Here is a 144,179-nt window from a genome sequence, read left to right as displayed (position 1 = left end):
ACTTGAGTGTGTTTTATTTTTATTCCTTCTGTATTTTAGCCTGTGGGCCAAGATAGTATCCTTAAAATTTCAATATCCCAAGCAGCACTCAACTGGTTCCATGAGTTTATAAATAGATAGCTAAGAGAAGAAAATCCCTGAGTAGCAAATCTACTGATGGCAGCAATCAAAAGAATTGCTTCTCATTATCCAGACAACAATAACTACTCAGAAAGACAAAATATTTAATGTGATAAGTTGTTCCTCCAAACTTGAACTGGAACCCAAGATTCAAAATCAACACTTAGCCCACATGCATTCTTGTGGGATGTGTTTTCTAGGTGGAATTGTTTTCAGAAGTGTTGAGTATGAGAGAAAGGATTACAACCATGACTGAAGTGTTGCCATATTATAATTCAGATACAAAATATATGTTTCCTCACTATGTCCAGGAGCATTGTGCCAATACTTTAATCTTGATTTTGGCTAAAGATATCACCTAATTGTCCCAGTGATGTCAAATGCCATGTCCAGAGTTTGGGTCTTTGTTCTGGAGCAACAGGACATGAGTTTACAAAGTAGGGGCCAGTGGTATGTAAAGACATATTAAAGTTCCTTCAGATGAAACCAAACCAATGAAAATGATTTAATGGTGCAATATACGAGTTAGAATAACAATCATTTCAGCCATCTGTCTGAAAGGCACTCTTACCTTTAGAGCAATTTCAAAGAAGGAAAGACAACACCACCAAATTTTGAATCCATGCCCAGGGTCCTTTTCTTCTAAATATGGAAATAGATATTTAAGTCCTGATGCAATATACCATTTATACCCTCTGTCCAGGTTGCTTCCATCATTCTGCACCCACCCCCCACAACATAACGGCTGCTTATCCCCAGGCGGAAAGCTCTCTGCATCTATGCCAACTGCATCAATTCAATTATGCAAGGGTCCAGGAAAGTGGACATAATTCAAGCCAGACACAGTGAACTACTTAGTGTTTTAGATTTTTCCAGTTCCTAATTGCCTATCAACTAGAGTAGAGTGAAGAGTTTTTATCGTTCACTCATTTTGAAAACTAAACAGAGGCAACAGTTGCTGGTTTATTTAGGTCTCTTAATTATTTAATATTGACAGTGAAAATTTCCTTAGGGAATTTGACATGAGAAAAAATTTAGCCTGTGTGTGTTCTATAAAAATAGGGCAATCATATAAGGTTTCACTGCAAAGAGACAGATTCCCTATTCACTGTAAAGAGACAGATTCCAGGGCCTAGCCCTAGATGGTCCTGGTTTCCATGGAGACACCATGCTGAACTACTGCAGCCTCTGTGGTTAGATGAGCCTCCTTAGAGGGCCTTTCTTTCTCTTGATGGACTGCGGCTGGCAAGAGACCAGTGAAAAAGGCCCTGGAGCACCTTGGGAAAGCCTTTCCCAACAGAAAAACTGGACTTCCTGCCAATGAGGTCAAGTGGGAATAAAGTAACTTTATTTTCATCATTAAAAAAATTGTGACCTATTTTATATCACAAACCAAAGAGAAGGGAATAAGAGACCTATAGATAAAACTTCCATATTTGACTTCCTCAAAACTCTAACAATGCTATATGCCTGTAATTGGTCAGGGTGCTATTTTCTACTTGGCCATACAAACCAATAATAGTTTGCTAAACTGGTCCAGCCCTTATGGAAAGCAGTATGGAAGTATCTCAAAATATTAAAAATGCATCTGCCACTCGACTCAGTAATTCCACTCCTAAGCATCTGCCCCCCAAAATTCAAAAATACTAATTCAAAAAGAAAATTGCACTTCCATGTTTACTGCAGCCCTATTTACCATAGCTGAATTTTGGAAACAACCTAAGTGACCCCAAACAGATGAGTGGTCAAGAAGATAGGGTATATATACACAATGGAATACTACTGAGCAATTTAAAATGATGGATGGAGCTTGAAGGAATAATGCTAAGTGAAGTAAGTCAGAAGGAGAAAGAAATACCGGATGGTGTTACTATTATGTGGACTATAAAGTAACTAAACTAAGAGTCAGGTAAAGACAAACTTAAAAACTAACCCTTGATAGCTGACTACAGACCAAGGAAGGAAGTGTAAAGGAGGTACGTGTGTGTGTGCACATGCACACACATATGTAGTCTATAAACCTTCAAATAGGAAAGAAAATCACAACCACACTTTGGGAGCCAAAAGCAGAACAACCATACTTTTGGAGTCAAAAGTAGAACACAAATGGGTAAAAAAATATATTTATAAAAAAAAAAAAAACTAAGCGTCACTTGGACCTCAGCATTTATTACCACAAAATACATACCAGACACTGTTCAAGGCACCTAGATGACATAGAAGGTTGTTTTTTTTTTAACTCCTGTAAAAGGCCAATTGGTTCTTTATGTTACTATCTTAGATATATTTGTCTGGATGTGCTTAAGTTTCTATTACAGTGATGTCTCTGTAATTGGCATGGGTTGAGTAATCCTTGGTGGCTCAAATAACTGTATCTTTAATCAAACCTATGTCTTGCTTGGATACACAGGTCATTAAAATACATACTAAGACAATGGATGATAGGGGACTTCACAATCAGTGATTTGTTCCTACTACAGAGAATCTATCTCCCTGGTGAGTTGCAGCTGTCCACCTTACCTAACAAACTCGTGGAGAGCTAGTAGGCACACCTACTGCTGTTTCCTGGACAGAGAAATTATCTTTGACTATGAGACTTATGTTTATGACATTTGAAAAAGGTCTAAACAGGGTGAGTTATACTATGTTTTCTTATGACTGATACTAACTAAAACATTTCACAATGAATTTAGTGAAGAAAATTTACCAGGAGATCAGGAATATCTTCCAAATGCTTCAGCAAACTTTGTGTTGAAAACAAAAAACTGAAAGAAATAAGACCATAAACCTCAAAAATCAAATCTCTAACACTGAGGGTCTTAGAGCAACTGCCAGAAGTTCAAGATCCCTCCCTCCCCGATTTAATAAAGGCATCTATATTTCACCAGAAATAAAATTTTATTAGTAACATGTCAAATATATTTTAAAATACAGTTACCTTTCTTCTTCCTCTCAGTTTAAAAAACAATCCAATAAAAACTCTAAATCATGACCCAAATATTTTTAAATGTGAAAAAGACATATTTTAGATTATGTAACAGATACACATTTTCCCAAATAAATGCTGTAGAACACCATCTGCTTGATATTTGGGTGCATTCCCACAGAACTAAATTTCTGCTTTTCTCCCTTTGTAATGGTTTATGACAAATTTATGACACTATATTTCACAATAGCTATACCAACAATTTATGACCCAAGGAGAGCCTGACAAAAATCACTTGGCATGCTCAATTAGACAATTTATGTGACTCTCTCATTTACACCAATCCTCCACCCCTCTCTCGATGCCGACGGTGACAACTGAAGAGAAACTGGAAGTCTATAGCCAGGGGAGGATGTCTTATGTAATAAGCTCAAAAAAAAAAAAAAAAAAAGAGTTCAGAACAAGAAATTGAAGATCCAGGTGCCATTTTTCAGCTCAGGTTTACCAAAATCTTCAGTCCATACAGTCACCCTTATATCTGAATTTAACGTAGAATATTCTTAAGACTTTCTCAGATTTGACCAAAGGAAGAAATTGCCAAATTCTTGTTAACCATGAATGAAATGTCATCTTTGTTCTAATCTTAGCAAATGGAGCTCCCTTATCTGTATATAATTAAGAAAAAGCATCAAAAAGATAAATCTACCATGTGTCGTTTCCTGACTGATAAGAACGGTACATGATACACCCATATTCCTATCTGCACTTGATGTAGACAATATTTTTAAGATAAATCATTTTCTATATATTTTACTAAGTAAAATACTGTAACATTTGTGGTCAATTAGAAAACAAGTTTGACATTTAATTTTTGCCTGTTATTTCTTTTAAAAAATTTCTATGGAAACAGACATGAAGACATATTCTTTGAAAGTAGCAAGAGTATAGGCTTGAGTATATATTTTGATTTTCAAAGTGACATACAGTCTCACCACTGGTCAATGAACTGGCAGCACTCACCAGTAGGGAGACTTGAGAAATGCAGAACTTTGGGCTCCAATCTAGACCTACTAGAGGGGATCTGTGTTTTAACAATATCTCCAGTGACACATGAACAAGAATATTTAGAGAGCATTAATGAAAAGACATGCTCTTTATCCACCCACCTATAACATGGGTAGATACAGAACTCAGGGAAAGACAGAACTAGTTTAAAGAAGTACTTGTTCTAACAACTTTTAGATGATCCACTTAATAAACAAAAACCCCAAAGCATGTCATATTGCTGATGTAGTGGTGAAGTCTGAGAATAGGAAAGGAAGTTCAAATGCAATATATTACATATATGCTTGAATTATTACACGTAACCTTCCATCCTAAGGGATTTTCTTTAGCAAAAACAATACAACTGATCATTTTCCCACTGAACTGTAGAAACAAGGAGATAACCTTAGACCATTATTTAGTTACTAAGTAGTTTTTAAAGGAATTGTATATACTCTAGAAATTCTCTCAAAGGAGTTCAACCAGTACAATCAATTACTGCTCCCTTGTATCTATGTCAATGGTGGGGGAAGCGGAAAGGGTGAAGAATTAGAGCCATGAGCTCCAGTTACAGTGAACTACAGAGGCTGGGGTCCAGAGAGAAAACCAATGGGAAGGGAGCGGGAAGAGGGCTCCAGTAGCTGTTGTGAAGAAATTTAAGCAGCTCACCAGCACAGGGCAAATTAAAGCCAGGTGCCCTTCCAGCCTCGAACACATGGTATACAACTCTCGTGCTTCAACGGCCCTCCTGTTTCTTCTCTCAAGGCTCTCCTTGACATAATATTAACCCAATTTTCCCTGCAACAAAACATGAAAGCTCGAGAGGTTGGGAGAAGGAATTGCTTTGTCCTTACAAGTATCTCCCCACCTTCTCTGTGACCTTCTCTGTGATCTCCCCACCTTGTCTTCTCTCATGACCCAGAGAAGAGCTAAGGCCAGTCATGCCTCCCTCTGCACCATGGCTTTCCACTACGCGTGTAAGTATAAAATATGCTGCCAAGCAGAATGTACCCTCCTGCTATAAGATCAGGGCCCAGAGTCCTTCCTTCTCCCTGTGCATCTTCATGGCTGCAAATGCCTTTAGAGATATGTTTGAGAATCACTTCATGGTTTGTGGGACAAAATGCAGTTGCTTCAGCAACTAAAGTGCTCTTCCCTTTTAAAGCAAAACCAAAAATTTCCAAGTTCCTCCCTTGTCAATGAATACCTTGAACAAAGGGGCTGTGTCCCATCCACCTCTATAGCCCCAAGTCCAGTACGTAGCAGACGGTCAGTAAATGGTAGGGGATTGCACTTAAGTCCAAGTCCTCAAGCACAGAATAGATTCAGTCTTGGGCAGAACATGAAATCTGATCATGTGCTTGGATTTATCCATGTACACATAAGCTTACCATTTAGTCTTTCTCCCAAGTTAATAAATTTCTATTTTTCCTTTTCTCATCTGCCTAGGGAGTTCAGTTTCAGGAATATTTCACAGTAATACCACATTTTAAATAACACTTTTGCTGAATGTAATCTAGTCATCATTGGTGAAAAAAAGAAAAGATCAACATATTATAGATTTTGAGTTTTGAGGTGTACACCTGACACAGGTAAGCAAAATTGAGTATAGCAAGCAAGCAGCCCAATAGCATATACAACTTTCTCTTTCACTTACTAATCCTGTTCCTTATTCCTCTGTTTCCTTCCCTACCTCCTTCCTATGCTCTTCATTCTTCTTCTTCTTTTTTTAAATTTTTCTTTTTTACTAGGTCTTTAGACTATATGGATACCACAGAAGTGATCAGCATTACCAAAGGCACTCAGATTTTCCACCCCACATCTCTCATGCTAAGGATGGTTTCTGTTATTAGAGAGAGGATGCCCAGTTTCAAAACAGTAGTAACTGGTACCCCACTTTTTTGCATCTCCCATAATAGCATGTGGGATGATATAAAAAGAACACATCTATGCAGGATCTACCTATCAGTTTGCCATGGGAAAAATGATATCAATCTCATTGGTTAACTCATACTAGTTTACATCATTCAGATAATTTTTTTTAAGTCAAGATAACATTAGTCAACTACTTACATATGAATTGTTCATTGGAAAAAAAATTTGAAATGTCCTAAAGGATATTTTTAAATAAACTGTTTTGAAATCAGCACGTTTTTAAAAAAAGCTTATTCACAAATACCATTTGTTTCTAAGACAATTTCCCCCCTATATATGAATTACTATAGAACAGAGAGCTCAGATGAAGATGTCACCAAATAAAATAAACTATCACCAGTTACTGGCCCAGAAGTTCTTGCTTTGTTTAAAATATCTGACCAAAAAAAATTGCAATTTCACACATCTTTTTTTTTTCATTTTCCTCCTTCCTATTCCAAAGTATGTGCCTTTCTAGCCTTATACAATTTCAACCTGTGGCATTTTAAGAGACTTCTATCATCACAGCTGTTTTTCTTAGAGATACTGTTCTAAACCAAGCCAAACGTTCCTTTCAGTAAAAGACTTAAAACTATTAGAGAGCTAATTCTATTTTTAAATCATATGATAGTGTAATTATCCTATCAAATTTGGACAAATTAATTCAGTTAATATCCCTAGTGTTTAAGAAATCTGCATTTTAAAAGAAGTACTCTTAAAAAAAATAAGGTATTTTTAAGTAGTAAAAAAAACTTTTGAACTTTGGTGCCGAATTTTCCCCTTAAATTAATTTTTAAACAGTAATATGCATACTTCAAAACTCACTAACCATTCACACCAAGTTGCCTTTAAAAAGTAGTCACAATTAAAAATTTCCAGTTCATTTATTTATTTTAAAGCCTAAGTATTTTTTCCTAATGCTGACTGAATAATTAAATATAAATCTGATACTCTCATCAACTATATAGTTAAGTCGTCTTCAACATTGCATGCTAATTGGGGCACCAATATTGTTGATACTCAACACATCCATGGTAGTCACCCTAATGATTCATTAGAGGAAGCCAATAGAGAATCAATGCTAAAAACAAAATTCTCTGGAACATAACAGGACCTTCTTGGCTCCAAGATGGTGCTCAACTTGGGGAGCTAGAATGTCGACAGGTCACCATTGTCAAATTTGCAAAGGCATATGATCATTGAAAACCAATACTATCTTCTTTTAAAGCAGTGCCCTTGGTCATCATCATGTATAAAGTGTTCTGAAAGCGCATTAGAAAGGGAATCATTCCACAACTCCTTAGCAGTCATGTGCAATCCTTATTTTAGATTCTTCATTCTCATAGTTGCTCTAACACTTGTCTTTGGTCTTTGGTATTTTCTTGAATATACCTTTGGCACCTAGTTTTCCCAATATGTTTTCTCCATTAATGTCAAGTCTTTAAATAATATGCTTCATAGGTCACGACTCTGGACATTGAAATCAGACATCTCACTCAAACCTCAAAGAACCACTTCAAACAATTCCAGGCATCTACCCAACTTATTAAGTAATTATCTTTCAAAGTGCAAAATACAGGGACTTATCTAAACTTCACCACCAAAGGAATTTAAAACATTTTGTCAAATAGTGAATGATCAACTACTATACAAAAAATCAGTGCAGTTTCACCCAGGCAGCCCTAAATACACTTTTAGAAGAAGAAATAACATCATGTAGAATTTCTGTTGCTCTCACCCATTTGTGAGAAGAAAATTGTTCAAATGACCAACCTACTAAAAGCAATTTTCACCTGCCTTTTTCCTGAGCTTCACAGTCTCTAAAAATGGCATTACAAATAAAATTTTAACTAAAGGCCCACCACACATTTTCAACAACCCCTAGAATTTACCAAGAAGCCCATTTGCAAGACTATTTTATTAAATTTCATGTTTAGAAGAAAGTCTAGCAAGCCAAAAAAAAGTCAAATGGGTCTGTTTGTGGCAGTCTGCTCATTACACTCAGCAGTGGGGTTGGTGTGCTTGCTGCCTTGAGCTCCACTCGTGAGAAAGGAGAATGGTGTCAGACAATAATTTGGCACAATGCTTGATAAGCCAAAGCATTTCAGAAAGAGCCTACCCTTCTCCTCATCATTCAAGAAAATTAAATTTGCTCTGAATTTCATCCTCAGAGATAAGACATTATCAATTTAATCTGTTGCTTTTTTTTTTTTTGGTTACTTTCCACTCAAAGTGGCAGAATTTGAAAATGTGGGACTTGAAATGTTTAAATCTATATAAGAACTTGATGTAAGTCTCCTCCTACATTCCTGATCTTTAAAAAAAAAAAAAAGTTTTTGCTCCTAAAGCATTTATTTGCTGCTGTATAATATGTGGACATATTTTCAATTTGACTTGCTATATTAAGGACTGCTGAGTGATAGCCATGGCTTTCTCCACTCAGGTCAGCATGCATTCCGTCTGTGATCTCAGCGCACTGGTAATTAGTGCCTTAGGTTAACATCTTCACTATAAACAGTTCAGGCATTTAGAAACAAAGTATCAATGGACTTAACAATTACTTTAATTCATTTTATAAATAAGCAACTGAGAATTTTGCTCCAAGTGGCTGCCAGTGTAGCCCATTCCATAAATGGCATTCTCCGAAGCATAAGGCACAATATGATACGAATGCAGCTCTTCATAATAGAGAGACTGAGAACAGCATTCCTGTACCATAAACTTCAGCCGTTTTCTTGTATCAGAATAAGCAGTCTTATAACAGGGAGCTTCTTTAAAGTATTCATAGCTCTCTTTCTCCGTCTCTAGATGTATCTTCCTCAGCAAATTGTTAATTAACACAGACCTTCTTAAGTAGGTTTCTGGGTCTTCAAGAAACCTGAGCTTCTCCAGAGAAAGTTTGAGAATGCAAGTTCTGTCCTCAGGCAATATCAGGTGCTGAAAGCAAACACAACATTAAATTTCCATCTTAGAAAAATGAAATCTAGAGTCTTTGGCAAATGACAAAAAAATAAGTAGATCCTTACTTTTGGAAAATACCCATGGTAATCTTGATGTAAATCTTCTTCTTCTGCATATTTTCTCTTAAAGTAGGCTACTTTCGACGTTGTTAATGAATATGTTAATACTTTTGTTGGATAAGCTAAACAAAATAAAATAATTGAAGAAAAGTCAGATTTTATTGTGGCAAAGAGTATTCTACAAGTCTAACTTGTAAAAATAAATTGGTAACTCCAGATATTATTATTCTCTCTTTATTCACTAAGAAACATGGCAAAGCAGTGAAAGCAGTGAATGGCTATTGTATTACGGCTAAAAAAGCCTTTTTTTTTTTTTTTTTGTGGGACCCTCGCCGGTGGCCGGGGAATGAACCGGCGCTGCAGAGGCTGCGGGCAGACTCGCAGCCCAACACTCAACCGCTGCTCCACCAGGGGAGGCCCTAAAAAAGCCTTTTTACAGAAAAATGCCACCATTCATAGATATCCTAGATTGGAGGTTTATATTTATTTCCTTATTTAGTCCCTCAGAAATAAAATACTTACCAATAATCTACTTAATTCCAAGCCATTGAATGGTGAAAAGAGATGTTATTTTTCATCATTCTTTTAATGAAGCTGCCTGATTTACAGAAGGCATTTAATGTTGCTGGGTTAATCAAATCAAGTGCAAAATATTTAATGGCCCAGCTATACCTTAAGGAAATAACTGTGCTTCTATACACAGACCCAATGATATCATCAGGTTTAACCATCCGCATAACATATCACTTAAAGGAGGGTAATCAAAAGTAGACGGAAATTTTAAGTAATATTATGACCAGAAAACTTGACTTTACTACAATATCTGAAATCTTTGTTCACACTTGTGAAATATATGATTGCACTGGAGGTTTCTGACTTGCTTAAGGGAGGAAAGACAGCATTCTAAAAGCCAATTTTCAGGAAAGAAATGGTTTGTTTTAAAGAGAGTTCCTAGTGTGTACACTAGGTGGTGCTCGGATTACAGAAAAAAGGCAAGTTCAACCTTAAAGACAGGTAGTTCCTAGTAAAAACATTGAAGGAATTTAGAATACAAGTTGAGTCCATTTAGTATTCATTCAATCTCAGGGTGCCAGGCCAGAAAGATCTTTAAACAACATCATCTATTCTACCCTTAGTTCACACCCTCAAATATGTCTAGTTATTGAAACCATTTGATTGATGTAAGTAATTTATTAATGTGTTGGTTAAAAAAATTTAAGGTTAAGATATTTGATGTTCATTTTTGAAGGCCATAAATGTTTTAAACCTTAAGTATTAAAAATGTGCTCTTTGAGAACGTGTCTCTTCTAGTCTCTCCTCCAGCTGGGTGCCCTCTTTCTAATGCTTCCTCTGGATTTTTGTAGCTGGATGGTTTACCTAAACCTGTAGGAGAGGTTACAAAAATCACACTAAAACATTCCAAATTTTTACTGGTATCACTGTGTATGATAACCCCAACTGAGCCTTAAATTAGAATCAGCATGTTTTGTAAGGATGGAATTTCATAAAAATTTGAAACCACTGAGAATGTCTGAGATAAAGGTACACACAGAGCCACTACTCTATGTGTACAATCTCTGAATGCAATAACAAAACTCAGTTGATATGGAGTTTTCACAGATTTCAAAAGGTTGGGGCCATCCTAAAACCCATATTTCTGGGTCCCAAACCCAGAGTTTCTAAGTTAGTAGATCTGGGCTCAAGCAGAGAATTTCCATTTCTAACAAATTTCCAGATAAACCTGTGCTGCAGGTCTGGGGTCTATATTTTGAGCACATCTATGTTGTAGATTTGGCAGCAGTGGTGGTAGCACGCCACATGCCAAGTTAAAAAGCAGAATGTCCAGCCAATCGACTGATTGCCTTATCATTAGAATGCCAAGCAATTGGCCTGATTGAATTTTGTTGTCATTGCTACTGTAACATTGGCTTCATCAGCTTAGCTGCCTTAGCCTCATGGACAAAGCCAGAGTGCCTTTTAACTAAGCAGCAAAAGAGAATGAGGTCACTTCTCCACATAAATTCCTAGGTTCACGTTAAGAAATATCACTGATGTAGTTAGCATTATAGTTAGACAGGTCACTGTTTCTTGTTTCCTTTTTTAGTCAACATCCATTGAATTACTGCAGTGCAGGAAAGACTTGGAAATGAGAAGAGTGATTACAGATAGGTGAAAGATAGATAGATAGATAGATAGATAGATAGATAGATAGATAGATAGATACATAGATAGATACATAGATACATAGATAGATACATAGATAGATACATAGATAGATACATAGATAGATACATAGATACACAGATAGATACATAGATAGATAATGATGGAAAGTTATAGAGAGATGACTAAATATATATATACATAAAAATTTTTGAATGTCTGCTCATTTTCTTTTCCAAAGTGTCTACAGCATTTATGGCCAATTAAAAACCCTTTAATGAATGGCACAAGTAAGGGCTGGTGGCAGCTTAGAGAACCAAATGGTCATATAAACTAAGTGATGCTCTGGGGAAGATATTAGTATAGATTGAAACCAAAAAATTATACTAAATATCTCAAGGTTCATGAAGACTGCTTGACTGTATTCAAGCAATTAGGCTAAGGTACAGAAATTATCTGATATAGAACAAATCAGATCATGAAAATACAGAGTAAATTCTCAGGGGTCTAGATCTGAGTCTCATCACCAAGAGCAACACATTCAGTCACTTAGTTTATTGCTCTTAAAAACACCCCCGTGGGTTATTGAAATGCTGAAAAGCTTTCACAGCTGGTATCGGTTTGACAATCACCTCCTTGCAGGCTGTTTAGCTATTTGCAATGTTTTCAGCATCAAATCTTGGAGAAGCTTTTAGCCACTTTGAGACTAAAATATATAGCAAACACAAGTTCCTACATCTGGCTTATTGGCTGGACTAGAACTCAAACAAATCAGAGTTGGAAACTTTTGATGACCTGATTTAATCTCCAAGGTTTACAGAAGAGAAACTATAGCCCAGAGAGGTTCAATGGTTTACAACATATTGTGTGGCTCAGTTTGGGTTCTGAAATCATAAGAAAGAGGATTTGAATTCCAACTCTGATACTTCTTTTATGTGACAGTGAGGAAATCATATCAACTTGCTATAAATCTCATTTATAAAGTGGAGATAGAAATAACACTGACACGAAGGATCATTGAAGTAATTCACGAAAAGTGTCTGGCTCTGTGCCCGGCATATAGTAAGCACTCAATCAAATTTTACTTCTTATTATTGCCAATAGGTCTATCACGTGGAAGCAGATGCCAGACTGGTCTCCTAGCTCTGACACTAAAACTCTCTCACTATCCTACCTCCCAGAGGGACTGTGTTATAATTAGAGAGTTAAAAGATAGTGGAAGACTCTTTCAAATGGCCATGTTAAAAATATATAGTACACGTGCCATAAAGACTCCAAGAAAACATTTCTGGATTTATTGTCTCTGTTCTTACATATGGATGAAGGAGATATGAATTGTTTTGAAATAACCAGATGGAGAGTTAAAGTTAATCTGAATATAAAGACATGTACATGCTATAATCCAGTAAATGTGTAAGTAAATTTGTTTGTATCATCCTCCTGCAACTAGGAAGCCGAACTCAACCTAACCTGTGATTCAAATAAAGCAGATGATGAAATAGATATGAAAAAACTTTTTTAAAAAAGAAAAAAAGACCACTTTGTCTTCATACTCAATGCTCTGCGCTCTGAAAACAAATAAAGATTATAAAACTGAAGTATACTGAACTTATATTTATCTCTGAAAGTAAGATGGCTAATGCTGACTTGAACATTCAAATTTTCTTTAATGCCCTAACTTCTAGGCACATGAAATACCTGTAAGGGACTCAATGCACTTGAGAGGGTAAAATTTCAACAAGCAACAAATTAAGTCACAGAACAGAATGACCGTCCTTGTCATTAGGGTTCTGGCAGTACAATTTACACGTATATCTTCAAATAAATGTTTAAATATAATTACAAACAATTGCTCAAATACTCTTCCTTATTGTTCTGCTTCTGCCTCCAGACAACTAAATTCTATTATTGTGCGAGTGATTTCATTTGGTACATGACCCAGGGGCAGTACATTAAGGAAAGATCATCAGCAAATTAATTTACAAACACTTTGAGAGAACAGACAACAATGAAAGAACAACTTCTGTCAGTGTCATCCATTCATTGTCCATGACTGTGAAACAGTCCAAGAGAGGATGAAGTGACTAGGAGTTTAAGGGATCTTGATTTGGGTAAGGTTTTCATTTTCTTCCCCATGACACATTAATCAAAATACCGCAGAAGCAGAGTGGAGACCATCATTTTAGACATGTGTATCTGTAGCCACAGACAAAAGGAGAGTTTGGGAGATGGGGTGAAAGAGGTGGGTTCTAGTCTCAGATGGAAAATGCCTCACATCACAAGCAAGTCATAGACCTTGGCATCCATGCCTCACTCTTTTCCCTTTGTATGGTGTTAGCCTGGCTTGAGCCTTAAAAAGTATGTGTCCCTTCTATATAAATGATGCTTTGTTGGTGGCAAAGCTAATGGACATCCTGCCTTAAAGGCCATGACCACTTTTGTTTTTCATAGAGTTGTCTCACCAGCCACTGTTCCCCATGTGCTACAGTCTTGCTAACTGACTTAAAATACTTCATATGACTTCCAGTGCTGGCCCACAGTACCAATTCAAACCCCAATTCTACAGTTCATTTACTTAGTGACTTCAAGTAAAGTAGTTAACCTCGAGGAGCTTGGGTTTTCTCATGAATTAAACAGGAAAACAATATCCAACTTATTGAATTATATGTGAATGAAATAAGATGATGTTTAAAAACTACAGTGACTGTCCCATATTCACGTATTTTCTGCTCAGTAAATGTAAGGTATTTGTATGGCAGTGAGCTCATTGTTTAAATCACAAATATACATCCTGCTCAGCAGTACAATCTGTATGTAGGACACTGTCCTCTCTTTAGAGGGAAGCACAGGGTACATTCTGAGTGTGTCCAAGAAAGTAGACAGGTGCCAACCTTCAAGGCCATGATGCTGTGCCTTCTGTAAACCATTAGCTTTGCTGATGTCTAGCAATAGTCCAGCAATCTTAGCCCTCATAACCCCTTACCCAGTACTTTTCTGGATAATTTGCTCTATGGAGTAGAATACACTACCAGCTTTTAGCTATGAATCAATGGAATAATCTATTTCTTCAGATTTATCACCCAACCCAAACACAAGATTGAGTCTACAGGCAGTTTAATATTTCCTGTAACTCCAGGAAGACTTTCTTAGGAACTTCCAGAGGTACTGACAGCTGGTGAACTAGGAAGGTTTCTCAAAAGACCAGCAGCATTGGCTGGCACTAGGTTCCACTAGGTTCCATAAAATACCACCAGTCCCACAAACCTCTCCTATTACACTAGTGATGGGCTCTGAGGTAAAAAGGACATCATGGAATAGCACCAGCCACGTGATCATGAAATTACAGTAGATGCTACACCGAACCCTGACTTTTCCCATAATCTGAGCCAACTTACTATAAAGACCCCCCTTCACCTTGGTATGTGAGAATAAATCAGGAAAAAAAATGTCAAAGCAATCAAATTGCTAGACATAGATTCCAAGAAATGACCATCAATAATATCAAGGGAGATGTTATAACTTCCTTATATACCAGGTCTGTTGCTTAGAAAAGAGGGTTTGTGATTCTAATAGGTGGGAAGCAATTGTCTTTCAGAAAGTAATGAATCTACATGCATCGTCTTCCACTTTGATACACCATTGGATTTGGGTGTATCGCCAGTGTCGGGCACATTTGCCAGGTATCACAGAAAGGTTGTAGAAAATCTAATGGCACTAATCAACAACTTCACTCCCTAAGAATATATCTGACTGTGCTCTGGGGCTGGGTGATGGTGCCTGATCTGTGTCACCACCTGAAGATGCTCTAGCAGTGAAATATTCTTCATTCACAGGATACCCATTTTCTAAAGAACTGTATGTGTTTCATTAAAAGTCATTGTGTTCAAACTCAGGAATGGAATTTAAGTTAATAAATGCTCTCATCCCCATGTCAGATATATTTGTGGTCAGAACCACAAAGTGCCTGAGAACGAACTTAACACTATGCTTTTTGAGACTGATTTCTCTTTTTAATATCCCCAAATTTTCTTGCTGTTTCTTATCTTTTAATAATCATTTGTAAAATAATATATCCACTGATACACCACTGTAGGGGGATGTCCCACTTCAAGCCTGTTGCTCTGCCCCTTGTAAGCATCACTGGTACTTAGAAGATTCTTGTATCTCTAGCAGGCAAGATTTTTTGTTGCACTTTTCCTAATTTTAATATGAATATTTTTATTTTCTAAAATTAAAACTATATTACATGCTGAATAGAACATTTAGCAGAACTTTAGCACTATACATTAATATCCTTTATCACCTCCAATGAGAATTACTTCTGTAAACCAGATGGCTGTATTATTAGGCTGATTGTGTAATTGTAGTCATGTAATCAGGAAAAAAATTAAATAATTGTTAAGATTAAAAACTCAAAATATTAAAACAAGGTATTGACACTGTTTAGACAGCCAGGTTATTCAACTTGAGAGTGGGAGAGTGAAAGATAAGAGCTCTTCCCAAAACCTGAAGGTATACTTATTTTTCAGTTTTAGTGCTGAGTGATTGTGGTCAATTTACTCCTTCTGAAATCGTTATTTTACTTGAGCTTTTTTGGGGTTTCTGAAGCATTCTGTTTGGCAAACAGAGCAATCTGAATTGCTTACACCTTGGCTTTAGCGCTATTGCTGGGATATTGGTGTTTTGACAACGAAAGCCAGCTGGCATGAATAAGTCCTCAGTGTAGAGTCCAGATGTGGAAGAAAGGGCCTCAGCATCTTGATCAAATCTTTCAATAGTTCCCTATTTCAAAATATTTTCTAAATCTCACGAAAATAACGACATAAAATTGAGCATGGAACACTTAAAATCTTTCAAATAAAGCCTATAAGGAAAAACAGAAATTAGAACTTGGTTTCAGCTATAACCTGCTTGATCTCAGCCTTACTGTCCTTAGTGCAACCCCCCTCTTTATAACCCATGATACCTACAAATATTGCTGGTGTTCAAATGATAAGGGCAACTAGATCCTTAACTACAAATTGTTGGAATTTTATTACACATTCCAAGGATCTACCAATATCTCTAGGATTGATGCTTATATTATAATAATTCATTTGATTATTTTATTTAAAGTTAAATACTATAGTACATTCTGATGAATAAAATTAAGCAGATATATTCATGCACTGTATGTACTCTGCATATTATGCATTCATGATAGTGTCAAAATTAGAATTTTAAGACCATTCTTCACCTGACCTTTTTTATTTTAATGGTGGTCTCAATGAAAGGGCAGTCTGATTCATATAAATTAAAGGGCTCTGAATGATTTCAAACTTCTATGCATATTACATAAGCGATAGGATGTGTATAAATTGCTAATGCATAAGATTAATGCATATACATGAACCAACATTGTGGTCACTTTACTCCAACTTTCCTCAGATTGATAACATGAATAGAATACTATGTACTATCTCATGGTAGATGACAATAGATCTTACTAGTCTCCTAGGATTTGTTTTTCACCATAAAACATAGTAGCTAATGATGGAGGAACACAGGAGGGTTGGTGGTGCTGAAGACAAATGAAGCCAACATTTTAATAGCTCAAATGATCCTCTTTAACCCTTAAATTAATTAAACTTTAGGTATTTCAGTAAGTAATTATAAAGAGTGGTACTTTTAAAGCCTATTAATATTCATAAAAACCAGATCAGAGGAAATTGTCAAAGAAGTTTCTGAAAATGTTTATCCAATCTATTATTTTCATAAAGGGAGGTAGAGGGAAGAAAAGAAGCCTGGTATATCTTTATGAATTTAATTGTAGTTTGCTCGGCTGTTTACCTACAGGACCTGCACATGGATAGCTCGGTGCATGTGAAAGTTACACAACACTGGGGGCTGAGCACTCATTAAAATACTTCATTCTGTTTTGAAAATTGAGTTAGAAATGCTTAACACTAGTAGTTTCTATCATCATGACCTTAATGCAAATGAAATGTTAAGCACCAGCACAATCTTTTTTTGCTACTTGGAGAGTTCTCTTCATTTCCTTCATTCAGACATGCACCTCTGCACCCAAAAAGCTCCCACTCGATATGTTCCCTGAGCCAGGTTACCTAATTTGGTCCATCCTATTCACACGGGCTTTAGAGAGGAAAATATGCCAGCCCACAAATGTCCTTTCTACAGAAAACCTCTATTGACTTCTACCCAGCAACCATCTATATAAACAACCCCTTATATTGATCTTGTAAGTTATGGTAATGCTACATTAGCATTTATTTTTCTGGATACATATTTAAACAGTAATTTCTTTTCAGCTAGTGATTACCTGGTAATGCTGAATCAATCTGAAAAATGTATTTCTAGGAGAGCTTCAGAATATCTGGTGAGAGTTCCCCTTTGCACAGAGAGCATTTCTCACAGCCTCAGGCTCATGAATGGTTACCTGAGATTTTGAAACAAGGAGACATTCACAAATAACATCAAAATATTGCCCAGACTTGAATTGGTTATCAAGTCAGTAGAAAGCATGCACTAGGAAGCCACTAAGATGTTTGAGGTGGGGTTAATCTGGACCAGATAGATGAATAGGTAAATAAACAGATAAACCTTCCAACACATAAACACACTTTAATGTCTCCCAGATTTAATTTTAAACATGAGGAACCTTAACTATCCTAAGAAATTTGGAAGTAACTGAATAACTGACCTCACCAATTATTTACCAGATGATTATTTTAAGATTATCTGTAGATTGATTTTATTCAGAATCAGATGTACTTAATTTGTTCTTAAATGCCAGGTCTTGGATAATTTCAGAAAATATTCCTTCTAAAGTTAACAATCCAGCAGTTAACTCAAAACAGACTAACTCAATCATTCTCTGAAATACACACTATTTCTCACAAGATTTGAAATAACCAAATGGTACTTTTCTGTGAAAATGTTTTTTTTTCTTTAAAGGACCATGTTTAACTGTACCCTTTCTGCATAGATGTATGCTTACAGATCTCATCATCTTCTATATTTAGAGAGATGAGCTTTCCAAAGGAAGATAGGCAGCCAATGAGGAGGATCCCATTAAAAGAGGTGAGTTACTATGGTTACTTTTCAGGAGGTTGAGTAACATCGAAGGGCTGCTCCTGGCCAAATGGACCTTTTCCAGAGCAGGACCTAAAAAGACTGTCACTCTCCATATGTATTGATTCAATTAGTCAAGACTATACTGTGTCGTTTTAACCTTAGCCACAGGCTTTCTATGGTGCTTACAGCTTCCAGATCTCCTAGCGCACATTAGCATCTAAGTCTAAGGAAAAACAAAAAGGGCTGAAAACTTCCCAACAAACCTAACAGCAGCGGCCAGGGGAATCCTCCAGAACCAAACTCAAGATTTAAAAAAATCAAATCAGGCTACCAGGAGTCACCAGCACCCCACTTTTCAATAACTAGGGAGGGCTGGGGTGGGATCCCAAACATGTCCCTATGCTCAGCCTCGATGATGAAAGAGTCTTTGCTGAGCCTCAGAGGAAGGTACCTAGATGGATGAGTCCAGACGTACCTTGTGAGCTGGGTCTACTCACCAGGCGTTTGGCGCATGCACCTGTTTCCTAAAGGCGCGGAGTTCGATGCTCCCTCCAGATTTTGCAGCGCTGTCACTCTTCAGACCCGTGCTGGCAGCGGAGGCTGGGAAGCAGCGGCAACTGCAGCTCAGCGGGCAACCCAGGCTCCTGCAGGTCTGTCGCTCCAGTCTCTGAAGCGCCTTTCGCTCGGGTTCCGAACGCGAGGCGGGTGCTTAGCTGTTCTCGGCTCGCATTGGACCAGAGGGAGCAGATGTTACCCGGTTGCTAGGAGCGTTGCTAGGAGGCGATGACGCCCCTCCGCAGCTCAGGAGCAACTTTCCTGTAGGTCGGGTGCGCTAGCGGGGGCTGCTGGGAGCGAGGTTTGAGAGCGGGAACCTGGAAGGATTGGCGAACAAAGAGTCCCAAATAAGGGGGTCCTGTGCTCACCCCTAAGTTAGGTCCCTAGGAGCGGGAAGCTGGGGGTAGGTGAGCGCTGCGGCTCTCTCCTGGGCAGCCTGAGCGGGGGCAAAGTCTATTGCTGTAGCCCCTGGCTAGGCGTTCCCTGTTGGAGGTTGAATTTGAGGACAGGAGTGGGGTGGGTGGCACTTCGAATAGCTGTGGAAGCAGTAAGACTTGGCCTGTGCCTTTTAGACTCCAAGACTTTTGCTAGGATGGTCTTGCCTTAGGACAGGACTCTGATGAGTGGAGATGCAGGAGGGTACCTGTGACCTGGGGTGAGGCAGAGCCCTGAGGAGTATAGGATCTTCTGTTCTCTGAAACTGTTTTCCCATCAAGTTCCTGTTTGTATCTGCAGGTTTGAGCAGTTGATAGATTTTGAAGGGGAAAATACTAATCCATGAAAACCAGACTAGCATCTAATTTCTCCTGGCACTGTAGCTGCTGATTGTTAGGGTGCCTAAGATTTCGGAAAACTGTCCTTTATTCAATTAGAAAGTCTTCATTTTGATCCAATGGTTAATTAAAACCTCAGGCTAATATACAAATGTCTTTAAAATAAAAATACACAAAAGTCTTCACAAAGGAGACTGGAAAAGTATGCATGTTTCAGTCATTTACATGTTAGTATAATTTCACTCAAAATATTGTATCATTTCTGATATTTAAGTTATATTTTTATTTTTAACCACTGCTTGTTGTTGCTATTGTTCAATGGGGTGGTTATTTCTGGGAGGGGGAGCTGATGAGACTATCAATGTGGGTAAAATGGGTAGTCAGTAAACCAAATTTAAAAATCGAAAGATGACAAACCTAGTAGAGAAATTTTGCCCAAAGCTATTCTTTAGAGACAATTCTCATTGAAGGAGATATACCACTTGCCTGATCTCTTATGGGGTCAGGCCAGGGCCTGGAAGGAAGAGAGCACCCCTGGGATTCAATTAAAAAGAGAAGTTGCTGTCTTCAGAGCCAGAGCAGGCTGCCATGCAAGGTTCATGTTGACTCCAACAGTGGCAGACATTCTGTGAGGCTGAAGGAAATACACAAAGCGGCCCTACAAATCCCAAGGACCCCTGTACTCTCAGGCACCCAGTACCAATTTAGCAATACTGTGACTGAGTTATGACAAAATTTAGTTAGCAATTTGCTAATGTTATAAACCCTAAGATTTATAATTTATAATTAAGATTTATAATGCTGAAATCTTGTGTTAATTAGTTTCATTGTGAGTGGGTCTCCTTTCATTATACCTATGTCCATCAAGTCTTCACTTTGTATACATTAAAAACCTTAAAATTTTTTCAATTCTACCTAAATCAAGCTAGGGAAAAAAGTTGATAACTTAAAATCTGCCTGGAAAAAGTAGTAACAAGCCAAGGTAGGTTGAAGATCTGATGGTACAATTTTAACTGTGAGGTATGAAAGGGGACTCTGAGAAAGGTCCACTTCAAAGCTAGGAGATGGTCAAGCCAGAATTACATTGCTGCTACTTCTTATTCAAAGTTAGGGAAGAAAGTTGTTGACATCTCAATCCACCTTATCTTTTTGGCTAGTTTATCTCAGGTTTTCCTGTTTGCTCCTAAGGGTCCTGCATGCTGGATGTTTTTCAGTTACCTTGAATGGGAAAGATTCTCATTTATCTCATACTTTGTAGATGCTATTTCTTCTTCCTCAACACACCCCTCTTTCACCTGGTTTATTCCTACTCATCCTTCAAGTTTCAGTTTAAATGTGTCTTCCTCTTAATGGCTTCTCCTTGTAATCTCCACTCACTAGATTAAACAACTAATTACAGTCCCCAATCAACCTGCTGACTCCATTTCACATGAATCCTCACACCAGGTTTTACTCCAGTTCCACTTTGTTAATATTGTGTCCCCAGCACCTAGCACACAGTGCCTAGTAAATCAAAAGCTTAGTGAGTGGGGGCCTCCCCGGTGGCGCAGCGGTTGAGCGCTGGGTTGCGAAGCTGCCCGCGGCCTTTGCTGTGCCGGTTCGATCCCCGGCTGCTCCCCGGCCACCGGAGGAGGGTCCCACATGGCGCGCAGACCTCTCCTGCCGCCCGCTGTTCCCCTCAGCAGTGTACATTGGTCCTTCTACCTGGTCTGCTCCCCGCTCTGGCTCTGGTGAATTCTCTCACCCTCCCGCGCTTCTGACTGTACCCAGTGCATGTATAAAACAAGCAAACAAACAAATAAATAAATAAAAGCATGCCTCTATTAAAAAAAAAAAAAAAAGCTTAGTGAGTGGATGGAGCATGGGAGTAGGTGGAGCCCCCCTACCTGGCTCGATGTCCCTCTTCTCACCTTAGCCATGTAACTGTCAGTGAAATTACACAGGCCTTGGGAGCAGTCACTAGTTGCTGTTTTGTAATCAAGTAGAGGTGAGGACAAAAGTCTATTATCCAGATAATTTTCTGCCCATAATGAGATATTATGTTGATGCAGCAATGTCTGTCCCTTCTCAAAGCATCTTATAAAGGTCAGGACCTGGATTTTAAGTACAATGAGAAATAACCTAACAGTCCTTTATATATTTTCCTCATTCCCTTTCTCTCCTTGGAGGCGTTTGAATTCTCTGAACTCACCTTTCATATTTCCTTAAAATACTCCTCCTCTTCAGGTGAAAAGCAACCTCCATTGTTAAGTGTTTCATCTCTATGGAACAACAATAACAAAATATTTATTTATAAAACCACTAGCTAACTTAACTAATATGGGTAGCACTTACAGTACACTTTAGTGGAACAGATGAGAAAATCTTCTTTGTTGTTGTCAATATAATTCACCAAATAATTGCCAAATCCCTCTTTGTCTGGGACAACCCTCAAGGAAAAGACATTTGAAGACATAAATGAAAGGTTTAAGTAATCTCAAGATGAGAACTGTTTGGTGGTAAAGCCAGAAATAGAACATAGGTATGAGTTTAATCTTCCTGGACTATGAATGCAGATATAATTTTATAAATTCTTCAATTCTCCTTCAAATGATTAGAGCAAGTCTCTCAAAAAGCAATTTTAGATTTTAAAATTAACTATCAAAATACCATTTAATCTACCTTAGCATTCATCTGAATTCTCATCTCACCAATGAATCTTGTCCCTTGTTGAGACAGCCACAGATGTAATACTAATCCTGTCTCCTGCTTCTTATCTGTTTGCTAAAAAAGAATCAGATGTTTTATTATGTAGTAGAATGCACATTAAAATTCATCAAAACTCTGAATTGTCACTGAAGCTGCTGCTTGAACCATGTCTCTGAATGTCCCTGGAGAAACTCTTGAGAAACTGTAAAGTGACTATGAAGCTTATAAGACACATAATGACATAATGTGATTTGATTCATCAATAAAATGTTAGTCAAGTTGGTTATGATTTTTTTTAAATCACTACAAAAGATAAAAACCAGAGTCATAAATGGTTGTCTCAATAATTTTAACATTTAAAGATGGCTAAGTCTCTTTTGAAGCAATGTCAGAAGATAGCAATCATTTGTCAAGTTTTCGGTTCTGCAGATGGTTTATTCTAAGATTAAAATACTGGAAAATCTGTTCCCTCGGCAATATTGTGCTTTGCTCATTTATATTATCTGCTTTGGTGTCTTCAATATGTTACATGTGTACATATTTACTAGTGCACATCCACATGTGGAAATGCTCAACCTTGCTCAGGCTCCCAGCTCAAAGCTCTTGGGGGTGCCCTCGGAAACGTAAAGTCAAATGATCTTCATTTCTAATAGCAGCTGTCCTTCTCATGAAAGTGTGGAGATGCTGTAGACTAAGGTGAGCAATTACTACAAGTCTTAATTGGTCCATAATGTTGTAATGCCACCACTGAGTGTTAAGAACTTAAACACCAAATGAGCTTGCAAGTTAGCAAATTCTTAAGTAATCACTACTACTACAACATTTGAATTTTTTTTTTTTCAGTGAATGTGTTAGATACTACCTGGGAGGTACTCAAACAACTGATGCATTTTTCTATACATACAAATAAACTATAATTCCCAGCCTTCTTAAAGCGGATTTATGTTATTAGTTCTGGACAATGGAATCGAACAGAAATGAACATGGCCACCTCTAAGCCCAACTCAAACACACATTTGATCCTTATGTCTTTTCTTCTTCCTTCATTTGCATAGCAAAATATTTCTTCAGCGTCACTAAGGCTGGGCTTCAATCCCTGAGATGCTAAGAAAGAAAGCAGCATGAGCAAAAATAGATTATGGAGAAATAAACCTTTTTGTGCTCTCACTGATATTTAGGATTGTTTATTATAGCAGTATTATTACCTCAACTAATAAGCAACTAGTAGACAAACATGATAAAAATGGATTTTCCCAGGAACAAAATTTTTCTGATTTGTTTCTGAGGCATGTCAGTCATTTGTTTACTGCTATGAAGGCCTCTGATTAGAGCCCCTGTTCTCTCTACTGCCTCCTGCATCTCTGCCATATAAACTTGTTAGAACTGGGTGGACATAGAAGGGAAAGACCCTGACAATTCTCAGTGATGAGTTATTATATACACTTAAGTGCACAAATACTGACATTTTTTGCCTTCTCAGAACACTTTTCAGATGTGATTTAGTTATTTCAAATGATATTTATAGTCACATGGCTCCTTACTTATCCAATATTCTTATTTTAAATTCAACATTTAAGCTAGCGTTGGAGTTGATTTGTATACGTGTCCACCATGAAAGCCTATGACATCCTAAAACCAAAATAAATTAGCTGGATCATAAATATAATACTTCAAGTTCTAACATATATGTCTGTAGTTGGTATGGTTTTGGAGTTAATGGGTTTTGTATATACTAAAATAAGCAATATCATTTGAGCCCATAAAATTTGCATGTTGATGCTACAAAACTGTATCTTTTTTTAACATAAAAAATTTCACACATATACATATAAGCCATCTGCTTAAACTTTATTGATAAAACCAGTAGCAGCAGTTTTACAAAAAGGAATGATTTTCAGCTTCAAACTACCATGAGTTCAGTTGCAGTAGACATTTTGTACAAACTGGGACTAATGCTTCTTCTATGTTTCTGTTTTAAACAAAAAGCAATTAGAATGTATCCTCATGCATTTAAATATCTAATACAGAAATAGTTTTTAGGCTGCATAAAATATGCTCCCAACATCACTGTGAGACTGAACTGCCTTAAGCGTTATTTGCACAAGAAAAACAGTATAATTTTTCTAATCATGTACTTATTCTTTATCACAGGTAAACAACTTTTTATGTTCTAACATAGTTTCAAAGGGTTTTTCTAACAGGAGTTTATTTCACTGACTTGCCCAGTTAAAACACAAGACATAACAGTGCAACAGTGACACACTGAAACCAGCATTATGAAATTTTGAACATTACAAAAGGTAGAGAGGTACGCTGGATTTTAAGTGTAACAATTTAAAAATTGTCCAAACCTTTTCCCACATGCTGATTAGTTACTGGTAAAAGTAATTTTAGAAACAGGTTGGCCATTGCATTTTATAGCTGTGTGCTCTGATAACAGCAAGAAGATACATTCATGCTTCTTAAAGAGGAGACAGCAGAAGTCAGTAAGTCATACGGCGAGAAACACAAGGACACTTCTATGAAATGCTCTGGAGATTTTCAGAAGTTGCTTTAAAAAAAAAAAAAAAGGCTCAACTCTTTGGAGGAGGCTTTATGTTTCTTTCTTGAATCTCTGGACCACCCAGGGATTCCCTGCTGGAAAACTTGCAAGGAAGAAATAAGACAGCAACCAGGCCTGCAAATGCCCAGGAAGCAGTGGGAGAGGTTTGGGAAGCTCCTACCTTACACTTGACAAATCTGACCTTGAACAATGATTTTGCCCAAGAATGCCTTCTAGTGACTTAGAAATCTGAAGAACAACTGGGTTTTACACTAAACCATGTTACATTGAGCTGTCTGCACAAGTGAAATTCATAAAACTGCTGACCACCTTCACAACCACCAAAAATTCAGAACAGTCAAGTACACATAAATAACTCATTAAAGTAAACATAGAATACAAAAAGTACAGGTTTGCAATATTAATAATTCCCAGCATCCAGCTGTGATTAGAACAGAAGTACAAATCACGCTCCTCGGTAAGAACAGGATGCTCCATGTAGGGTAAGATTTCCCGAAAATAGTTACATATGTTCAAAATGAATGAATCATTCACATTTACATTTTTTTCATGCAAGTTTTTCAAGGACACCCATCAAAAGTTGAGATAAAAAGGAGAACCAATAAAATATTTTAAAACAACAGAGTTGCACACAGTATGCATATGGTGGAACATAAATGTGTGAATGCGAACAACTGTTTCGGATGCCATATGAAGACCAAAAAATCAAGAAAGAGTCAGATTTATCTTGCACTGTGAACACAAAATATTGCTATGAAATCTTGGATGTACCTTGAAAATGATTTTTTTAAGTCTCTGCTTTTTTTTTTTTATGAGATAATAAATGGTACTCAGGAAGAAAATGATTATGAGAAAAAATCACTTAAGAGGGAAGGGATGGAAAAGATAGATTCTTCAAAAGAAGAATAATAATGGAGACTGAAAGACCTTTTGGGGGGTGAGATACATTTTACCAATACTGTATTAAAATCCTACTTTATGAAAAAAAAATGCTATTCAATGTAATATTTTTCTTGTACTCAAAGTTAAATTATTCTAAAGAAGAAAGGTATGTGTTCAACTCAAGGACTGGAAAGCCTGCTGAAAAGATGGATTCGTAATTTGTTCTATGGTTGGGGGGTCTGAACAAAAGAATTAAAACCTATCTTCACAGAGACAAAAATGACATTCCAAATGTAACTTTTAGTCAAATTACTGATGTATGAATAAAGCTCAATGGTTGGCAAAGACCTAAAAGTGTGGATTCCTTTCCTACAGTAACATAAAGAACTGACTTGATTTTAACATAAAAATAATTAAATACCTTTAAGTCCTCAAAAACTCTTCTGCAAAATGTTTTCCCATCTGTTACCTTGTCATACCTATGAACTTGGTACAAAATGGATGCAAAATAAAGGCCTGAAGAACCTGTGACTTGACATTCATTTTAGAACTAATTAGGGGAAGACCTGTTACTAGACTATCAGCCTCATTAATTCTCATTTAAACCAATATTTTTTTCCACAGCCATACACTCATCTCTGCAGTAATGCTAGGTACCGCAGGTCACTGCAGCTACAACACAAAAGGCAGTCAGTCCACATATAAATGTCAACAATTTTACCGCATCTTGCTCATCCTCATTCACCCAAAGTGACTACCAACACTGTCCCTCCAACATCCACACTTGCTCATTTAGTCTGCGCATTGTCATGGGTCATCCTTCCATTTATAATGTAGAGTTGCTGTATGACCCACATGCTTAGACACCACTTTCAGTTTATTTGTACAATTAATTGGCTATGACAGTGTGTGATCACAAAGCTTCCTTTCTCTTGGCACCAGCGGTAAATGCAAAGTCACATACACTAGTAACAGAAGGTGGTTTTCTATCATGAATCAGTAATAACATAATTAGCACTTTTTAATCAATGTATATTTAAATCATTTTTCCACAAGCGATAACACTATAGAGTTGCTAAATTTGGAGATCATCATCACATGGTCATCAGAACTTTGTTGAGATTCCAACAGAGAGGGGGAAAGCTTAGATAGGTTAACATAAATTATGAAAGACTGTGCTAGTTCACATGAATATTCCACTCAAATGTAAAACCAGTCCAGTATCATAGGTGGAACTGACTCCAGATTGGAAGCTGCTAAATTATATTTGATGAATCATATCAATTAATCCATCTGTTTTTCTTGAGAATATGCACATTGAAAAACATACCATAGCAATTAAAACTAGAAATAAGATAGATAATAAACTGATACATTCAGACAATGGGACATTATTCAATGCTAAAAACAAATGAGCTATCGAACCATGAAAAGACAAGGAGAAAGAAGCCAATCTGAAAAATCTATATTCTATATGATTCCAACCATATGACATTCTGAAAAAGGCAAAACTATGGAAACAATAAAAAGATCACTGGTTGCCAAGGATTATGGGGTGGGGGAATGAAGATGGAGAGTGCAGAGGGCTTGGGGTAATGATCACCAAGAGTGAGCCCTAATGCAAACGATGGACTTCGGGTGATAATGATGTCACCATTGTGGGTTCATCAAGCTCCCACCCAGATGTCAAGTCAATGGTGTGGGGAAAAGAAGGGGTGCAAGTCAGGGCACTGGGACTAGAAGGCAACGCTCAATATTTTCTGCTTATTTTGATTGTGAACCTAATCATTGTTTACTTTTTTGAAGAGTAAATAGATCCCAAAGATCATGATGCTTTTTCCTGAAAATGGAAGTCAAATCTTACTCCCATAAGCATTGCTGCAGAAATTTTTCAGTCACAGTAAAGTATGCAAGTACTAATTCCTATTCACTAACAAAACAATAATCTGCAATAAAATTAAAATTTTTAATTCTGGAAATGACTTTCTACTTTGTAATAATAAAATTTAATTTGTAGCTGCATTAGGATGATGCACAGTAAAAGACCATGTTATCATTTGGTGTAGCTGTGACTTAAAGATTACCACGCCACACAAGGAAATAGGGAAAAATTAGTCAGCTTTACCTACGGTGCCAGTTATAGGGTTTTCACAAGGAAATTCTTGAGACATATGACCCTAGATTGATTCTAGTATACAGAATAACAAGTGGAAATACTGTTCACTTAATATACATGTTCCTCACCATCAGAGTTTTGTTTGGGTAGTCATTCACTTCGCTACCTTTTCCCAGATATCAAGGGCTTTACCACATACAAGATGTGAACTTTATTATTAGGTGCCATCCACCGGGCAACACTAAAGGGATGTCTTCAGTAAAAAATGTTAGGTCACAGAAGATTCTGACTTAACTTACATGGATTGAGATATGTTCCATAGATATTTGATATAGGTTATTACAATGACAAGAATTATAAGCATTAAATCTATTGGGAAAAACTCCTGTTATCTCCTATTATAAACTTGAAATAATTAAGAGTTAGATTCAAACTGATTTAAAATTGAGACTAGAAAAGAATTAGAATTCCATCCCCCAGGTAAAGACACTCCTGATAGTGATGTTAAGTCATTCTTTAGGGATATTAGTTTATAATATCTAAGACAACGTTTAATCAAGAGGAACAGAGGGGTAAGCAGGCATTTTTGTTCATACCATCACCCCTTTATCTGCTAACTACTGTCTCCAGTTCACTCTTTCTAAAGCAAAAGGCATTCCAACCACTAAAACACAGAGCTTATAAAAATTGTATCATGCTTGTTTGTACAGATCTAATATTCCAGGATCTAACTTACTGCTTTGCAAAAGCCATTCAACATTCAATAATAAAAGTAGAAAATAGTAAGTACCTAGCTTCTACTTCATGCTAGAACTCCTTTCATCACTAGGATGGTGGCTGCCATTCTTCCCTCAGACATTAGACATACCCATTTATTTTGAAGAGAAGTATAGACTGACACAGTATATTTCTTAAGGAAAGGCAAAATAATAACTTCTAATTTCCTTAAGTTCATTTCCTTTCAATTCTGGGGAAAGAGACCATTACACAATATATTGACCCAAAAATAATTTAAGGGATAATAAAAGACCTTATTCTTTACCTGCAGCTTTTATCAGAATCTAGTTGCTGTTGTTGTTTTTAAAGGACTATTAAGAAATAAAAATGGTGTTGACCTCAAAGTATGTTATTCATCTGCTATTCTCCAGGCCCTAGCCTAGATTCTGGGATATAACATACTTGATGTCTTTTGAATAAGTAAATTTTGTATGAAGGCAATTTTAAAAAACAAGTAAATATTAAGTGGAAAATGAAGCAAACAAAAACAATGCATAAATAAGGGGGTACCAAATGGGAAAGCAGCCTTATCTTCTGGAAGGTAGAATTGGGAGGACAGTGGCTCAAAGGCATGAAGTGAGAACTCCCATTGAGACACCTGCAGGCAGCCACGAGTGAGCACTGGAGAGCAGTTAGATATATTAAGCAGTGGTTTTATTCTAAGAACATCCACACACCTCCACAACGGCCTCGGAGTTCGTTCTATAAAGCCTCAAGCTGTTTCACAGGTTCCAGAGTGACTATAAATACAGCTGATTATTGTCTATGTGTCTAGGATCCTGCTTTGTGACCCAAGGGAAACAAAAGCAGTGAAAGCACCATAGGAGAGGAAATTCACTTGGAGCCCGCGGGCATCCCCAAAGTCACCGAAACATAGCCGTTCCGGGCTCCCCAGGGAAAGCCTTCTGTGATGAAGAGAATAATCAACGTGGAAAAAAAGTCTAACAGGGAAGCGAAGAGGCCTAACCTTTGACTATTGATCCTGTTTGTGGGTTACATACACATTACACTTAGAAGAAATTTTATGAGTTATCTTCCTGGGAGGTCTCCTTTTCTCCTTTACACAGAGCCCACACCTCGTGCACACTGTTCTATTTTAAAAGACTTCCATGGGGACAATTCTGTGATCTCCCATGGCAATTCCCCCCTTCCAGGTGACCAAGCCTCACTTTAAGTGCCAGGCTTCTGACACACTCTCTCCAATAAGTGCAACCAATATGTTTCACCTCCCAATAACCCATAACAAGGAACTGTACTTTTTATGGCATGTAATTAGACTAATTTAACAATTGTTGGTAAGCATTGCTGTTTGTACTATGATGACTAGCTGCTTCAATGTGTAGTCACAGCCCTGCAGAAAGATTTTAAATCCTCTGCTGACCCAAATAGCCTGGGGCTCAACACAAAGAATACCAATGGCTACATTCTGAGTTAATGCAAAACCACCATCATACAATTCTTGTTATATCTAAGTTAAGCCCTCCTGACTTGATCTAGGAAGAAGCTGGGATTCTGTTCACAAGATGAAGAGGAGGAGAGAGCCAACCTCTTGGTAAGCATGCTCTTCACTCTTGATGATTGTCACAAGAAATCACTCCACTCCTTCACAATCCTTTAATTTCTTTCCATGTTGAATTAGTCCAATGAAAACTCCTAGTTAAGTGACTCTTCCCCAATTTTTCATGTTTCTCTTGATTTTGGAAGCCAGGAACTTGAGTCAGCATTGCGGCAATGTTGGGAATGTACCCTCACGCCTCCCCACCCCACAGGAAGCACCCACTGGTGCCCAGCACCTGGCTACGGTCAACTTGAGGCAGTTGGTTGCCATCCACTTCTCCAAATTGAATGTCTGCAAGATTTTTCCTAATTCTCAGGAAATGCTCCCATTTCCTCAAGGGTTGAATACTTAAGAGGAACTGAGCATGCTTTCTTCTAGTTCTTAAAAATCTTTTTTTGAAAAGAAGTATCAGCTCTGACAGAAGTTCTTTCATGTTAACCTCTTAAGGGAAACAGTGATAAATAACTGGTCCAGAACAGAACCAGTCTAGTAGATAAGCTTTGATAGCTATATTATTAGATATTTAAAACTTTTTGCCTGCGAGGACATAATGAGAATATGTGATACAGACCCTATATAATGTTATGTTTCTTAAAAGTGCCACAGAAGTGTACCTTTTCAAATCAAAGTTTAAATAACTACTCAAGTTGGCATCTGGACCAGCTCTCAGTGGGAACAGGTGTTCTGCTCATGGCTGAATAGTAGAGAAGAGCTGGGGCTGAGGAAAGCCCTCTATCAAGAGGTGTACACCAGCACCCCTCTAAATGAAGGGAAGAAAAGACACATATTTGGCTATTGGGATGTACTGACTCAGTTTCCTCCACATGCCTGGCTTTTCTCTGTTTAGATTGCCCCTCCGAAAAAAACTTCCTTCCTTTACAAAATCAGAGTAGTTTCATGAGCTTGTCCTTTTTAAGGTATCTGGAAATAGTTTCTGTTTTTCATTGGAAAGAGAAGCAAAGCTTCAATGATTTTTTCTTTTTTTAACCATGATTGTGAGGGGTAAATATTAAATGCTTATGATATACCAGGGTCTATGCTATTATTTCCTCAATGTCTTCTTTAAAATAAAAACTAAAAACCTTATGAGGTAGGCATTATTTTCATTTTCCAGTTCAAGAAACAGGGACACATCTGACTTATTTTCTTAAGGCCACACAGTGAGCCGAGCTCCATCCAAACCCAGACTCAGACCACAACAGCCTGTGCCAACCTCTCCAAGCCATGTTAGAGCAGTTTCATTTCTGCCATCTGTAAAGATTTTCCAGAATTCCACAAGTGTGAAAAGAGGACAGCTACTCAACCTGAAATGTCTTCCACTTTTAATTACTCTTCTGGGATACATGTTGGCAGTTGCTACAAGTATCCAGGTACTTATCTGTTCTCTAATCCTTCCATGCACACACTATGTGATTTTTTATAGTTTTGTTTAGCTTTTTACTTTGGAAACAACTGAATTATTTTTTAATAAAAATGCTTTAGCCATCTCAGGATTATCTTTCATTTACTTGTATTGAGGACAAGATAGAATGGAATATCTTTTAGCCACAGTTCCCTCAAAGGTAAAAAAAAAAAAAAAAGTATTACAAGTATTTTCTAGTCCTGCTTTTTATCATTAAAGTATTTGCCTCTACTTGGCTTTATGTCATCTACAAATAATGCTTTCCTGCTCACATTTCCAATCTTAATGTGCGGTGTCCTGTCCTGCAAAAGGGCCACCAGACTTGGTGGGAAAGTAGGGGTCAGTGTCCATACTGAGCCATTAATGTAATTAATTCATTGGCCATCAGAGAAACACTGTCAGTTAGCCTGGTGGTAGTTTTTCCTTAATTAACACTTTACTTGCAAAGAGTTTTGGTTCGTAGAGAAGACCATTTAGTAAAGCTAGGATGTAAAGCACAGTGGTTGATCAAGACTATGATTGACCAATAATAATAATTTGCAAAATATTGTGAAAGTTACAAGTTACAAAGGCAGAGGCTGTGTTTCAGCCTTGCTGTGACACCTAGTATGACAGAGAATATCAACAACTGAGGTCATTCAGCTACAGTCTTTGAAGGAGGAGCAGGGTGAATGGTGCCGAAAGTGAACGACAACGCAGCGCTACCCGCGGTTCCTCTTGCCATCGTGGTGAGGATTCTTTCTCAAATTGTATGCAGGTAGAATGCCAAGCAAAATAGATGCAAAGGAATTACAAATTCTTCTGTTAAGAAAGGCAAGAGCTCCTCTCCCAGTTATGCAATATCAGCAAAAGCAGGGTCCAAAACAAACGTGCGTCACACTGGGAGCCAGCGAAGGAGACAGAATTGAGAGCAGGTGCCAGGCTGCCTGGTGAATGGCCCATTTAACAAATCAACAATAGTGAGAGGGGGTCAGGAGCACAAGAGCCGCCACTGGGATTGGTGAAACCAGCACTTGTGAATTCAGTGTAAACCCATGCCAGGAAAGAAGGCACACTATAAAGCAGAGTCCCATAAACCTAGCACATTATTTACCCTCCACAATATTAGTTAAAAAGCATTCTCTTCAGGAAAATCCATGGAGAGAACCACACAAGCAACAAACCCGGGTGCTTCTTCAATTTCCAATGTCCCTGTGAGGTATTATTTATTAGCTAGATAAAACAGACAAAACAGTCCTTTCACTGCAGATCCAACTAATTATCTTTCATAACTCCTTTGAAAAGCAAATGTAGATATAAAAGCGTGAGTGAAAAACATGTTAAATGCATTGCGTCTAGACTTTGCCAAGAAAATAAGGGAGTTTAAGTGCACAAAACTCAGAGATCTCACTAAACCAGAACCTGAAATTAATGTAAAAACATTCAGTTCATATTTTAATGTCTCTTGTCATTAGCATTTTATATTTATACCATCAGTTTTAAGGAATATGATGATGCCCATTCAAAATGCACATGCCTCCTCCATGGCGAGTAGCAAGTATCCCTTCCTTTTAAAATGCTGCACATCCCTGTAAAACTATTATAAGCAGACTACTAGAAAGCAGATCAAACACACAAGGATACTGTCCACATGCCAGCCAAATACCCTGAAAGATGGGTGGGTTAGGGCAGCAGGAAATGAAGCACAGGTGATTCTTCGGTACATGGGAGTCAAGGAGTGCAGAACAGCATAGATGGGGAAAATATGAGGGAGGACCCAGGGCTGTCCAATATACGCAGCTTTTTTTCAGATGTAAATTTTTATGTGAATGCTGCTTTTATGTTACTGCATAAAGGAAAGCATCACACGGCTGCTCTGCTTCCCTTTAAACACAGGCGCATAAAGGGAGTAAGGATGTGAAAAGCCAACTCTTTGTGCCACGATTTCATCAATCGCACTCAGTTCTACTTGAGGACACAGTCACACTGCGAAGACCACTCAGCAGTTCATGGATATCATGTCAGAGAAGCACTTTGAGGTCTTCCAGGGGCAGGTAGAGCAAAAACCTAAAGGAGCATGGTTTTATTACTTATTCCCAATAACTGAAGTGTTATCTATAAAACCTCCATGCCCTGAAAAATTATGAATTGATTTTGCTCATTCTAATTCTTGCATATGAAAGCAATTCTTTCAAAAGTTAGAATTAGAAATCATAGTAGAGTTACCCTGCGCCCTTGTCTGGTCTTGTCAGGATAACCATTCCACACTGTATGGAATAAATATGCTCCTCAAATGTTACAGCCTACGTTTACAATCTGACAGAATGAAGAGATGAGGAGGAGTTATGCGTTTTTGACTGTACACATCCATCACTATCTATCACTCTTCCCACAGACAGCAGAAAGTCAACAATGAAACAGAAAGGCTAAAAATAAGTGACTGAGCCATTGCTCAGGGACCTGTACATGGAGCAGTGTCACACATATACATGCTCCTTCCCTTTTTTAAAAAAAAAAATCACTGCCCATTTAAAGTAATTAAAATTATGGACTCAGCTCTAACAAAAAGAAAAAAATCATGCATTGCACAAATATGTAAAAGTTGGTTAGAAGTAAAATTTCATGCTCATAACCATGTAAGCCCAGTGTTCTGAAGGGCAAAAGCCCAGAATGGAAGTAGTGGCTGATAGATGTCCCCATGAGAAATGACAATTAGAGGCACTTCCAATGCTCAAAGGAGAAGGTAGTGTCATTCCGTACAAGCTGAAAATATTTCTTCATTCACAGGTATTATAACATGTTTATTTCTAAGAGTTAATCAAATCAATATTTATTAAAGACCCACTGTGTACAATATACTACACTCTACTGATGAAAAAATATTGCATAAAAAGAGTATGGTTCACATGCAGGAGTACATTCAAAATATGAGCCTCATCATTCAATATAGAAAAAGTATCTCAAAGAACACTAGATTCAGAAAAATCAATAAATCCATGACATAAATAGATTTTTTGGTTTTCTTCTCATTCTGTAATAATTTAAGAAAAAACAGCATAAAAACCTTAAAAGTTACAACTTCAAAATCTTACATATTCAAAAGGAGACAGTCATCTCTCAACAGTATTTGTTAAACTCCATTTTAGCTTCAAAAAGATTCATCTAATCAAATCTCATAGGAAATCACAACATATAAGTGAGACAAACAAAGAGGTATTTAATTAATGCAATTTGTTTTTTGAGTGCAAATTTATAACATTATTTGTTAGGTAAATAAATTAGTGCATTTTTTGATAAAGAGAAAAAATGAAGTAGGGTATTATTAATGGTAATCACATTCTTCTATGAGCCTGGACATCTGATTCATTTCTGTATTTCAGAATTTTTTGCACATATAATTAAAGTCTGATTCACACAAATAAATGGCTGCAAATAGTAACATTTAAAAGCTCCCTGAAAATCTCAGGGTACTCTCCAAGTGAACAGAGACAGCAGGAGAAGCTTCATTCCATAGCCTGAACCAAAACTCCATAACTTATGAACACAAACTAACTCATCATCACTGTTCACAACTATGGTAACATTTTCCATAGAATATACTTGACTATGTATGCATGGATTTTTTTTATTACAACAATTAAGCCCAAATCAAACTTTTGAGAAATTTAAGTTATCTCCAAGAATGTCCTAGGAGCTAGTAGACTCCAATGCCTATTTGAAAACCTGACTTTAAAAAGTATGTGCTGAGTCAGCATCAGTTGTTGACAACATGAGCCACCAGGGTGGATGGAGATCACAAATACCTGTTAGCACACCTAGGACTCAAGCAAGGCGTGCCATCTGCAGATCTGCTGACCTTTGGTCTCCTTCATTTCTTCCCAATGGTCTTGTTCCTCCTCTCCACTACTGTTTTGGCCAAGAGCAATCCAACCAATCATCTCTTTACGCTTCATAGTACGCCTGTTATAAATGGAAATCATCAATGTGACATCAGAGAGCTGGAAAAGAGCCACCTGGAAAACAAAGGTCTCCTTGTAGACAGGATTGGGCTGAGCACGTCGGATGGATGTCTTGCAGCGGGACATCTCTTGACCCACAGAATTGAGTAGAAAGAGTTTTCCATATGTATCTAAGAAAAAACAGTGTAAATGAGAAATCATTGATGCTTTCCGTTTTGCTAGTTTAGTCGTTATATTTATATGGGTAGATTTTTCTCCTCTTTAGTGTACCACTTAAGTCTGCACTTGCTGTAGGACTAACACATCTTATCTGAGTTATTAAGGAAAAGGGTTATTACCTTGATGCTAAATGATTCATGTGGCTTACTACTGGGCCTCTTGATAACATTCATTAGAAATTCAACATGGGGCCTGCTTGGTGGCACAAGGGGTTAAGCACACCACTGTGAAGCTAAGCACAGCACTGTGAAGCTGTAGGCAGCCTCTGTAGCATGAGTTTGATCCCCAGCCAGGGAGTCCATATGGTGCAGCAGACCCCTCCTGTCTTGCCTGCTGCTCTCCTCAGCAATGCATTTCAGTCAGTCTGCCTGTTCTGTTCCCCACTCTGTCTCTGGTGAATCCTCCCATCCCCCATACCTCTGGCCTGTACCCCAGTTCTTGTATGCATAAATAATCATTAAAAAAAGAAAAAGAATTCAACATGGACCAAGCTAGGTAGGCATATGTGCAATGGTGTTTGTTGACATGCATAGTTCTTCATCCATATTTAATTTACATAACAAGATAAATGTATACATTTTGCTCTATGTTTGTTTTCTCTCTTCATAGTCAAATTTCTGTTTTATCTCTGGGTGAAAGAGTCTTCTGACTCCCAATGTACTCTTCGCACCATATCAACTAATTAAAGATGACTACCAAATCTGGCTTCAGTGTCAACTACTAAATCTATATCTCTGCCTGAACTTCTCTCACAAGCTCAGGATTTAACTGAATATGTTTCTTTGCCCCATCTCACTTGCAATATGTTTCCGACTCTTAAAAACTTGCTGCTCTAGTGCTCCCCACCTCTGTGAATGGTAGAATCATTCATTCAATATCCCAAATCAGAAATCCAAACTATATTTTTGTTAAGACTTGCTTCCTCACCCAGTCCAGCCATTCAATCACCAAGTTCTGTTGATCTACTTCCTAAGTATCTCCCAAATCCTCCTGCTTCTTTCCATCCCCAATGTACTTGACTATCATAAACACCTCTCACTTGCATCACTGCAAGTTTCATCTTCAAACTCCAGTCACTAGACTCCCCAATCTCAGTCAGAGAGCCTTATGAAATATAGTCCTAGTCATGTCACTCAACCTAAAAAAAAAATTGAAGTCTTCAGTACTTCCCATTAGTCTCAGGATAAAAACAAAATTATTCAGTACAGATAACATACTCTGACCCTCTTTATTTCCCAGCCTCATTGGGAAATAAACAGTTTTGCCACCTTTGCCTTGATGCACTGCACCCCATTACCCTAGACAAATTACCTTCATCCCTTCAATTCACCCTTGTTCTCTCTCCCTTTCACTTCTGCACAAGATATAGAGCCCTTCTATCCCAAATGATATCAACCTTCATAGGGCTTCTATACATCAGTTCAGTTTGAACATCACTTTATCCAGGAATTTTTATTTACCACTTCTTCTTCCCCACTGCTCTAACTCCAATAACCCCTCTGTGGACTCCATCAGAACTTAGTTTTAGTCCTTCTTGCACTTCACACCCAGTATTATCAGTGCCTGTTTAATTGTCTGTAAGACTGTTAGGTCCTCAATGGTGAATAAAAAAGGGACTTCCTTCTTTATCATTGTACCCCTGATGTCTAACCTAGTGTCTAACATGTAGCAGACATTCACTAAATAGTAAATATTTTGTAATGAATTCTCATGACTAGCCAGGAAGCTCAACTCACTTTTTCTTTTGGTCTCAAGTTTTCAAACTTACAAAATAAAGCCACAGCCCTCATTTTAGAATACCTGCACTGGAATGCTATAATATGGGGACTAGTAGCATCATATGTTTATTCATTTACAGAGAGGAAAGAAAATATCTAAATTTTACTGGCAGAGTCTACAACTTTGCTAAAATTTATGAATGGATCATTTAAAAACATCTCATATGACATTTATATTTTTATTAAAATCACTATTAAAATCTTGACTTTTAATTTCATTAACCATTAACTTATAGGTGTTCAATTCTTTCTTAAAAATCTAAACTTAGGGTGTTTTCCAAATTCTGTCATTCTGTACATTCTATTCAATGCAGGCTGAAAGCTGAAAGTGTTTACTGCTCACTTTCCCACCTAACAACCAGTCAAACTTTTAAAAGTGTAAACCTAGATCTCTGTAATTTACTGTTCTCTGCAAGAGCATTGTAAGATAGGAAACAAATTACAACCTGCAGTTTTCTTTCAATGTTGATCTTTTTCTATTCCTGTTTGATGTGTTATTTTATGCACTTATCTGCTGAGAAACACAAGGTGTGAAATTACACTTCAGGTGTGAAAACACTTCTCTGTCTTAGAAACAGTGCTCTCCACTCTCCAAACTGCTCTATGGAAAAAGCTGTCAGAAAACCGACAATGGGGGAGTAAATGTGTGTTTCCACAGCTGTACAGTTACATGATTCCTGTAGGAAAAGTACAACAGTCACCAAACTGCCCTAGCAATCTGGCTGCCAGTTATGGCAATGGGAATTGAGTTTATCTTGCAAACAAAAACCTGCTTATGTCAAAGAGAGCAATTTCAAGCTTTCTCCTGATACAAGGTCATATTCTAATTACAAGAAAGTCCACTTATGTCAAATTTTTTTAAAAGATTTATTCATTTATACAAGAACTGGGGTACAGGCCAAAGATGCGGGAGGGTGAGAGAATTCACCAGAGACAGAGTGGGGAATGGAACAGGCAGACAGACTGAAGATACTGCTAAGGGGAGCAGCAGGCGAGACAGAAGAGGTCTGCCACACCATGTGGGCATCTCCCTGGCCAGCCGGGAATCAAACCGGCACTGAAAAGGTTGTGGACAGCTTCACAGCGCGGCGCTCAACTGCCTGCGCCACCAGGGGAGGTCCCCTTACTATCATATCTTGACCACTAAAGTTGAATTGTAAGTACATGACAAAAAGAGAATGCAATAATCTTATAAACAATCCAGTGTGAGGATATGTGACGAAAGAAGGGAAATTTTGCTGATTATTCCCACTCAAAAGGGAATCTTTTATTAGCAGTAATAAACAGCTTACATTTTTTTGTGTTCTGAGCAAAGAGTTAAGTAAATAACTAGTTAAGTAAATATCCAATTTAACTAGTTTCTATTTTAATTTTTAGGAATTGACAGTGTTCACTACAAAGCAAAACAGAGACAACATGATAATATATATGGAAAACCCAAAAGAATGCACTGAAAAACTTACTGAAATAATAAATCAATGAAAACTATAAGCTATAAACTATAATAATCAAAATAGTATGCTACTGGAATAAAAACAGACACACAGACAAATGGAATAGAATTGAAAACCTAGAAATAACCCCACGTGTATATGGAAAGTTGATCTACAACAAGGGAGCCAAGCCATACACTGGATAAAGGATGGTTTCTTTAGTAAATGGTATTGGGAAAACTGTATAGCTACATGAAAATATAATAAAACTAGACCACTATCTCATACAATACACAAAAATTAACTCAATATAGATAAAAGACTTGGACATAAGACCGGCAAGAATAAAATACAAAGAAGAAAACAGGCAAAATACTCTATGACATAGGCTTCAGTGATGTCTTTGTGGATTCATCTCCAACAGCAAGAAAAACAAAAGAGAATATAAACAACCTAGTCTATATCAAACTCAAAAGCTTCCACACAGCAAAAGAAACCATCACTAAAACAAAAAGACAACCTACGAATGGGAGAAAATACCTGCATACCATATATCAGACAAAAGGCTGATATCCAAGATCTACAAAGGACTCACACAATGTAACAAAAAGAAAATAACCCAATCAAAATATGAGCTGAAGAGCCAAATAGGTACTTCTCAAAAAAAAAAAAAAAAAAACACAAAAAAAGCCAATAGGCACACACAAAAAATGTCACTCATCATTTAGTGTCAGAGCAATGCAAATCAAAAGAACAATGAGGTGCCATCTTACAGTTGTGATAATGGACCATAACAAAAGAACAGAAATAAGTGTTGGTGAGGATGTAGGGGGGAAGTAATTGTTGTTCACTTTGGTAAGAATGTAGACTAACCAGCCCCTGTGGACAACAGTAGAGATTTCTCAAAATATTAAAACTGAATCTCCCACACAACCAGTAATTCCACCTCTAGGTGTCTATCTGGAGAATGCAAAAACACTCATTTAAAGGAAGATGAGGTACATAGATACAATGGAATACTACTCAGCTATTAAAAAAAATAAACTCTTGCTCTTTGCAAGAACATGGGTGGAACTGTAGGGGATTATGCTAAGTGAAATAAATCATGCTTAAACCCTATAATAAACAATCTCTGCCTCAAAATACCTAAAATCTTTTCTGTTTTCCTGAAAAATGTTGACTGATACAGTAATTGGCAATCTGAACTAAAATGTTATAAGAATTAAAAAAATAAATAAGAACGGGCCCTGGCCTAGAAGTTGGGTGCCAGGTGATGGAGAAAATAATATCAGATAATAGAAAAGTGGAGATCTTTAATCCACAGTTATGTGATGGTACAAGTGCCATCTGCTATAGCTTGGAAGCAGGAGCATATGCCTAATGAGTTTGTTGCTCTAGGGAAACAGATTGAAAAACAGAATGTTAGAAGTGTGTATTCAGCACTACGGCTTCATTTTAGAAGGTGAGGGTATGGGGGAGGAAAGGTTAGCTTGGGGAAAAACTGACCAGTGTAGAAGAAAAATAAAAAGAGAGAAAGTAGAGAAATTCAGACTTTTTATGACGAGCCAAACTGATTGCTTTCAGAACTCCAAACTGTAAGAGAAGGATTTGAAAAGGCTTTGAGCAGCAAAGACACAAAAACCTTCTCAGGAGAATAATAGAACAGAGATTTAGGTCAAATATCTAATCAATGTTGTAGCCTTCTTACCAGATTTGAGTTGACCGGGCTATGTAATTACTTTCTGAATAACAGAATATGAAAAATGATCATTTTTACCTTCAAATATGGCTAAATTTAACCACTCCCACCCAAGCAAGAAATTTCCCTGCTATCTCTTGCCCTTCCATGGCAACAATCAAGCCCCCATTTTGAATATAACATTTTCATTGCCTCATTAAATAAAAGGAAACTGCATGCCTTAGTTACAGCTTAGAGGAGAGTTACTTGACTCACATTAGACTATAATACAGGGGAGAAATAAAGCTTTGCTCTGTTAAGCTACTGAGACTGCAGAGTTTGGTATTGCATCATAGCCTAGTCTACAGTAATAAACATTCTATTATTCATCTGTTGAGTTCATTTTATCAAAATGGATAACATATTTTATCAAAAGCTTCTTCTGCACCTATTGAGACATCATGCTTTCTCCTAAATAATTTAATATGAATTACACTAGCAGATTTTCTTATTGTCAAATCATTCTTGCATTCCTGAGGTAAGCCCAATTAGTTGGCAATTAGTATATTTCATCATTTATGAGTCTAGGTGGGCCCAATATTAGTTGCAGCATACGAGAGGCTGTAGGGAGAGGAGAGAGGGAGAACAGAAGAGAAAAAATAATTTAATTGTATATCTATCATTTATATAACAATTTGTCTTTTTACATTTATTATGATCACTGGTCTATTTTGATTTTTTTTTTTGGTTTGTAGTATCTAGCCTGCGATTTCTATGCTTATAAATTTCTGCTTTCATTGGATGCACAGAATTTTCCTTATTCTAATTTATTTCCTCCACTGGTTTGAAAAGCAGAATTAAAATGCTAACATGCATACTTGATTTAATGTCCAAAATTAATGAATAGCTTTACCTGACCATTAGGCAATATAAAAAACTTAGAATTCTTTGATTTTCATCTCCCTTCCCATCCTTCATGTTATTTCTGCCTAGAACTTTATTTCTGCTTTGCAGTTGTACTCCCAATATTAGTCACTTTCCCTGCTGTTGCTATTTTTGTTTCATGCAGTCCAGACATGCTTATATTTACCTATAGGTTTACCATATTTTTTGTTCATTAGTCTTGAACTCACTCTTTCCTTCTATCAAGGTTTTAAGGATATTCTCTCCATTGACCCCTGGTTTCTAATGTTACTTTTTTATTATTTATTTTATTGTCTTTATTTTTTAATTTCATATAATTCTTACATCGTTTTGCATTTTTGCACAATGTATGCATTTTCACTTTGGTTATAATCCCCATACAATTCCCACCCCACCCCCTTATTTTTACCCTAATCCCTCCTCTAATGTACTTTTGAGAAATCTGTCCTCACTCTTTAACTGTCGTTCTTCTGCAGGTAACTATGGGTTTCTTCTAGAACAGACTTATTGAGATGTGACTTATATACCAAGGTAATCGTGTTTTCTCCCCTGTTGCTTTTTGGATTTTCTAACTTTGATATTGCTGTGCAAATTAAATTAGTTGAGATAAGTAAAGGAATATAACATATGTATTTCATAATTTAGTGCCATATATTAAAGCAATATGAATTCATACAAATGGGTCATAATTCTATGGAGAGCTAATAATAAACACTACATTTAACTGATAATTGGACCAAGATTTTAAAAGAAGGTAGTATGCCCACTCTCTGCTTATTTCACTTAGTCCTTTCTCTCCTGCATGCCTTCTGCAGCGCACCCCTGCACTTCACTTGTTCTTTACACTACAAATGGGGCAGCTCGATTTGCTTTGCTTTTCTGTGGCCTCTGCTATTGTGAATGCCTAACAAGGTTAATATGCTGCTGCTACAAGTATTACCATTTAGGATGTAATTATCATACGTGGCTAATCATATACATGCCAAGAAACTGGGGGACTAATTTTTAACTGGAGAGGATATCTTGATGGTGTGTGACAAGGACTATTTTGTGTGTCTACATATACACAGATATACACAATGCAGTAGAGCATTGTAGAAAGAGACATAGTGAAGTTGAAGATGGCAAAAGATAACTTGCCAGTAGAAAAGCTAACATTTTTTAACATAGCATTTGTATCTGCAACTTTAGCTTGTTAACTTCATTTAGTAGGGAAGGAAATGAAATTCAGAGAGGTTAAATCAAAAGTTGAGGACAATACAATAGGGTGGCAGACCTAGAAAACAGACAACAGAACAGAGTTGCTAGATTGTTAGTGAATTGCTCTCCCATGAAGTCAAACTGGAAAGATAATCAAATGATTCTAATTTCCAAAGGCAAAGTTTTCAAAAAACATTTGTAAATGAATATCAATATTTCCATTGTCTACCAGCCACTGTAAGTAACTGTTAAACCTAGCCAATCAGTCATGTATAGACAGGGAGACCATTTCTAGACCTTTGGCTGTGGTTTATAAAGGGTGTTACAAAAGACATCTTTAGGTTCAGCTGCTTTGTATCCCTTCCCTCTCCCCCACTATTTTAAAATTTTTTAATTGAAGTAATATTACATTGTAGAAGTTTCCAGTATGCACTATTGAAAATCAACATGCATATATGCTACATTAATTTCTCCACTAAATATACAATGCCATCCTTCACCAATACCATTGACCTCTTGTCCAACTTACTTACCCTTTTTCCCCCTTCCTTTCTGTTTGTTTTTTAATATATATATACACTACATATAAGGGAAACCATATGGAGTTTTTCTTTTTCCATCTGGCTTATTTCATTAAGTACAATAACCTCTAAGTTCATTCACGTTGTTCCAACAGGATGGGGTATATATATATATATACAAATGGAATATTATTCAGCTAATAAAAACCATACAATATAGAAAGAAAATAATCCATTTTTAAATGGATCGAGGACCTGAATAGACATTTTCCAAAAGAAGATACATGGATAAAAGGACAATAGGTATTTGAAACACCACTAATCATCAGGAAATTGCAAATCAAAATCACAATGTGCTATCAACTCATCTGTTGGAATGGCTATTATCTTAAAGACAGAAAGTAAATGTTAGTGAGAACATAGAAAAAAGGGAACCCTTGTACATGGTTGGTGGGAATGTCACTTGGTATAATCACAATGAAAACAGTGTGGAGGCCCTTAAATAACTAGATCTATCATATGATCCAGCAATTTCACTTCTGAATATTTATCCAAAGATAAATACAAACACTAACTTGAAAATAAAAACACTAATGCAAAAATATACATGCACTCATTGCATGCATACATTGCAACATTATTTACAATAGCCAAGATAAGGAAACAATTTGTCCATCAATGGATAAAGAAAATGTTTATTATAGTGTTTAAGTATGACATTTCTCTTAGCACAATCCCTCCAGTTCTACCCATGTTGTCACAAATGTCAAGAATTCACCTTTTTTTTTAAATAGCTGAGTAGTATTAAATTGTGTATACATACTACATCTTCTTAATCCACTCATCTCTCCTTGGGCAGTTAGGCTGTTTCCATAGCTTAGCTATGGTTAAATGAGCTTCAGTGTACATAAGAGTGCATAGACACCTTTGAATAAGAGTTTTTTCATACTTTGGGTAGACGCCTTGGAGTGGAATTGCTGTGTCACATGGAATACCTATTTTTAATAGTTTTAAGAACCTCCACATTGTTTTCCATGGGGATTGGACTAGTCTACAATCCTACCAACAGTGCAGGAGACTTCTTTTTTTTCCGCACGTAGGGTGACATACGTTAACCAGACTTATTATGGTGATCATTTTACAATAATCATTTCACAATATGTCAAATATCAAATTATTTTGTAGCATACCTAAAACAAATAAAATGTTATTTGTTGGTTTATATATTTATTTATTTGTTCATTTATTTATTTATTTATTTATTTATTTATTTATTTTAAGGTTTGTTCATTTATTTATACAAGAACCAGGGTATAGGCCATAAGTGTAGAAGGGTGAGAGGATTCACCAGAGACAGAGTAGGGAACAGAACAGGCAGACTGACGAAATACACTGCTGAGGGGAGCAGTGGGCATGACAAGAGATGTCTGCTATGCTATGTGGAACCCTCGCTGGTTGGCCGGGATCAAACCCGCACTGCAGAGGTTGCGGACAGCTTCATAGCGCTGCGCTCAACCACCTGCGCCACCAGGGGAGGCCTGTTATTTGTTGGTTTAAAAACAAAACTGCTTAGGTCCTCCCTGGTGGCCTAGGGGTTAAGTCTCAGCACTATCACCACCATGGTCTGAGTTCAATCCCTAGCCAAGGAGCTAACACGCATATGGCACAGCAGACCTCTCCTGTCTCACCTGCGGCTCCCCTTAGCAGTGTATTTCAGTAGACCTGCTTGTTCTGCTCCCCACTCTGTCTCTGGTGAGACCTCTCACCTCCTGCACCTCTGGCCTGTACCCCAGTTCTTCTATGCAAAAATAAATAAAATCTTAAAAAAGAATTAAACTGCTAAATTTTTGGTGCATTTTTAGTTAAATAGGAAATTATTAGACCTTTCCCCACACCCTTGCCAACACTTGATGGAATCCACCTTTTTAAATTTAGCTACTGGGGGGAGGGGCCAGAAAGATTTGTATCTCTCAAAGTGTCCCCTTCTAGCTCCTTAACAAGAGAGCAAAACCTAGTTCTCACTAAACCCTCTCCCCCAAAGATACCTCAGAAGTTTGGGGAGGTAGCCTTTTATTTTAGTCATTTCTTCTTAGACCCTAACAGAGAAGAGAAACTTGATCAACTATTTGTCCAACTTCTCTATCTTGCTTAGGAAGAAAAGTTTAAAATATTAGAACTGTCATATGACAGAATAAAGTTGGCAAGTTCAAAGGTATCTTTTGTTTCAATATATTTTGAAGCAAAAATATTCTTACTTCTAAATCACAGCCTTGTTTTTTGTTTCTAGTAAGATTAAAACCTTTGACACATTCTACAGATGAAAAATTCCCTACTCAGTCTTAACTTTTTTTCCTTTCCCACTAGCCTAAGAGCCATTCTTCACAGTATCACAGCTACCCCACAAGGGAGGATGGATGTCTTCTCTTCACAGGGGAATAACTGTACCTGAGCAGTATGTCTCAGGCACAGAATTTATGACCTTTGCACACATAGCTCTATACATGTGTCTTGCCTGACAGCCTCCCTCCTGGTTGACTCTTATGCAGGTCTATGGGGGGTACCCCTCCCTTTCCTCACTTGGCATGCTCCCTCCAACATTCTCCATTCCCCACTCCAGTCCTATTTATCCCCAGCTTATATCTTCTCTCTCTTCCCCCTTTTTCTTCCAACACTGCTCAGTTACATCAAAAAATTCTTATTCCTTTCTTGCTCTTGTTCTCTTCCTCCTGGAAACTAAAAATGTATCTTAAGGTTTCCTGATGACGGTCAAAGTATTGCTAGAGCCATAATGAAGTGAGACATAATGAAGAAGCAACGCCATCAGCACCCAAAGTCCTTGAAAGTACCAAGAGGTCCTTTCAGAATCACCACAAAGAAACATTCTACTTTCTCAACCCCTCCTAATTAAACTGGCTTTTCCTCAAGTACCAGCATTCTACTTGAACAAAAAACTTTTGTCTTCACTGTTGGGTTTCTGTTTTAATTAATAGTATCACAGTAACATTGTCTTCTATTACTTTGGCTGCAAAGATACAGCATGTCAGTTACATTTCACATTAACTTGCAAAACTAAGCTTATGAAAAATCATGTAATAATCGCCAAACTGACTTAATCTTCTGGAGTAAAATTAAGGTATAAATTAGAACTTGCCCTTTTTTCCCTACTCTGTTTTAAATATTTTTTATTAGAATTTCCTCTATGGGCATCATTTCTTTTATACAGAAATGTGTGGGGAAACCATAGTACCTCCTCAGCAACACAGCTTTATATGGAATACTCTGATATAGAGAGTGTATAATGATGACCCTGTTTCACAGAGGAGCCTCAGATTCTGAAGCTTTGGTAACTCACAGCTAGTAAATAGCAGAGCCTGCATTCACACCTTAGTTTGTCAGATTCCAGCTGATTTTTCCTTAGCCACCATGCCATCCTTCTTTTCTGGAATGCCTGCTTCCACCCAGCACACAAATTAAAGTTTCCCAGCATGGGCTGGAATAGGCCACAATGCGATCAACCTCCCCATCATTCCCAGCAGCTCCACCATGTTCTCCCTAAAAAAATTGTTTAGAGGACAGGGAAAGAGAGCAGCAAAAGCTCTGAGTGAAAAGCAGTAAATCCAATTCTTTAGTAAATCCCAGCTAATTTGGGAAACAAAGCTGTATCTAGCAAGTAACTCTAGCTGTGCAATTAATAATCAGCACTTACTGTGCATTTTGAATAGCTCTTACCTGGCTCTGAGTGTCAACACAATATGGCTTACGTGTCTGGTTTCTTCTGTAGTCTAGAGTATTGAATACCTTACACTAATGGCATTCATATAGACTGTCTGATAAGCTACTATGAACAGAAACTTTGTGAGTTGCATCACAGTTAAAGTCTAAAAAGAATGAGAGCCCAGATGTGGTTGTAGAAGTTGACCTTTGTTGCCAGCTTGGCTGACTAGTCAATTGATGGCTTCATGTAAGGCCAGATCCTCTGAGTCTTGCAGCCTACCATACTGTTAGTCACTTCATCCTTAATCCAGTAAGACCTTGGGGCCTGTGGTAGACAGGCTCACTTCACCTCCATTCTACTACCTTTTATTTAAACTTCCTGCAAGAATGGAAACGCAACATTTCCAGACTCTCTTGCTGCTAGACTTCTAGGTATGAATTTGGTTCTTTTGATTAGATAGAGTTGTACAAGATCCCCAAGGCAGGATGGAGGCAGCAACCATCTTCCTGCCTCCTTTCAACTATTTTTTCTAGCAACAATATCATCAAACAGCAAGCTAATTTTTTAACAGTATTATTCCATTGTTCAACCTCCTCGAATGTTGGAAAGAAGATGAGGCAGTTGGCAGCAGTTTTGTTTTGTTTGTTTGTTTGAATTTTGGATTCCTGAGCCCTGAGAGTGTGGTTTTCCAGAGGTGATCTCAGAAGCAGTAGCTGCTCTGGTGAGCGATGCTTTTATTATCCCAGACCTCCCTCCTCAGCATTCTCCCCCATTCATACCATGGCCACTAAAATTTCCTGTGTGCTTATTCTATGCTATTTAGGCACTGTTCTAAATACTTTACATAAATTACTATATTTAAACTCCAAAAACATATGAGGAATGTGTGTTAATATCTCTTTGCCCTAAATGAGCCTATTGGGATTTAAAAAGAGAGAGATTGCATGGGATCAGGGCAAAGAGAGTTGGCAAGCAGGTAAAGCTGAAGTTCAATCTTGCATCTGCCTCACTCCAAAGTCTGACTTCTCCTTCTCCTTGAGGACCTGGGACCTATAAGCTGATTCCAGTTGTCCATATGCAATGTTACTTTTTATTTTATACAATAAAATACCCTATGGGAGGTATTTTTTGCCAAGAGTCATCTAGATATCAAAGTAGCCTTCAATCTAACTAATGGAAAGCTATCTAAAAGATATTCTAAAAATCCAGAGATATAACTTTGTAAAAACTTGCCTAACCCATACTAAGATTACTTTATTGCAAAAATTAAAGAATTAAGATGAAAGTAGGCACAGCCTTCTTCGTCCCCCTGCAGGATGAGAATTGGGAGAACAGACATGCTCTTACCAGGCGCTCTGTTAACAGCGAGGTTTCGGAAATGGCTGCCTTTGATCATTTCCACAGATAATCGCCCCGTTGTGGCATTGTAGGAGAGCCCCACCAGCAGCTCTGGCGCCCCTCCATGAGACAGCGACTGTGTAGATGAAGCACTATCACTGTGAGAAACTGCAGATGGGCTGAGCGGAGACTCTCCACTCTGGAGGGGAAGAACAACAAAGAATCCATTGGCCCACACGGCACTACTCCCTCTTACAGAAAGCCGATATTATGTTTGGTGAAATTGTGGACCAATCTCAACTGCTGCCAAAGATTACTAACGGCACACTCGGCATGAATGATAATGGGCCTGGGAGAACAGTCATGGATGGGAGCCCCCGCAATATTAGTTGACGTATTTGTTTCAAGAGCGTCTCCATTCAATATTTCCTCTCTGAAGACAAAACGGACAAAGATGTTATTACTAGTGTAAATCAAATCCTCCAAGATACATGGAGAGTTAATAATACATTTAATATAGACCAAAATTCCCTCCTGTGTAATTTGTGCTCCAATGTTTCTATGGAACCCATCCACTGCAGGCATGGGCTTTGTTTCTGTTCTCTGCAGCTTCTTGATGAATGTAGCAACACAGGAGGCATTTTGTCCTTACTAGTAAAGAAAGACCACTGGACAGCTAGCACCATGTAGAACACTTGGCACCTCATCCTGCTTCGGAAGGTTGTCAGGCATACGCTCAATGCTAAATTTTTCCTCCTAAGGAAATGAATTGCACTGGAAATGAGCACATTTACAACTGTTTGATAAAGAAGCTAACACGCAGACTATGGATTAGAGCTCAGTGACCATGCAGAAACTAAGTGAGCTCAGAAGAATCCATAGTTTCTGTTAAGTTTATTCCCCCACACTTGTCCAAAGTACCTGCCCTTATGCTCCAGACACATTGGGAAGAGGAGAGCAAAATAGATCAGAATATTGACTCTCACTTGGAAAACAGGAGTTGGATTTGACTCAGTAGGGACAGGCCAGCCAGCCTGCCTTCCAGAGCTACCACCTCCTCTATCAGAAACAAGCGGGGCTCAAACCTTTCTTCTCAACAACTGAAATCATTCCCTAGAACCTACCAGGAACCCTGATAAGTAAAAATACTGAAAGGATTTAAATAGTCTCATACCTGTGGGGAAATATGGGAACGGTCATACCCACCCCTGCACTTTCCTTCCCGCCCCCTGTGACTTCTGTGTTCCAGGATTTCAGACAGACTTGACTCAAAGCTTAAGGGGATAAAAAGGTAGCTTGAGAAGAGACAAGAAATAGTCTGACTTACGTTTGGAACAGCTCATTCTGATCCATGTGTGTGATAGTCTGCAGGGGCAGATAAACAAGCAAGGAGACCACTAGGAGGCCATTTCAATAATCCAGCAGAGACTCAGCTGCTGGTTGTTTTGGGGAGATATGGTCAACAGGGATTCAGGTAAAAAAGAGAAAAATCACAGGTGGCTTATAATATTTTTGACCTGCACATGTAAAAGGGTTAAATTGCTTTTTCTCCAAGATAGTGAATCCTGCAGGAGGAATAGTTTTAGGAATTAAAAAATCAGAATTTGAGTCTGGGTTTACTAATTTTAGGGCATCTATTCAAAATGGAAGTGTCTAGATTGCCCATTACCACACTCCAGACTTTCTGGCTCCTTTCCCTTCCTGAAACATGACAAGTTCTTCCCACCTCCTGACACTGAATATGTCACTCTCTTCTCTGTCTGGAATCTTTGTCTTCCGCATGTCTTGCTCCCTCAATTTCTTGACTGTTGTGTTTTATTACTGCCACAAAGAGACTTTCTCTGACCCTTCTAAACAAATAGCAGCCTCTGTCACTCTTTCCTTGCCTACAGTGGATTCTCTCCTGTGGCTTTCCTCTGGTAGATTGTAAGCTCCCAAGGACACAGACATCTCCATGTTATTTTTCCTGTACCCCTTTTTCCTAAACAACACCTGACATAAAGTAGACACTCAGTAAACATTTTTAAATGGATGGCTGACTGGCCTAATAGCCCAGGATAGCTACCTGATCTTTCAATGTGGTTTTTGAAACCATCTCACACCAGATCTCACACACATACACACACACACACACATACACACACACATATGTAGAGAGGGGGGAGGGAGAGAGAAAGGGGGAGAGAGGGAGGGAGCGGGGGAGAGAGAGAGAGAGTTGGCAATAGCCAGCTGTCTATCTTGTAGACATGCAAGTTGTCTTTCCTTGAAACTCTGAGGCACACAGAGGATGGGGCAGATGAAAGGAGCCTGGTCAGCTAAATGGAAGGTCTTAGAATTGGCTGGAGTTCAGGGCTTCAATTGCAAATGTCTCAGGCACACTTGCTAAAGAACCTCACCTTCAAAGTCTCATCTCTGAGGTTCATCCTAAAGGATATGGGGGGAGGGGTTGATAGTACCACTTATCCACTAACCAGAAGGCCAAGCCATCTCTCCCAGTTTTTCTATGCCCTCCATCACACTGCTGCTGTCATCTCCTAAAATGAACAGGGAATACATCCATCAAGTTACAGGAAAGACGAGTGAAAAAAACCCATTGTACCATGAAGTGCAAATCATGGCTTATAAGGATGAGAAGAGCCAAATGGAAAATTAAATTAAGGTGTTTGAATTCACAGGCTGAATGTACTAAATCAAGGGCTGACAATTCCAGATCCTCAAATACACCACGTCATTAGCAGCACCATTTAACATACTCACACTGATATTACTTCTTGGCTCCAGGACCAGAGTCACTTTCATTTCCCCTTCTGGGTGCAGGTGGCTGAGATGGAACAGCTTCTCTCCCATCATTCTCTCACGGGTCATCTTGCGGGCAGCATACAGGCGGAAGCGGACAGCACAGGCGGCCACATCTCTGGGTTCCAGCTTGGCAAAGGTGACCTTCTCCTTGAAAACAGGGTTGGGCCCTCTCTGTATGCATGTCCTTCCCCTCTGTTTCCTACTGGGTAGCAGCACTACATGGACTTGCCAGGAGTTGACACCACTTCGGTCCTTATCTGGGAGGCCCCGTGCTCTCACGATGGTCACTGTGAGTTTTTGGCTGGGAGCTCTATATTCGAAGATGACATCTAGGTCCCCACATTTTGAGATGGGCTCTGGGACCCCAGATGGTACCTGAAAATTGGTCCCATCATGTTCCTGTTGCAGGTAGAGGAAAAGATTAGGCATGGAAGTGAAAATTCCCAATTTCATTCAGGGGAGATGCCGTCCCTCTGTGCTCCTTCAGAACCCCAGCTTCTAAATGCCAGGACATAGCCCCCTGTATTAGAAAGGTCCATTTACTGGTGCATCTCTCCATTAGTCTATGGATTCTTTGAGGACACAGTGCCTTGCACGTGGAGAGCCTTCACAAGTGCTTTTGGAATGAATAAACAAAGCTTTTAAAGTTTGCAAAGTATTTTCATATACACTGTCCCTCAAAAAGCACAAGTGATCACCACCATTTCAATCTCTAAGAGAAGCTAAGTCAACTATGCAACAGCCAAGAGGTGATTTTTCCTTGATTCTCCAGGAGAAATGACTCCTCCACATAGGCCCGAACTCCTCAGGCCAGAACCTCTGGCAAATAAGAATTCCATAGGGGGTTAGGGACAAATGACCGTCTAGTTTATTGCCAAATTATGTGGAAGAAAATGTTTAGGGCAGTGCTGCTCAAATGTTCATGCACACTTGAATCATCAAGGGATTATGATATAGTAGGACTGGGGTGGCATTCATAGGGGATGTCACTGCTGAGCTCAAATCACATTTTGAGTAACTTTGAGTGGCAAGGGTGTCATCAGCCATTTAGCAAGTAGCAGCACTAGACCTGGAGACAGGATGCCTCAGTTGAAATCACAGCTCTATCACTGACTAGCTTCTTGACTCTCACCAAGTAGGCCAGTCTCTTTGACTTCTAGCTGAAAATGAGCATTAGGATGCCTAATTGATAGAGTAGTGTTGTGTGGTTTTAATAGATGAGAAAAATACCTGGCTCAGAAAAGACCCTATAAATATATTTTTCCATCACTGGCTTACCTATTTTCAAATGTGGCTTCTCTCATTATGAAATATCACCCTTAGACAGCAATTTACCTGTCGTCATTCAGATCTGACGACCTCACTGAGAAAATTGAGCTGAACTGCAGTAACTATAAGGAACCACGTTCTAACAAACTATAAATAATGTCACATAATGTTATTTTTCTTCTGAAGGTATGACTTTTACCATAACTTCGGTCTGATTCTATTTTATTTCATTGCACTAATGTTTGTTGGCAACACTGTACATGATTCAGAGGAATATCACACCTCTTCTAATGTATGTCACCAGACCACACTCCCCACCAAGGCACTCATAGCCCTCCACCATATCCATTGTTCCCCCTCCCACATTTGCTCTCCTCACACCCCTCCCCACTCTGGAAACTTCAATTCCAAAGTCAGATTTCTAGGGCTTGTTACTGGTTTGGTTTTGTCTAATCCTTTGTTCTGTTCCTCAGTAGTCCACACATAAATGAAATCATCTGGTATTTGTCTTTCTACTTCTGATATATTTCACTTCGCATAATCCCCTCCATTTTCTCCATGTCATCACAAGTGGCAAGAGTTGATCTTTTTTTTGTAACTGAGTAGTATTCCATTGAGTACATTATCAATCACAATCAGTTCTTATTTAAGTCATTTAACACCAGACTGTGCTAATTAAAAAACCTCATTATTTTAAAAAATATAACAAAATGCCCCAAAATGTGCTCTTATTGACAAAAATTTTGCACAGAGTTCAGGTGAAAATGCACAGTGCTCTGGAATCAGACATCCTCAGGAATCCCAGTTCTACCATGCACTACCTCTGTGGCATAAGGCAGGCTATCTCATCTTTTCTTTTTTTTTTTCTGGTTTTTTTTTTTTGTTTTTTTTTTTTATAGAGGCATGATTTATTTATTTATTTATTTGTTTGTTTGTTTTGTTTATACATGCACTGGGTACAGTCAGAAGCGCGGGAGGGTGAGAGAATTCACCAGAGCCAGAGCGGGGAGCAGAGCAGGCAGAAGGACCGAAGTACACTGCTGAGGGGAGCAGTGGGTGGCAGGAGAGGTCTGCGTGCCATGTGGGACCCTCCTCCAGTGGCCGGGGAGCAGCCGGGGATCGAACCGGCGCCGCAGAGGCTGCGGGCAGCTTCGCAACCCAGCGCTCAACCGCTGCGCCACCGGGGAGGCCCTATCTCATCTTTTCTATGGCCTGTTGTCTTCAACCAACTTTAGAAGGTTGATGCAAAAATTAAAGGACTTGACACAGTAGAAATCTAATAAATGCCCTTCTCTTTAAAGATTCAAATTAGTCTCTCAAGAAAATTTAGGCTTTTTGTAAAGTAAGGGAAGTTTCTTATATCCTTTCCTCTGAGTATGCATTCATGTGTGAGAGTTTCTATTCAGAGGTACTTAGTTTTGAGTGATAAAATGGTTGCTATAGAGATTTTTGAATACAACTAACTAGTGTAGATATAATATTAGAAGCAAATCTCCAAGGAGTTAGGCCAACTCAAAAATCAAGTCACAGTCGTCTGTTAAAACTCCCATCTATTTTAGTCCACTCTTGATCATCTATGTTACTTGCTGGACCAAAAGTAATGTAGCTACATTACAAAAGTAATACAGCTAACATTTATAGCTATGCTAGCATAGCTCCATCAGCCCTACCCTTATGACAGACACCAAACTAAACCTTTCAAAGACTGTACAAGCCAGTTCTTATGTACAGATGTTGGCCTCACCTCTTGTCCCATCTTTCTCTACAGGTACAACCTTCTTGGGCTCTAAGTGACTTTAGCGAGGCACACCTTGACAGGTCTTATCTCTGGCTCATGCAATGTAACTCTCAGCTCCCACCACAGTCCTCTCCATTGATGTCAAAGCTTGGAAATCTACAGAATCCTGTTTGGCACCCATGCGAAGTCCAGAGAAGCTGGTGGGTTCATGCCCCATCTCCCTTGGATAGATATCCCTAGAGTGCAATCCCACAAAATCAAGCTGTGATTCTCACAGGGTGGTCACTCATTAACATTTTCATACCTGCTCTCCCTTCTTCCCCACCCGACTCCCTGGTCACTTACTTTTAATCTCAGGATTATACTTCCTAAGAAAGTAGAACAGAAGTCTTGGCCTGAGGCTCTGCTTTTTGTGGAGTCCAGCTAAGATACATCTTTTTAAATATTCCTGTGAACCTAACAAGGTAGATATTTTAATATCTTCATTTTACAGAGGAGAAAATTAGGCTTAGAAAGGCTAAATAACTCACTCCTGATCCCCCCCCCCCATCTCCATCATAGACCCAGACAGGACTATTCAGGATTTTTCAGTATTCAATACTCAATATCCCAAACCTTATATTGACCCATGAAGTCTCCCTTCTGCTCCCCCAAACCTTTCATCATGGCTATTTGTGTATTTGTGTCCAAGGTCAATGTGTAAGGTCCTTGCTCTTAATACTAGTTAACAGTCCTGAGTTTTCATCATCAACTTCAACATCGAGGTAAAAATATCCTACTTAGTGTGAATCTCTCCACCTAGGACTCCACATACCTATCAGACCATCTTTTCAAATAAATACTCACTTCACCTACAGTTTTTTGTGAAGCCCCAGGGAGAACTCTGAAATGACTGTCCTAAAAACTCTGAAGAAGACACAAACAGGTCTAGAAGGGGTCAATCCAAGTTGTGGCCCAAGAAAACAGCTTTGTGGCCCCTTCCTAGATTGTTCTGTGACAAAGATTTGTTGAGGCCGGTATTTCATAGCAATTAATTATTTCAACACACTTTACCTATCACCAGGCAACTAAAGGCGCTCCTCGTGTGGGTACTGTTAATACCACTAATCCAGCTGACTTTCCTGTGAGGTAAAAATCTCTTCATTTTTATCCCCATTTGGCAGATTTTAATTAACTTCTCAAGACCAACCAGTTAATCAGTAGAAAGCAGAAATGAAAAGTGGGACACCTGCCTCCTTGTGTGCTCAGAATCTCCAGGCACCCTTCCACTGTCTCCTTACCCACCCTCGGGGCTGCAGGTAAACATCATGACCTCTTCCAGCACAGAGAACAGTGAGTAGAAATCCATCAGCCTCACAGGTAGGCAGGCTGCATGGCCAGTTTCCTTCTGAGGCAAAAATAAGTGATTCTTTTAGCTCTAATATCTTGAGTTTGTTTCTTTTAAGGATGGGAGCACTTGCATCCTTATCAAGACCCACCTAGGTTTATAAAGATTGTCTGCCAATTGAAAGCCTTTCTGTGTTAGTAATACACTGCTGATGTCGTCTGTGTGGCCCAAAGTAAACATCCCCACCGTCTGTTCCCAGTGCCAGATACTCAGGGGAAGACAGGTTCTTAAATACAGCTCAGGAGCAAATAAATAAATTCTTAAAAGGTGAGCTAAGCCTGCAAAGCAGACAGGTACATGAACTGCCTCCGAGCTGCGTTTGAGGTTCTACTGTAGGAGCACCAAATTACAGTTTTTGTCTCAAAATAGATAAGAAGTTGAATGGAGCACACAGAGATGTCTGGGTATTTTTGGAGTCTGAGAACATTTAGTACCCTCAACACCAAGTCTTCTATTAAAACTCCATGAGGCAGGCAAATAGGAGGTTACCTGGAAAAAGTAATTCCAAGCCTAAAGGCACAGTTATAAAGAGAAAGGAGTATGAATACGCAGGTAAACAGTTATGTTTTGTTTTTGTGGTGAGCAAACCAAAAAGAGTATTTTTCAATGTTAAATGTTATTGTGTGGGATTTGATATGATTCTTAGCAGTAAACTGACAGGAAAGAGCAATTTTTTTTCCCCACAAGATGTACCAGGTTAATAGCCCCAGCTGCTGCTTTCTGAAGGGCTGTTTTTAACAAGTCACAAACAGCATTATCTGCATTATCAGTGCTCAGCAGTAACACCAACACAAGGGCACACACACATGCACACTCACATGCATGCCTCCTCATGGACCCTCCACTGCCCCTGTGCCTCAGTAGTCAGGCTTTGGAACATGATTTTCTGTGTTTTCATCCTTCTTCTCCTAGATGAGCATTTAGAGTGTCTGACAGTCAAGGTCTGAGTGAGAAAGTCATCCTGTATAGTTTCTCCTCGAGGCTGATGCTTACAAAATCATCTTCCTTCTTCTACTGCCTCAGTTCCCACAAATTAAAGTTTTATGTACTTATGCAACTCAATATATCAAAACTAGATTAAAAGAAGTAGTAGATACCACTATTTTAAATTCCCAAATATATGGATCATAATAGGTAATAACTAACAAAGAATAGCTATAAATACTTGTATGGAAAAATAAAGTTTTTAACAGCCTTATACCAGTGCTTGGCACATAGTAACTGCTCAATAAAAGGTAGTTTCTATCATCATCACCTTCAGTCATAGCTCTGAATGGTTAGGAACATTCTAGAGTAAGTTTCAATCGAGAAAGAATTTAGAAGAACCATCTTTGATCAGAGATTAGTTCCAAAAGGCAACAGAATTTAAAAAAAAAATGGCAAGATAGGACCAAAGGGTCATTACTGATGCCTATCATCGTGGGACCGTCGCCCGTGGATGGGGATCAAACCGGCGCTGCAGAGGCTGCAGGCAGCCTTGCAACCCAGCGCTCAACCACTGCACCACAGGGAAGGCCCCTCATCATAATAACTTGTATCATCTCATCTGGAGGACCATTTTATTTAATTTTCAAATAATTTTCCTATTCAAAAAGTCATATCTCAAAGTTTGGGGTTCATAAGAACATATTCCTCATAACTGAAATCATGGAGGAAATAAACCAATCTCTCTATGGAATTAAAAATACTTTGTATAAAAATCAGACTGTTAAAAAAAAGCCTTTTTAAAAAAAAAAGAAGCTTGATTGTTGCTTTCTCCCATTATTCTTTTATTTTCCATTTTGAAAGAAATTTACCTATGATTCTTTTATAAACACACATAGCAGTTGTGCCTTATTCATCTGAACAAAAATTTATTTCAAATTAAGGCCCTTTAGTTTTTTGGTTTTCAAGGTTGCAAGGCAATTCTTCCTTTTGGGGAATTTTTTTCTTGGGAGGAGGGCATGGAGAAGGAGAGCGGGAAGAGGGAGAAGAACCAGCCAGAAGGCACACACACCCCAGCAAGGGAAGAATGGAAACAACTTGCCTCTGGACTCCACGCAGAGGAGCTGTCTGTGGCGTATGAGTCTTCAAAGCCCCGGCTATTAAAAGCTGTCTCAGTGTCCAAGCTGCCCTCCGTGGACTGGCGACTGAGACTGCGGACCACACTGCTCTCCGGGGAAGATGTGTCATGGCGCCGAGCATCCGCCTTCTCACATATGGACCGGGAGTGGGCAGAGATGGGGCCATCTTCACTGTAAGACAGGTTCTCAGAGTAACTCAGCCGGCTGGCTCCATCCAAATCTAAATTGGCAATAAGGAAACTATTTCAAATGTATTGTTTTTTACACTTTTTACCTAGAGAAATTGAGCAGTGGCAACCACACCCATCAAGACTTTAAAAACAAAACCCATCAAGTAACACCAGTAAAAGTATAATTCCAATCATATCGTGAACTTGGCCCATATCATCAAGAACACCAATAGTTCATTATGTGGGATACAAGAAGACTTACTATTTTCTAGTAATATGCATATAAGGAATGTGTATTTATGTCTCAGGACTAATATAAACATATTAGCTAGTGCTAAAAGAGCAGACAGAGCAAATTACCGTGGAGGTCATTCTTTCTTCTTGCTCCCTTATCATTTCATCCCCTGTCCAAAAGGCTCAGTGGTTCTCTCAAGTAAAAATGTTTCTATTAGCTCTATGGCAAGAACATTGGAGGTAGACTCAGCTAGCAGAGGTTTAAATCCTAGCTCTACATTAAGACTTGAACAACATTTGAACTGTCTGAATCTTTGTTTTTTTAACTGTACAATGATATGGAAGCCATCAGAGAGTCACAGAGTAAGCCTTGCTTACCTGTGTGACCCACACTGACCTCACCCCAGCAAAGCTCATTCATACTGCCGCCCAACTGGCTGTCACTCACGGTCTCCCTGACTCACGAAAATGTTGTGTGTGTCTTTTCACTGTTCTTCTCAGGCCCTTGTCTTTTTCACCTTGTCCATTCAAAACCCCACCAACACCAAAATTTTCCCTGACTCCTTCAGACTCAGTGGTTTTCTTTAACCTTAGTGTTATTCTACCTTTCTACACCTTCCACGTCTATCTGTCTATTCCCTTCCCTTGTCCCCTGCCTCTTTCATGTCTAGGTTACCCTGGGATGGTAAAGAAAAACTGGCAGGCTCTTCTTAAGTAATAACTTTCACTGTGATTTGTTTCCCACACCCAAAGCAGCCAAGGTGTGATCCTATAATTCTGAATCATATACAGCGTTGTAAACAAATGTTAGCTTAATTTATAACAATTAAAATAATAAACTAATTGAGGTATGAGGGGGGAAAAGTAGCCATAGAAGTCATCTCTTGGGCTACCAGTATCCTCCAGCAGCCACACTCCCACTCAGAATGAGAGAAAATTGAAGAAACAGACAGGATGAGTGAGTGGGATGACAAAGTGCATATCACAAGTCAACTCTTATTTACACACTGGATGGTAGCAATTTTTTCCACCATTAGTTTCAAAACCTCTGCTAGAATATAGGCTCCAGAATGGCCCTATGTCTACTGCATAGTCTTCATGTACCAATAGGTTTCACTAAACCCTCAAAGAACTCTAAAGCCTAGGCCAATAACAATTTGAACCAGCCAAGTTGCAACATGGAGGTGGTGACAGAGGTTTCACAGAGAAGTATATGACCTATTTATAGTAAACATGCAATCTTTAAGATATATTATCACCCTATGCAGTCCATATAAAAACATCTCCAGGTAGGTTACTCAGAGCACAAGTTCAGACTCCTAATTTAGAATTTTGTAAAACTATGACAAGTCAGTGAGAAGTTCCCCTATCTGCCTTATTCTTAATATTTTAGTTCAGGACCCTTGGAAACACTTTCATATGACACTACAAAATTTTTACATTCATGCTTACAGTTATTTGGCAAACACACTTTTGAAAAGCCACAGAAATGACAGAACAAGGGATATTCTATATGCAAAACCCTACAACATAAAGCAGAATTCTTTTCTACAGTTCTAATTAGCACCTCCATTCCTCACTTATATGAACACTAAAATGTTCTATTAAACAGTGGGTCATCCATCAACATGTGTAGCACCCAGCAGGATTTCAGCACAAAACCTAACTTTGCCAAGAAATTACCCCCATAAAATTGTCTCATGACTTTAACTCCTACAGTGATAATACCTAGATCAGTAATAAGGGAATTTTCAAAAGCTACATTAAGCCTTGAAAAGCTATTCATAACTGAAAAACATAAGAACTATATTAATGTAACAAACCATTTTCCTTGACAGACAAGCAAGGAATAAATTAGAAAAGCAAATCTAGATACAAGTCAAGCTGCAAAGAGGAGGAAAGGGACAGGTGATTCACCATTACATAAAGCATTCTTCCTGGGCATTAAAGATCATATCACCTCAAACATACAGAAAAGTAATTTTTTGTTGTCAGAGAAATGTATCCTGCCTTCTTAGAAATTATAGGACATAATTATGTCACATCATGCACATTAATTTTAGTAGAACAAGTACTGAACTTGCTTATTCCATATCTCACTTTGCTGGCATGTAACCCTCTGATTCAATTTCTTTCTCATATACCCCCAAACCCCTCCCTTCTACCACCATCCATGCTTTTGCTTACCATCTATAATGGTCATTTTCACGTGTCAGCTTGGCTAGACTCTAGGCCTCAATTATCCAATCAGACACTAATCTAGCTGTTGCATAGAGGTGCTTTGTTGATGCAATTGAAGCCTTTAAGGGGTTGGTTTTAAATGAAGGATGTAATCCTACATAATAGTTCCACTGAAAGAATGTTAACAGGAAAGGTAAGGGGTCCCTGGAAGAGCAGAAATTTCACCCATGGACTCAGCTCAGACATGAGCCCTTAGCCTGCACTTCCCAACAGCCTGTCCTGTGGCTTTCACAGCTGTGTGTTCTGCTGCTCAGCCAGCCTCCACAATCACGTAAGTCAATTCATTGTAATAAATCTCTCGAAATATAAATACCCACCCTGCTGTTTCCATTCTTTTTTATTATTATTAACTTTGATACACTGTCCAAAACAAAACTGAGCACAGATTCTGGGGCTAATTTAGCTGATTTTAGTGACAGCAGGAAGGTAAGTTCTGGCTTTTATGAAATGTCCTAAAGATGAAGTGTTTCACAAGCAAAAGTAAGGTTTCATTCAAAAACAAAAGAAAGCCCTAGTAAGTACACTGCTGTTCTGTGGCCTGTTTTCATGTTATGCAGCCACTGATCCTGGTCACTAAGCCCAAACCATCCCTGACAGTAATGCAGTGATACTTAACACACGAAGATAATAAACTACACACAAGACAAGAGAGACTTGCCTGCATCACGAAGATAGATTTATCATCTTGCTTCTGACAGACTCACATCTCTTCTAGCAGGATGGATCTCACTTAAGATGAAACAAGAGACAACCCACCAACAACTCCTTCATGGTTCAGTTTCACTTGGATTTGAACCTTTGATTTTACAGGTCCAACATTTTGAATACAGTTTTAAAGTAGAAGAATTATCTACAGTTAAATTTGATCTTTGGAAATCTTATTTGAGGTAGCGTAAAAAGTAGCTAATAGAAAATGGTCCAAAAAATCCTCCCTGGGATGCTTACTTAATCCCTCTATTATTTTTTATTGATGGAACAAGTTCACTGATCTAAAGATGAACAAAAAGAAATGACACAGTAAAAAAGTTCATGCATTAAAAATTACATTAACATTTCCATGGCATTTGCTAACCTAAAATTTAGCATGCAATTCTTCATTGTTATGAAAACTGCTAATTTTCTTCAAAATCTTTAAAATCTATGGGTAATTTATGCAATGAAGTGGACTTTTTCCTTTCTCAAGTTAAAAAAAAAAAAAACACCTAACTTTTCTATCACCACCTGTCAAAAAAAAAAGTCAGACTCACCTGTTAGGATAAAAGCCGTTGCTCACCCCAGGAAGGGTAAAGGTTAAAATGTCAGAAACCAGACACTGAGTTTTGGGGAAAATGGGGCCATTAGTTTTAGAATTAAACAAGCTGCTCCTCGGGAATCAACTGCTATTAACTTTCATTAGCTAACACTTGCCCTCCTGACGGAGACAGAAGAATGCTGGGCGGTAACACCACAGAAAGAGGAAAGCAAGCAAGGCTATGAGGACATGACAGAGGTCAGCAATTACTGATGTCATGCTTTGGTTACATAAAGCATTTATTTCTTGACTTATCTTGGTAGAAAAGAATAGTAATAAAATGTTATGTTGGCCTATATCAACAAGAATAATTACATAGTGGATACAAATTATTATATTTCCCTAATGGAAAATAGGGTTCTTCTCGTTAATTCTATCCTTTTTCTGTTTGGTTCTTTTTCTGCTGGCCTCATCCACATCATCAGTTCAGAAGACAAACACCTTATAATTTCACTCATGTGTGGTATGTAGAGAAAGGAAACAACAAAGTGGACTAAATGAGACAAAAATAAACTTTTGGACCATAAAACCAATTAGTGGTCACTGGAAGGGAAGGTGGGGTGTATAAACTGAAGCAGAGGGGACAATGATGTGGAGAAGGACAGAACTGAATGTTTAGCAATGAACTTACTGGGTTATACACACATGTTGGTGCTCAGTGAAGCACAAATGAAACTTATGTAACGTTACAGAGCAATGTTACTTGAATTTAGAAAACAGAAATTTCCCCTCTGTTAGCTTTTCTCAACTTATGCACACTCCTCTTGCCCTTCCTAGTGCTGGTGTTGAAAAACATGAAAGCTCTATAGTCACGCTCCCTTTGGCTTGACTGGCCACCTGTCCCAAAAGAAAGGAGGAAAAAATGAGAGAGCCTAGGACACCTAGGCCAGTTTACTCAGGTGGGTAGCAGGGCACTTGCTCTAGCTTTTCATCAAATACACTTCACAAATCCTTCCCTATCTGGATTTCTGTGACTATTCGGGGTTCTGGGCACAGAGGAGTCAGATGCCCGATGTTCCCTTGGGAAAGCACAGGAAATACTGTACCAGTCTCTTTGCATCCCATCTCCAGATTAGGGAAGGAGGGAGAATCCTAACAAGGTCTACCTGTCAGCACAAGACAGGTTATCGGTTATTCTGCCTCCAAATATCTTCCCTTACCCTTTGTGAAAGATAAAGTTAGTATGAAGTTGCTAAAGGATGACTAAAGACCTGGCTCTTGCCCAGTTTGTCACTGGGCAGGAGAAGTGGCTTTAGAAACTATAGGAAATGAGGGAGTGTTGGGCGTGTGTTGCTTGAAAGCGGTTATTCAATATTATTATAATATGTATTTTTTATCTGGAAAATTAAACAATGCCTGTGACTTAGTAATACAAAGCACTAAAAGAAAGGCTTCAAAAATCTTCTGAACTTATGTAGAGATAGGAAAAATAGAGTCTATTATTCCAAATGGGAGAAAAGGTGCAAAATCTCTATGTTAGCAGAAAGGTATTTTAAATTTTTGTCCTTATCAGGAGGATATAAGATTTTATAGAGCTTGATAAATACCATTCTAATCATTAGTGTTCAATATATTAGAAGGGGTGCCATAAATCTGGGGTGCAGACTTCTGTACTTCTGATCCACTTCCTCTCCCTGTCCTCTGCTCGACAGGGCCCCCTAAGGCGGGAAGCAGCCCTTGTGCCTGCGCCAGACTGAGTCCTGCTCCATTTTCTTTTCCTGTCCAGACTTGCAGATACAAGCACAGTGACTCAAAAACACTTTTTACATTGGCCATCCCCAGTATAGACAAAGGCTTTGACCAAAGAATACCTTCACAGGCAGACACTTCAGTGCTATCTTCTTCATGGGTTGATAGTAAGCGGCTGAATTTTGGTTTCTGCTCCAATCCTGTCTGCTTTCCTTTCTCAGAAGCTCCTGATCGGAAACTCTGGGACCGGGACACCGAAATTTCAAATTGTTTGATCACCTCCTCGTCACTGTCGGAAGACGTGGACAGTTCTTCATCCTCTCCAAAGCTGTTAACTGGGAGCAAACAACAAGAGTCATGAGACTGGCTCCTGGGGCCTACAAGAATACAGAGACAATTTGGAGAACTAGAAGAGAGGAAATGAACCATTAGTCTGGATCAACGCTGACACAAACTGGATGGGAAGAAATAAAGGCCTCTTTGAAATACAAAATTTGGTTCCAAGGAATAAAACAAGAAAAGGTTTATGAGGGTAATTCAAAATATGTGAGTGGCACCCAGAGGAGCCATTGAAACACCCATAGTCAAGCTAATGAGTAAAAGAGTACACTCCTGGAGCTCCACAGCCCCGCTGGCTTGTCATGCTGCGTCCCTGAATTCTAACAGGGAAGGGAACAGTGATCTACACAGTAGCCTTACATGCAGCTCCAGTCAGTGATGATGGAAATGTGGTCCTTGCCTCATCTTATTTATTAAAACACACAGGGCCAAGCCCCACTTCAAAGAAGAAATAAATATTTGAAACAGATTTTCCAAAAGTTTCCTGATTTAAAAAAAGACCTTCATACTGTGTGCATATTTTAAAAAAACAAAACAAACTAGTTTATGCTAAGAATGCTCACATGTCTTCCTCAGTACCAACAACCCAGCCCAAAACCCTATGAATTATTCACTCTGCTTTTCCCATTCCCCAGCATACTGCTCCTCAGTTTCTTCATCCTGCTGAGATGGCTCCTTCCTTTGAGGTCTCTGCCTGTGCTGTCCCTTTGCCTTGGAAGCGCCCCTGTCCCAGGGGGTTATACATAGCTGATTCCTCTCACCACTCATGTCTCCGCTTAAATACTGCTTCTTCCTCAATGCTTCTCTCACTTCCTACCTTAAAAAGTTCTCTTCATAGGAGTTTCCATCTTTCTCTCCTCTCCTCTATAGCTTCTATGAAAATAAAGATAGCACCTGTTTTGTTAACTGACATCTACTCATTGTGTAGATGGGTATAACATTGTATAACAAAACACTTATAGCCACATAGCAAGTGCTTCAGAAATATTTGCTAAAAATCGAATACATTGAGGAATTCCTAGTGTTTTCTTCTGAGCACCCCCATGTACATACACTCAAACATAGTTCCTTGTGCCTGGGACATTCTTCTCCAGGCCCCATCTAGACTAGTCACGAATCTAGCTCATCTAGGTCTCAGCATAGACACCACTTCATCCAGGAAGCCCTTCCCTGACTCCTTAAATGAGGTTCAGGACTCCTTCCAGGTGCTGGGGACCAGCTCTCTATCCTGCCCTGTCAGTGCTCCTGAGTATTGTGACAGAATCATATATTTAATTTCCAGTCAGGCTGAGTGTGGTAGCTGGTACAAGGGTAAGCACACAGAGCCTTGGTCTTTGAGACCTATGTTCCACCTAACCTGACAATCATGCATCACTTAGTGACTTTTTGGTCATAAAGGCCCACATGGATGATGGTGGTCCTGATTGGCCACAGCAGATAACCTAGGTGTGTGGTAGGCTATCCCATCTAAGTTTATTAACTATCCTCTGACATTCCTATGATGATAAAGTTACCTAAAAAATGCATTTCTGACAATTATCCCCTTGTTAGGCAATGCCTGCTTGTATACACCACAACGGTAAAGGGCACAGCAGATTCCTGCTTTCATGTCCTCCAAGCTCCAATGCTGTGCCAGGCACACAACAGACTACTCAGTAAATATTTGCTGAAAGTGAACTGGAAATGATACTTGGGTAATTATTTTTTAAAGATTTCTTCCTTCCATCCAAGAGTCACAGAGTGATTCCAGAGAAGAATATGGTTGTTAAATCACAGATGGGTCCTGAAGATCACTTCTAAACCAGAAGCAAAGAATAATCAGAAAACAATATTTCAAGTGAGAGAAAATACTTTAAACACCAGTTGGGAAAAACATTTATTCTCTGGCTTCAGAGGCAGTATGCCATTTCTGAGATTCTTTAGAAGACTAGCAATAATAACAACACTTGTTGAATGTTAAGTGTGTTACACATATTATCTCATTAAATTCACGTGAAACCCCATTTTTGTTCCCATTTTCAAAGTAAGAAAATCAAGGAAGAGAAATGTCTATAACTGATTAAAGATTATTTGGTCAATAAGGAGGAGAACCAAGATTTAAATCAAGACAGCCTGTCTCCAGAGGCTCACGTGGTAGAAAGAACTCTCATTCTATATATTCATGTCAATTAGCTGAGTTCATGTGGCCGGATCCCTAACCCCTCTGGCCCAGTTTCACCATTTGTGGATCAGTTCAAACACCTGGATCACTTTCCAGGTCTTTTCCAAATCTCAGTTCTCAACTCCACACTTCCTGTCTGACAGGCATCAGCATTTTCTACGTGTGCATTTTCTATGTGTGTCCCCCTTTGTGCAGTGGCTGATCAAGAATCAGAGATCACAGTTCCCAGCTCACTCAATTCTGCTGGTTGTGTCCAGCACCACAGTAGGAGCTGAAAACTCAAAAGACACTAGATATTTTACCTACACTGAGACTAAATTTTCCACAACTACTCCCAGGCCATCCCAACAGAAAATCATCACAGTGGTTTTTATCATATTGTCTTGACATGCTGGGCTGAGCACACAGGCGTAGGGTGGCCATCACCTGTGGGAGACCCAAGAAGAGCAGCAGTTGAGTACTTGGTAGGTTGTCAGGAAGCAATATGCACAGGACGGCAGAGGGTTGCATTTGACATCCATGGGAGAGCTTTCCAACTCTGAGATCCCATCCTATTTGTATTATTAGGCCAGTTTCACACATTTCAGTAGTCATATGTCATCAATTTCCAATTGAGTTAGTCCATAGATGCTTTTTGATCCATAAAATCAGTAATTATAATTCATTATTTTCCAGTTTGTGGTACTTGACTTTTTCCCCCAGTGAGTTAATGATCATCCACAGAACAAATATTCCCCTCACTACATAGACTAAGTAATAAAAGTAATAACAATTCTTGTTTAGTAACCATATACTACTGTCATATGTCACTTAATGGTATGCAGATATGTTCTGAGAAATGCATCATTAGGTGATTGTGTCATTGAGCAAATGTCATAGACTGTGCTTCCACAAACCTGGATGAAAGCCCACTGCCCACCTAGGCAATATAGACACTGCACACCATCCAATATGCAGCCCGCCAAGAGAAACTTCACTATGGGGCGCATGACTGTCCATGCCATGAGCCATCTTGGGACTTTGCATATTAGTCATCATTTTCATTTAATCATCACAGCCATACCATGAAGTAGATTATTATTATTACTATTCCCATTGCAGATATTGGAGAAAGAAGCATGGAGAGATTAAATAACTTGCCCTAGGCAACAAAGTTGGCAAAGTTGACAAAGTGAATGTAGAACTTATATCCTTAGCCACAGGGCACATTATCAGACATCATTGCATCAGGACACTGGAGCCACATTCAGTTTACTTTTCATTGTGGTGAGAGACAGCTCTGCCCCTTCCACCAAGAAACCAACCAGGAGAGTGCTACCTTTGTGAGAAGAGCAGAGCAGTGGGAAGAGCAGTCAGTTCTCGGGTGTGAACGCATACAGGAGAGACTGCTTGCTGTAGAACTGGACTATTGCACCTCATGGGATTAGAGCTACAACAACTGCCACACTATTCTCACTTCCCTCCCCAAGAGGCTCAGGGAATTCTAGCTAAGAAGGAAAGCTGCCATCCCTCCAAAAGACCACTGGGCAGCAATAGAAGTCAGTGCTGGTGCTATCGTTAGGGAGAAATGATGTCCTGAGCTAATTCCATGCAGGCTTTGTGGACTCCACCCCCACTCCAGACCAAAGCCATCAAGACATTGGGAAAGACAAATCCCGTCACCAACAAAGGGAAGGTGGCAGGGACTTGAGGGTGGAGTTAAGCAGCCAGGTTGGGTATAAAAACCAGACACGTGGGCCTTGGAGGGCTCGCTGTCGCTCCCCTCCTGGCTTCACGGCTCCTGGCTCGCGGCCAGCTCTCAGAGCGCCATTTGGGATTCCAGATCTGTGGATCGGGTAGGACTCATTTAAAACTTTGTCTCCCACTTTTCTCCCTGAGCTGTACATTTCCTCATTTGCCCTTCCCTTGTAAATAAACCTTTTATTAACCTTTCGTGTGTGCCTGCAGTAGAGCATTGATAAGTCCTTTTAAGCGTGTGGATGAGGACCCACTGTCAGGCACCCCGTTTTGTATCAGGGCTGCCCTATAGCACTATTACAATAATAAAGGTAATCTGTAGGTAGCATTTATTATGTGCTAGACACTATCCTAGATCTTTGCATATATTAACTTATTTATTCCTCACGAGAATCAATGAAATAGGAAATTTATTATCCCCACTTTATGGGTGAGGAAACAGAGGGAGAGTGAAGTTTGTACTTTGCTACAGGCTAACAGTTAATAAATTGCGGAAGCAAAATTTCAAACCCAGGCTGCCTTGTTCAAAAGTCAATGTTGTTAATGACTAATGCTCCCTCTACCATCTGCTGTCTCTAGGGAAAAAATTTCTTAAACCGGGTCAAAATCAACTGTGTTTAATCATGAAAAAGAAAAAAATCATGTAGTTAGACTGCAAAGGATTTTCATGAATACCTATTCTGGCATCTTCACACAGAGACACCAAAGCCAAAGAGGCATTATATTTGCCCACGTTTATATCAAGTCACAACCAAATGCAGATCTCCAGTGTTCCAAGTCTATGGTTTGGCAACCTCATTTTCCCAGCTCACTCCCCAATTTATTTTTTCAAATTTAAATTTTGATTCTTATATTTTTGAAAGATTCCAGCCACAAGTTTTTTAATGAACCTATTGTTATCAGTTAAAGACCTAATCTGGACTTCAACTGAAATCTTTGAAAGTCACAAAGGCTCATCTAAGTCGTGGCACTTGTTTCAAGATAAGGTAGCATTTTCTGAAGCAACACACAAATACCAACTTCAAACCCTTTTCAAACTAAGTACCTTGGAAATAGTACAGTGGACATTTTTATTAAAACCTTTACCCTTTATCCAATTTACTTGCTAAAAGAACAAGGGACAAAGTTGCACAATTGCTATGGCAGTAGATGCACCTTGAAGTTGAGATTGTTCATTTCACTCAATCACAGAATACATACAGATCTTGGATATCACTGAAATCTCCACCACCAGAACAGAAGCAGACTTTTCTGTGGTCTCTCTGATGTCTGGCCACTTGGGCTTGAGCCTTTGTACACCTCCTCCCAAGGTGCTACTGTGGACTTCTTGCACTGGCAGAAGTTCATGACTTTGACAGGTAGAAAGAACTACTTCTTAATATGACAATATCAGGTCCCTTTTCAAAGGAGTCAGAATGTCCCCTCTCCCTAACTTTCAATGATGTTTCTCCTAGTTTAAGTAAGGAGAGGTAGAGGAAATGTCTTTCACGTTTAGGAGACAGAAGCTGTCTGTCAGGTGCAACATGAGTTAACGATGTCAAGAGTAAGAGGACAGAATCTGGCATCAAGCTGCCTGACATTGAATCTGGGATCTTCCATTTGCTAGTTTGTGACCTATGCAATTTAATCTTTCCAAATTTCAGTGTCCTTATCTTGACATTCCTTCCTCACTTCTTAAAGTTTTTGAGAGGACTAAATTATATAAACTATGTAAAGGTATGTAGCTCATGCCCGGCATATGATAAGCTCAGACGTGTTAACTATTATTATTACTTCCCAGCACAACAATGCCCTGTGTGAAAACCCTTCTATAAAGCCTGAGAATGCACGCGAAGGAAAGAATTGCCTGTTCTTGCAGAGTCTAACTTGAAAACTCACCATCAGGATGGTTGTAAGGGATGAAACAAGGGCTGGGACAGGAGAAGATTAAGCTGACACTGTGGGTTGTATCACCCTCCTTATCTCACAATCCTTTTTCCCAAGTCTGGAGGTGGAGCACACTGTAAGAGCTGGCAAATCTGTCTGGATGTGGGCAGTGCCCAACACCTGCTCATTTAGTTGTTTCTTGTAAGGCAACAGAACTACCAACTGGTGATGCACAGAGGATTTCTTAAGGCTGTCTGCTGCTATTTTACAGATGGAGAAAGAATTTATAAATGATCAGTGCAGTTCCAAGCTTATTAATTCCTTCCCACCCACACAGGAGCAATTAGGTAGAGGGAAGGACTGTTCACATCTTATAGATGGGAAGCGGAGACAGGTGGGGGTGGGTTGTACTCAGTGATGCTGTACCTGGGTGCTACTTTTGGCTACCATTGCAGGATATCCCTTCTATACCAAATTTCTCAAATATCCACAGAAAATGACTGTCCATGGTACTTAGATAAAGATAGAAATAAGAAAAAGAAGTTGGTTAAAATAAAAAGCAACAGTTTCTCACTTCAGATTTCAGGGAAATGGTCACATTTCTAGAAGCACAATCCAGCCATTCTTGGATGCAGACACAACAGGAAAAGATTTTTTTTTTTGGCAGCTCTCGTCCCAAGACTGCCCACCTGTGATAATGCAGGTGTTTCTTTTCACAAACCTGTCCCTTTCAGGGCAGCTCTTTCTGCCTATGCAGAAGCATCCTTTCCTCCTCTTTCCCTTTTTTTAAATCTAGCAAACCTTCTCTTTTAGATATATAAAAAAAATTTAATTGCCCCATTTTGATTGTTTGTATGACGCCCTATGGAGGTCTAGATTTCCCAAAAGAACATCAATATCACTGCAGAAGCGATGGTGGGGGTTATACTAGCAGACTGGGCTCTCCATTCTTCATGATCACAGGGCTAGTTTGCTTTAATATGGTTTATATTTTTATAACACTCTGTTGGGTGGAGGAATAAGAGTCCTGATACATTTAAAAAGTTTGAAAAAGAAAGATATAACCCAATTCAGAATAAAACCCAAGGTTGAGACTACATATGGGACTTACCTAACCTCAAATAGCTAGTGGTAGAGGAAGGATTAGCATCCCGTTCTCCTGTGCACAACTACTGTGTCACACTACACCTTGCCAGGATGTTTTGACACTCCATTTCATATGTGAACAAAGAGATGGCACTTTAATAGCTAAATTCAAGTGAGTCAAATAGGAATCTTTTATGAAATTCAGTAACACACAAATCATTATACGAGGGCAAAGTAAGTTACAATATAGGGGACTCTGGTTCTGATAGCAGCAGCATAAGAGATTTGAAATAACAAACTAATAAGTATTATAAATTCATGGGAAAATTAAACTACTTGAAGGCATACAGAGTGAGCAAGAGCAGGAGGAAACTGGAGGGATGCAATTTTGAAAGAAGGAAATTTCGCTAGCTACATGGTTATACTGCTTTTCTGCTACAACTGCTCCGGAGTCAGTGAGGCAGGGGCAGCAAGTTCTCAGGAGTCTGAAGCCTTACTGACTTGAAAGGTCAGAGGGCAGAATTCAGGGCAGCCAGAGCAACTGGACATAGAACATGAAAACTAACACTTTGTTACAGAAAACATGTCAACAGCTATCTGGATTGAGAGAGATGGAGTCCAAAAGGGACACAAGAAGAATTCTGGAGTGATTTAGATTTTCTTTTCTTGGTGATGATGATCATTTTACATAATATGCCAACTTCATCAAATTGTATACTCTGTCTACATGAAACTTTTTGTATTTCTATTGCACCTCCATTAAGTTTTCTTTTTAAAAGTGAGTTGAAATAAAGTATATCCCATTGCAGTCTTACCTCTCCCCTGCTACAAATCTCTGAGGACTTCCCCTTATTATCTCAAACAGTCCAGCCTTTCTGCACAGTTGAGAAGATTCAAAGCCAGTGAGGCTAGAACTTGTTGTCCTGCTCCAATCCTAAGCAAGAAGTCTGAGCACCAGAGTAGCTACCAAATGGAGCATCTCTTTACTCTCCACTGTATCTACCTACTAAATTCTCCTGGCTTTCTGATATATATTCTGAATTCTTTAGTAGGCCTTTAAATGCAGCCAACAAGTTAGTTATTGACATATCTACATCACTAGTTAAAGACCCTATTCCAAACTGACATCAGTTAATTGAAGTCAAATCTAACTAACCTTGAAGAAAGATAATGCTGCTACGACCTGGACTCCCCTGCTGCCGTTGTTGGCCCAATGTATTTATTGCCATGAGCAAAAGCATTTGCCTAGATCAGTTCCAGACTTTCCTGATATCTCTTGATAGGAATATGTATTGCTAGTTATTCACTAAAGGGATCAGCCCTACATCCAGGGTTACCTTAGTCTCTCTGACACTTATTTTTCTTCCCTGCCAGGCCAAACTCATCCAAGATAAGAGCAGCGGCATCCTGAAATCATTTGAGGTTTAGGGTGACTAGTTCTGGCTGGGAGGATTGTCAAACAAGCCGGCAATATAAGCAATATTCTAACAGACCTAGGTCCTCACTTCTCACTATCTTCACTCTCTCAAGTACAAATGTTTTCTGAACATTTGGCTTTCACAATGTCAACAGCTCTAAGCTATTTTCTCAATGCAAGAAGGCTCACCTGAACAACAGCAAGTACTAACCTACCAACCTTCTGACTTTTTTAAGCTCTGTTCTCTAATATGTATGTCTCCTACACAGGAATTTCTTGATGGAAACCTAATATTGTGTTGTTTTCCTACTATGCTGGCATTACATACAAGTGATGGCCATGTCTATAAATTACTTTGTTGAGAACTGAGGCGACCTGATAATTAAATTTCTGCATGTGCAGAGAAAACAAAATAATAGTTGTTCTTCTTGCTTTATTCTTCCCCTTCCCCCAACAGTTCCCTATCACCCCAATGAATCCTTAAAAGAAATGTGAACCAATATTTCAATTTACAAATGTTCTGATTAGAAAGACAAAAAAATCCCATTGTCATGGATACTAAAATGAAGGGTCTGCAATACATAAACAAGGCTGAGAGAGCTAATGAACAGATCTCATAATTTGCAAATGATGTGAGTTTTTGAATTTCTGTCTTTTCATTCACTCATCTACCTACCCAGTGCTGCAAATCATCCTCCAGGTAGTTTCCAAAGTTACTGTTTAATCTTGCAATAGAGTCCAGTAAAGTTACACAGATAATTTCTTTATAAGGCAATTTCAAAGCCTCTTCAGCACCAAATCTATAGTAAATATACCCAAATTTATCATGACAAATGAAAGGAGGGCTAAAAACACTCACTTAGCTAAGTAAAAGCTTTTTTAGAAGAAAAATGAAAGCTATATTCCAAAAACTCACCTCATTTATACATCAGATCCATTCAGTGGGATATGCATATATTAAAATAACATTCCCCAATGATGTGATAAAATCAGATAATGAATAACTTTTCTCTGTTTGCAGAAAAATTAATGGAAAAAAAATCCTAAGTATTCCATTTTTCCCATAAAGTTTCAGTGCCTTGGGTGCTGTTATTACACATGCTGACAAGCATAAGCAGGTAATAAAACAAATGAATATTAACAAAGAAATGTGAAAATAACTAATTATACTTATTCCCTCAGCTTGTTTTGTCAGGGGTATACACACTCGTGACTGTGACTATTATATGGCTTACATAATCATATTTTCCGCTGGTGAGATGCTTCCTGATGAAAACAAATACATTAAAATTTCATGGAGTGCCACAAAAAGCACCTTGACTTCCAGTTATTGAACCACCTGAACATCTTGGCGCCATTGGATTAGAAATGTGTTCCTATATAATGTATAGGTATAATAATGTCCCTTGTTCCATCCATATTCTAACTGTCATGCAGAGTTTCCTTCTATTACTTTTCTTACCTACATTTTCTAAATGGATTTCTGTAACAGTGACTCCCCTAACATCAAAGAATTTGCAGTCTTAATTCATTATATCCTTAATGTCCAAAATACTATTTGGAAGGAAGCAAATGCTTCAATAATGAGTGAAAAAAATGAATTTAAAATTAGTAATAGTGTACTAGTCAGTGTTCTCCAGAAAAGCAGGACAATAGAAGATGGTGTGCGTGTGCACACACACAGAGAGAAATAGAATTGTCTCACATGACTATAGAGGCTATAATGTAAGCTAGAGAGCCAGGATAGTCAGTGTGTAGTTTCAGCCCAACTGAAAGCCTATGAAGCAGGAACATTAGGTTCTAGACTGAGTGCAGAAGACCGGTGTTCTAGTCCAAGCAGTCACACAGGCAAAGTTCCCTCTTTTCCAGCTGCTTGGTTGTATTCAGCTCTCTAGTTAATTGGGTAAGGCACACCCACATTAGGGAGGGCAATCTGCTTTAGTCAGTCACTAATTCAAATATTAATCTCATCCAGAAACACATGCTGAAGACACACCCAGAAAATTTGACAACAATCTTGGACAAATTGAATCATAAAATTAGCTATCACAAATACCATGCAAGACAAATGCAAAACAGAAAGAACACCAATAAGAAGCAGCTCAAACACAAGTTTTAATCCCAGTTCTAACATAAATTTGGGTGGTTTACTTCAATTAACTCACTTTTAAAAATTAAACCAGCTCTTGGTTTTGGCTGTATAGAAGTCTGAGGTCATATACGAGCCCTCTTGCTACAAACTCATAGAAATACTGATACCATTAGAAGAACAACTGATGCTAGTCCAGAGGGACAATCGACTTGTGTATAGTCCTCATAGGCTGATACATAGGATATCAGTGCTTTAAAGTTCATACAAGGCTGGATTCAGGACCACAGCATACGATTACAAATCCTTAAAAAAGGTTGTCCTTTCTTTGAAAAAAGGACTAGTAAAATTCCATCTAATAGTTTGGACCTAGAAAAGTAGCAAACAAGCTTACTATTTGTTGGGGTTGTGAGTGAGAAAAATTGTATCCTATGAGAAATAAAAAACATCAAGCTTTTTCCTCTCACAGAAATACAGCATAGTGCAGACATCTGAGGATGAGAAATTAATGAGAAATGGCTACACATTTATGAAATCCATGAGACCCAATAGAAGCAAGTGCAAAATTGCTCTAAGGAATACTTCCATAAACCAACGTAATTACACTCCTCACCAAGCACAGAAACACCCTTTCTGAAGATGAGCTCACTCCACAAACACACAGAAGATAATACACAGTGAGATTAAACCAGTATGAGGTGGGATAGAAAACAATCTAAAAACACACAGTAATTTCAAGCATATGTGGACAACTTAGAAAAATTAGTCATGTTATCAGGCCACAGAGGAGGCTTCAAAAATACAATTAAACCTCACCCCAATTTCAATACAGTTAGAAAGAGGAAAAAAAGACCCTTTAAAATTATAAAAATGCTTCTGGTAACCATATTTTTAAATAATTGATGGGTCAAAGAAGAACCCCTAATTGGAATGATGAAATATTTATAACTGAAAATAATGAACACATTATATATTACACACTTGTGGAATACATTAAAAATGGTGCTTAAAGGAAATTTATGGATTAATTTATGTACGTTTTTAAAAGACTAAAAAAATAGTATGATAAATCACCAGTTTTTAAGATGTTAACAATCAACAGTTTAAACCCAAACAAAATATTAGGAAAAAAAAGAGTGTTTAACAAATAAAGTACAGAAGATAAGAACTGTGTCTTTTAAAGATAAATCATTAACAAGATTGAGAGTCAGACAACAGCAACCCAAAACAAACCCTGGAAATCTGATTGCAAACCTGAGGTTATGAGAGTGGGTGGGGGAGACAATGAAAAAAAGGAGGAAGGGGCAGCACGGGCTATGGTGGAGGTATATGGTGCCTTGGCGGTGCATGTGGGGTGTGAGCATACACTTGAGCAGGTGGGATCCAATATTTCTGAATCTTATATACAGCGTTATCCATCAATATTACTTTAATAAGAATAATTATTTAAAAGTTTAAAAAAGTTTGAGGCATAGAATATATTAACCATTATGGCCATTTAAGTCACAGAAGAAAATAACAAGTTAAAATAATTTTTAAGAAAAAAGTGAAAACACATAGACCAATAACCATGAAAGAAATAAAATTTAGGAAAAAATTTCACAGAGACACTTCACATCCAGATGGTTTATATGACTTTTTCTAACCTTCAAATAATAGGTAACTTCTTTATACAAGCTGTTCTAGAAGGAAAATTTTCCTGCATCACTTTATGAAAATAGCATAAACTCTAGGAAGGTACTTCATACAGTAATCTTACGATCGTTGTTGCAACTATTCTAAACAGCAGCAAACCAAATTGATGACACGTTAAAACCAAATACATCAACAATAAGAATTTATAGCAGACACACAAAGAAATTTAAGTATCAGGAAAGTCTTTTAGAGATAATCTGTCATATTGACAAATTAAAGATGAAAAATATAATCATTTCAGTACATGTGTAAAATCATCAGAGAAATTTCAGCACCCACCTGTGATTAAAAACTCTTAGCAAACTAGGAATGAAAGGAATAGTTTCTCAATCTGATAAAGAAAATCTACCACTCATCACAGTCACACATAAACATCATTCCTTAGAGTACAAGACAAGTATTGCTCTACTTTGCAATATTCATACTTCCTTGCAATTCCAAACTGGAAGTCTTGAAAGTGCTATATGACAAGAAAAAGAAATGAAGGGTGTAGATTTAAGAACAAGAAATGAAATTCCAAAAGACTGAACTTTCTACATTAAAAAAAAATTAAAGAGAAGTCAACATCAAAATTTAAATTATTAAGAGTTCATTAAGGGGACCTCTGCCTCTTATCAAGATGGAGTAATAAGTACAAAATTCACCTGCATACATGAAGCAACTAAAAACCCAAACATAAAAAAATACTTCTCAAGATATAAACATCATGCAGCAGAAGAACAGGGAATCCTGAGAGACAAAAAATAAGCAAATCCTTCTGTTGTCCAAACTGACTGCTTGGAGAAAGTCAAAGTCACTGTGCAGGGAACTGGTGCAGCCAACTTGGTGGTCTCCCTTATTTGAGGCAATGGAAGTAGGAGGCGGTGAGGCCTGGGCTGTGAGAACTCACCAAAACAGTGTTGAAGAGAACTACAAGAAGAGAGGAGCTCCAAGACCTGCTGTATTTGACTCTTCAGCTGATTCTGCCAAGTGCATGCATGTGAAGAACTAGATGAAACCATGGGAAGAGCCACTGGAAACAATCGGGGGTAAAAGTACTTGGAGCTGACACAGAACCAGGAAAGGTGCCGGGTTCAACTAGCTGGAATACAGAACCTCACAATCAATGGAGCATCGGGTATATTACAGTAAGTTGTTACTTAAAGTCATGGGTAGGTTCTTGGAAACTGCAACTTGAAATGAGGCATATCAAAACCAATTTTGTGTAAGTTAATTGAAATAAACAAGAATTACTTTTCTAGGGTGTATTTTTGGTCACACACACATCATCAAACTTTCAAATAAAGACCCAAAAACTTCTCGTGTTCAACAGTAATCAGTTAGTCACTTATTACAGTTTAGGAGGTCAGCACCCATCCTGACAGCTTGGGTATAATACCGCAACCAGCTCTGGACAGGATGCTTCCACACACACCCTCACTCAGATGGGAGCCCCTCAGACATGCCAGTTTACCTATGTGTGTATATCCTTGGGCTGTGAGAGGAAACCACACGACCCAGAGAAAAGCCACACAGACATGGGGAGAACATGAAAACTCTACAGACAGTGGCCCAGCTGGGAATTGAGTTTTTCTTTTTTTTTTTTTTTTTTAAATTTTATTGTTATATTCCCCATACAATTGCAGCCCCCCCATTCTGACCCCAATCCCTCCCCTCCCGCCCCCCTAAAAGTGTCTCTGGTTCATAGTTTTTTGTTGATTTTGATTTTCACTTTCTTATAGTTATTCATTTTCCTGGTCCCTTATTTAAGTTTTCTAGATTCCTGCTATGAGTGAGACCATCCGGTATTTTTCTTTTTCTTTTTGGCTTATTTCGCTGAGCATGATCCCTTCCAGCGCCATCCATGTTGCTGCAAATTGCATGTGTTTATCTTTTTTGAATGCTGAGTAATATTCCATGGTATCTATGTACCACATCTTCTTGATCCAGTCATCTATTTTTGGGCATTTGGGTTGTTTCCAAAGCTTAGCTATTGTAAACAGTGCTGCTATAAACATAGGGGTGCAGGTGTTCTTTGGAATTGATGTTTCTGTGTCCTTTGGGTAAATACCTAGGAGTGGAATTGCTGGATCATATGGAAGCTCTATGTTTAGTAGGTCCAGAAATCTCCACACAGCTTTCCACAGTGGTTGGACCAGTTTGCACTCCCACCAACAGTGTAGAAGAGTTCCTTTTTCTCCACACCCTCGCCAGCATTTGTTGTTGCTAGTTTTTTTAATATGTGCCATTCTCACTGGTGTAAGATGGTATCTCATGGTAGTTTTGATTTGCATTTCCCTGATGGCAAGTGATGTTGAACATTTTTTCATATGCCTGTTGGCCATTTGCATTTCCTCTTCAGAGAAGTTTCTTTTTAGCTCTTCTGCCCATTTTTTGACTGGATTATTTTCTTTGTTGTTGTTGAGTCTCATCAGCTCTTTGCAGATTTTTGTGATCAGTCCTTTATCATTAGTGTTGGGTGCAAAAATGTTCTCCCAGTTGGTGGGGTTTCTCTTTGTTTTTGTTATTGTCTCTTTTGCTGTGCAGAAGCTCTTTAATTTGATGTAGTCCCAGCTGTTTATCTTTGCCTTCACTATCACTGCTTTGGGTGATGTGTTTGTAAAGATGTCTTTGATGTGCAAATCACGTAGTGTTTCGCCTATATTTCCTTCTATATATTTTATGGTTTCAGGTCTTATGTCTAGTTCTTTAATCCATTTTGAGTTGATTTTTGTGTATGGTGTGAGGTAGTGGTCAAGCTTCATTCTTTTGCATGTAGCGACCCAGTTTTCCCAGCACCATTTATTGAACAAACTTTCTTAGCTCCAATGCATAGTCTTTGCTCCTTTGTCAAAGATTAGTTGACCATAAATCTGTGGGTTTATTTCTGGATTTTCTATTCGATTCCATTGGTCTGTATGTCTGTTCTTGTTCCAATACCATGCAGTTTTGATGATTATGGCTTTGTAGTATAGTTTGAAGTCTGGGAGTCTGATGCCTCCATTCCCTTCTTTTTTTTTCAGGAGAGCTTTGGCTATTCGGGGTTTTTTTGTGATTCCATATGAATTTCATCAATAATTGTTCTATTTCTTTGAAGAATGACATTGAAATTTTGATTGGAATAGCATTGAATCTGTATATTGCTTTTGGAAGGATGGCCATTTTAATAATGTTTATTCTTCCAATCCACGAGCAGGGGATGTCTCTCCATTTCTTTGTGTCTTCTTCTATTTCTTTTAACAGTGTTTTATAGTTTTCTTTGTATAGGTCCTTTACCTCTTTTGTTAGATTTATTCCCAAATATTTGATTTTTTTTGTTTCAATAACAAAAGGGATGGTTTTTTTGATTTCTTCTTCTTCAGATTTATTGTTTGTGTATAGGAAGGCTACTGACTTTTACGTGTTGATTTTGTATCCTGCCACTTTACTGAACTGATTGATGAGTTGAATTAGCTTTTCTGTGGAGTTTTTGGGGTTCTCTATGTATAATATCATATCGTCTGCAAATAGTGATAGTTTGACTTCTTCTTTTCCTATTTGGATTCCTTGGATGTCTTTCTCTTGTCTTATTGCCCTGGCTAGGACTTCCAGTATTATATTGAAAAGCAGTGGTGAGAGTGGACATCCTTGTCTTGTTCCAGATCTTAATGGAATTGCTTTCAGCTTTTCACCATTGAGAATGATACTGGCTGTTGGCTTGTCATAGATGGCCTTTATGATGTTGAGGTATGTTCCTTGTATCCCAAGAATTTCAAGGGCTTTTATCATGAATGGGTGTTGCACTTTGTCGAAAGCTTTCTCAGCATCTATTGATATTATCATATGGCTTTTATATTTCTTTTTGTTGATGTGTTGGATAACGTTGATTGATTTTCGGATGTTAAACCATCCTTGTGCCCCTGGAATGAATCCTACTTGGTCGTGGTGAATTATCTTATGGATACATTGTTGGATTCTGATGGCTAAAATTTTATTGAGGATTTTTGCATCAGTGTTCATTAGGGAGATTGGCCTGTAGTTTTCCTTCTTTGTGTTGTCCTTGTTCGGTTTTGGTATTAGTGTAATGTTGGCTTCATAGAACGTGTTTGGTATTGTCCCTTCCTTCTCAATTTTTTGGAAGAGTTTGTGAAGGATAGGCACTAATTCGTCTCTGAATGTTTGGTAGAATTCATTTGTAAATCCATCAGGTCCTGGGCTTTTGTTTTTGGGAGGTTTTTGATTACCATTTCAATTTCGCTAATTGTAATTGGTCTGTTTAGGTGTTCTATTTCTTCTTTATCTAGCTTTGGGTGATTGTAGAGTTGTAGGAATTTGTCCATCTCCTCTAGATTGTTAAACTTGTTTCCATATAACTGTTCATGGTAGTTACTGATTATTCTTTTGATTTCTGCTGTGTCCGTTGTGATTTCTCCTCTTTCATTGATGATCCTGTTTATTTGTGCTTTCTCCCTTTTTTCCTTTGTGAGCCTGGCTAGGGGTTTGTCTATTTTATTGATTTTTTCAAAGAACCAGCTCTTGGTTTCATTGATCTTTTGGATTGTTTTTTTAGTTTCAATTTCATTTATTTCTGCTTTGGTTTTTATTATTTCTTTTCTTCTACTGGTTTTGGGGTTTTTTTGTTGTTCTTTTTCTAGATCTTTGAGCTTCGAGATTAGGTTGTTTCTTTGAGTTCTTTCTTGTTTCTTGATGTGAGCTTCTATTGCTATATATTTTCCTCTTATTACTGCTTTTGCTGCATCCCATACATTTAGGATATTGGTGTCCTCCTTGTCGTTCAATTCAAAAAATTTTTTAATTTCTTCTTTGATCTCCTCATTAGTCCAGTGGTCTTCCAATAGTGTGGTTTTTAATCTCCATGAGGTAGGAAAGTTCCTTGCCTTCTTTTTATGGTTTATTTCTAGTTTGATGCCTTCATGGTCAGAAAAGATGGTTGATATGATTTCAATCTTGGTGTATCTGTTGATGTTTGTCTTGTGCCCCAGTATGTGATCGATCCTGGAGAATGATCCGTGTGCGCTTGAGAAAAATGTGTACTCCGTTTTTTTGGGGTTTAGTGTTCTATAGATGTCTGTTAAGCCCAATTGCTCTAGGTCCTTATTTAGAGCTTTGGTTTCTTTACTTATTTTTTGTCTTGTTGATCTATCCATTGTTGATAGTGGTGTGTTGAAGTCTCCCACTACGTATGTGTTTTCTCTGATGTCTGTTTTCAGAGAGGACAACAGTTGTCTGATATATTTTGGTGCTCCTTCGTTTGGTGCGTATATGTTAATGAGTGTTATTTCTTCTTGAAGTATTGTCCCCTTGATCATAATGTAGTGACCATTGGGGTCTCTTTTTATCTTTTTGAGTTTGAAATCTGTTTTATCTGATATAAGTATAGCTGTTCCTGCTTTCTTTTTTGGTCCATTTGCTTGTAGGATTGTTTTCCATCCTTTAACTTTGAGCCTATTTTTATCTTTTGTAGCTAAATGTGTTTCCTGGAGACAGCAAAAGGTTGGGTTTTGTTTCTTAATCCAGGCTGCAACTCTGTGTCTTTTTATTGAAGAGTTTAGTCCATTTACATTTAGAGTTAATATTGATATGTTAACATCTGTATTTGCCATTGTGTTTGTCTTTCCTTTGATTTTATTTATTCTTTTAATAACTTTTTTTTTTTTTTGGCCTTCTTTCATTGTTATTCGTCCCTCTGAGGTTCTGGCTTTAGGACTCCTTGTAGTATTTTTTGGAGTGGGGGTTTAGTTGCAATGAAATTCCGGAGTTTCTCTTTGTCTGGGAAGGTCCATATTCTTTCTTCAAAGAGGAAGGAGAGCTTTGCGGGATAGAGTATTCTTGGTTGGCATCTGTTTTCTTGGAGTCTGTTGACTATGTCCCTCCACTCTCTCCTTGCCCGTAGTGTTTCTTCGGAGAAGTCTGATGTCAGCCTGATTGGCTTTCCTTTGAATGTTATCTGTTTCTTCCCTCTTGCCAGCTTCATTATTTTTTCCTTGTCCTGGATTCTTGGGAGCTTTACTATTATGTGTCTTGCTGTATTTTTTCTTTCGTCGTGGAAGTTTGGTGTTCTTCTTGCTTCTTGTATATCAATTTTCAGCTCCTTCTTCACATTTGGGAAGTTCTCTTCAATTATCTCTTTGAATATTTTCTCTGTTCCTACTTCTCTCTCCTCTCCTTCTGGTATTCCTATAACTCTTATATTTCCTTTCCTCATGGAGTCAGATAGTTCCCGAAGTCTTTCTTCATTCTTTTTCCTTCGTACTTCTCTTTCCTTTTCTGTTTTGGTTCTTTTTATTTCTGTGTCTTCAAGAGCACTTATTCGTTCTTCCATTTCATCAATTCTGCTTTCATTGCTTTTCCCAGAATTCTTTAGTTCTTCCACTAATTCTTTGATCTCCTGCATTTCTTTTATTTCCCTCTTTAGGGACTCAATTTCATTCTTCTGATCGTTGATTATTTTTCCCTTATCACTGTTTTCCTTTATGACTTCTGTCAGTTTTTTAATCACGGCAATTTTAAATTCTCTTTCTGGAAGGCTCAGAAGTTCTTCCAAGTTACTGTCGTTGCAATCTGAGGGCTGGTTTTCTTTTTGTGGTGTGCTTTTTCTCTGGAGAGTTGCTAGGTTGCGTGTGGTTCTTCTCCTCCCTACTGTCTGTTTTCTAATTTGCCGTATGCGTTGGGACACTGTGTAGTTGGGACTGGCCGGCATCTTGGGTGAGCTTCTCTGCTCCCCTCTGGTTCCTCCAGGAGTCATCTGTCAGTTTCAAGCAGTCTTTATTGGAGAAAGGTCCCTGTCCTAAAATGTCGATGTGGGGACACACTCCCCTGTGCGCCTGGTCTGCCCCGGCGGTGGGTTCCTGCTCCCCCTCTGGGCTTGGACTGCAGGCCAGAGGGTGTCTGGCGTGGGCGAACTTCCCCCGCTCACCTCTGGCTCCTGAGGAAGCCTTCTGCAGGTAGTCTTTACTGAAGAAATGTCCCTGTTCTAAAATGGTGATGTGGGACACACTCCCTGCGCGTACGGTGTCAGGCACACTCTTCTGCGTGCCTGGTCTGCCCTGGCTGTGGGTGCTCGCTCTCCCTGTGGGCTCAGACTACTTGTTCGGAAGGGGCCGGGTGTGGGCTAACTCCCCAGCTGGCCACTAGCTCCTTCAGGAGCCTGTGCTGGCTTCAAGTCGCTAGGTGGCGCCAGAGATCTCTCCTAGAGCCCTTGGGGAGCTGATTTTCCACCCCGTGGGACAGGGAGCAGAGCGGGGATGGTAGGGTACACCTCAAGGGCTTTGGGGTGCTGTGTCTGCCTTGTGCCCCACCGTCGTGGGGAACCCACGCCCCTAATTTCGTGCCCCGGGTCTCAGTTCCAAAGCCCTCAGTTCCAGGACGCGGGCTGTAGCCCAGTTCAGTGGCGCGGGAATGGCGCCTTTTGCACCGCTCCCGTGCCTGGGCGCCTGGTTCCTGCTTACTCAGGGAGGGACCTTCACCTCAGTGAGGACCTCCGAGCGTCTCCCCGCAAGCCTAGGTCGTCTCCCAAGCCTAGGTCGCAGGCGCGGGGACCTGGGTAGCCACGATCCTGGTCTGCACTTGCTTTTCAAGCGCGCCGAGCGCGCCACTTTCCGCGCAAGCTTACCGGCAGCCTGGGCTGTGTGTGCGTCTCCCGGGGTCTTTGTTTTTTTCTAATGGCGCCTGGAGCCGTTCGCTCACCGCCGCGGCGAATCCTGCAGGGTTCGCCTCAGCTCCCGTTCACGGGGTGTGGTGGCTGCAATAGTTCCTTTCCACTCACAGTCCCACTTGCTGCGTCCGTTTTTCTTGTTGGCCGTTTTGGTTTGTTGTTTCCCTCCTCTCTGCCGGTGGAGAGTGCCGACTTTGTGGGCGGGGGAGGGGAGCAGGGTTCTGCGCTTCCCTCCCTTCTGGTCCTCTTTTATGGCAACTCTCTTCTTCGGGCAGTTTGCTGGAGTCTTCCGTTTATCTTCCATGTCCCAGTTCTCACTGGGACCTGCCGCTTTTCCTCCCTATTAACTTTTTTTAATGGGAGATCTTACTCGCAGCGTCTCCTCGCCGCCATGTTGCTCCGCCCCCTTTGGGAATTGAGTTTTTCTAATCAATATTATAAAACATTGAGTGAAATGATGTTACAATAGGACCTGCTGTACTCACAAGGGTTTTGCCTCAATAGGGAAGAACAAGCCCCAGATATAACATTACTTTAGGCCTACCTGACAAAGCTTAAAGCTAAGCTTTGTTTTAGTTTAAGGATTAAGCTGCTTCCAACTAACATCTCAGGGCAAAACTCAAGAATATTTATACATCAAGCATGGAACAAGGTAAAATTCACAGTGAGTGACATCCAATCAAAAGTTTCCAGGCATATACAGAAGCAGGGGAGAAATTACCCATAATGAAAGAGGGAAAGGCAACAAATTGAAATGGAGTAAATAATTACACAAATAACAGAATTTTAAGCAAGCAAATTAAAATATTGTATTCAATTATATTCTGTATTCCATATTATTACTATAAAATATCACTGTTTTCCATATACTAAATAAGCTAGAAGAAAAATTGATTAAAATAAGTAGAGATCTGAAAGATTCTATCTATCTATTTATTTATTTATTTATTTATTTATTTATTCATTTATTCATTTATTTATTTATTTATACATACAAGCACCGGGTACAGTCAGAAGCACAGGAGGGAGAGAGGATTCACTAGAGCCAGAGCGGGGAACAGAACAGGCAGACTGGCGAAATACACTGCTGAGGGGAGTAGTGGGCGTGGCAGGAGAGGTCTGTCACGCCATGTGGGACCATTGCCGGCGGTCGGGGATTGAGCTAGCGCTGCACAGGCTGCAGGCAGCTTTGCAGCCTAGTGTTCAACTGCTGGAGGCCCGAGATCTGACAGATTTAAATGAAACTTATGGAGATGAAATGAAAAAAAATAAAATATCTAAAATGAAAAAAAATAAAATAAAAAACACAGCTTGGGCAATGAGAAGAAAAGCCTAGTGAGCTTAGAAGGATAGCATAGAACCCTATTCAAAATAAAACATGGAAGTAATCACTGTAAAAGAACATGAAGTAAGCATGTCTGAGGCAAGATTAATTAATAAAGACCCTGAAGGAGGGAAGGGAGCAGAAAAAATATCTGCAGAAATCATCGTCAAAATTTTTCATAGTCAGTGAAAATTATAAACCCACCAATTCAAATCCTACATCCAAAATATAAAGTAAAAACTATACCAAAGCTCATCATAACCAAACTACTGAAACCAGTTGGCTAAAGTCTGGGACAGAACAACAGAATGAACCTTAATGTAAATTGTGGTCTGTAGGTAGTAATAATGCATCAATATTGATTCATCAACTATAACAAACATACCACATCAAATCCAATATATTAATAATAGGAGCAACAGAGAAGGCACTCTCCATTTTTCTTCCCACTCTTTCTATGAACTTGAAACTGCTCTCAAAAGTAGTCTAATAATTTTTTTAAATAGAGGGAAAAAGACACATCATGAACAGAGGAACGTAGATAAGGATGACAGATGTCTCATTGTGAACTCTCACAGCAAAGAAATATTTTTAAAGTGATGAAAAAAACTGACAGAATTCTATACCCAGAGAATATATCTTTCTAAAACAAAGGCAAAATAAAGACTTCTCAGAAAGAATTTATCACCAGATAACAAGATATTAAAAGGAGTTCTTCAAACAGAAGAAAAATGATGCCAGATATAAAGCTACAACTACACCAAGTATTGAAGAACACCTGAAATCACTGTGCAGGTAATACACAGGTATTATACATAAACTAGGTAAATGCATAAAACTTGGGTTATTATTAAAATTTATTTTAAATTATATATATATATTCTAGGATACAGATGTCAATTCTGATCTTCTAACATCTTTCCTTCTTTTTTGCTAATGACATCCTGTTTTCTTTTAGGAAACCACTCCTATCTATCCAAAGCCATAAAGTTTGGGCGAGGCTGAACCCACATGCCTTCATTTTAGGGTAAGCAAGCAAGTCAAGTCTGGCCAATGACAACCAGCCTCAGGACTTGGCTGGAAATATTGGAAAAGTATTGTCAACCCCAGAGATGGGGTTGAAGCTAGTGGGATAAAACCTGTATCTGCCATCACCTAGGTGATAGCCTGCCTGAGAAAGCAGCCAACACAGGAAAGGCAGAACCAAGAATTACAGATTCTTGACACTAACGCCCACTTAGCTGGACTGATCATTCTCATTCCTATACCTAGCGTAACCCACTGGGCTTTGCATTTTCATGAGTCAATAAACATGTGTGTGCATGTGAGTGTGTGTGTGTTTAATTTCTGTCACTTAGACCCAGGATTGTGACCAATCTGACTAATATAATAAGAAAGTACAGAGTATTATGGATGAGAGTGAACCAATCTCCATTCGAGACTTGTGTCTGTCAGTACATAATTATGAAACCTTGACCAAGAAATTTTCTATCCCTTTCTCCTCTGAAATCTTACTACAAAGGCTGTCTGAATAAGTCATTAAGTAAATATGTGTACTACTTTATGTTATATCTTCTGTCTTGACTAGCTACACAAAACTTCATTAACATTTTATTCACTTACATCTCATCTTCCCAGCCAGGTTATATGTCCTTGATTCCTCCCACACTGTGGATGCCATTTCCCTGAACCCCAAGGCACATAGAGAATATCTCATACAAGTGAGCTGATCTCTTACAGTCCTTTCAGCTTAAAATATATTTGTGATTCTGTGAGAATACCGCAGCCACAAATATCTTGACTGTTCTCTGATTCCATGGCACTTTATTCATATTACCCAAGTAACCCCATGACTGGTCCTGACATACCATGACTCTCAAAAACAGTCTGCCCTTGGCCTTTCCAACCCCAGGATGGAGCACAGTGTCCTTGACACTGAATAACAAAAGCATTGGCTGAATTGAACTAAACTGCATCCAATTTTCCTTTCTATCCAGAAATACTTCCTTTCACTGAAGATGAGCAGAAGTGAAGATTTAGAAAAGGATTTAGAATCAAAAGACTCAAGTTTTAGTCTTGGCTCTGTTACTTGTTAGCTGTGTGACTTGCCATTTTTTTACTTCTATGAGTTTTCATTTCTTCACATGTAAATGGAAATAATGGTCCCTGCCTGGACTTTTAAAATTGTTAAGAGGGACAAAAGCAACAATTTATAGGCAAAAAAGGACTCTAAGCACTCTTTACTAAGCACAATGATGTACTTGCTACATTACATAAATGTCCCATTTAAAACATATAATATCCTTGAAGATAGCTATTATATCCTCAGCTGACAGATGAAGTTACTGAGGTCCAGAAGTAAACTATAGGTTCTGACTCCCAAGTCTATATTCCTTTCATCACACAACTCTAACTAGTATGTGCAAATTGATGTACAAATACCAGGTACAAATTCCCTAGAGGTCAGGGGACTAGGAAAGATCACCAATGGGCAGGATTTCAAAATCAAAATGACAACAAACAAGAATCAAACTAGGACACAAAGAATTCTTACCCATCACAGAGGCTAGGAATTACAAGACCCACTCACGTGCCATTGTAACTTTTTTTTTTTCCATACCCAAAGCAAAGGCTTATGGGACTCTTTCCTGACAATCTGGGATGAGAATTCAGAATCTGTAAACTGCACTTCCAACAGCATAACACCGATCAGAGCTGCCTTCAGGGTGAAGCTATACTTGAGCTCTGTCAAAACCCTGCCTACATCCTGTTTTGAGACTTCAGAGTTACAACCAAGTCCAGATTTTGGATAAGAAAGAAAATAGAAGGAAATTCACTTATTTAAAGTCCATCTGCTTAATAAATAGTACTGACTCCATGACACAACAGGTCCAGGGCTTCATGTCAGGCGTACAATGGTGAACAAAACCAGCCCCCTGCCCTCCCCTGGCAATTACAATCCATCCCAATTCTCTCTCCTATGACATCAAAAAGGTGTTCAGCACCAAAAAATAGGTAGGAAACATGGGCTCACTTCAGAAAGCAAACACAGCTTAGAAGTGTCAGTACCTTAAGAGACTACCAAGTCCATTGCTGGAACCCTCAGTGTTAGATCTATTTCAGAATTGGGGTTCTCTTAGATTTTAAAATGGCAATATGGTAGACTTTGTATATATTATTTAATACACCTGTGGCATCTGGAAGAACACCTCACAATAAGGCACATTAATAAGTAAAATACCTGAATATTCACTCTCTGAGAGATAATAACTTTATCTTAGTTGAAGTTATCCCACACCCTATTTAAAAAATCCAGTTTTACATGCTTTACATGATCCTGGGATTGCAAATATGAGTTTGTACACCTATATTAAGGATAATGTTAAAAATTCAATTTAAGATAAAAGCTGATTTTGTTTATCTGATTTCTAGACGAGACATCTCAAACCATATGCTAGAATTTAATAAAGCTATGAACACCCTTTATACACAAGATTTTTATTGATTTTTACATCAATTTAATATATTAATTTTAAGATGCAGGAATCTTGAATATTCTAAATACTTACTTTAAGATATTAAAGAAGGTCATCTATAAGATAGGGTCTGGAAAAGCACAGAATAGATGCAGAAATTACACAAATACAATGAAATCACTAGAAAACTAAAAGGACTTTGTAGACAGAGCTCCTGCCATGACTAATCTAAGGAGCAAAAGCCCACATGTTTTCCTTCTGTCTTCTCTGCTCATGTCTTGACTCCAATGCTCAAGTTTCTACCCTAAGGCTTTGCTCAGTCCACACACTCTGCCTACAGATCTCAGACCAGCCACAGCTCCTCCTACCCTCTCCACCTGGTGATCAGGAGAGAAGCTCCACCTTCTTCCTGAGCACTGTACTCACGCATTAACCCCTGCCTGGAGCCCTGCTCTTTCCGCGACCCCTATCTTGCCCATCCTGCTCCCATCTATTCCCAACTAATCCCTTTATTCACAACCTTGTGGCTCTATGCCCAAAATGACATGTGCTCTCTCCCTAACTCCCATTCCCAACTTTAACCTCTTTCTTTAAAATGCTTCCAACTTTACCTTCTATGGGATCTATTTTCTGCCACCTACTACACAAATCTGAGCTTGGTTCTTTCCCTTATTTTAGCTCCCCCTGCCCTCTGTGCTTAACCCTAAGGAAGCACTTACCAAAGTAATTTAGAACATACCATTTTCTTGTACATGTTCCCTTTAAAATGACAGCTCCTTAAAGGTAGGAGCAGAGTCCCTCTCTTTGCATCCTCAGCACTGAGTTGGAGTAGTCTCAGACCCACAAAAGCTACTCAATAAATTTTTATTGAATGAAAACCCTAATTAATTAGCCCCGTCCTACTGTACTGAACGATGTTGGAATGCTAAAAGCATCTAATATGGAAAAGCACCTAGCACCATAATCAGGAATAGAGTGGGTGCTTAATGCAGCTGTGTTGAATGAATCAATTATATATTTCATTATATACAAGGCTCTTCATCTTATATTTCAGAAACACACAGATTAGACATGATTTTGTGGTCTGGACTTTAGCCCAATACTTACAGCAAATGCCTTTCAAGTTTCAAATTGTTTACAAAGCAACCCTTGGACTAGAACCCATTAGTAAGCAGGGGCTGTGTGTACAACAGGAAAACAGCTTATCCAATGTAGCTTTTAGTAATCTATTTTCATTTCTTTTCACTAAACCTGCAAATTGATATCTGTCTCCTTAATGAAATTACAAATATTTTCTCTCTGTATTTCTTCCCTCCTTTTTCTTTTTTTTTCTCTCTTAATTAGACAGAGTCAACATTGTTCAGAGCTATTATAATATAATAAAGAGATGAAAAGAATCATCTGACGAAATAATTAGGACAAGGTAAAAATCAAAGCAGTATGCAGCACAAGGAGAAACAATTCTTTTCCAAAATAAAATGTTAAACAATTGGTCTATGTGTCCCTGGAACTACTACCCACTGAGTTCTAGAACATCTATTAAACTGGTCATGATGAAAATTAGATCAAGAGGCCTACGGTATGGAGTATCCTGTCAAATAACCTGCATCTAGGAACCTTGAGCCAACAGTGTCATAGGAACAATTTGTGTCTAAAAAATTTGAAACTCTGTACTCAAAATATTGACTTTGCTTACCCCAAAATGACCCACCTAATGGACCCAGGAAATCAGACACATGTGTGCACAAACTCTTGAGGTCACTTCAAAAGACACTGCATCATCTGTCACAAAAAATAAAACAAAACACAAAAACCCACAAGGCAAAGACATCTGTGGCCTGTCCTTATTTTGTTCCATCAAGGCCACCACAACAGTAAAACCTTTGTCCTTTTTTTCGAAGATGGCTTTATAGAACAGTTTTTGTTTTATTTTGTTTGGGAAAAGGGTTGTGCTTAAACAGTTGATAGAGATCATTTAAATAGTGTGCAATTCACCAATTTTTAGTGTACAATGATTTCCAGAACTATGCAAGCATTTCCACAATTTGAGGACATTTTCATCAAACCAAAAAGAAACCTCACAGCTCTTCCCCATCACCACATGCGCTGACACCTCATTCCCTCAGTTCCAGCCAATCATCCATCTTTCTCCCTCTATGTATTGGCCTACTCTGGACTTTTCCTACAAAAAGAGTCATCAATATATGGTCTTTTGTGACTATCTTATTTAGTATAATTTTTTACAACATTCATCTATGCTGTAGTGTGATTCAGTATTTCATTTCTTTTTATGTTCAAAAAGTAAGAATATATCATATTTTGGACATCTGGATACTTTTCACCTCTTTGTTGTTACGAATAATGCTGTTATGAAAATTCATGTACAAGTTTCTGCGTGAACTTGTGTTTCTGTATCTCTTGGATATATACCTAGGAGTAGAATTTCTGAGTCATATGGTGAGTCTGTGTTACCAGAGAGGCTATACCATTTTACATTGCCACCATCAGTATATGAGGGTTCTAATTTCTCTATATCCTTACCAACAGATTGTTATTACCTGTCTATTATATCTATCCTAATGGTTAAGAGGTGGTATCTTATTGTAGTTTTTATTTACATGACCTCGATGGCTAATAATGCTGAACATCTCTCCATGTTATTAGCACATGGAGAAATGTCTCTTCAAGTCCTTGGCCCATTTTTTAACTGAGTTGTCTTTTATTACAGTTATAAGAATTCTTTATACATTCTAGATATACAACTCCCTTTTTAGATATATAATTTACAAGTACTCTCATTTTTTAGGTAGTCTTCTCACTTTGTTGATCGCGTCATTTGCAGCACAAGCATTTTAAATTTTCATCAAGTTCAATTTACATAGTTTTGTCATTTGTGTTTTCAGTGTCATATCTACTCAAGTTTTGGCTAAGCCAAGATCATTATTCCCATGTTTTTTGCAAGAGTTTTTTGACTTTTATAGTTATGTCTATGACCCATTTTGAGCTTATTTTTGCATATGCTATAAGGAGGTTTTGTTTTTTAATTGGACATTACATATCCATAAATTATAGCATAATCTACTCCTTCTCTCTACCTTGCCCATAGTCTCAAATACTCTCTCTCTCTTTCTTCATATTGGCTTACGAACTTATTCTTAGTAGGTGATTCATTTGGTGTTCACTCCAGAACATGTGTCCTTGCTTTGAAATTTTAAAAATGAGGTATGCTCTGGTAGTGTCTATGCATAGTGCTTTAGGGTGGAAGAGGGATATTCGTGGTTTAATGACCAACGATTATAATTAGTGCATTTATTTGTCATACTGTCAAGACATTTATTTCTACTTTTGATTGGCAAGAGTAAAACTTATTTTCTTAGTAGAAAAATCTGAAGATATATTTTTATCTTTGATTTTTATAAAATACAGCACCTACTCTTTAATTGTGTTACGTTTTTGTGAGATGAACTTTGGGTCTAATGTTTTTTTAACAAAATTAATATTTAGTCTTCTATATAGTTTTCTGTGATATATTCTCTGAAATATTTAAAAATAAATATATTTTTCCTAAGTTTATCATGCTAACAAGATCAGAGATACCACTTCTACCACCATCCCTTGTGTTCCCTTGTCCCTCTCTCCCCCGCCTCCACCCTTAACTTCATAGCCCTCACTGCATTTATTAATGCCTACTAGTTCTTATAAGTGTTTTATTTTGTCAAATTGCCCATTATGTAAATGTCTAGTATTTGTCTTTGTCATTCTGACTAGATTTTTCTCTAAATGACTGCACTGACTCTTTCTGATCACTGAGTGGTAGTCCACAGTGTGACTAGACCACACCTTGAGCCAAACATCAATTAATAGGTCTTTAGGCCACTTCCATGTCCCAGTTAGTGTAAACAGTGCTGAATATCAGAGACCCTTTAAGATTCATGAAACGTAACATCTTTCAAAGGTTGTTATGATAATGTGTAATCATATTAGATTTATATTTAATAGTTGTTTTTCTAAAACTACAGAATTTAAAATAAACCAATTCAATGACTAAACCCAAAATAATTTGGAATAAAAAATTCTTTCATTCCTTGCGATGACACTTTTATTAGATAAATGAGCTGGAAAAATTCTGTTTATCAAATATTCTTGGAAAGACCCCAACCATCCCCACTTTCTTTCCTCTTCAAATAAGTTTTTTTAAACCATGTTATCTTAATGGATTTTTTACTAAATTTGGGGACTCCCCAATCTACCAATATGATGTTTAAACAAATTTTAAAAACTTCTTTGCTTATAAAACTAACCAGACATTTAGAACTAAGAGGTCATTATCATTATTCATAGCAGGAATTTAGAAAACCTAAATAAGGGGCCAGAAAAAGACTCATTATAATAAAGAAAAAAATCAACATCAACAAGCAACTATAAACCAGAGACATACTATGGGGGAGGGGGAAAAGAGGAGGGATGGGAATAAGAGGGGTGGGAATTGTATGGGGAATATAACCAAAATGAAAATGCATACATTGTGCAAAAATGAAAAATGACGTAAGAATTACATAAAATAAAATATATTTTTAAAAAGTCATTATCATTATTCAGTATCATTACCCTATGTGGATTCATTTTACACAAAAACACAACATATTTATAAACACAAATAAGAACATGCTGTGTGCTGGGTAAATAAAATGTCTTCATCTAGTGGATATTACAAAATAATATATTAGAAATTGTCACTATTTGGAGGAATTTTTAAGTAAATGATCCTTGATTCTTCTAAATGTCATGGAATAACAGAACTTTAGCATGATATGCTATTAAATTCTTACCTTACACAGGAAGGAAATAAAACCCACAAAGATCAAATGACTTTTCCACAGTAAAGAAAATGACAAGAGTATCTTAGTAGCATCCTATATTTCTATGAAATTTTCAACTTGATGAAGATGTTCTTTGCTGGCAATAATGCCAACTGTCACCCTCTAATTTTAGGATCCTACCATTTTTCTTGTGTAACTTGACTTTCCTTCCACTTCACATGTTCTAGCTTTCTTTCAATTTACTGGGTCATGAATCTCATTCTTGTTTTATTCATCTACGCCACCAAATTCCCTTCTAACCTCTCTAGCCATTGCCAAGGTAATTCACTTGCTATCTTGCACTCCATTAAGTTCCCTTCTACTTTTATAGTTTGAAAATTGTGCTGCTCTCTTTTTCAGATTTTAGTGTCACAGTCTCTTACTTTTAGGGTTCAGCTGAAGTGCATACTTCCTGAATAGGCCTTTCCCATGTCCTAAGAGCCTTTCATTAACCATTAAATCCAAAGTCCTCCTCTTTGAGTCAAACATCAACCCACTCTTGTCTTCATAGTATCTTCGAAGGTGTCAAGGATAATTCAATTAGAAGACCCCACGTTATCAAGATTTTCCTAGGAGGCGCGTCTGATACTGTCATTGTAGAAGCTGTGTATGTCCCTGTCACCACCTTGTCATATGAATTAGAGCAAGACCACCAAACTCTCTGGGTCTTTTTTCCCCAACTGTAACAAGAAAGGGCTCTTCTGCTTTCTAAATTACTTTTAGCCATAAAACACTACCATTCTTTGCACTTTCAAGTTCATATTTCCCTTTATTATTTTCATGATCAGTAGAAGTAAAAAGATGCCCAAAAGTTCAACTACCTGTTCATGTAGATTAGTAACTATTTGCCTTTCAAATGAGGTTGAACTATTTTTTTCTACCTTTAAAATATACTGTGAACATCATCTCCATTTCTGAACAGCTCCACAGTGTTTTTCTAACTATAGTGTTTGTGCTAAATGTGAATAGACCTGCAAATTAATGCAGTTTCACTCACTCGAAACCCAGATTGGCAAGTCTCTTTCTCTGAACTCAAACAAACATGATTCTAAGTTTTGAGGACACAGTTGTATTTAATCTAGAGGGACCAGAACTTATTTGTGCATTTTTCCTTTTAACACATTACATACATCTTCAGAAGCATTCAGTTAAAGCAAACTGTCAAGTTAGTAAGCAATTTCAATAGTTCAAAAAAATCTGTTCTATGTAGCTTGTGAGCTTTTCAATACCGGAAGTGTTCTTCACAACAATGCTATGAGACAGGGACTATTGCTTCCTCAATTTTATAAGTAAACTGAGGCACAGAGCAGTTAACATGCCTAAAGCCACCAAGGCTTCAATCTCAGACAGTCTGATTCCAGAGTACATGTTCTTCAACAAAAAATCAAGCGATAGGCATCACTGAGGCTTATTAATAACCAAATGCAACCAATGTAACAGATAAATCATGACCTTGGTATTTTTTCCTTGGAGCTTTCCATTTTGTAAATACAAAAAGCCACTACCTGAAAATCAATTTTATTTTACATGTTTAGCTTTAATCTATGATAATACGCTCTATTCGCTGAGAAAAGGTTAAAGCCACCTTAGAAATTGATTAACAAATAGCAAAAGGAAAATTTCCATAATCTCATTACAGATTGATCAAAGCTGTGTCTGCTCAGGGAAAGAAGAGGAACAGATAATTCAAGTGTAATTGTGTGAAAGAGAAAGTGAGAGTTATAAGCAAAATTGACAGCCCCAAGCCTGTCAGGATTTGGACTAGTATTGAAATGGCCTCTTTGTATCTAGACTTTATTTACCAACAAATTATAGCAAACCAGAGTCACACTGAGCTCACTAGAAATCATCATTCAAAAACATTTCAAAATGATTTCTGTGCAAGGAGTCATTCCCTTTTGCAATGGTTGAATTCTCAATATTCTATGAGCAAGTTGTGTTTGTAACACTTCAAAACTGTTTTTTCAAAAGCATCACAATATAAAGTGAACAAATCTACCATATTATTGAAAAGGAGCTGATCAGAAAGGGGGGAGGGAAAACAGTCACAGAAAGATTGGCCAAAATGCCTTTACTCCGGTTCCATTGGCTTTGTATTGAATCTTTCCAAGGATGGTCAAACTTTCCTACTGTCTGAGCCTCCTGAACAAAGCTAAACATCCCAAACCTTTTCTGCACTATCTGCTGATGCCCCACAAGGAAGAGGGTGGGAGAATGGGTGGTGAAGGGCGGTCACCAACCAGCTGCTGTTAAAATCTGTCAACTGGCAAGTGAAGCCTCCTGATTTGTGAGCAATTTCCAAAAGAAAAAAAATCAGGACTACCATCTGGGAAGTGGGAAGAAGATAACACTTGGCAAAAATGTTTCGGAAAACACAGGCAAACACAGAAACACACACAAGCACACCAACGTGTACACACATACACACTCAGCAGTGCAATGCCCACAAGCTCATAAAACCTGCAAACCCTCCCTACTTTGAAACTGTTTGCCCAATTGCCCTAACATTCACAGGAGAGAGGAACAACTGGATTCTATTGGGAGTCTCACTGCTGATGCACTGCCCGACTTCAAGCAAACCACCTGTTATAAATTTAGGGCATAGTTTATCAATTTACAAAGCAGGTGTGAGGATTCTCACCTTCCACAAATCATGAGGCTCATTTAAATGAGGATTTCAAAGAACTGTACTATTCTGGAACTAGAATTCCCAAAAGGAAGTGTAACATATCATTTTTAGAATTCCACATGATCTCCATATACTCAACAAGACTTCACAGTCAAGATAAAACCACCGGTGGGCATTGCTGTTTGTTCACACAGGTGCAGGGGGAAGCCTGACTTCTTTTCCCAGTAAGACCTGGCCATGCCATATCAGGAAAATATGATGCCCTTTGTAGCTCCTTTCCACTTCACATTCACCCAAGACGTTGCTCCAAGAAGACCACTTTATTCCTACTAGTCCTCAGTGAACCATCCAGATGAAAAGTGGTGCCCTATAGCAACCCCTCAGAAGAAAGTAATAGTGCAAAGCATCACACACTGCTTGAAATTCTGACTGCTGACTAAATTGTTCACTGGAGTGATGCTACTTTGGCTTTAAGAAACAGCTGTCAGAATCTGATACTGACATGTTCTGTATTTGTTTTTTGATTACACCTAGTAAATAGTTCCTCTAAGCTACTTTGTTGTCTTGAGTAAAGTTCAAGATACCTACTGGTACTTTCAAATTCACATTTATAACTTATTAATTTCCCTTTTAAAACTTTCTTTTAAGCCCAATTTCAAGATGATTTCTGTGCAAGGAGTTGTCCCTTTTTGCAATGGTTGAATTCTCAATATTCATTTTAAAATTTCTTTTAAATCCAGTGAAAAATAGAATATTTCTTTCCACAATGATTGTAATAACAACATGAAATGTTAACCTTTCAGAAAGTTAGTACATTGGTGATTTTCCAATTCAAGTAATTCTTAATTCTATTTTGATGACTATAATTAACATGTAATTCAATATAAAAGTCTCCAATTTACCTTAAAGTTTAGACAAACAGAGCGATGCCATGGGTTATTTACAGAGGAAATATCCATCACATTGTTGTTAAGAGTCAGACTGTATTCAGATTCTGCTTGGTGATATACTAGCTATGTGTCCTGCATTTAAACCCACTGTGCCTCAGTTTCCTCTTGTGTAAATAGAGTACTTACAGAATTAGTACTTACAGAATTATTGGGATGATTAAGTGATTTGATACATATAAAGCACTTAGCACTGCTTCAACAGAGTTAGCTTTCAGGAAACATCGATTATAGTTCCCATTATCAACACCACCAACATTGCACTGTTCAATATTATCCAATATATACATGACTCACACAGTGTTTGAGGTGCTGATCAAATAGTTGTACTACAGCTAGTTGCAGGCAGAAGCTAAACACAAATGACTCTTCAGGGCATTGTATGGTGGCAAAACCCAATTCAGCAATTTTTTTTAATAATAAATTTTATTTTTATATTCCCCATACAATTGCAACCCCCTTATTTTGACCCCAATCCCTCCCCTCCCGCCCCCTAACCCCCATAGAGTGTCTCTGGTTCATAGCTTTTTGTTGATTTTGATTTTCACTTTCTTATAGTTATTCATTTTCCTGGTCCCTTATTTAAGTTTTCTAGATTCCTGCTATGAGTAAAGAGCTGATGAGACTCAACAATTCAGCAAATTTTGCCTTCCAAAGCAGGCATGCCACAGTGATGGCCCCTGAACAAGGAAATATTTGCATGGAACTTTAAGGAGAAAAAAGATAGCATGTCTTTTTGATGTCTAAAACTTCAAGGCTTCTCATTCCTAAAAATCATATCCCACAATCCCCAGCAGTGAAGAAGGCTGCAATAAATACAAGCAACTTTTCACTGATATGTGTGAGAAAGAGTGGAGAAAATATTCTGACTTGTATAAAATAATCTGGATACAGTGTTTATGTCTTTTTATCACTATTGGATCTTGATCTCTCCAGGGGCTGAATGAATAAACCTGCAGCAGAAATTCATTTCTGGCACAATATACTTTTTGATTAAAACTCTTCTGTTCATATGTAAAAACAAGTCAGTGAGGAATATTATAATCTCCATATAATATAGGTATTACATATCATAATATTATAATCTCTCACCACTTAAAAATAGATAACTAAAAAGTTGATGGTAAAAAAAAAAGTCTTAATGAAAGTATTTGATTAATTTAAAAGGTTAGAAAGGAAATAAAGGAACAAAACACACAAGATGAGAGGATGAGTCTAGAGAATAGTTAAGATGCCTCACACTCAATTTATTAATAACCATATTACATGAAATGGACTGCATACTCTACTTAAAAGATAAATACCATCATGCTAGATAAAAGTAAAGAAAATCCAACTACACATATTTATGAGAACTTCTTTAAATTTCTACAACTAGAGGGGGAAAAGATATAGCATGCAAAGAGTAACCAAAAGTAATATGGCATAATATACTAATGTCAGACAAAATAAGCTTTAAGGCAAAAACACTAATTGAAATGGATACACATACTCTTATGCTCATTGCAGCACTATTTAAAATAGCCAAGCTATGAAAACCACCAAAGTGCCCAAAGAGAAATAGAAAAATCTATGATCAAATGATCTATAAAGCTGAAAAACTTGAAATAAACCAGATTGCATAAAAATTGAACATGGTTAACCAAATTTCCTTAATATAGAGATACATAGATATACACTCACACATACACACATATACATATATATATTATAGAGTATATAATATATGTGTGTGTATATGTTTATATATATATATATATAATGCATAGCCCTTCATGATATGCATTCCTTCCAAGTTTGCATGGGATGTTTACCAAAATAAACTTTTTGCTGCATCATAAAGCAGGGTAAATGTCAAATTTCAAAGGATTAAAGTCACAAGTATATTCTTTGACTGTATCATGATACAGTTAACTAGAAAACAGTGAAAGAAAGATAAACACAAAGATACTTGGAACAAATTATAAAATGTGTTGAGCTTAATTATAATGAAAATACAACACATTATGTTTATGGGAGGAGCTAAAGCAGTGGTTTTAAGGAAATTTATAATTTTAAAATAAGTATTTAGAAAAAAAGTCAGATATTTGAAAAGATATAAGCCTCATTGTTGAAGAAATTTAATCAACTATTAATTAATCAACTCTATAATTTAACTTCTTTTCACAATGCAAACTCTAAATCCAGAAGATTTCACCGGTGAAATCTGCTCTTAAAAGAAGCAATAATACCAAACTTACATACTAAGAAAATAGAAAAAGAGGCAAATATAACCTTGGTAGTACAACATGATCAGGACATTACAAGAAAGGAAACTGACAGGCCAATATTTTTCTCGAATAAAGGTGCAGAAACCATAACCAAAATACTTGAAATTCAAATCCCTCAATATATAAATAAGAACATATAATAACAAAGTGGGGTTTATTACAATAATTATAATGTAGCTGAACATTTAAAAATCAACCAATAAGAATCCAAGAACAATAAAAAGAGGGGGGAAATCACATGGTTATTTCAATAAATGAATAAAAATAACATAATAAAATTTATCTTCTGTTCCATTTCTAAACAAACCAGGCATACAATGAAATTTCCTGTAGCTGTGCCAATAGAACAGAGGTTACCTTAGGGAGCAGACATGAGGGAGTCATCTGAAGTAACTAACTTGATGTGGGTAGTAATTATTGAGTGGAAACATAAATAAACATTCTTCAAACTGTATACTTAAGACTCCCACACTTCATTGGATATACATTATATCTCAACAGAAGAGAAAATAAAAGACCACAAAAAACTATATAACAAAAATTAATCAACAGCTAATAGATATATAAGGCATTCCTTAAACAGATTAGCAGACAGAAGAAGTTAATAAATGGCAAAAGATGATCTATAGATTTACAAAAATCAGTGGGGAAGGAAGATATCATTCAACCAATGGTACTAGAAAAAAAATATATTACCCATTGGGAAAAACTCCAAGTTAGAACTTCACTTTATACCATAGACCTAAATGAACTCCTATGGAATTAAATTGTGAAATATAAAAATAAACCCCTCCCCACCCCCCTATCCCTATCCCAGTGGGGAAACATGTAGCTGAGCAGCCATTGTATGCTCACTATCAGGAGGAAACATTGGTGGGAAAGCCAAGCTCAGAGAGTCCAAGCTATTTGCCCACAGGTCACACAGGAAATAAATAAATGGTGGACCAGAATTCCAATCCAGATTTCACTGGCTAATTTTCACTGTGACTTCTTGCTGCTTTGTGGTGATACCTTAGGAAATGGAACTTCATATAAAATTGTTTGAGGTTTTGATTTTTACATTATTATAATTAGTCTTTTTCCTGGTCTCTTATTTAGGTTTTCTAAATCCCTGCTATGAGTGAGACCATATGGTATTTTTCTTTTTCTTTCTGGCTTATTTCGCTGAGCATGATCCCTTCCAGCTCCATTCATGTTGCTGCAAATTGCATGAATTTATATTTTTCATTGATGAGTAATATTCCATGGTGTATATGTACCATATCTTCTTGGTCCAGTCATCTATTTTGGGCATTTGGGTTGTTTCCATAGCTTAGCTATTGTAAATAGTGCTGCTATAAACATAGGGGTGCAGGTGCCCTTTTGAATTAATGTTTGTGTCCCCTGGATAAATACCTAGGATTGTAATTGCAATAAAGTAAAAATCAAAATCAACAAGCAACTATAAACCAGAAACACTGGTGGGGGGAAGGAGAGGAGGGCTTAGGGTTAAAATAAGGGGGGTGGGAATTGTACGGGGAATATAACCAAGATGAAAATGCATACATTGTGGAAAAATGAAAAATGATGCAAAAAATATAAAAAATAAAAAAATAAATAAAATAAAAATGAGGAAAAAATTGAAGTTTTATTGTTGCCTTCTAGAGTGATTTTTAACTTTAGAACAATCACAATCATCACCCCCAAAATGACTAAGTAACATTATATAAAATCATATTTGGAAAGTTATTGGCAAAACATGACTACATCTTATAATAAACGCTAGGTTCTTCGGGGGGAATAAGAAGAAAACTCCCAAAAATGAGGGGAAGGCCTATGGGAAAAGCGCCTGCGCTGGACAGCTACTAGACACATTTTTTAAAATCTCAAACAGCTCACACTCCAATAAAGCATAAAATGTCGCCTCTCGCGAGTGAGAACCTTTGCAAGTTTCCTTTTTCTCAAATGTCTTGCATCCTGAGAACTCAGGACTCCAGTTGCCAGTGAAGACCCACACTGGTCGCCTCCATGTGAATTTCTGTGCCCGCGGTCACCGCCAAGGGGCGCACGATGCCCGCACCAGTGCTGGGCTCCGGGGTTCCCTAATCAGCCTGGTGGCCAGGCTTGCGAGAACCCGTCAGGACCGAATTTCCAGCTCACAGAGTAATGTCCAGTTTAATTCGGAGCGGTTCCTAGTGTCCACGGGGAATTTTAGCTAAGCTTCACAAGACTGTTACATGCTTTAATAAGATCACATCCCGGCTGAACAGAGTCTACCGCAGATGAAGCCAGAGTTGGCAGTTCTGATGGGATTCAGGGATGCTGGTTGGTGTGAATAATTTGCGGAGGGGAAAGTGAAAACAAGGAAGCTTTTCTGGAAGATGGAGAATTTCCATCGCTACCTACACCATTCTTTCCTTGGAAAATATGGACAACTCTGAAACTGAATCCTCCAAATTCAATGCAACAATTCCAGGGAGAATCATTAAGTAAACTTAGCAACTCTCCAAAGATCTGAAGAAGAAAAGAAAGAGAGAGAGCGCTCGCAAGAGAGAGAGAGAGAACAAGAGAGAGAGTTGCTAAGGTTGTAGGTTGTAGAAGTGCTCCTAAAAATGAAATAAAGTGATAGGAATGTATCTATAAAACCTGTTGTAAACCTGAGTGAGAGCATATGTTATTTACTTTTACCTATCTAGTGGGGGAGAGGCTGCTTTAAGAAAATGAAATCAGTGCAAGTTTTAAAGGTTTTAGAATCTCTAAAATTTTTTCCAACTCACTAAAATAAGGAATCACAAAAAAGAGAAATCTTCATAATTCAACATGAAAATTTCAATATAGTCAGGCCAAAGTTTTCAGAAACTATCAGATGTGATTTATATAGTGACCTAGATATAATTGACTGTCTTTACTAACTAAATGTATATCTATTAAGTTGGGGTGGGGAGAACTAAAGGGATTTATTTAATTTTTAATCTTTGCACTAATTCCCAGTGCTGCCTATCACCAAGATTTCAAACTCAGCAATAATGGTCTTTGGTGGGGTGGTGATCAGGCACCATTTGGAACAGGGTGTCAGATCAATCCTTTTCAATGAGGCAGTGACAGCCTCATCTTCATGAGGAGCCCCAGGATGAAAGGCTGGTGCACCCCTCCCCTGTGCATACTTCTCCCACAGAGCAGAAGAGGCCACTCCCTGTAACCTAGACTCTGTGCCAGTCACAGCTTGACAATGGAATGGAGTTATCAGCAAAAGAAGACTCACTGTATTTGCAAATGTATCACACGAAAAAACATCTGGGAACCTGCAGCATGTCCTCCGATTCCAGGTTACACTTTAATATGCGAAAGGCCATAAAGACAAAAAGCAGGAATATTTGAGAAACAGAAAATGTATTTGTTACATGCCTAATTCTGTGCCTGATTTTGTGTCATCTCTCACACTTAAAGAGCATCCTCCAGGTTAAGTGATTTGCACATACTTAAACAGCAAGAAAGAAGCAATGTTGGCCTTTGAGTCCAAGTAGTTCCAAAGACCACAGTGTTCATACACATGGTTCACCATGATAATTCAAAAATGGAAATGCTTTGTTCCATGGGAAAGTAGTATAAAATATTTTCATTTGGGTAATTTCTTCCAAGTTCCCAGGTTCTTTTAACAAGCATATTTCAATTCAACTTGCTCAACTGTTAAAATATAGGCCTCAAAATAAAATCTTTTGCTTTACTCCATGTGGATTATTTCTTCTATTAAAGTTTTAGTGTGGATTATTTCTTCTATTAAAGTGTTAGTCTAGTCCTTTCTAATACATTGTGAACAATGAAGAAAAGTAAACCGCCCTTACATTTCAATAGCTATAGTTCTCTTTACAAATCTAAAAGGATCTCACAACAAATTCAACCACTCAATTTGTGGATTTTATTTGAAAATAGGACATGGCAAGTTTTTTTTTTTAAGTACTCATTCATTTATTCACCAAATATTTATTTTGTTCCACCATAAAGCAAGCACTTCAAGATGCAGGGAATATACAAGTGAAAGACAAATGCCTATTCTGAACGAGACAAACAAGAGAGTAAAACAGGTCAAAATGAAAAATGTTACAAATAAAAATATATAAACGAGATGGAACATCTGGAGAGTAGAGGGATACAGTTTAACTTCTTGTTATCGGGGAGATCTCAGACAAGGGCCATTTGTACAAAGACCTGAAGGGAGTGAGCAAGCAAACTCCAGAGACATCTGGAGGACAGGTTTTCCAAGCAGAAGAAAGAACTCACAAAAGACTTCAAGCAGAAGCACATTTGTTATTTAGAAGCATATCAGGGGCTGGGGCTGTTAAAGCAGAGAGAACAAGAGGGGGAAATAGAACGAGGTCATAACAGAGGCATGGGGCTAGCTTACAGGAACTTTCTAGATACAGAAAGAGCTCTGGCTTTTACTTTAAAAAATGGGATGGACACTTTTGATAGCAAAGTTATGACACAATCTAACTTTTTAAAAGTAACACTGAGGACTGTGTTGAAAGCAAACCATATGAGAAGAAAAGTAGATATAAGAGATTAGTTAGAAGGGAAGATGGTGGTTGCTCAAAGTACTGTGGTAGCAGTGGTGGTGGGAAGAAACCGCATGATTCTAGATATACTTTTATGGCAGAACCAACAGGATTCGCAGATAGAGGTACGTAGGAAATAAAAGGGAGAGGTGTGAATGATGACGCCAAGATTTTTGGCCTGAGAAATTGGAAGAATGAAGTTGCTATTTAGAGATAGGCAAGACTGTGGGAAGTGCAAGATTTTGAGAGGAGACTGCAAATCCAGATTTGGACATATTAATTTGAGATGTCCATTAGACATCCAAGTAGTTACAAGCAAGCACTGACTTAGTTCAAGAGTAGGCTGTAGACTCATTAGCATATGCATGTTATTTAAAACCTTGAGATTTGATGTGATTAGTGAGAGAGACAAATCCAAAGGCTGAGCTCTGGATCATGACATTTAGAGGTCAGTGATGCTGAAAGATCAAACAAAGGAAACGAAGAGAAACTGAGCAATCAAGTAGGAGGAAGCATTTATATTCCCATACCAGCAATGTAACCTTTGGACCTTTAAAGAATTGTTAATAAAACAGGTATTTGATGAAGATCAGCTTTGCAATTTTTTTCTTTTTAAAAAAATCCCATTTCAAAAATTCCTGAATACAGAATAGGCCAAAAGAACAGGTCCCTAAGTATTCTTTCAGCTTGTCCTCCAGAATTTTCCATTTTGCCTGACAAAGCTATGCCAAAACCTTGACAGTGCCTAACATTCCCAGTTTTTAATTGTGAAACATTTACTGCGAATTTAGCCTATGACAGGCACAGTGCAAAATACAGTGTTGATGAGAGCATTAATACATGGTCCCTGTCCTAAGGAGTTTACAGCCTATCAGGGGAACTCAAATATGTATATCCAAGAAAAAAACAATACAAAATTAGTATAGATAAAATCATAGCAGTTTCAAAACATGTGGAGTTTAAATACTTTATAATTTGACAAGAATTCCATCAAAATCCATGCTACCACTATAAACTTAAAATATAACTTGAATAATTCAAAGACTCAGTGATAACCAGCAATATAAATATTCTTCTGCACTGATAGTGAATGATAGCACTTCTCTGGGATGTAGGACTTCGCTCCCATATCAACTAAAGAAATCTTATGACGAGGAGACACCTCTGGTGAAAATAAACCTCGGGACTGTGCCACTGGGAACTGAAATATCATGACTTTATTTCCACAGCTGGAGTAACAAGGAAGAGTTATTGCTCCCTTGGTCTTTTACCCCTGGCACAGGCTCAGGAGATAATGCCAGGATCTATCAATACTGTGGCTTGTAGTGCTTTTACTATTGCCAAGTTGTCTGAGATGGGCCCTTTCCCAGCTTCCTATATGGTGACTCCTCAGTAACCTCCCCTGCACAACCAAAGCTCCCTGTTTCAACGGTAGAGGCAAAACTAGTGTGCCTTGCCTGAGATAGTCTCATTAGTGCTAGATAATGAAAGTCGAGATACTTTTCACTCATGTGCACTTCAACACAAACTGTCAAAAGTGTTAAAGAGGTGGAGAGTGCCATTGCACAAATTTTTCCAAAAATCTGTAATCATTAATTACTTGTTGAATATCTTCAGGTTAATCATTTTCGTGAAGGTGATAAGATATGGTCCTGACAGCTCAAATTTGGTTTGTGTTCATTCATTCATTAGTTTTTTCATTCATGAAACTGATACTGTGCTAATTTCTAGGAATGTGAAGACAAAGCACACACTCCTGCCATCAGAGAGCATACAGAGTTGGGTACATATACTTATTTTTTTTTTAATATTAAATTTTATTTTTATATTCCCCCATACAATTGCAAACGCCCCATTCTGACCCCAATCCTTCCCCTCCCGCCCCCCACTCCCCAAAAAGTGTCTCTGGTTCATAGTTTTTTGTTGATTTTGATTTTCACTTTCTTATATTCATTTTCCTGGTCCCTTATTTAAGTTTTCTAGATTCCTGCTATGAGTGAGACCATCCGGTATTTTTCTTTTTTTTTTTTTTTTTGGCTTATTTCGCTGAGCATGATCCCTTCCAACGCCATCCATGTTGCTGCAAATTGCATGTGTTTATCTTTTTTGAATGCTGAGTAATATTCCATGGTATATATGTACCACATCTTCTTGATCCAGTCATCTATTTTGGGGCATTTGGGTTGTTTCCAAAGCTTAGCTATTGTAAACAGTGCTGCTATAAACATAGGGGTGCAGGTGCTCTTTGGAATTGATGTTTCTGTGTCCTTTGGGTAAATACCTAGGAGTGGAATTGCTGGATCATATGGAAGCTCTATGTTTAGTAGGTCCAGAAATCTCCACACAGCTCTCCATAGTGGTTGGACCAGTTTGCACTCCCACCAACAGTGCAGGAGAGTTCCTTTTTCTCCACACCCTCGCCAACATTTGTTGTTGCTAGTTTTTTTAATATGTGCCATTCTCACTGGTGTGAGATGGTATCTCATGGTAGTTTTGATTTGCATTTCCCTGATTACAAGTGATGTTGAACATTTTTTCATATGTCTGTTGGCCATTTGCATTTCCTCTTCAGAGAAGTTTCTTTTTAGCTCTTCTGCCCATTTTTTGACTGGATTATTTTCTTTGTTGTTGCTGTTCCATATACTTATTTTTTAAGGCATATACAGTATACAATAGATATTTTTGGGAAATGTGATGTCACTGGAAGACAAATGAGAAATTAGAAAGCTGTCAGAAAAAAAAAGTGCAGGGAATGGGAGCAGAGGGTGGAGCATTGGGATGTTGGGAATGTGAAGGAACTGGAGAAAGGTGATATGGAAGCCTTCTGTTTGAATTGAATGTTTTGCCCCCCATTCATATACTGAAATTCTAGCCCCCAATAGGATAGTTTTAGGAATTGGGGCCTTTGGGAGGTGACTAGGTCATATCACAGAGTGCACATAAATGGGATTAGCGCCCTCATAAGAGAGATCAGAGTGCTCACTCTCCCTTTGCCATGTGCAGACACAATGGAAATTGGTCATCTATGATCCAGGAAGCAAGCGCTCCCCAGACACCGAGTCTGCTGGTACCATAAACTAACTCCCCAGCAGCCAGGACTGTGAGAAATCTGGCTTAAGCTACTCCATTTCTAGTGTTTTATGCTACAGCAACCTGAATGGACTAAGACAGTCACCTCGAGAAAACAACACTTTTGATAAGTCTTGTAAGATGAGCAGTTTTTAACTAGGCAGGTACACAAGTAGGGAGAAGCCAAAAGTTCAGGTGTGAAACATGCTTAGTATTGTAGGATGCTGGAAGACAGTGCCTCATGAAAGAGGCTTCTTTCAAAGGAAGGAAGTCTTCCTGGGAGGCTTTTTGTATGAGAAGATAGGCAATCTGATGCAGAGTTTAAAATGAACAGTCTGGGGGAAATCTGAAGAATGGCAAGAGATGGAAGAAACATAGAAACAGAATAGTTAAATATCGAAATACATCAAGCAGAAGAGAACATATATCTGAATTTAGGTAGAGATTTTGGACAGATAGAAGAGAAGTAGTGGCAGAATCAATAGGATTTGATACATCCTGGAAAAAATATAGGTGGGATTGGGGAGTTGTGATGAATAAGGAGCTGAGAAAGACATCTATCTTACTTTGATGACTCACTTTGCATTCACTAAATAACAGAGAAAGATGGTTAGTTATGTTTTAATTATTTTTTAAGATTTTTTTTTATACAATAGCTGGGGTACAGGCCAGAGGTATGGGAGGGTGAGAGGATTCAGCAGAGACAGAGCGGGGAGCAGAACAGGCAGATGACCTAAAACACTGCTGAGGGGAGCTCAGCAGTGAGGGGAGCAGGGGGCGAGGCAGGAGAAGTCTGCTGCCATGTGGGAATCTCCCTGGCCGGTGGGGAATAGAACCTGCGCTGCAGAGGCTGCGGACAGCTTTACAGCGCTGTGCTCAACCCGCTGCGCCACAGGGGAGGCCCTGGTTAGCTATGTTTTTAATCAAGTTGAGTGTGTGATACCACCCAAGCAAAGGTAGTTCTACATATGAGCCCAGAACTCAAGAGCGAGGCCTGCACAAGAGACAAAGTTTTCTATCAGGAACAATGGGAGAGTGTGTATAAAGGGAAACTAGTACTGAAAGGATAGGCCGAGGAGGGTGAATGAAAAGAAGCAGCAAGGGGAAAGCCAAGAATAAGCAGAGTCCAGAATCCAGATGAGGAATGAGTTTCAAGGGAGAATATCCACTGCCAAAAGTTGTCAAGTGAAATGCAGAGAGGAGGCTGCTGGAGCTATAACGAAGTGCAGTTCATTGACAGCAGATAGAAGCCAAACTGCGCTGAGAAAACCAGCAAGCAGGAACTAGGAAAATGGAGAGTGCACACACAGCCCTCTCCCACAAATTCCTTAAACTCAATGAAGGGACATTTAAGCCACCTTCAGAAGGCGCAATTACTAGTACTTTGCTGCAGTCACTGCTGTTGAGTTGGACTCCTTATAGCAGAGGTGTGGGATGGCAATGAAAACACTTCAAGCCACTTTGGGGCCACGGTACCACGAGCAAAGCACTTTGATGTTCTGAGTTAGACTTAAGTGGTTTGGAAACCCAACGTTAGTGCCAGCCAGAGACATTGAACAAATTACTAAATCTTGTCCTTTCTTTAAAAATAGAACATTCACCTACCCTCCTACTTGTAAACATGCATCATAAAATTATTAAGGTGATTAAATAATATATCTATATAATATCTACCACATAAAGATACAATTTATTGAATATCTGTCACTGTTATATTTATTATCATTGATACTAGCTATCAAGATTTTCACTTGGAGCTATCTCCAAAGTCAATAAGGACTCTTGGCAAGGCCTCCTGAGCACTGCCCAAGAGAAAGCATGTTCTAGTGGTGTGTTTTCCTGTGAAGTCTGTATTCCCTTTACACTTCTTTACCATTTCAAAATTGATTCAGTTCTATAGATTTAGCTTCTAGACAAAATCTCTTTATGAAAAATTCCTGGATGTACCATTTGCAGAGTAGCCAAGATAAAGGAGCAGCTGTTTTTCAAAGACAAAAAAAAATTTCCTGATTTCAAAAAAGTCTAAGGGTAAATAACTCATGTGAAGGCATGTAAGCAGCTGCCCCTTTGGTGCAGTTTATCTACTTATTAAATGATGACTCTAGAATCTTATAGTGGACAAACTCTAAGATGCTCAACCCCGCCATTCCCAGTATACTTCTTTGCGTGTTCACACCCTCTTCTCTCTCCAATAGGAACAAGAGTTGTGATTTCTAATTAGTAGAATATGATGGTGATGGAATTCCATGCCCATGATTGCATTACATAAGATTCCTGTTGCTAGAAGGTTCTCCTTGTCAGTTTAATGTGGTAAGAAGACATATCAGGGAAGCCCAGGTGGCAAGAAACTATTGGCGGTCTCCAAACAATAGCCAGCATGAAGCTGGGACCTTCAGTCCTACATCTGCAGGGAAACCAATTCTTCCAATGACCAAGAGAGCTTGAAAGTAGGTATTTCCCAGTCCAATCTACAAGTGAGACTGCAACCCAGCTGATATTTTGCAGTCTGTGTTGCAGGTAACCCAGCTAACTCAGGTCTGTATTCCTAACCCAGACGAACTTAGGAGTTTGTGTCATTTGTAGTCATCAAGTTTGTGACAATTTGTCAAGCAGGATAACTAACATGGATTCCATACAGTTATGTGTGCAGTTAAGTTAGTCTAAAAAGATCAGTTAGAAAAAATTTTCTAACAGTTAGGAGAGGAGCCATCATCTAAATCACCAGTATGAAATGAAACATTGCATTTCCCGATTTGTAGCAGATGTGCCTCTCTCAGCACTAAGAGGCAGGTGTTCATGGCACCTGTGGTAACATATGGCCTGTGTAGTGACAGAAAGAATCTAGACTTTATCGTAGGAGCAGGCTTGCAATCCATGTACAATGTGAACACAGAGGAGATGCCCATGAGGGCACTGGCTACTCTGGGAAAGCAGCTGTTTTTCGCTATCTAACATAACTTCTTCCAACTTTTGGAATCTTCCAGCAACCATCTTTCTTCCATGTTTAGACCTGGAGTAATATGTGACTTAGGCTGTCCAATCAGAGTAACCTGGACTTCAGTGACTGTTGATGTTTGCCATATAACCCAAGCCAAACCAAGCAAACCATGCAAAGCAATTAGTACTCACCCCAAGATTTTTTTTTAGTTGCCAGAAAGGGTCTTTTTTTTCCCCACTAGATCATAACCTGGGAGGATATTAACTTGCATCTTCTGGCAACAGTCTCATTACACATGGGGTCTAAGAATAGAACCAGCACAGACAGAAGCAGAGACAAGAGGCTGAGGGGGTCAGGGGGAGGAGAGAGGCCAGGTCCCAAAGATAATCTTTGAACTACTGGATAAAACTCCTCATGAAATCAGATTTACTCCCAGATTTATCTTGAATTCACAACCTTTTTTCCTTTGCTTAAAATAGATTGAGTAATTCCCAATATAATTTAAGTTCAGTTGTGTGATTCCTGGTACCTCAGCAGCTTTGCCTCAACTATGGCTAAGAGGAAGCTCAACCTTGCAAAGGTAAGTATCAAGGGCAAGAACCAGTGTTTCATGCACAAACTATCTAACATGGACTCAAATGAGAGTAACTTCTTGTCATTATGGATCTAAATACAGGGGAACAACTTTCCAACTTTCATATGTAGTTGGCAGTGGCTGCTTTTTGCAGCATCAAAGCAAAATAAATACCAGGTAGCCCCAGGAAAATCTTGTAGTCTTATTTTGGTTATGAATTAAGTTCTGATATTATAGCTTAAGAAGATAATGCTTGAGCTTTCAACTTCATAATTGCATCTTCCCCCAAAAAGAAAATGATTTAAAAGTCTTGAAGTCTTTCCATAAACAAGAATGTCTCCTCTGATAATCCCAAATCAGACATTTCAAGCAAAAGATTTATAAAGCATCAGACAATTTCAAGAACACCTGAAAATTCAAGCTAATAAATGGGCAGTATCACTGATGACAAGATGCTGATAAGCTTGGACAAGCCATACTTTGCAATGACTCAGCCAAACATTCTCCTCACCCATGCCATCCCTTGCCCACTTACTTCTCCCTCAGCAGGCAATGTTCTCCCCTCGGACATTTGCATAGTCCACTTTCCTCAGGTCTCTAATTAACTGCTGCCTTTTTAGAGAGGTCATTCTATATAAAATAGAGTACCACCTTATATAAAATAGTACTCGTCCAATTAATTTTTATTCCCTATCCTGCTTATTTTGTAGGAATATGGCACTTACCACCTGACATATTATATTTATGTTAGCTGGTGAATATAAAATATGGGTAATATTTAGATGTCTATTTTACTGGTTCCCTATCTTCTCCAGAAATTCTCAGCTTACCTATAGATTTTAGCTCTTGCATAATTTATATGTACTAATTCAAAATCTATGCACATGCTTTAATAATACTTTAATTACTATATAGGTCAAGGCCCAGCCAGGAAAACAAAAACCAGCACAGGTATTTCACCAGAGGAAATTTAATATAGAGAGTATTGGTTCTACAGGTATTGGATACTGAATGAATAGAAAGAACATGGAAAAAGCCCAGGGTTGTGACAGCAGGAAACAGCTACCACCCTTCAGGATGCAGAAGCAAAGGGAAGCAGTTGAGGTTATCAAAAAATTGAAGCTCAGAGGAAAGGCTTTACAGACATGAGGCCCAGATACCTGAAGAGGGAGCATCACCTGGCAGTAGCCAGTAGTTTGGATTTCAGAAGAGAAATTCAACAGTTTGGGCTCAGAATCTGAGAAGGGAAAATTACCTGTCCAGAGCTGTCACCTGTGAGTGAGGTGCAGTGAGGCTGATTCTGGAATGCTGAAAGAGGCTGAAGACCAGAACCCAAACTGCTGATAGTGATGTGAAGGGCTATGTGGTAGTGCCAATAATAGGAACAGTGGTAAAAACAGAAAAAAGTAAATCCTTTCTTCCCACCTCCATCTTGCAGTATCTCTCTAGTGCCCCTTTTGTCACAACACAGGAGAATACTCCCTGGCAAAGATGACCTGTTGTTTACAGAATTTCAGCCCCAACAGTCACAGCAGGATATATTAGGACGGACTTTAACTGAGATAGTGGTTTGAAAACCAGCATGGATTCTAATGCATTTCTCCAATTTTATTTTATTCAGAGAAAAGTCCAATGAATTGGTACAATGACTGTCTTGCTTCTGGCTGTCTTATGAATTTTGTACCTGTTAATCTAAAGTATCACGGATGAATTTTGGGTGGTGCCTGACACCGTGAAATTTTACTACAAATTTTTTTATGTATAGTCAATGTATTTACCTGAAAAAGTAGGTTCATAACTTGCATTAAAGTTAGTGTTATACAACCTAAGTGCCCCAAAATAGATGAGTGGATCATGAAGATGTGGAATAAAGATACAAAGGAATACTACTCAGAGATCAAAAAAGATAAACTCATGACATTGGCAGCAGCAAATGGAGGTGAAAGGAATTATCCCAAGTGAAATAAGCCAGAAGGAGAAAGATAAATACTGCATGGTTTCATTTATAGTTGGAGTATAGAGAAACCAAACAAAGGATCAAAGACAAACTTTAAAACAGACTCTTGAAAGCTGAACATAGGTCTGAGGCATCCAGAAGGGGAGTGGGGAGGAAATGGGAGAAAATGGGGGATGGAGAACCCAATGAACTAAGGAAGAAGACTATGGATGCTTTAGTAGTGGGAAAACCATGGTCACCACACCTGGGGAGAGAAATCCTATAATGTTAGAAAGTTAACAAAGATGTAAAATAATGGTACTTCATTAAAAAAATATTTTAAAAGTTGGTGTTATAAACTGTTACCTCAATAAAAAAATACAATAAAGTTTTAAAGGAACTTGTAACATCCCTAAAATTTAGTGTCACTGCTCCATGTCACTGCTCCATGTCCTCATTCATTCATTACTTAAACTTGTTATGGAAAACAAAGACACCTTTGAGATTCTTTTACTATCTTAAATATACTATTAGTTGTGATTCTTTTGGTTATAGGACAAAGAAAGCAATTTGAACCACTTCAAGAAAGTATGGGAGGGCAAGGGAATCTATTCAAGGGACCTCAACTAGGAAAGAAATTACCTAAAAAAAGACACTCAAAAATAGGGTTCTTTTTGATATGTCCTATTTATATAATCTCCAGTACATATGCTCAAAGTTACATTTACATTGCAGAATTATTTGTAACAGTGAAAGTGTATAAAATAGACGTTCATAAAATGGACAAATTTGATTCATATAAGAATGGATAATAGGATACTAATTAGTAAAATAGACTACTATATAGCAGTTAAAACAAACCAAATCTACATGTATCTCAATAACTTCAAAGTATAATACTGAGTGGGAGGCAAAAACAAGTTGTAAAATAATATGCTAAAAATCATAGCATTTGTATAGTTTTAAAACATGCAAAATTATGTTATGTGTAATTTACAGATACATATGCTTGTAACAAAAGAATAAAAACACAATGGGAATCCTAACCCCAAATTTGGATTTGTTTCACTCCTAGAGAAGAGAAAAAGGAAAGAAAACAGAGGAGCTTCTCAGAGAACTCCAATTATATGTGTGCTAGATGGTTTCTTTAAATGAATCTGAGTTAAATACAGCAAAATGTTAAGATTTGGCAGAGTTAAGTGGTGGATTTGTGGGTGTTTGCTATACACATTATATTTTCCTATGTTTTTAGATGTTTCATAAATCTTAAAAAATAGGAAATGTAAAGAACACTAAAAACTCCATTAGCAATGGCCTTGGCCCCTGAGCATAATTAACAAGAGCTCAAAGAGAAGAGGAATTTATCATCAAACCTCATAAACTCTCTCTAATATGAGGCTGCTTTTCATAAATAAGACTGTTTCTCCTCAGGGGTGGATACTGGAAAAGAGTGTAGGGGAGGAAGAGGGAGAACATGTCAAAGAAAGAATAGAAAAGGGGAAAAAGAGAAGATGATAATGTCTCTGTGGTACAAAGATAAATAAACAACACAGGTAAAAATCTCACCCGGTAAGAACAAACAAAATAAATGGGAAAAAAAGGCAATATTAAGTGTGTAGTTCCAGCCTGGCTCCAGCTACTTTCCCATTTAGCTAGAGGACTGCAGACAAGACACACCTGGCTCAAGTCGTATCTGAGTTTCAGGACAAGGAAAACTCCTGAGCTTTTTTATTATCAAGTAACTCCATAGTTTGAGACAATTTTCTGGGTCCTTGGATAATTAAAATGGACTTCAAACTTATTTGGAGTCTGTTCTTGATGATAACAATGGAAAAATTAAGAAAGTACTTTATTTACTCATTTTAAACCTATCCTTCAAAATGCTCCAGCATTCTATTCTAGCAAGACACAGAAATCAAGGTAAAAATTTCACCCATATTTTGATTAGGTACAAGGTAGATGTTCTAACTTCTGTTCATATAGGATTTTGTTTCATACCTGAATTTCCCTTTAAAATTACCCAAAAATGCAAAATATATAACAGCAGTAACAACCTGTTTGCCTTAAAAGTCAAGACTCTGAAAACACTAAGTCAGCTTCTAGCATTTCAAAAATCCTAGTTATTCTAAAACATGCAAATCAACATATTAGGAAAATTAAATTCATCATGTGTTTAGAAAACAAATTCTGAAGGTTTTGAAGAATACTACACCTTTTTAGTGAACAATTTTGGATAACCTAGGAATGTGAAAGTGAACACTATTAAGGATCAACAAATGAAAAGAAATTTAACTAGGGACAAGTTTACTTTCAAGAACACACTTCTGCAATGAAAAGCAAAGTTCCAGGGTTACAAATAACACTGGGCAAGATGCAACATATCACAGATAGTAATGTATCCTATAGAAAAGTGAAGCTGGTATGACTTGTAAGCCAACTGCATTATATTGCCTGATACCATGTACTCTCAATTGCCACAAGCAATCCCAAGAACATTGACATAACAAAATACCTTCAACCCATAAAAGCTCCAAACCAACTAGCAACTAAGAATACTAGGATTTTCCCTTCCATGGTACATTAGCCTCAGAGTAATCTGATTGAAAAGTCAAATTATATCACCATGATTTCAAAGCCTGCTGTTCTATTTTTTAAATACATTCCATCAAGCCAAAGAGTGTTTCTAAAGTTCTATATGCCAATGTACTTGGAACACATTAATTCCATTAGCAGGCTATTTCAGGAAATAGTGAGCATATTTCTTGGAAACAAATACATGTGGTTAAAAAACAGCCTCAATAAAAAAAATATGAGGTGAAAAACTGAAAACAGAAATGATTTTTAAACGCAATTAGAACTCCTTCCCATCACATATCAAAGGTGTCATAACTGCTTCTCTACTGAGAAGTTCGTTCTTTTAATTTGGGTCTTTAAACCAAAAAGCCTATCTTGAGATGGCACTATAAGGAGTCTATCTGCTTCTTAATCATAGGCAACTGCTAAATGAAGTGTATCTATTTTCTCTGTTACATTACTATTGGCAACCAGGTCCTCAGTAAGTGCCCAGAAATGTTTCCATGGTTACAAAAAGCATTCAGCATCCCTCTTGTTTTGGGCCAATTTAGCTTAAAATCTATTGTGGAGAAAAATATGGCACATTAAGGAACATAAAATCAAGATACAACGTTATGAAAAGAACTCAAGGTTAAATGGGAAAAGCAGGCTTGACAAGGCTTTTTAAAAAGCGCATATAAATCACTGATTAAAATGCTTCCTTTTCCTAGTGTACCTCCAAATACATCTCTTTAATAGAGTGCAGAACAGTCCATGTACTACTGGTGTGATTGCTTGGTATAAAGGAAAAAATGAACATATTAGGATAATTTAAGGCTGTTAACCAGCAAGTAAAATTCCAAAAACAACAAGTGTTTGACTATTCATACAGCTGGGAGTCCACTCTCTTATCCTAGTTTCATAGTACCCTTGGGGTATTTAAGTATTTTGAGGAAAGAGGAGAATAAGAACTTTTGTTCATTGGCTATAAGGCATTTGAAGTAAATTAGTGAGCTATATCTCATCAGGGAGGGAAAGATGGAAGCTCCCTAGAGGCAACTTAGCAAAGCTCTCCATCTATAAAACATGAGTGAATTGGGCCAACAAGACAGTCTCATTCTAGATCTGTGCCACATTCCCAACTCCCAATGCCACCAAAGAGCCAGGGCATTAAAAATATGTTTGCAACTTCTGGACCATATTAAACAAATGGTATAAACTTTTCAGCCATTGGCAGGAGGTTGTACTGTGTGTATGTATCTGTTCCTCACGGTGCTTTGTACATGGTAGGTAGGAATTCAACAAATATTTCATTAGCTGAGAAGGGCAAGGCTCCCATTATAAAGAAATGTTGCCCTTCATAACTACCTACATATATATGATCCCCTTTGCTCTTGTTGTACATTTGGCTATCGGGAAGATTTGGAGGGAAGAGGTGGTATTTTAAATCATAAAGCTATTAAGGACTAATTTGAAGGCTTTCACTTCCAAGTAAATAGAGCAGCTGTCCTTTTTTCCTAAATCCCCAGACATTGTACATAAACAAAGAAAATGGAAAGGCTCATAGAAGTCACCCCAGCTAGAGACCATGAGACACAAGGAACAGCATGGGGATGAGATTCCTGGGTTCTTTTGTCTCATCCCCCAGACTTGAAGCTGAAGAAGCTGGCAATCCAGAAATGCCAATGAGCAAGGGCATTGACCAAGACCTCAAGAAAAGCCTGTTCTCTCTGCCCAAATGACCAGGAAAGGGCCAGCTTAATAAAACAGGAAACTTTCAAACCAACTCAAACAGCAAAGAAAAAAACAAATCTGTGTTTCCCACCTTCATCCCTGCCAGCAAAGGCCAAGTGGGGAGCCTAGACTTCCAACCTCACTGTGCTTTAATGATGTACCTTAACACCCCTACTTGGGGGTACAGCAAAACCAAATACAGATCTAAAATTTTCATGCTTTATGACCAACAATGAGCATTTTGCACTCCCAAAGTATCTGTCAAGACCACATGGGAGGGCCTCCCCAGTGGCGCAGCGATTGAGCACTGGGCTGCAAAGCTGCCCGTAGCCTCTGCAGCGCCGGTTTGATCCCCGGCTGCCAGGCGAGGATCCCACATGGCGCACTCACTGCTCCTGTCAGCAGTGTATTTCCTCGGTCTGCCTGTTCTGCTCCCTGCTCTGTCTCTGGTGAATCCTCTCACCCTCCCGTGCTTCTGACTGTACCCAGTGCCTGTATAATAAATAAATAGATAGATAGATAAATAAATAAATAAACAAATAAATAAATAAAAGACTACATGGGAGCCTGGACCTCCCAACCCCAGAAGTAATGTGTTGCTCCTATCCCTGCCTACTTAGGTGGTCTCAAAGTGTGTCTGGAGAAGAATCAGTAATGACATTAGTTACACCAATTTGGTGTCAGGAGAGGCCACATGGGAGGGAACACACCTCCTGACCCAGCATTAATGAGGAGCACTCACTTTAATATTTAAGGGGGCTGAAAGGAAAACCTGGATGACTGCCTCTCCCAGTATAAGATAGTGCCTGATGGCCTGTCAACGAGTCTGAGATGACTTGTGGGGGAGCCACATCAAAATAATGAGAACTCTTCTTCTCTATATGTTCATGTTTAGCTTACATATTGCTTCTTCTTACAAGCTATAAACAATAGCTCCCTAACAAATACCCTTTCCTTCAATTTAGCCTCCAAACTGATGGTAGAGTTATCCTTCTAAAGCAGAACTATTTGATATCACCCTTAAGATTTTTTTTAAAATATTTATATATTTATTTATATAAGCACTGGGTACAATCAGAAGCACGGGAGGGTGAGAGAATTCACCAGAGCCAGAGGGGGGAGCAGAGCAGGCAGAAGGACTGAAGTACACTGCTGAGGGGAGCAGCGGGTGGCAGGAGAGGTCTGCGCACCATGTGGGACCTTCCTCCGGTGGCCAAGGAGCAGCCGGGGATCGAACTGGCGCTGCAGAGGCTGCGGGTAGCTTCGCAACCCAGCGCACAACCACTGCGCCACCGGGGAGGCCTTTAAGATGTTTTTGAGAGTCCCAACTGCTATAGGATAAAGCTAAATCCCTAACACAAAAGAAAACTAAGAGCTTCCCAGGTGCAACTTAATCTTTAGTCTCATGATTCACCCTTGAAAATGTCAGGTTGTTCACATGTCTGTGTTCATGACATTGCCTCTATCTCTCCACTTACCTGTTAGATTCTGCTCATTCTCAGTTTTGCAACCCTATATCATCTGCTCCACAAAACCTTTTCTGATAACCTCCGGCAAAATCATCTCAAAAGCTACCATGTACATAAATGTTGTGACTTAACACAATTTAAAATAGGACATTTTACATGTAATTATTTCTTAGTCATTAAGAAGTCTTTCAGGAAAAACCTCTAACTTATTTGTACATTTTTTTTAATTTATTTTTTTTATTTTTTTTAAGTAATAAATTTTATTTTTATATTCCCCCATACAATTGCAAACGCCCCATTCTGACCCCAATCCCTCCCCTCCCGCCCCCCACCCCCCAAAAAGTGTCTCTGGTTCATAGTTTTTTGTTGATTTTGATTTTCACTTTCTTATATTCATTTTCCTGGTCCCTTATTTAAGTTTTCTAGATTCCTGCTATGAGTGAGACCATCCGGTATTTTTCTTTTTCTTTTTGGCTTATTTCGCTGAGCATGATCCCTTCCAACGCCATCCATGTTGCTGCAAATTGCATGTGTTTATCTTTTTTGAATGCTGAGTAATATTCCATGGTGTATATGTACCACATCTTCTTGATCCAGTCATCTATTTTTGGGCATTTGGGCTGTTTCCCAACAGACATATGAAAAAATGTTCAACATCACTTGTCATCAGGGAAATGCAAATCAAAACTACCATGAGATACCATCTCACACCAGTGAGAATGGCACATATTAAAAAAACTAGCAACAACAAATGTTGGCGAGGGTGTGGAGAAAAAGGAACTCTTCTGCACTGTTGGTGGGAGTGCAAACTGGTCCAACCACTATGGAGAGCTGTGTGGAGATTTCTGGACCTACTAAACATAGAGCTTCCATATGATCCAGCAATTCCACTCCTAGGTATTTACCCAAAGGACACAGAAACATCAATTCCAAAGAACACCTGCACCCCTATGTTTATATTTGTACATTTTTCTCCCAGTCAAACAGGCTATCCAAATTAATGAGACTGTCCAATTAAATTTTAGAGAACAGTGTTAAGTGTATACAATCTATGTTTCAATTTCCATTTAGGATATAGAAAATTGGGAATAATGTTCTCACTCTTTAAACAAAAAAAAAAATCTAGGTAATTTATAAAGTGACACATTTTCTTAAAGTTATGAGATAGCGGAGATCATAAAGCAAACAACTAATCCAAAAGTTAAAAAAGAATATTTTTTAAAGATTTATTTATTTGTGCATAGAAGAACTGGAGTGTAGGCCAGAGGTACAGGGAGTGAAAGGATTCCCCAGAGGCAGAATGGGAAGCAAAACAGGTGGATCTACTGAAATACACTGCTGAGGGGAGCAGAAGGCAAGACAGGTAAGGTCTGCTGTGCCATATGAGTTGGTTCCCTGGCCAGGAATCAAACTCAGGCCATAGCAGTAATAGTGCTGAGACTTAACTCATATGCCACCAGGGAAGCCCTCCAAAAGAAAATTTCTTTCAAGGGGAGAAAGGACACAAGTATTTGGCTACTTGGGACATTACTGGATTCAAGTATGTTGGTAAGAATAATTAAGCCAAAATTTCAAGGGTGTTCTAAAGGTCAAGTGTGAACTAGCCAGCAGTACAGAACCCATGGGAGCCAAATACATAGAGGAAATTGAGATCCACTTAAATGTTTTTCCCCCATCAGACTCACATGCTATTCACAAGAAAGATGGGAGCAAGGCAGGAATGGAGAAAGCTTCTGTCATGATACAGTCTGGAAGTAGGGGGAAAACAGCTGCTACAAGAAAGGTAAAATGTCTTGCCAAGATGCCATTCTCACATTTTTACTATGGAGCCACTTATGGAAGGGCAGTAAATCCTGTCACCCTCACACCACAGGTAAACAAACATTTACATGGGTGAATGGAATAAAATAAAAACTTCCACCAACCTCTGCAGAAGGGTCAAAATAAAGTCTTGGTGTCAGAACATTGGAGATCCCTATCTCTGAGGATTCCTACGACATGGGAACAAAGCATCTACCTAAGACTAAGGCTACCCCAGAACACAAGAAAACAGAAAATATTGTAACACAACCACATCACATTAGTAAATGCCAATTAATGAATAATAGCAGGTTCCTTTTCGGAAAGGGACAAAAGCCTGAAAAGAAAGACACACCCCCTCCCCAGCTATAGGCTAAAAAGAAGAGCCTCAGAATTGAATATGATGTCAATTCTGACAAAACTCTGTAGCACCTACCCTAAACTCAATGTAGTAATAAAAGATTTTGAAATCTATATTGCACTGAAATTATCACAACAGACCAAACTCAAATTCTGATTGACTTAACCTCTCAATGTAAAGACCCAGCATTTGAAAAGGCTAACCCATTTCTAAGAAGAAACATAGCATGTTTGATTTTTAATCAAAAATTACTAAAAAATGAAAAAATGCAGTCAAGAAACAAACCAATCAAGCAAGTCAAACTCAGATATGACTCAAATGTTGGAACTATCAGAGAGGGAATTTAAAATAACTATGATTAACATGTTACAAGTCATAGTAGGAAAGGGGGAAGACATAAATGAATTAATGAGGAATTTCAGCAGAGAGATTGAAATATTTTTAATCAAATCAAGATGCTAGGAATGAATAAAATGGTAACAGAAGTGAAACATGTTTGTGATGGACTCTTCATCAGACTTGAACAGGCAAAGAAAGTATCAGCAAACTTGATGATTATGTCATTAGGTACTAAACTAAATATAGTTAAGAATGAAAAGTAAAAGATTGTCAGATTGTATAAAAAATCAATACCCAATTATATGCCTAGTATAAGAATCCCATTTTAAATATACAGACATTTAAAGTTGAAAATGGTGGGCCTCCCTGGTGGTGCAGCGGGTTGAGTGCCACACTGTGAAGCTGTTTGCAGCCTCTGTAGCACGGGTTCGATTCCCGGCCAGCCAGGGGGAAATCTACATGGTGTGGCAGACCTCTCCTGCCTCACCCGCTGCTCAGCAGTGTCTTCAGTCCGTCTGCCTGTTCTGCTCCCCGCTCTCTCTGGTGAATTCTCTCACCCTCCCATGCCTCTGACCTGTACCCCAGTTTGTGTATAAATAAATAAAATCTTTTAAAATAAAATAAAGTTAAAAATGGAAAAGAAAGCATGATGCCAAAACTATCCCCCCACCAAAAAAAAAACAACTAGAGTAACCATATTAATATCAAAGTGGACTTCAGCTCAAGATATCAAGGGGACATACTTTTAAAATGTGTATGCACTTAATAACAGAGCTTCAAACTACATTAAGCAAAAACTAATAGGACTGAAAAGATATTAGCCATATCTACCACTAGAGTCAGAGATTTCAACTTTTCATTCTCAATAATCAATAGAACAAAGTCAGTAGGCAAAAAAATAAGTAAATATATAGAAAATCTGAAAAAGAGCCTCAAACTACTTGAACTAATTTATAGAACATTGTGCCTAATAATAACAAAGCAGTCTTTTGGGGTACATATGAAATATTCAACAAGTTAGAATGTATTTCAGGATGACAAAGAAAACCTCAATTTTCTAAAACTAAAACAAATGTATTCAGACACAATTAGTTAATATAGGAATTGGTAACCAAAAGTTATCTAGAATATTCCCAGTATTTGGAATTTAACCAACATACTTTAAAATAATTCATCAAGGAGGGAAGTCAAAGGGAAATTGGGAAATATTTTTTAAAGAGGGAAAATAAAAACAATGTATTGATATTTCTGGATGTAGGTAAAGCTGATCTTAGAAGACAATGTGTATATTAAATTTTTCCACTAGGGAAAAAGAGACTAAATTATATTCAAAGCAAACAAGAGGAGGAAAATAATTCATAATAGCAGGAAGCAGTGAGATTAGGAAAAGAAAAATAATAGAGAAAAAATAACATTAAAAAGGCAAGTTCTTTCTAAAAAGATGATATAGATTAATAGATCAATGATAGAATAGATAATCTATCCAGTGAGACCCCTTCCTCATAAGAAAGGAAACCAAAAAAAAACACGACATCAGGAAATGAAAACGGAGACTACTATAAAGCCTACAAACATCAAAAAAAAAAAAAACCACAGAAATACTATGTCCATAAATTTAACAACATAGACAAAATTTTTTTAATCCTTGAAACACACAAACTGCCAAAATCACTCAAGAAACACAGACAACTTGAATAACTATGCATTTTTTAATTAATCTTGTATTATATGATCTTCACACACACACACACAAAAAAAAAAAAAAAAAAAAAAAAAAAAAAAAAAAAACCTCCAGGCTAAGATGGCTTCGCTGAAAAATTCTAACAAACATTTAAGAAATAAATAATACTTAACACAAATTTGTCCAGGCTGTAAGAAGGAGAAACATTTCAGAGCTCATTTATGAAACCAACATTATCCAAATACCAAAAACAGCTTAAGATATTGCAAGAAATGAAAATTATTAAGACTAATACCCCAAATTAAAATAGATTTGTAAAAAAATACTCAACAAAACACAAGTAAATCAAAAACAGAAGCATATGAAAAGAATAATATACCATGATGGAGTAGATTTTTATTCCAGGTATGTTAAGACCAGTTCCACACTCAAAAATTAATCCATGTTATTCATTCAACAAATTAAACAAGAAAAATCAATCTTCTCAATAGATGCAAAACAATGTTTGGCAGAATTCAACATCCTTTCTGATAAAAGCTGTCAGCAAATTGGAATAGGAAGTTCTTGAGTATTGAAAAGAAATGTTACACAAATCCGTACCTAACTACTAAGTAATAGTGAAAGAAAAAGTTTTCCTGTTAAATTTAGGAGAAAGGCAAAAATACCCACATTCCTTCCCTTTTATTCAACATGATAATATAGCATAATCAGTCATGAAAAATAAATAGTATAATAGAAGACATGAATATTGGAAAGATAGAAATAAAGTTATCATTTTTCTCAATAATTATATTTTTGTCTATAGAAAACCCCAGCTTAGCTATTAAAAAAAAACTATTAGAAACAGTCAGTGAGTTTGGGGATGTTGCATAATACAAGATTATACATACGGCAGTGGTATCATTATATAATAGCAAGTAGCAATTAGAAATTGAAAGTTATAGAAGTACTATTTAAGATAGTATGGGAAAAAGGAAATACTTGGTATAAATTAGGCAAACTATGTTTGAGTCTTGTATGCTAGAAACTATGAAGTCAATGGGGAAGAAAATTAAGAACTAAATACATGAAATGATACACCATGTTCATGAATTGAAAAGAAAAGCACTATTAGCCTACTTTTCTCTCTAAACTGATGTATAGATTTAATACAATTCCAATCAAATTCCCAGCATAATTTTTAACAAAAATCATTAAGCTTATTTTTTTAGGTTATATGGAAAAGCAAGTAAAGTAGAATGATCAAAACAATTTTTTAAATAAAAAAGTTGCAGGGCTCACAGTACCTGATATCAAGAGTTACGATATAAAGCTGCAGTAATCAAAACAATGGATACTTGAGACAGAACACAGTTATTGATTAATAAGATGATATACAGAGTTTAGAAATTGACCTACACATTTATAGATTGAGATGTCTGACAAAGATATCAAAGCATGTAATATTTATATCAACAAATGGTGTAGGAATAATTGGACATCTTTGAGAGGAGGGTACCTCAAATCATATCTTGTATCACCTTGAAAAATTACCTTAAAATGATAATAGCCCTAAATGTAAAACTCATAACCCTAAAATTTCTATAATAACAATGGGTAAAATTTTTATCCTGGTTAGGAGAGATTTCTCACATATGATACCAAAAGCACAATTCATAAAAGAAAAACTTGTTAAGTTGAATTTTATCTAATTAAGAATCTCTGTTCTTTGAGGGATACTGTTGAAAGAATGAAAAGACAAGCTACAAAATTGGGAAAAATATATGCAAATCATATACCTAAAAAGTACCTCATACCAGAATATAAACACAACTCTCAAATCTCAAAAATAAGAAAACAAATCAATAAAATGGGCAAAAGATTTGAAAACTTTACCAGAGAAGCTGTACAGGTAACAAATACATGAAAAGACACTCACTGTCTCAAGTTATTAGGGAAATTTCAAAGTAAGATTTTAAAACCTACAACAAATCTAAGATTTTACTCTACTTGCATGTTATCAAGTTGCTGCTATCATTTTATGAACATTGGCAAAGACACAAGACTTCTGGATCAGAGACAAAGGACCATTTATTAGTCAAGGAATCACAAGTAACACAAGCTGGGCTGCAACCAAATCTTCCCTCTGCTCTTGGGAGACACACTCCCTCTTATCTCCCAAAGCTCTCTGTCACACAAACATCCTTGAAAAGATCATTCAAAATAAAAGATTTTCTGTGGCTCATGGGACACACAAAATGTAAGAGACTAATGGAGAAATGTCTTCCAATGATGAGTTACCATCACACACCCACAAGAATGGTTTTTAAAAGTTTTCTCCTTTTTTTTCATAATGCTAAACTACAAAGAGGATATAAGTGGAAATCTCATATGTCACTTTTAGGATGCGAAAGCAAACTTTTTAAAATAAAGTTAAACATATACTTTCTATATGACTCAGCAATCCTACTTATAGGTCTTTACCTAAATAACATGAAAATCTTATAGTCACATAAAACACCTGTTTTATAAATGTTTACAGGAGTTTTATTCACATTGCTAAAATTTGGAAACAATTCAAATGTTCCTAAACTGATAAAATGATCAAGCACAATATGGCACATTAATGAAATGGAATACTATTTAGCAATAAAAAGAGCAAACCACTGAAACACACAGCATAAATGAATCTCAAATGCATCATAATTGCATGATGAAAGAAGATGGACTTAGAAGGCTAAAAACTGCATTATTTCAATTATATGACATTCTGGAAAAGACAAAATAATAGAAACCAGAAATACTCGAGCAATTCCTAGGAACTGGAGGTAGGGAAAAATACTGACTACACAGGAAATTGGTAGAATATTTTGAGCTGATGAAACTGTTTTATACCTGGTGTGATGGTGGTTATAACAGTGTTTGTCAAAACTTACAGATCTATACACTTAGAAGGATGAATTTTATTGCATGTAAATTATACTTCTAAGAAGGGGGTGTAGGAGAGTATTTGTGTTACTCTAGAGTCAGAATACCTGAGCTCTGTATCTTTCTAATTGTGAATCTTGGATGTATTCTCAAATTCTCTAAGCATCAATTTTCTCATGTGAAATAAGAATATAATAGCATCTACCTCTGAATTGTTAGTTTTCCTTGTTGCTGCTCCATCATTAATTATTGTCTGATGTCCTATTAGATACCTAACAGTGTGCTTGATGTTAAGGATAGAGATATGAATCAATGACATAGTCCCTGCCTTCTAAGAGGTCACAATCTAGTGAATAAACATCTGAACTGACAAATGAACACAACTGTCCTATTGTTTTAAGAGTATGGCAACAATTACAAAAATCTTAAAATTCTAGTTTTAGGCATCTATTAAGATAAATCCATATTAACAATCTGAAATGCAACTCAACTTTAGCAAGACTTTTATAAAATAGGAAATTTCAAGTCAAATATAAGAAACACTATTGGTAGCCCAAATATTCCTAGAATTATCCTATAAATAATATTCAAAGACTTGAAACTGCTTCCATAGTTTACCAGATTCAGAAAGAATATCAGCTTATCTAATTTTCACTAATTTATTCCAACATGTCATTTTTACTTTAATTTGACCAAGAGATCAAGAAGACATTATTACAAATAGTAAGAATAATGTTTCCCCATTCAACAAGGCTTCTGTGCCTAGATAAAACATTTCCCTAAAAAATGATAAAGCTAAGAGGAGTCATTAAAAATTATTATTATCAAGTATTCCAGAAAAGTCTGCTCCCTCCAATAAGTAGAGAATTAATGACTTTTCAAGACCGTATTGCATAAATATGATCCAATAATCTGCATGCCTACGTATGCATTACAACCACACATCACATTTACACACAAAACACCTTTCTTGGCATATCATGCACCACTGTCCCTGAAGGAGGTGGAATGTTCTAATTCGGTCTTAGAGCATTATAAGCATGAGAAATTCAAGCCAGAACATACTACAGCTACTTTTACAGAATTAATTACATTTTCACACCATATTCATTATGCATCTATTGAAGGCCATTACATGCTGCATTCTGACAGGATAAAGCTCTAAATGCAGTTTGTTTTAAGTATGTCCTTTCCATTCAAGGCTAAAAGAAAATCAAGTTCTCATTTCAGAGATTTCCTATCTACTGTCATCTCACATCATGTCCCAGTGAAACACTGTGAGAAGTGTTCTTGGAGTGTTATCAACTAAAATTTTGCAACAAGTATGGCTTTTTGCACAGGATTTCACACTGAATAATATAGTAACATCTAGAGATTTTTAACCTAGTGAAAAAAAGAGAACATTTTAAAAGATATTTTTAAACATGACATATGTACAAGGGTCTTCTCAAACAGTACCCACAGAATTATTTTCACCATTCCGCTTGCTCAAAACTGTTGTTTTGGAATATGGAGCCCATAAACATGAACCTTCAAAAGTTTTATATATTGAAAATATTCCTAAGGATTTCATTTCTCAATAAGAAGCCAGTATATAGAAAGGTGTAAGAGAGAGAAATATAAAATTCATATGATAACTAAAACAAGTCAAAATAAAATATATAGAAACATCCTTTGGGAAGAACCCGGAGAAAATGATCACTGGCTAGCTTACCTTGCTTTTTTCCATTAATATTTTCTAAAGTACCAGAGAGCTGGCTGTCAAAGCCGTGTTGAAGGCCACTCCTTTGCTTTTCAAGGTGATGTTCTTCCTCAGCAATAGAAGAAAGCACATGTGGTGGCATTTGGTCATCAAAGGTCTGATTGGGCCACTGGGATATTATAGAACATGAGTCCTTTGCATGTTGGCTAAGTCTGGGACTTGAACTTGGGGCAGAGTCCTGCAAATCACTATTACAACAGGAGAAATGATCCACTTCAAAAAACAAGGAATTTGCATCCTCTTGACTCCAAGTATTGCCATGTTCTTCATCTTCAAAGTAAGTTTCCTGAATCTGAATATCATCTAAGTCCTGGTCTAGCTTGTCACTCAATTTAGAGTCTTGTTTGTTTAAGTTAACCAGCGAAGCAGATAAGGTATCTCCTGCTTGCTGGAGAGCTTCATAAAGCCGAGATATCCAGGAAGAGAAAGGTTGGAAGAAGTTCTGAGCATCCTTAGATGCCATGGCCAACACCATAGCCAGCTATCTGATGTCTACAAGTCCATTTGTTCAGTTCCTTCTGTACTCTGGACTTAATGTGAACTACAGAATAAGCATGATGAGAAATTAAATTGGAGGTCTCTTAATGGCTGTGAATATTTCACTCTCAAAACTTCTCAGCTGAAACAGAGGAAAGAAATACTTATACCTGTTAAAGTTATAACCTTGAACCCATCACCCAGCCCCTTTTGGAGGGCAAAAAGATATCATCATTGAAATCTTAAGGCAGCTAAATAAAAATGTCTACAAGTAGATAATTTTGATGACTTTCACCTTCACAGGCATGTGCAAAATTTCCATTAACAGTAATGGGCTCTACTCATGTGGACTGAGAGAAGTGTATCCTCCATAGACCATACTTAACAGTGTGAAAAGGATAAATGAATCTTCATTAAGAGGCAGTTGGACATGGCATTTCAAAATATAAGAAAAGTTGGATGCTTCACCTACAAACCTGCAGATCCCAGAGAGCAGGCTAATAAGCATGCCTGCTTTGTGACACAAAAAAATTATCCTTTCAAAGGAAATGTGAGCCTAGAATAAAAAGCTTTTAACAAATCTTAAAATAGGATTTTATATTTTTTTTTCATTTCTAGAAATTATATCTATTCTTGCAAAGCAAAGAACCACTGAAAAACTGAGGGTGGCAAGTTAATTATGCAGTTAACTGGAGACAAGTCCCTAGCATCTCATTGTCTTTGTAAGTGCACCAACCTCCCAAAGACAGCCTTTATCAGTCTGCAAGATTCCTGAGAGATATATCTTTCTGCAAGATCTACAGCCCATGGGGGCAGCTACAGGCCATCAACACAGCCACAGGACATGATGAAGACTCTGGAGCTAAATATCTACACATTTACATGGATGTCTACACATAAACATATATATTTATACATGTATATGTATGTGTCTTATGTGTGCATATATATCTTATTACATTTACAGCTCAAGATGAGTGTTTGCACTTAATTATTCCATCTCTTTTATAGCCATAGCTTCCTTCTAAGTCTACTAGTGATCTCATTAAGTTTCAGCCCTCTTGACCTCAGGCTACTGCATTTGTTAAGATTGCCTATCATCTCCTAAAACTTTAACTTTTGTTGATAACTACCCATGTATGCATTGACTCATTCAATAAGTAAATACAGATTAAGTGCCTACTAAGTGTAGGCATAATGTCAGGTATAAGCTAACTCTGAGGTTTCTGTCTCCATGGAGCACACATTTTAGTCAAAGGGAAATGAGGTCTCAGTATTTCCCTCACGCTCAATAATTTGTTTTCCTTTCAGGCTCTTCCCGTCTTCCCACTAACTACATATATGTAACTGCTCATAGCCCTATGGCTCTTCTCCTCCTCCTTTATATTCATGAGCTGGGAGAGTTGATCTATCCAAAAGTTTCATTCAACTTTTTTTTTAATACCACAATATATATTCCAGCCTTTATCTCAATCCTTCTTTCCAGGTATGTATCTTTGATTATCTAAGTCAAGGGTCTCAAACTTTGCTGTGTCAGAATCACCTGGTGATCTAATAAAGAACACAGAAGCCCAGGCTGGGTGAAGAAATAGGTTCTGGACCTCCGTATGTTTGTCAGGTTCCCAAAATGATTCTGACACCCTACAATGTTTGAGAAATACTGACCTATGAAAATAGCTACACTTGGATGTCTCACCAAAATCTCAAAATCAGGAGATCAAAACCTAGCACATCATTTTTGCTATAACGAGTGTTCAGCACTCAACTCTCAACCTTCTAGAGATTACAAATTTCTCTCTTCACCACTTGCTCCTCTCATTCCAAGTTCTGTTAGTTTAAGAACTATGAAAATTCTCTTCCTTTACGTTTTGTATAATGGTCTCATTTCCCCATACTCTACTTTCCTCAGATATTACATACTCATTGGTTTCAAACACTATTTTTTTTTTTGTTCTTTTTTTTGTTTTTTTTTGTTCATCACCTTGTGGTTTCAAACACTATTAAAGTCCCAAACTTTAATCAACCCTCTAGGTTTTCTCATCACCACCTGACCTTACATCATGTGTAATACCTGTCTCCTCACCTACAATGGAAGGTCCATGGAGGACAAGGATTTGTCCTTATTCCTCCAACTTATCCCCAGTGATTACAGGTACACTAAATACATAGTAAATTCTCAATTAATGAATTAACTAATCCTATTAAAATTGTACACAGAACAATGTCTAACATGTAGTATGTACTCAAATTTATTAAAATGATGACTAAAACCTACTCAGAATTGTTGAAAAGATCATAATGTTACCACACAAACCCCATGTTTGGTGACATAAAGGAGTTCTTTCCGCAATTGTTCCGCCCTCCTCTCACCATTCATGGTGTTTGTTTCTCCATAAATATTTTTGCTTAAGTTAATATTATTCAGGGCCTCACAGAACTAGAAAGTTCCCTGAAATATCACCACTGTCATTTTGGCATTTGAAGCTTTTTAAGAAGTGATGTATCTTTTTTAATGATTCAATAATCCTTTATATTATTTCATTATACAGAAAAAAACTTTGCAACACAAAATCTTTTAAGTCAGCATTTTCTTGCCCAGTCTTTGAATAATATTTATCACAAATTCTTTGTCTCATATCTCTTTGTCTTCTATAATCTCTGTTCATGAAACTTCATGGAGATTTTTCTAAAAACAAATCTGTATCACTCCCCTATGTAACAAACAAAATCCACTATGTCTCCCTCCTACTTATACTACAAATTTGAACATCTGTCAAAACTATTATTTATGCTTGTTGACATGGAGGTTTAAAAAAAATAATTTTAACGTTTCCAACACACTATAGTCCTCACCTCTCCCTATTGTTTCATTCATATCTCTGTGGCCTGTTTGACACCTACAAGTAATTTAATTTTAATTTACTCCTATAAAGTAAAAATCACATTCTTGCCTACAGGCAAACAAAAATGAGAGATGCTAAAACAAAAATAAAAAAGACCCTAATAATCAGCACCCTTTAGCAGGCCTTAGCACTTGAAGTAGACTAAGACCCTCCTGTGAGGGAGCAACTCTTCAATTGCTAAATTACTGGGTGTGAGGACAATTGGGCCTGGGAGTGGACGTCAGATCAGTGGTAATTTACCAACCAGTTTGCAATTGTTTCGATTTATTCCCCAATCAGGAGCTCTTCCTTTTGTCCTCACTGACTATGTAACTGTTCATGAGCTGTTCCCTTAATACTACCCTGCCTGAGGATTCCGCCATACACACCACTTCTCCCTGCAAAATTCTATGTGCCTATTGCATTCACACACTAAGCATTTTCTAAAATGACTGAGGTCTTGCCTGATGTGTTTGCTCAGCCCAGAAAGCCTTCTCTCCCTAGCCTGCCTAAGAAATCTTTCCTTGCTCATTATAATGAAATCCCTATCACTTCCTATGTCAACTTTTCAAATGCTATCAAAGGTATGACCTCAGAACTGCTTTGAATATGCCTTTATAATTTAAGGTTTCACTTCATGTGGTAAATAATTATCAATGTTCCTCTTCCAAGCAACTGTGAGACTGTAAGAGCCACCCGTGGGTTTATACTTTATAGCTCCAGGACCCACACCAGATAGGGACTCTCTAAATGTTTGGTGAATGAATGAATGAAGTTTTTAATGAAACATTATAATGTTAATTGAAATTGTAATGCTAAGAAGTTATGATTCCTGCATTTTTCTTTTTCTGCAAAGTGGAGTTAACTCACTAGAAGATCTCTAGTAGTTCTTTTAGGCTTTAAAACCCAAGAATTTACCGATGTGGGAGAAATATCACTGTAACATTGAGGCTGGATATATTGAGCAGTAACTTGCCTTTTCAGGGATTGGACCTAAACTTTTCTCAGTAACCACTGTCAGATGAACTCAGAGTGAATGAAAAGACATCAAATCTCAGCCTATATATGAAAGAATGTCCAGTCATTCAATTTTAAAATATTCAAAAAGGATGAGAAACTACAGAAAGAATCTGAAAAACTATGTAGGCAGCAATGTTGGAGGCCTTTCATTTTATACTAAAACATTCTAAAGCCAAGAGGGGTAAGTGCTGGCAGAGTAACCATGGAGATATATTTGTTGCCCAGGTAAAGCTCAATTTTTTCTCAGAGCAAGAGTAATACCAGACATATACCTGCTCTCCTAGGTTTGGGGGGGCTGTCTTACAGCTGAGAAGACAAAGTGGCTTCTGCTGTTATACTAAAAAAAAAATACCTAAGGAAAGAAAAATAGAAAATATAGTTCAGTTCTCTGAATTAGAAGAAAAAGTACATACAAGGTCTGTGGCAACTGAGAAGTCAATATTTGAAGTAAAACAGCTTATAATACTTCATTATTAAGGGAAGTATAAAGCAAAACAACAAAAAAGGTGTGAGTGTTTGACATACAAGTTCCCATCACACACATGAGTAGGGGTGGTTTACAACCTCTCCAAGTCCTTAAATTAGCAATCTAATAAAGAATTAATAACAATTGATAAATGAAAAATGGAAGTCATTAACATATTCTTAAGATCTGAATTTCTTTAAATTTTATTCTAAATAGAATATTTTAATTATAACTGTTTAAAGTCACTTAAAATAAAGGAAGTGACTAAACAATAAACATTAAAGAGTTGTACTTCTGCAGCAGTAAAAACTATCAAATTCCTGAGCCATATGCTTTATCACATATTTTGATCATCCTCACCAAGAGTAATTGTGAACAGAAGTGTTCCCTCCCCAGAATAACACACATGGTCCTTTTAAAGGCTGTTAGTTAAATCTTTCTGACCCCATTTTTTATCTGATGACAGATGCTTGGAAGGAGGGGGACAGTTATGTCTTAAGAAGAAATACCAGCTTACATGAGTTGTACCTTAAAAAAATCTATGAAATTTTGATAAAAGCTGAAGTTAAAGTCTATATGCACACACAATTTTTAAAGGATAATCAGTTCCTGGAGAGAGTCAAAATACATTCTGAGAGAAAAGGAAATGTTTCTAATAATACGGTCCCTGGATAACCAAACCCCAAATCAAAATTTTACACAAGTTCATCTACTGAAGTATGTCACTATTTAGCATTTTTTTCATGGATAAGTTACCTTTGAGAATATACTCTTTTTATTCTCAACCAAGACCTGTAGGGCAATCCTAAATTAAAGTGGGAAAACTGGGTTTATTTAAAGTGTCTTCTCACAGCCATCAGATCATTTCCTTGTGTCATCTATAAGATGTGGGTTATTTATTACTGAGTTCCTAAAGTGGTCATGAGGTGAATTTGGGCTATAATTCTTTCATAATTATCACACCTTTTGGAGAAAGTCATTTTGCATTGCCTAGTGCGAACAAGAAAGATGAATAATGCATGGAACTAAATAAGAAGTATAACCGGGCCACAATCCATCTTTAACACAATTCGAAAGCATCTACAGGTATTTTCTTTTAAGAGAAAATGTGTTCCTTGGCTAGAAATATATGCCACTGAGGTGAAATATCTTGTTGCATTTGTCCAAAATGGCATGTTAAATACAAAAATGGGGTCACATTACAGCCATAGTGTCACTGCTGTTACATGGGAAATCCAACAGGTCCTTTACCACTGGGTTTGGGAAGGGGGCAGGGCAGGCAGTAAATGTAAGTGAAATTGCCCTATAATTAAAATATACTCTCATCAGTAGATATTGAGAAAAATAAGTCAGTGTAAAGAAAAGAAATCACAATGGCTTTGGGATGACACAAAATGGTTCAGTGTTGGAACTTCCTTCAGCTAGGCCACAGCATGGGACAAAACCTGTTACCTGTGTGCACATAAATATACTCACCTATCTGAGGAGCACATAATTCACTTACAATTCACTGTGGAAATCAGGCTACAAAGTGTGTTCAAAGCACCTATAACAGGGCCCAGCACATGACAGGGACTCAAAATCAATTATTCACTACTAAGCTAAAATGGGAAATTTAAAAGGTAAAAATATATTAAATTCCTGCAATCTTTTCTCTATGTGTTAATACCTCAGAAAAATTATACTTTCATTATAGCTATCATTTGCCAAACACCTTACAGTTTACAATGCTCTTAAATAGTTAATAATTTTAAATAGTTAATAATTTAACTTAATAGTTAATAATCAACTTAAATAGTTAATAATTTTGTAAACAATATTAGCCTTATATTTTATAGTTGAAAAACTAAGGTCAGAAAGGATAAGTGACTTGCCCCCAAGGTTTACATGCATAGGAGAGAGTAGAATTGATAATTCCAATTCTACTTTCCTGAATTCCAAATTCTTGCTTTAACCACTGCTTCCATCTTACAAAATGCTAATAAGACAGTGACAACACTAAAAACCTAGTAAGTGGCTGATGTGAGGTTCAAAGATAGGTTTTTCTGTCTTCAAAGTCTATTCTTGTTCTGTTTCCACTCCACCATAGCTGCCTATTTCACTAATAAAACTCTTTTTTTTAATGAAAACTGTTGCAATTATTTTTCCAACATATTTATAATAAAGTAAAAAATTCAACAATAATTTAAGTCAAGGAAGCTTCATTTTAAAAAACATTTTTCAAACTCTACCCAACAACAGCTTTGTATTAGCACATGTTGATCTCAAAAAGGATAAGGTTGGCTTAACAAGAGTTTTAAATTGCTCAAGGTCTTTGCTATTATAACTATCACACCTTTTAAACATTCTTCAAGTTTAATAAGCCCATTGACTATTTCAAAGCTTCTATTATATCCAAAGCAGAGATATAAATATATTCCACAAATGCTCAGTGATTATATAAACACATCAAGTCTTCAGCATTTCCAGAAGGACTATTTAATGTGACTTTAATGACACAATTTTCTTAAGAGACTGTCACAGTCCTTGTACAGAAATTCATTTTCAGACTCACCTATAATAAAATTTGTGCAAAAAATTTTAAGAATGAATTATATGTAATTTTTATCTTTTTAAAGACCCAACCAAAATGAAAAAGGATCTCATTTCACATTCTGCTAACTAAAATGATCACAAGTCTCCTGATGATAGTCTGTGTTGCAGGATGATGGGCACAAACCACTGGCCCCAGCTGATGGAAATTCTGAAGTTTCAAATAATATCTGCAGTATAAATGAATGTAATTAGAAGGGAATACAAATAAACTGAGCAAGGCAAAAGGCAGGAACAACTAATAGGATTACTCCCAGTCTAGGAGATTGACTAGATTGGTGATTTTTGTCCCAAGGAAAAAATGCACTCCTCTGAAGGTAGATTACATAATATTGGCAGCCACTCAGTGTTTGTTAGCTTCTTTATTAATTGCAGAAGCAACATGATCCCTATAAAAATTGATAAAAGAAAAAAGAGGGTAAAACAATTTATAATTTCTCTGCCTTAACACAACTCTAATTATTTTTGCACATTTCTTTTATCATTTTCCTTGTAATGTACATAGACTTGTAATCATGTTATATGAGTCTAATAATTATCTTGAACAGTTCCTTACCCTTCATCTACAGTTTATCACCTAGGCTACCCATTCTTCCATCTAAATAATTCAAATCTTAGGGCCTTTTTCCACCTACATAGGCAATACCCAAATCCAAGTCACCATTATTTCTTACCTAAACCACTCAAGAGCTTCTTAAGTAATCTCCTTGCATTCACTCCTACTCCCGAACAGTCTTTATGATCTTTTAAGTACATATTCAATCATGTCATTAACTGTTTAAAACTATTTTCCATTGCTAATAGGATAGTCCAAAATTCTCCCCAGGACTTAGAGGGTCATGCAAGGTTTGATCTTTCTTGTCTTTAGCCATTCTTTATTTGATGTTTATTCTTTATTCACCTCCCCCTTTCAGCATCTTATTTCACCAGAATCTTCTGACCATCTGAGAAAGCTCTACTCACTCTAGGCTATCTTCATCTTCACCTACTTTCAGTCTCAGTTTACACTTTATTTTTCAAAAAGATTTTGCTGATCACCAGTCCCCATAATGCACTCAATTACATTCCCCTGAAATAGTCTCTGACAGCACTTCTTATTAACACTCATTATTGTAGCTTATTGATGACTCTGTAATTATTTTTACTCACTAAACTAGAAGCTCCATGAGATCAGGTAGCAAGTTAATTTTTTTACTTTTCCTTCTTGTCAGCATCTAGTTTCATGGCCACCATGGATAGGCAATCAATAATTTTGAATATTTGAATAAACATACATAATATTATTTACTACTTCATTTAACAGTTTAATGTATTTTGCTTGTTTTCAGTCTTCTGTGTTTACCATTGTCATTATTTAATATTTTAAAAACTAAATTGTCAATTAAGAACCAAAAATGTTTCCTAAATCCAAATTAGTGAAATTATAATAATATGCAATCCTTTATCTATCAAGAAAAAATATCTAGTATTCTCCCCAAAATGAGAATATAAATTATGAAATCATAAATTTGACATATGAGAGTTTTGACAGAAGCTAGGCTAAAGCTTACTTCTATATTCTCTGTCAAAATAAAACAAAAAATGTATTGCTGGCTAAACAAGATGATCATCATCATCAAAATATTTCAGGGGACTATTTATAACTATTTATTTTTTCATTAAGAGTTTAGGAGGACAATAAAAACATTTCTAATCATCTCTAAACACTGCCGGCCCATCAACACACAAAGAGCAGCAAGGTTTTATTGAGGTATGATTTACAGATCATAAAACTCACCCATTCTAAGTATACAGTATAGTACATTTTTTTAAGCTTATTTAGTAAGTTGTGCAACCATCATTCTAACCCAGTACATTTCATCACCCCAATAAGATCTCTCATGATCATACACAATGAATCCCCATTCCCATTGCTAGCCGATGGCTAATAAGTTTGCTATCTTTATAATTTGCCTTTGTATTTATGTTTATGTAAATGAAAAAAATTAAAGGCTATGAGGGATGATGGAAATAACACTAAAATGGATATGAGTTACCATAAGTCAATTCCATTTCTACAACTAGCTGTGATCTTGGGGAAAATATTTAATTCCCTGGGCTTCCATTTCCTCACCTCTCAAATAACGTAATTATACTTGGTAAACCATCAATATTCCATGCAGATAACATTCTAAAGCAAGATTTGGGGAAGCTCCCCTTAGCCACCCTCCTTTGGGTTTTTCACTATAGTTGGCATTTAACACACATGAAATCATTTTGCTTCAAACATATCGATAATACAAACGTCACAATTTCTAGAATCTAGCAACTGCATCAAGCATATAGAAGATAGTCAAGAAATGTTGAATTGAATCAAACTGGACTAAATTCCATTGGCCTACGTAAATTAGGTTTGCTTAATCTAGAGGCTAACATCCTAGGTCTAGACATAGTTTTCATACATTTTAAACTTCTTTCAAAATGTTGGATGATGACCTTATCTTTTTCTAGAAAATGATGGTCTTATCTTTTTCAGTCTAGAAAGAGTACTATTCTCCATTGCCACCAGTGCCATAGGACAAATTGGTGAGGTTAGTCAGTCTGAGAGATATCCTGCAACGAACAGTGACACAAGCAAGCTTTAATCTGATTCCCACCGTATTTGTGATTAGGGAAATATGTAACTTTCATCTTATGAAACATTTATATTGAAAAAACATTCTAGAAAAAATTATCAATACATTATGCATGTTTCTGTCAAGTCCTAGGAAATAGCCCCACGTCTTTATTTATTTGGGCCACCTTTTATGAATGAACATATCAATACTCTTAAGTTGGAACTCTAAACCTAAATCAATACTAACAACTGTTCAATATTTTTTTCTTATGTTTTCCATACATTTGTTTACACAAGCCTCAAACTAAGCAGATAGTAAAATTGTTCATTACTAAAATGACTATTGCTACATGTTTTATCTCCTTCATTAGTGGTTATCAAAATGAGATCTCTTGGGGTCCTTCATCACTGAGTTCTTAGAATAGTAATGTTAATAACATGACAATGTCAATACTGCTGTGTCTGGCAAACATTAATAATCAGATCCCCTGGGATCCCATCAAAAGCAGCAGCCTTAATGGGATCTCTGTGGTTGCAAATGTAAGTAGGTTAAGGGAGGACTACATGATGGCTCTCAAATCTGCCCAGCCAAAGTGGTCCCAACCAGAGAAGATCTGAAAACAGGCCATTTACATTTCCTTTTCCATTGGCAGGGGATTTGACATAAGCACTAGGAAGCACTGCTTTCTCTACATGATACTAAATCTAAACATTCTTAATTGAATCTACATACATGTGTGACCTACTTTATACTACTATGTATATACAATGGTATAAATATATATAGTTGTATAAATATATAAATACATATATAGTTACACAGATTGTGTCTATTTGGTTAAACAAAAATTTTAGTTATATTTCTATTTTAAGCCAACAATGCCTGTCTTCTATTTTTTCTTCTCCTCCCTAATCCTCCCAATTTCTCACTAAGAGATATTGTAGCTTTCTCATTGAGGAACAGCAACTACTTTTATAATCTTCTGTTAACACAGTTCAGTTCAACTAGGATTTACTCCTATCACTCATGATGAGTGGGATTCCTAGTAGCAAAATGCTAGCGTTTCATTTCAAGAAGAACACCAGTATAAATATGAGTACTGCAATAAAGCATTTACTGGAAAGGAAAATCCTCCAGCTGATATGGAAAATGACATTTCACACTGGCATCCCATTTCTACACAGAGTCCCACACAAAATATACAGTTAGGTTAGTTTCAGATTCTTTAGGGAAATTCTAAATAGAACTCTTGCTCTAAAATGTTCTTAAAACTAACACAAAGGAAAGAAACCCTAATGACAGGCCTATAATTAGAAAGTCAACCCAGGGGCAAAATAAAAATGTACGATGACTCTGACATGTTTCTAACATAGAATGGTGAACTTCCAAGTACAGGTTTAATCAGCATTCCTCATTTAGGGGAAGAAAAGTGATGCGAGGACATAGGAAGATCAAAGACCAACTTTGAAAAAAACAGAGTTTTCTGTGTAAGAGTCCAGATAAGACATTGAGTGCTTCACTATCTTTCTATAGTGTTCCTTACAATATCATGATTTCTATTTTGCTTCTAAGAGTTAGAACCCTAAAAGTAAGGTTTTCTCCACCAGCCTCAATCACATCAAGTGGCCTGCACCTTTGTGGAATGACAACTGTAAATTACCACTCTGTAGTCAGTGTTCACTGAGGAGAAACAAAAAAGAAAAGCAGTTTTTAAGCAGACAGCAATTTCATTCCATAAAAATGACATTAATTGTTCCTAAGTATTAAGAACTGTTTTGAGGATCCAGAGTATTGAAACTAAGAAAATACGATTCAAAATGTTTTTTTTTAATTCCTTAATTCACACATTTCAAATAACACAATAATACCTGTCACCTTGTCATTAAGCCTCAATCAGAAAGCCTGGAATAATATATGCTTGCAATGATTATGAGTTTTCATGAATAAGACATTTGCTCTTTTAAATGGGTTTTAAAAGAATGTAGATACTCTAATGGCTCTTTTTATTTTGCTTTAATCTGTAAGACAAAGAAAAAATGATGAGATTTTTAAATTTATTACTCCAATAAGTACTTTAAAACTGATTACTCAAATAGCTAGCTAAGTACATGAACCCGCACTTTCAACTGACATACACTTCCATGCAGAAACAGTGATCTCTTCTACTAAAATTTTACTAATACTACAATCTTTCCTCCTTGCTGCCTACCCATCAACTGAACTTCTTGAAAGTCATGCATCTCTTTCAAGCATAATGAGCAATACTTTCTTCCTGACCAGAGAGACACAAAAGCCACCTCTTTTTCAGAGACTTAATTTAAGCCACACCACCCATGGTATCCTCTCAGTAGGCTCTGTCTCTGGAAGACATCACAGAGAGAATGACTACTGTTAGTGATGCCATTCTTTCCCAGATGCAATTACACAAGCCTTAGACTTAAGAGCAATATACTCATCTGTAAAGAATAGTGACATGTTCACCTCTAATACAATAAAGTCCCTCAAAGCTCACCAAAAAGTTAGTGAGATAGTTTCACCTATCTCCAGCAAAAGAATATGTGTTTAAGATCTCTCAGATCACCCAGGGACCTGTGCTGCTTAATACCTTGAGAACTTCAGTCCTCCAAGCAATAAACATTTACTGGGTGCTTCTACATGGCTTCCCAGGTTTATCGAGATCTAGATGGAATTCTCAGTCATAAAACTCCACCATATAGTTGGAACACAAAAGGGCTCTAGAGTTTCTGCTGAAAATTAAGACTTAAGACTATAAATGTAATATACATAGACCCATATGTTATGCAATCATTGGTGAAGTGAAAAATCATGAAGAAAATTATCTGCAGTTTTTGAAATAGTAAGGTATATTTAGGGAGTTCTCAAATTCACGTCTTAAACATTTCCACAGCAATTCATACTAAGGGAGAGCTTCAGATTTGTTTTTATTAATAGCCTAGCATCACAGAGGAAGCTCAAATGCCACTAGAAGAATCTGTTTCTAAGGTAACTCACATGCACCATTATGTAAATAGCTCAGAAAGCAGAGTTGCGCCTATTCCAACTGTAAATCTGCCCAGATCTGTCAAAGGACTTTCATTTCCTCCCAACATTTAATGTCTCCCATATCCAGCAATCAGCTAGCTGTGCAACATGTTTATTTCTGGGTTCAAATTCTTGAGTAGGGGGCAATAACCCATCCTGAGAGTTGCAAGGAAACAAATAGTAAAGGATGGAAATTTTTAAATATCTCTTCCCTCTTGTACAAGGAAAACAAATAGAGACATAGGGGTATAATTTAGAAATAAACTGTCTGATAATAATTGTCAAATCTGGGTTATGGGCATATGGAATTCATTATACCATTCACCCTCTACTTTCCTGTATGCCTGAAAAATTCCATAATAAAATGTGGGGGGGGGGTTATGTGTGTGTATGTTTTTTAATGAAGATCTCTTCCCAAACTCTCTACTGCAACATTTTTTTTTCTACCATAACATATGAAGGAAACAAGAACACAAACACAGATGCTCAGTCAGCTCCCATGGTAGTTAATTCTGTGTGTCAACTTGACCAGGCCACAATGCCCAGATGTTTGCTCAAACATTTTTCTGGGGTTTTTTTTTGTGTGTGTTTTATGGATGAGATTTACATTTAAAATGGCGGATCTTGTGTAAAGCAGTTTATCATCTGTAATATGTGTGGGTCCCATTCAAGTTGAAGATCATCTTTTTTAAAGATTAATTTATTTATGCATATAATAACTGGGGTACAGGCCAGAGTTATGGGGGGAAAGAGGATTCACCAGAGACAGAGTGGGGAACAGAACAGGCAGACTGACTGAAATACACTGCTGAGGGGAGCAGCTGGCGAGACAGGAGAGGTCTGCTGCGCCATGTGAGTCACCTCCCTGGCTAGGGATTGAACTCAGAGTGCTGTGCTTAACCCCTTACGCCACCAGGGAGGCCCTCAAGTTGAAGATCTTAATAAAACAAAGACTGATCTCCCCCAAGCGAGAAGGAATTCTGCTAGCAGATGACCTTCAGATTTCAACGGAAACATCAACTTTCCCTGGGTCTCTAGCCTATCTGCCCACCTGCAGATTTTGGACTTTCCAGCCTCCATAATAGTATAAACAAATTCCTTAAAATAATTCATCTCTGTAGTTAAATGATACATAAATGGATGAGAGAGAGTGAGAGAGATAACAAAAAGAGTACGATAACTGAGTAGTACTTAGGAACTTTGTTAGTAAGGGTTCTCCAGAGAAACAGAATTGAGAGAGAGAGAGAGAGAGAGAGAGAGAGAGAGAGAGAGAGTGTGTCTATGTCCACCCAGAAATTAGGAAGAGGGTCAACCCTATCCAAAAAAAAAAAAAAAAAAAAAACCTCCTTCCTGTCAATTAGTCTTTTTTAAAAAAAGATTTAGTTTTATTTATTTATGCATAGAAGAACTGAGTTGTAGGCCAGAGGGGTGGGGAATGAGAGGATTCACCAGAGGCAGAGTGGGGAGCAGAACAGGCGGATCACTGAGATACACTGCTGAGGGGAGCAGCAGGCGAGACAGGAGAGATTTGCTGCGCCATGTGGGTAGCTCCCTGGTGGGGGATCAAACTCACGCCACAGTGACTGAGTGGGATAGTTTGACAGTGCTGAGACTTTAAGCCCTGCTCACCAGGGAGGCCCATATCAATTAGTCTTTGTTTTAAGCTCTTATGACGTTTTATACTTATTTGCCTTTTTACTTTCAGTTTTGTCTATTTTTTTCTGTCTTTATCTAAAAATGTAATTTCCAAGAAAGTAGGGACTCTGTCTCACTTTCTCACCATTTTATTGTCAGCACACTGGGAATGTAACAGACTCCCAATAAATACTACTGAATGGATGAATAGGCACTCTCAAACCAAAAATTTCTCAACTTGTTCTTTAGAATTTAGACCCATCAACAGTGTTCAATTAATCATGCTTTCATAATCTCATTGAGAATATTCTTAGTATTTTTGACTTAAGATAACAATGAGCCTTGCCTCCCCCTTCTGTCAGTGGCACACTACCTTGGCCACACTTTTAGAACACATGGCATTATTTTTAATGCTATATTGTTTGCCCTGCCATGGTCACTCCCATTACTGATTTAATTCCTTTGCAGTGGGATTTGGACACTGGTACTTTTTAAAAGCTTCCCAGGATAGAAATCCAGTGTAGTTCAATAGGACTTACAGTTGGAGAGCACTCTGGCTGCTGACAAGAACCTACAGCAGAAATGGCAGATGCACTTTTGTTATATTTCTTTATAAGAATCCTGCTAATGCCAGTCAGGGAATATGGAAGTAGCACGGTTCAAAGAAAATGGAGTAAGGAGAATCTTGTATCCAACTCTTTATCAACTCTCCTAGTTTCGAATAACCAGAAAGAATTCCAGGTGAATTTTCCACTTTCCTCTCCGCCTGTAGCAGACTGAAGACTGGCCCCCAAAAGATATGTCCATGTCCTAATCCCACCTGTGAATGTCATAAGGGTCACTGCCAATGTAACTAAATTACAGATCTTCAGGTGAATTTTCCTGGATTATCAGAGTAAGACCTAAATCCAATGATAAGTGACAGTGTGAAGACGGAGGCTGAAATTGAAATAGTGCAGTTGCAATTCAAAGAATGCCAAGGACAGTGGACACTAACAGCTAGGAGAGAGTAGAGACCTGCTGACCCTTTGACTTTACATCCCTGGTCTCCAGAATTATGTGAAAAATAAATTTATATTGGTTTAAATCACCAATTTTGTGGTGATTTGCATGGCAGCCATAGAAAACCAAACCACCAATGCCACTTTTTCCCTGTTTTTTTTTTTTAACTTACTCCAGAACTTCAAAAGCATAAAATAGTGGATTGCATTGGGAAGATTAGGTGAACAAACCAAAAGTGCAATGAATATCCTGGTGTCAGGCATTAGATTGTATTGAATATGAATCCCAGCTCTGCTACTTAACTTGGGGAAAAGTCCCTTCCTATACTCAGTTTTATTGTCTGTGAAACTGAAATGATAATAGTACATACTTCATGAATGGTATAATGGGAAAGCTGTTCTTGAACAGATTCTGACTAAATGCAGAAGAGAAATAAAAAATATTTGACAACAGTAGTCCTCATGGCCCAATTTGGGAATTGGGGCAAATTGGAGGTCCCTGTTGATCAGAAACTAACCATCTGGTTGTAGGTAAAGAGACAGGAGATGTCTTGGAAGGAAACTGTGGTTTCGGCCTTTATACCAAATGTGGAGAGAAGCCAGCTCAGTTCAGTTCTTGTCACACCTGAGCTCCGGCTCATAGGTTGACTGCAGAGTCCTGAGGATCAACTATGCCTAAATGTTCAAACACCGAGTTCACATTTTCCAGTGTGCTCTCCTCTTCCTCTGGAGCCCTTCTTTCCTTCCTCAGCATCAAGAAACTAAAATGTGCTCACTAAAAGTAATTTGGTCCATTTCATTTGAGATAATCAGTCTTTCGGATTTTCACTCCAACTCCCATTCCTGTACCTCAAGGATCGTGGCGTGTAGATATACAGTTATTTATCATGATGTGTTGTTCTTGATTTGGTTCCCCTGATTTCCAGAGGAACTGATCTCTGCCCCTACAGCATTCCCTGTGAAGTGTCCATACCTGCAATACCTCATGGTGACCATTCTAGGCAGCATAACTTTGATTTGCAAGATCCAACGCAAAATGAAAATGCAGAGCCCATGGTTCAAAATCATTAAAAGCCAAGCATAGGGTCCCTGCTAATAGTGGGGTCCTGTGCAATGGCACAGCTTGCATCCCCATGAAGCCAGTCCTGACTGCAGGGAGCCTTGGTTGTTCATCTCCAACCTTTGATACAAAGGTACCCCAGCCCAGGTTGCAACAGCTCCCCAGTGGGCATATCAACTCATTCCTCTGCTGTTTTTTCTTCCCCACAGAGTCTTGCAGAAACCTCTAAAATCCTTGGCTGCCATTAACTTCTCCCATGAAAAACTCCGGAACAGTCTTTTCAAGTTCTCTCTACTTCTCTCCCCTCCAGGACATTCTATCCCACTGTCCATCCCAGGCCCACTCTCAAAACATTTGAGATAGACTCCTGCCACAGCTTCAGATGGGAAGCACATGGTTCTCTGCCTTTGCCTCGTCTTCAGGCCCCACACTGGATTCTGATCTTCTCATCACAACCACTCTGATCCCGCCCCACATCTGCCATCCTTCCCAAGAGCCAGGCAATATTTCAAGTCCTCTAAATCTCTTTCCAAGCCATTCCTGCTTTCTTACCCTCCCTGGCTGTGAGGAAATGCCCTCATATCCTCCTTTCCAAATGCTCTCTCCTTTCTATATTGTTGCTTCTTAACATGAAGCTCTTTGCCCCACTCTTGAAATTATGTCTTTGATAAGTAAAGAAAGCTGGGGGTGGGAAACAAAGCAACAGTAATAAAAAAAAAAAACACAATTCTCTCTCCACTAGGCTTCCTTAAAAACTTGTATCTCACTGCAGAATTTTTATTTTTACTCATTTGTTTATCTCAAAACTGAACAATGGCTTCTTTGTTCTAAGTGGTATACACCTCTCACCACAACAATCATTACCAGTGAACAAAACTACCTCGTATAAAGAAATCAAATAATGCAGATAACATACTTAGCAGGTGCATGGCAAGAGTGGATGTTATATGATAGTATCCATTATCATTATCTAACTATTACTACTACCTGTGTTATTGGGAAGAAACAGTTTCAGTTTCTTTTT

General features: G+C 37.8%; 1 protein-coding gene across 2 annotated transcripts; it reads right to left on the bottom strand.

The window, feature by feature from the left end:
• Positions 1–35,369: 35,369 nt before the first annotated feature.
• SYT16 (synaptotagmin 16) lies at positions 35,370–126,858 on the bottom strand (the record flags this gene model as incomplete). 2 transcript variants are annotated; one of them, XM_084241182.1, is made up of 6 exons in its annotated part: positions 35,370–35,683; positions 48,329–48,518; positions 51,077–51,517; positions 57,539–57,795; positions 63,272–63,535; positions 126,336–126,858. In XM_084241182.1, 6 exons carry the CDS (start codon positions 126,856–126,858, stop codon positions 35,370–35,372), a joined length of 1,989 nt encoding a protein of 662 aa, XP_084097308.1. The 2 variants fall into 2 exon arrangements, with proteins under 2 accessions (XP_084097308.1, XP_084097309.1); XM_084241183.1 differs by having other exon boundaries at positions 63,323–63,535.
• Between the last annotated feature and the right edge of the window lie 17,321 nt (positions 126,859–144,179).

Source organism: Talpa europaea (assembly GCF_964194135.1).
Source record: "Talpa europaea genome assembly, chromosome: 8".
NCBI lineage: Eukaryota > Metazoa > Chordata > Mammalia > Eulipotyphla > Talpidae > Talpa > Talpa europaea.
This window is presented reverse-complemented; position numbering and strand designations above follow the sequence as displayed.